The 119,177-nt window shown below is 47.3% G+C and overlaps 4 protein-coding genes across 11 annotated transcripts; all 4 read right to left on the bottom strand.

The window, feature by feature from the left end:
* Positions 1 to 1,663: 1,663 nt before the first annotated feature.
* On the bottom strand, positions 1,664 to 10,425 carry LOC116941647 (uncharacterized). Its single transcript, XM_032952939.2, has 2 exons — positions 10,086 to 10,425; positions 1,664 to 5,248 (listed from the first exon to the last, which is right to left on the bottom strand). The coding sequence occupies exons 1-2, from the start codon at positions 10,174 to 10,176 to the stop codon at positions 4,518 to 4,520; spliced, it is 822 nt and encodes a 273-aa protein (XP_032808830.2). The 5' UTR covers positions 10,177 to 10,425; the 3' UTR covers positions 1,664 to 4,517.
* A 4,077-nt stretch (positions 10,426 to 14,502) lies between these two features.
* On the bottom strand, positions 14,503 to 45,003 carry CARD18 (caspase recruitment domain family member 18). 3 transcript variants are annotated; one of them, XM_032952943.2, is made up of 15 exons: positions 44,835 to 45,002; positions 36,386 to 36,465; positions 31,047 to 31,189; positions 28,934 to 29,099; positions 25,657 to 25,677; positions 25,450 to 25,470; positions 24,464 to 24,724; positions 23,111 to 23,146; positions 21,772 to 21,855; positions 20,739 to 20,783; positions 19,195 to 19,272; positions 19,027 to 19,095; positions 18,599 to 18,847; positions 17,488 to 17,943; positions 14,503 to 17,113 (listed from the first exon to the last, which is right to left on the bottom strand). In XM_032952943.2, the coding sequence occupies exons 2-15, from the start codon at positions 36,405 to 36,407 to the stop codon at positions 16,245 to 16,247; spliced, it is 2,520 nt and encodes an 839-aa protein (XP_032808834.2). In that variant the 5' UTR covers positions 36,408 to 36,465; positions 44,835 to 45,002; the 3' UTR covers positions 14,503 to 16,244. The 3 variants fall into 3 exon arrangements, with proteins under 3 accessions (XP_032808834.2, XP_075922646.1, XP_075922645.1); XM_076066531.1 differs by lacking the exon at positions 36,386 to 36,465 and having other exon boundaries at positions 44,835 to 45,003; XM_076066530.1 differs by lacking the exon at positions 25,657 to 25,677.
* Positions 45,004 to 60,147: 15,144 nt separating this feature from the next.
* On the bottom strand, positions 60,148 to 72,954 carry LOC116941650 (lysosomal-associated transmembrane protein 4A). The gene is made up of 7 exons (XM_032952944.2): positions 72,724 to 72,954; positions 68,964 to 69,087; positions 67,534 to 67,607; positions 67,105 to 67,227; positions 66,212 to 66,307; positions 65,918 to 66,010; positions 60,148 to 60,465 (listed from the first exon to the last, which is right to left on the bottom strand). Exons 1-7 carry the CDS (start codon positions 72,823 to 72,825, stop codon positions 60,388 to 60,390), a joined length of 690 nt encoding a protein of 229 aa, XP_032808835.1. The 5' UTR covers positions 72,826 to 72,954; the 3' UTR covers positions 60,148 to 60,387.
* Positions 72,955 to 84,100: 11,146 nt separating this feature from the next.
* On the bottom strand, positions 84,101 to 105,298 carry MTDH (metadherin). 6 transcript variants are annotated; one of them, XM_032952945.2, is made up of 13 exons: positions 104,775 to 105,298; positions 101,067 to 101,207; positions 100,358 to 100,433; positions 99,534 to 99,716; positions 98,402 to 98,464; positions 97,480 to 97,992; positions 96,391 to 96,486; positions 95,627 to 95,767; positions 92,499 to 92,629; positions 91,512 to 91,637; positions 90,492 to 90,659; positions 89,686 to 89,818; positions 84,101 to 86,243 (listed from the first exon to the last, which is right to left on the bottom strand). In XM_032952945.2, exons 1-13 carry the CDS (start codon positions 105,120 to 105,122, stop codon positions 86,167 to 86,169), a joined length of 2,196 nt encoding a protein of 731 aa, XP_032808836.2. In that variant the 5' UTR covers positions 105,123 to 105,298; the 3' UTR covers positions 84,101 to 86,166. The 6 variants fall into 6 exon arrangements, with proteins under 6 accessions (XP_032808836.2, XP_032808839.2, XP_032808840.2 ...); XM_032952948.2 differs by having other exon boundaries at positions 98,402 to 98,461; XM_032952949.2 differs by having other exon boundaries at positions 100,364 to 100,433.
* Positions 105,299 to 119,177: the final 13,879 nt, after the last annotated feature.

Genomic DNA, 119,177 nt, shown 5'->3' with positions numbered 1-119,177 from the left:
GTTTACAGGCGACATTCATTCACAGCGTAATCGGCATCGTAAATGAACTGAATCTTACGCGAGAATTCGGTGAAAGGTGATCGAGGCCGCAATGCCGAGTTGCGCTTTTGGAGAGTTTAAGTTTAAGTACTGGCCAATCGCTGAGTGCGATCGGCGTTATTAATCCGAATACTCGATCTCCACGCATCATCGCAGAAACACACTCGTGCGTGGCGATTGTAAATTCACACTCGAAGCAATGCGGCAAGGCTTTAGCGTGACCGAGTGTAGTTATGGCGTGGCATCTACACGCTGCGTGGCATCTACACGCCGTGTAGATGCCACGCGCTGGCTTTCGTTCACTCGTTTTGAGTGTATTTTACCTTCGGACCGGCGTTTTAGGCTTTCCTGAACAGTCCCGTAAGGACTATTCGTCGAATAACGGTCCAATAATTAATAATCTCGGCACGTGCCGCTGTACTAACTGCGCTGTTCATGTCACCTTGCTGTTTAACTGTTGTTATTTTTTTTATTTTAAACAGGTAAGGCCCAATGAGCTGTGTAGCTCAGAAGCAACCTGGGCCACAAGTGATAGCTCAACGAAGAAGTGGCTTATCGCGTGGAATCGAATAGCAGTAGCCAAATCCTCTCAACGCACGTTTCGACATGTGGCGGGGGGGGCGGAGGGCCCGGAGAAAAATGCGCGCGACCACTGGGAGAAAATGCAAACTCCAAATATACAGCAGCAGGCGTCAGGGTCGGTATCGAACCCACGACCTCCTGTATACCAGGCGAGGTAGTTAACATCTCGCCACTGTGGCGACCATTGCGATCGTGCAGGCCGACCAGACCAGCTTAGCATCACAAACTCTAGCGTGTTAAACCCTTACACGTGTAATGACAGTCGAGTCTACATGCGGTGTGAGTGGACTAGTGGCTACGGGAGGTAATGACAGGGGAGTCAGCCTGCAGTGTGAGTGGACTAGTGGACACGGGATGTAATGTCAGGGGAGTCAGCTGTGAGTACGAAGGGACTGGTGGTTACGGGAATGTTCGAGAAGGGGGCTGTGGTCAGGTGACGGAAGAGGCCGGTGGAGTCTGCCGGTGGAGCGAGCGTCCAGAGTCAGCGAGAAGGTTCGGGAAGGGGGCGTGGCCTCGGTCGGTATGTAAGGGGGAGATGCACGGGAGACTCGGGGCTGTTGCGGTGGGGGTCTCCGCCTGATGTTAAGCGAACGTGTCTTCAATACCGTGTCTCTTCAAGTCGCCACTGCACACGTATACACGATCGCCGAAATCGGCGAGCCATGCATTTCACTTCAACTTGGGGGAGCGCGACGCTAAGAAGCCATCGAGAACGGCCTCACCGGCAGCGAGAACGTCGACGCGATCGTTTCCAAAAACACGCACGCGGCACCGCAACCACGCGGAAGCGTTTTGTGTTACCCTTGTGGTGCGTGTAACGCGAACATACGAAACCAACTGCCTTTTGAAAACAAAAATTGCATGTAAATAATAGGAAGAAAAGCCCACGCAACTTTCCATCGAGTCCCCCCCCCCCCGTCTCTACTAATAACATCGTGACGCCTGACCGTCCTCTTCCAGGTCGCCGCTTGATGCGAGAGTCTTGAGAGTGAATATGAGACCCCCCCCCACCCACCCCCACGCACCCCTAGCCCCTAACCCCTTCCCCTTCTCTCTCCACTCGCCTACAGACGCACACAGCCCACTTGGCGCTGCTCGGCTCGCCACTTGAGCGACAAAGCGGTTGAGAAAACCTTGCCGCCGTTCGGCCGAGGCGGCCGCTTTGACGGGTTCGTGAATTTGTTGGTTTAGAATTTCTCTCCCGTGTTTGGCCAAAGGCTGACTTTGTTGCTGTTGCTGCTGGCCACGTTGCAAAATTGAAGTTTTCCATAGAATCGGCGCGTGGAATCTTTACTTAAAGCTTTCGTCACAGCAGGAATTCATATTCTTTGGGTCTTTCGGTAAAGTCACGTAGATGGTTAAAACAAAAATAACAAAAAAATAACAAAAACAACTACTTTGAACCATCTACGTGACTTTACCGAAAGACCCAAAGAATATCGGCGCTTGGGTTTTTTTAATTCAAATTACTCTTTTTTTTGCAAAACGGACGCGTCGAGTTATTTCCCGTCTACTTTTGTAAGGAAAAAATAATTATCTCGCCGGTGCGTGGTTTCACGTGAAGCCATTAGCCCCGCGCATCTGTCGGTTTCAGGGCCGAGTAGCTTCTGGTTAATAATGGATGCTTGAGCCCGGATGAATGATCGGCCGTGGGCCCTGCCATGAGCGAGGCGTTCAAGCCGCTATTTATTTATTTACTGGCACCATTTATTTATGTGTTCGGTGCCGCGTACCGGCCGTCATCCGGCGGTGAATAGAGGGCGGTCACTTTACAGTGCTGTTACACGCATTGCGATAAACTTCGCGTTCTCCGTCGACGAGTCGCTCCGTCAGTCACGGCACTTGGAGTAATATCTGTCGTACATTCCAATTCAGTAGCTCTCGTCGTACGGAGTTGAGTCCACGGTGCGGAAGGAACCAGGAACCGATGGTCGTGCGTATGATGCTATGTACAACCTATGAGCTTTTGACCCGAGCAAACACAAACCGTGACTTAGGATTGTAGTTCTGAAAAAAATATTTGGGCTCCGTTATTTTTGTCATACTATAGGCCTAAGGCACAATCGGATCACTAACAAGCACTCGTTAAAAAAACTGATATAAATGCGTGATATATTTTTGTTTGATGATATTATACATCCAACATTCTATACTGGGCCACTACAAACTAAAATTCAGTGTTCCAGCTTTGTTTAAAGGCATCGCATTGGCAGCCTTCTTCACAGTGAACATGATTACTCATCCTTGTTGCTGCCTTCTTTGCCATGAGTTCTCATCAAAGACAAAGATCCCCGATATAGCCTTCACAGACTAGTGGGCCAAATGCTGTTAGCGATCACCTATTAAGTCTGGCACGGCACACGAGGGGGTGGGTTGTCCAGTACCGCGCCCGGCCGCCTTTATCTCTCCAGTGGCGATGTTTAATAAACACCGCACCAGGTACTCATTTGAGGCAGAGTCGACCTAGGGGATGCCCGGGACCGGTTCAGATAATCGTCACTCGTGTTGGCCGTGAGCGGGAATCGAACTCGGGTTGCCGAGCGAAGCGCGCTAACCGCCACACTACCTTGGTAAGTACTCACCAAACACACGCGCGACACACACGCACGCTACACACACACGCTACACACACACGCACGCTACACACACACGCGCGACACACACGCTACACAGTCTTCATCAGGGACTCTCAGGCTCCTCCTCAATGCACCGAGTGCCATTTAAATGTTTGCGGGGCTTGTAGTTCCCTGCGTTTGGCCAAAAACAACTTGGGAATCAGTCATTGGACTGGGTAGGATCCTACGAACGCCCGACTAAGACCGCACAGGCTGCGTAAGTGCGTATGTTGAACTTCTATCGCACCTTACGTAGCCAACCGTGCTCATCGGAGGTGCACGTGCATGTCTACCACAGCCCAACAATCGAGACGTGCTGTGAGCACCCTTTCATGTGCACACCAGGTGGACACTTTGTACGTATATATATAAATGTCGACACTTCTTTCGCAACCATAAGCAGCAGATGCTTCACCGTACGTAGATTGCACTACTTTCTGTGTTTAGTCTGATTAGCACGTGGTCGTGTTGCCACGTGGCAAGTGATGTCTGATCCTGTCCTGGGCCCTCCACCAACCAGCACTGACCACCTCCGATCAGCACGGTCGGCTACGTACGCGGCGAAAGGAGTTCAACATATATACAGTACATAGGTAATAAAAAGGCACGTGTGAAATTGTTATTTGTGTAAAACTCGGGCGGGCCTCGTCGTCGACACAAGAAGGGATGATGGCGAATGGTCATGAACAACAACAATGGCACGTCCATCGCGGAGGGATGGAGCGCGCTGGTGCTCGGGGCATTGCTACGTAGCAGTGCTCGCCAGAGACGGCAGCGGCGTGGGGGAGCCATTCATCCCAGCAGTGGATTCATCGTGGCCGACGAGTGCGGAGGGGAAACGAGATGGAGTGGCGGCCGTGGTGCTGTCTCCCCGTGTAACATCCTGGCCCCGTGGCCCTAATGGACACGTGAGTAAAAGAGCTTTATAGCTCATCGGATTCCTCCATTATAAATAAATATTATGCTTCCGGGAGGCCATTTGCGCGGGGCGGACCGTGCTTGGGCTGGTTTTAGCTCCTCGATTTAAAAATCGGATCGATGGACAAAGAAACGCCTTCAAATAATGGAGTGTGATCATTAATTGATTGGAAAATATTGAAATTCAGCCATCTGCCAACCAATCGTTCGTTTCGACGAGTTTTGCCCGCTGTCCGTATGGGGCCATGTCCCTATATTTAAAAAAAAATCCTGCAATTTAGAAGTTGTAATCACGGCGAATTACTTCGCCGTGATCGAAACGACAAACGTCTCTCGCCAAACTCGACAGTCGTAACAATGCTTTCAGTTGCCCTCCGACGAGGAGTCTTGACAGACGCCACGAGGGCTGCCCGTAGCGGTCTCCGCCTCCTCCCCCGGCGCCGTGTCCACCGGCGCCGTGTCCCCGGGGAGACCCGGCGTGGCCGACTCCGGCACGCGGCCCTCTCCCGCCTCGACTCCGTCGGCCGCGTCTCCGGCGCACAACGAGGACGACGACGAAGACGCCGCCGCCGCCGCCGCCGCCAGGCTCTCCGCTTGCGGCGAAGCGACGGCCGGGGGGTCCGCCTCGCCCGCCTCCGCGTTCCCTCCGCTCTGCGCGAGCCCTGCCCGTGGATTCCCGTCGCCCGCCACTAACCCCGGCAGCGGGTCGTCCGACAAACCTCGGGAGCGACCCACGGGGAGCGGACCGCCCCGGTCGGGAATGCCGTGGAGGTCCTCCGCCGACGCGGGCCGCACGACGTCGCGCCCCATCGTGTCCGAGCGAAGGTTCGCGTCGTCGTCCCCGGCGGACGAGCGGCCGTCGGCAGCCACAGAGGCGCGAGGCCCGGTGGCTGCGGAGGGACCGACTCCCGGCAAGGGGGGCGGCGGCGGCAGCGGCGGCGGCGATCCGTCCGTCTCGGAATCGGCCGCGCAAACGTCCGCAAGGGTCTCGTCCGGGCCGGGTCGTCGTTGATGTTGTTGTTCTCGTTGTGCCACCTTGGACTCGGTCGATTCGAGGTCGAGGTCTTCTTCGCGCGAACGTTCCGTCAATAGATCTGTGGGCGTGCACATTGCAAGAGACGAGGTGTCAGTAAGGGCACATCGATGTAGTGGGGATGCGGGGGCGTCGCGGCTAGCGCGCTGCACTGCGAACCCGGTGGCCCGAGTTCGATTCCCGCTCACCGCCAACGCCAGTGACGATTATCCAAATCTATCCTGGGCCTCCCCTAGGTTGACTCAGCCTCAAATGAGTACCTGGTGCGGTGTGTAAACATCGCCACTGGGGAGACAAAGGCGGTCGGGCGTGGTGCTGGCCACCCAGCCCCTCGTGTACCGTTCCAGCCTTCATAGGTGCTGCTCGCTAACAGCACTTTCCCCGCCAGCCCGTTAAGGCTATACGGGGGATCTTTGCCTTTGCTATCTACACATATTGAAATACGTGTGCCTACGTGATACGCGCGCACGTCAAATTTCGGGGGGCTCAGCGGGGTTGAGCCCGGAGAGTGGTTGGATGGGCCACCAGCGCTATGTACTTGTCACATTGTGGGCAGAAGAGAGGTCAGCGTAGACAAATGGATTGTTCGTCCACAGTACATCTTGTTTTTGGGTTAGAGCGCGTAAATAAATAAATGTGTCGTTAAAACCCGCCACCACCCGACACAGCCAACTAGTAAGGGTGGTCACGTAAACAGAACGTGGCCAATTCGTCACTAGTACAGCACTAACCGGTGTGTTGTAGAGCCAAGCCACAACATTTACAATCCGAGTACGACGTTTCTCCAGTAATTACAACCAGCTTCATCAGGCGACAGCCAGATTTGTGGAGAAGTCCTCCACCTGTTTCGTTCCTTACGTAGAGGCGTAGATGTGGTGACTTCTTCTTGCGCAATGTGGGGGGGGGGGGGTGGTGGATTAATGAGGCAACGTACTTTTTGCATGTCCATTATGCGAGCACAGTACACAATGTTATCCCACGTCCGACCGCGTAGCCGCGTGCAGAGTGAACTCAGCTCGCACCATGTACCGGATTTTGGGTAGAAACAGTTCAGCCGCACACACAGCGTGACAACCGCACAAACCGAACCCGCATGAAGCGAGGGCCACCTTGTAGACTGGACAGGGGTGTGTGTGGGGGGGGGGGGAGAGATTCAAGCAACTTTCACAAACTGCCGCGCTGGGAGATCGAACCGGCGAAAATATGGATTTGCACGCCCGGTGCGAACCACAACGCTCATGCAGCACCTCCCTGCGATTGTGCCGTGTGCGGGGACGGTGGTGGTGGTGGTGGTGCGGGTGGCGGGGTGGATTTTATTCGTTGCTCCGGGACGCTTGGCACAACAACGCTCGGCCACCGCTCGCTGTGAGTTGGCGGAGCACGCAGGAGAGAGAGATGGAGGGGGGGGGGAGTTGGTGGTGCTGGCGGGGCGTGGAAGTGGATGGAGCGATTAATGCGATCGTGGAGGGTCTCTCAATGCGACTCACCCCCCACTCTCTCTCTCTCTACCGCGACTGAGAGAACACAGTGGGGGTGTGGGGGGGGGTGTTCTGGTCCAGCCGCCGCTCTTTGTGCCAAGTCACCCCCCCCCACCCCCCCCCCCCCCATCTTCGCTCGAGTTACGGCGAGCGCGGCGAGCGGGAAGCCAGAATCTGTCTGATCGTGGGGGGTGGAGTGGGCTGGGGGCGGTCAGCAATGATCATTCCATGGCGACTGGGGGCACTGCGCAGGCAGATCGCCGTCTCCCACGCGGGGAGCGGTGGTGTAGCGGTCAGCGCGCTGCACTGCGAACCCGGTGGCCCGAGTTCGATTCCCGCTCACCGCCAACGCCAGTGACGATTAGCCGAATCGATCCTGGGCCTCCCCTAGGTTCACTCAGCCTCAAATGAGTACCTGGTGCGGTGTGTAAACATCGCCACTAGGGAGACAAAGGTGGTCGGACGTGGTGCTGGCCACCCACCCCATCGTGTACCGTTCCGGCCTTCATAGGTGCTCGCTAACAGCACTTGTCCCTACAGTCTGTTAAGGCTATACGGGGGATCTTTGTCTTTGTCTTTTTTGTGGTGTGGGGGAGCGGTGGTGTGGCGGTTAGCACACTGCACTGCGCTCCAAACCCCGGCGACCCGAGTTCGATTCCCGCTCACGGCCAACACCGGTGACGATTATCTGAACCGGTCCTGGGCCTCAAATGAGTACCCGGTGCGATGCGTACACGTCGGCACTGGGGAGACAAAGACGGCCGGGGGTGATGCTGGCCACACCCACCCCTTCGTGTGCAGTGCCGGCCTTCATAGGTGCTCGCTAACAGCACTTGCTTTAAAAGTCTGTTTAGGTGAGGTGAAAGTCATCTGGTGTGTGTCACTGATGATTGCCCCAATACAACCACGCGTGTTCTGATGGAACAAGCGGACCACTCCCCTCAGCTACCCCAGTACAGCACGCTTGTTCTGATGGAACAAGCGGGCCACTCCACTCAGCTCAGCTACCCCAGTACAGCACGTGTGTTCTGATGGAACAAGCAGGCGACTCCACCCAGCTACTACCCCGGATGCTGCCGTGGAATGGCTCGCAACACAAAATATGCAATTGTAGCCGATTTTTTTCAAACGGCATTCGGAGGTGTGGTGGCAGTGTTGACTGTCACTCCAGGTTCCCTGTTTTTCTCCAACACAAAGCCAAATACCCATTCTTTGTACGTACATTTGAACTTCTTTCGCACCGTACGTAGCCAACCGTGCTAATCGGAGGTGCTATTCGACAAATAACCCAATGTCGAACTATCCTGACAAAGTGAGACTTTCCTGCATTAAATAAAATAACATTATTTAAATGAAATATCAACGTATAACAAAAATGTTATATTAATCTACAGGAATTTGATCACGTATGTTAACGGGCACTCCAAACGGGACATGTCGGCGCTGCAATATACTCTGCAACGCTACAACCATAACACAGATTTTTTTTGTGGGGGGGGGGGGGGGGGTTAGATCGGGAGATCACGTAAAACGCGAAGGTCCCCGAGTGGGAATATCAAGCAACACGCCGATAACCCAAATCGCCCGCATCATTCACACACACACAGCACCCTCTTCTCTCGTTCGAGTACATATCCAGGAAGCTGAACTTTGGCACCGAAACCTGTTTTTTTGGGGGGTTATATCGCGTAAAAGCCCGATCTAACCCAAAACAACTTCTATTATGGATTGGTATTGGTCGCGAAAGCCGACGTGTAAACCCGACGCGACAAGCTGTTGTGGACGCGGAGAGCGACGCGGAGGGCCCTCGACAAACCCTCGCCGTTGTGTGTCAAGCAAAGGGCGGAGTTGCAAGTCCCCAAGTGGGAATCTCAAGCGAGGCTTACAAACACGACGATAACCCAAATCGCCCCCATCGTTCATGCACGCACACTCTCTCACTCGCTCGAGTGCATATCTAGGAAGCTGAACTTTGGCACCGAAAAATGTATGGATGTATATTGAACTTCATTCGAACCGTACGTAGCCAACCGTGCTAACCGGGAGGTAACGGGCACGGCCAAGTCTATGCTTGTAAAAGTATGAAACGTTCCAAAGCAATGTTCTGATTTGGGACATCCACTGCCTCTCCACCAGGGTGTTGCTGGAGTTCCACCGCGTTCAGAGGACGTGAGACACACCAACCAACTTTCGCGAGCAGCGGGCGACAGAGGAGAAATCCGTGTGATCCTTGAACGTGCATTCGGCTCTTGGAATGTCGCCTCTGAGCTGCCCAAGCCCTAATTCTAGTGATTAACCTCCTCCGGAACTGTCCGGATAGATATTCACATACATCTCGACTTATTTTATCCTCATGATTGTCATGAATCTGTTTGCAAGACAGTCGAAATCCAGGGCACAATATAGGATGATTATGGATCGGTGGTATCTGGTACTCTAGTTGCAGTGCCTTACACCAATAATCCGTACTACGACCAGCCACTCTAAGATCGTTCTGGAATTTTACGAGTGAGAAAATAACCTCTGCCCAACTCCAATCCGAACCCTAAACTCTATTCCCTATACAAAAATAGACTCCCCACAACCCCCCCACACCACACTTGAACGCTTACACAATATTGTAGCTGGGACGCAAATGGGCGGCATCACATTTTCAGAATGCAGCGTGACAATGATTATGATGATCAACGCTGAGATTATGAACGAACCCAAGTTTCAATAATCAGAACCGAAAATCATTCTGATTGGCAAAAAAGAGCCTTCGTCACAGCACATAAAAGAGGTCAGAGAGGTAGTGTGAGTAAAATATGCTTCCTTTTCCAATATTGCAATGCCTACGTCCAAATCCGAAGTGTATTACAGTATATCTGTAAACGTTTAATGTTGGCATCTGTACAGCCAATGCTTAAAACTATGCAGAAATCACTCCTAACAATTACGCCTGGAGGTTAATCGATTTCAACTCATCGGGAGGCTCTCAGGCTGAAGTGCCACATTGCTGAACGTAATGTCTCGTGCTAAACGCGTACAATCAGGATTACCTGTCACCAGGTAATTCGCCTGGCATGGGGTGCGACGCGAAAGTCGATAAAAAAAAACATTCAAGCGAAAAAATGTTTCACGGATACCCCAAATTAATTTGTTCACACTATGATGGGGACCGCTTTCTGTCTGCGTTCGTACGCAGTTTAACATTGGTACGCAGAGAACACGCAAACTCCAAATATACAGACGTCAGCGTCGGGATCGAACCCGCGACCTCCTGTATACCAGGCGAGGTAGTTAACATCTCCGAGTCACGACACAGAGCAGCGTGGCGGGGCATGGCAAAACAACCGCACATCAGCGCGACACGGCGCTGGGGGTTGGCCTTTCATCCGGCAGTAGATTTGACAAAGCAGCTTGCACTGGACGCCTTACCCCGCGATGGGAGCCACGCTCTGAGAGCCGACGGAGCGGCCCTGGGCCTCCCGTTGCTGTGATGCACGCGTGTGCTGTGAGAACAGCCCATGGCGTTCAGCGTGGCGGCGTAGAACGAGGAGGAAAGCTGGATCAGCCTGCTCCTAGCGCTCGGGAAGTGGCGCGCAAGGAGGAAGAACGGAGCCCCGGGTCAGCTTTTTTCTATTTAAATGGAGTCACCAGCCAACGCTATTGGATAAGTGGGGTGGTGTTTGGTGCGTGTGTGTTATGTGGGTGTGCATATGATGTGTGTGTGTATGTGATGTGTGTGCGTGTATGTGATGTGTGTGTGTGCTGGGGGTGGGTCGGAGTGAGAGATGAAAGCCGCTTTACAATTTCTCTCCACCCGTCTATGCCCCGTTACCTCCCTCCAACCCTCCCACACTCCATCGCTCTCCCTCCAACCCTCCCACACTCCATCGCTCTCCCTACAACACTCCCTCTATCCCTCCCACATTCGAAGCCACACCAAGCGCCCCAACCTTCCCAAAACATAGTTGCACAGCTTCGCCGTAATAAGTACATACACTCCGCTGGAAGAATAATTGATACCCTTTCGCTGGTGAAGGCCTCGCAGCCACGCCGTGTCGGTCACGCGGTGTTTCCTTGACCATACTTTTTGCACAGTCAGTCACTTTAAGATGTTTTCGTGTTCATGTTTTTTGTTTGTTGTGGTTGCACCCGATTCAAGAGCCGAATGGCTCACAGGGCTATACCAAAATAAATAAACTGAAACACTGGGTTAGTGTGGATTGGTGAAATGAGTGGTGAGTGGTAGGCGGGTGAGTGGGCATTAACCGGTTCATCTGTCACTCGCCCACTGGTCTTAGCCGTGGCCAGGAATTGAATTCGGGTATCGGTTTCGTAGTGCAGCGCGCGAATGCGACGCCCATTCAGCAGCCCCTGAGCCAGCGCGCCCCACTCCTCCACCATCCGCGCGGTCCATGAAGCCCCAGACCAGACGCGACTTGGCCTATCGGCACCGCGTGACACGAGCATGCCCGCCACACCCGGTGGTTCCAGTTTCTTTATGCGGCCAAAAAGGGCGAATCGTGCGATAACCGCGTGAAATAAGCGGAATGTCAAATCGTCTCGCATTATTCAGCCACGCAAAATCAATCGGTATTACCTTTGAATTGCACCGATACCCGCTCTGGGCCATGGACTTAACAGCGGAGATGGCTTCTTCATCTTGTGACTCGAGCTGGCATCTATTAGTAACATTACCGAGGCCACGGGGTGCGTGTGAGAGAGAGAGAAATACCGCCCAGGGGGAGAGATGGAGCAGCGAAATAACCTGGCGGTGCATGATGAAGCTCGTGCGGGGCCTGTAGCATGATCTTATAAAGGGGCTCTAATTTTAAAAAAAAAACACGTAAATATTAAAACACAATTTTTTACTTGCATAGTAAAGTAATTGTGTTTTTTTTTCATTTGCTATACGGCCAAATCGCTAACCTTAAACACCAAGTCGTTCATAAAAGTTGAAGGCGGTATAGTACTATAGTAATAGAGCAAGTGCAGAATCACTGAACCGGAATTGATAGCTTGAAAGCATTTAGCGCGGGGCCCTTGAAAGTGCGGGGCCCGTAGCTACTACACGTGTAGCTACTACACGTGTAGCTACTACACGTGTAGCTACTACACGTGTAGCTACTACACGTGTAGCTACTACACGTGTAGCTACTACACGTGTAGCTACTACACGTGTAGCTACTACACGTGTAGCTACTACACGTGTAGCTACTACACGTGTAGCTACTACACGTGTAGCTACTACACGTGTAGCTACTACACGTGTAGCTACTACACGTGTAGCTACTACACGTGTAGCTACTACACGTGTAGCTACTACACGTGTAGCTACTACACGTGTAGCTACTACACGTGTAGCTACTACACGTGTAGCTACTACACGTGTAGCTACTACACGTGTAGCTACTACACGTGTAGCTACTACACTACTACACGTGTAGCTACTACACGTGTAGCTACTACACGTGTAGCTACTACGTGTAGCTACTACGTGTAGCTACTACACGTGTAGCTACTACACGTGTAGCTACTACACGTGTAGCTACTACACGTGTAGCTACTACACGTGTAGCTACTACACGTGTAGCAGCTACTTTTGCTACGAGGATAATCCGGCACTGCGTGGAGGTGCTACATAGACGATTGAGTCCATAGCAGGGTTGGCGAGAGATGGCGACAATTTGTGGGAGGCCTTCATCCAGCAGTGGATTTGTCATGGATGACGATGTTGGCTCGCACGGTTGATGATAAGCATAGTTTTGCTACGTACGTGGAATGTCACATCATTTTACGATTATTTAGCCATACAAAATCCATCGGTATTACCTTATAATGGTACCAACATCTGATTTGATCTGTGCACTAACAGCGGAGCTGGCTTCATTTGTGACCTAAGTAACGGGATCATAGGCTAATAGGCTGACACGCAAATAGGCCGACACCTATTGGCCCATTAATCGCATCTCCGATTAGCACGGTTGGCTACGTACGGTGCGAAAGAAGTTCAACGTAGAGGACTGTACATACATCATGACCAACATCGCACAATGCCCGATGTAGCGTGAAGCGTGAAGCATGATTCAGCGCTAGGTGGCAGCACTTTACCATTCTGCCCTGTCGCCATGTCGATTTTGTGAACGGAATTAGGGGCCGTCCATAAATGACGTCACGCGATTTTGGCCGATTTTTGACCCCCCCCCCTCATCACACGGCGTCACAAAAAGTCAGCCCCCCCCCCCACAAATATGACGTCACAAAGCTCTCCCACCCCCCCCCCCCCAAAAAAAAGTGCTTCAAATCGCTTTAAACTACTATCATTGTAGTGCGTATTTAATGTGGCGCTGCACTCTGACGTTGTAGGAGAAAACATTTATTTAAAAGTCTAATTAAGTAGAACGTGTTGTCTATATTTAAAGTTGCGCATTTTGATGTGACGTCACATTTCTCAAACCCCCCCCTCCCCTCCTCGTCACACATCGTCACAAATGTCTGACCCCCCCTCCCCCCCTAGGTGTGACGTCATTTATGGACGGCCCCCGTAGTCGTGGTGATTGTCGATTTGTTTTTGTGATTCTCCCTTGTGATGGGACGTTGAGAGATAAACGTTGAGATTTATAAGGGGCACGGTGTGACCAGTAAGGTCTGAATTGGCCTGTAATAAGTTCGGGCACTGCTCAGGTTGTTGACAGGTACGCGAGTGGCATGCCACACACCACGTGACAACCACTTGCACGTTTCCACTTCTGCATTGACCCGACTGACGAGTCGTTTATCCATTGTGCAAGCCATTGTGGTTGATATTACTCGGGCGTAAAATATTCGAGTCTCAAGGTTACACCCCCTCCCTCGCTCCCCCACCAACGCACAGCGTATAGAGAGATGTGCAGTCCAGTTCATGGACTTGTGGTCTGCTTGTGGTGTGTGCCGAGTCGTAAAAAGGATAAGGCTGCGGGTGTATGGTCCATGGACAGGGGCCGTCTGCTTCAGTGGGCGTTAAATATCCCGTGGCGTTATTTGAAAAACAGGCCGTGTTTTCCGGCGTTGTAGGTAACATTTCACCGCGGTGGCGAGATGCTAACTACCTCGCTTGGTATACAGGAGGACGTGGGTTCAATCCCGACGCCTGCGGTATATTTGCATGTTTCTCGTGGTTGCGTGGATATTTCTCCGGGTTTTAGAGTGTTTTTGGCTGCTATCTGATTTCCACGCGATAAGCCACTTCGTTGAGCTCCAATTTGTGGCCAGGTCGCTTCTGAAAAAGAGCTACGCAGCTCTGGGTGGGCATTACCTGGTATTAATAAACAAACATTATTGAATAGTTACAATTTGCCAAACGTTGAAACATTACCTGTTATTATTAAAATTGTTGATAGTTTCAATAGCGCAAATTTGCCAATGTTGAAACATTACCTGGAGTTAATAAAAACTATTTGTTGAATAGTTTCAATAGCGCAAATTTGCCAACGTTGGAAATTTACCTGGTAAGAAAAATAAATTGTTGAATAGTTTAAATAGTGCACATTTGCCAACGTTGAAACATTACCTGCAATTACTCAATTGGGAGAACGCACGGCAGTCGTCGTCCCCGACTGCAAACTGTGTCAAGAGTCCCACAGTGACAGCTTTGTGCTCTTGAGAGAATGGCACCAACACCAAGTGTACATGCAATGATTTGAACGGCTTTAAATAAATTGAAAGCCTATTATCATTGGTAGCCGGGCGCAGACATGAACTCGGTGACTGATATCAGGATTTGAATCCAGGAACGCGTTTTGTAGGTGTATGGGTAATTTAAAAGGTAATACCTCGTGCTATGGACAAATGATGGACAAGCACGCATCACTTTAAAAACCTTAATTTATTTGTCACAAACGTGTATATATAGCACATTGTTTTCTTAGTTTCATGTTTGAAACGATTGTTTGCTACAAACGTTTAAACATTAAATGCAAACCCCCGTTTACCATCAATGTGTTCAAATGTATATGCGAATCGGCAAGTAAAAAAATAAAAACAATTGGGATGTTATTTATTTAGCTCATTGGTCAAATATCACGGTCGCTAATCCGCTTTTCCACTGGCGCATCTGAGCAAAGGCCTTTACGGGGGCCCTCACGATATGAGCGGGTTTTCCCACTGGTTAATTGCCATGTCAAAGCCGGAACCAAACATGGATCTGGCTCGGGGCCAAGCAGGGCCAGGGGTGGGACAAACGACGGATTCAGTGTGTGTTGCCTCAGCCAGTGAATTGCGAGAACACAGAGTCACCCGTTTCATCTCTCGGCTTCTCACCCCCCCCCCCCACAAAATCGCCGCGTTTGACGTCGGTGGCACGGCTCGGCTTCTGCAGTGGAAAAACGACCTCCGAGTGCCTTCCGAGCCACGCCAGGCTGGCTCAGCGTTGCACCAGCGCGGCTCGGTTGTGTTTTTAGGCAGGAGCCAAGGCGCGGGGCACAGAGGAAATCAACTGATTGTAGACCGTTAGTGGTTTGGCAGGACGAATCATTAAAATAGAACAAGCAAATATCTAAAATCAAACTACACTTGCATTACTTTTGCATAGGTTTTCAGTTCCTGAAGAAGCTCACAAGCAAGTTGGAGCGAAGCGTCGGACATCGTACCGCAGAATATGTGACACAGCATGGAAACACTTCGGAGAGCGACGCACTCGCATTATATACAAGCACATTTAAAGTTAAAATATATTTTAAAAGATACTCGTAATACAACACGCACAGACAAGCTAAAGGCAGTCCACTGTATGGCACGTGTTTACTTATGCACACGCAGACGTAGCAACAGGCTGAAAGAATCAAAAGTGGCTCAGACAGACATTAATAAATATAAAAAAAGAAACAAAAATTCCAGGCTCATCCACACGTGCACCATTTATAACAATAATAACGCTGATAAAACCATTTCGGGTCTTAATTGATTGTTCACGCTTACGGTGGTTTTCAGACCGCAACCATTATTTTCGTCTCCCCCCTCCTCTTTTCCGAACATTGATGGACTCGTCCACCTGAATAACTGCCAAATCGCTCTCCGTGGTGCTAACGTTAAAAATAACCGCCACTTTTTTCAAATTTTCTTGCTGTGGTTTTCACACCTGATGATGATTGCTTGTGTTGCAGTCGAAACTTCGTGAGAATTTTATTGTTTTATACTTTTATTATTTTATTGTTTCCCTTCTACGTGACTTTACCGAAAGAACGAAGAATATAATAATAACCCTTTTGGCCCCACTGCTGCTCATAGCAAGATGACTTGAGCACGGCAGTTTAAACAATGGTTCAAGTTTTTTTTTTTATCTCCCGCCTCTCTCCACCCACAACGGTGCAGTAAATTGGGTGCATCGCAGTGAAGTCGTTCGGCAGGCCGCGTGTGGAGGGGGAAAACATTTGGAGAGTCCCACCACTTCCGAGATGGCTGACGGGTGTGGAAGAGTAAGCCAAAGTCCCTCTTGGAGGGAGAAGGCTCTCCAGTGACCTTTAGTGGAGGCCGTTCTGCTGGCAGTGGCATCGGCAAGCAATTGCTGGGCAACACCTTTACCTCTCAGTTGCGAACAACGGCAAAAAAACACCGTCACGTTTTCACCACGGCTCCGTTGGTGCTTTCTGCACGAATCCCATTTCCGTCAAAGAATAACCTGACTTGACTCTCCCTCTCGTGCGCCTCCACCCGGAAACAGAACCCCTCCGTTTCCACGCCGAACGGCTCGGAAGACGAAGCAAGGGCGGCTTTGACGTCGCCGACGACGCTCTCGAAGGCGACGCCTTCCCGCGCGCGGATCCAAACGGCGTTGGGGCTCTCCGCCACGACCTCTCCCGAGGACACCGCGTCCGCGAGGTCGACTCGCGGCGGGGCGGCGGTCGCGGCGGAAGACGCCCGCGGAAACGCCACCTTGCAGACGCGCGGCTCGGCGCACTCGTACGCCTCCCCGTCGTGCACGTACGCGCACCGCACGCTCGCGAGGAACGCGGCCGGCTCGCTCGTCAGGAAGCCCACCGTCTCCTCCATGGCGCCGTCGATCCGCACCAGGGGGCCCGCGCTGCGCACGCCGCACAGCGAGCGCCCGCGCCCGCCCAGCATCGTCACGCGCTCCACGCGGAAGGCGAAGGAGTGGCGCTCGCTGCGGCGCACGTACTCCAGGAGGTCGGCGAGCGTCTGGGCGTGCAGCGGCAGCGCGGGGCCCCGCCGCTCGGCGTCGGGTTCCAGCGCCCACCTCACGCGGGCGCTCAGCCGCGCGTCGAAGCGGCCGCAGCGGAGCAACGAGTCGACGTCCATTTGGACGTCCGGCACGACGCCGCCGCCGCCGCCGCCGCCGCCCAGGGGGTTGTCCGCCGGGCTTTGCGAGGTTCGCGCCAGAATCCTGCGCAGCGACGCACGCAGCTCCTCGTGGTTCTCGCTCTGCTGCTCTCTGCACAGCTTCTTTACCACCAGCGGACTGAGTCCTTCTCAACCACGATCAGGGAGCATAAAACACCGGCACTGTCAGTGGCGTTGTTAACAAAATACGCGATGGTAATATTTGTTGAGAAAGCGAGGGGTGTTTTTTCGTTTTGTTTGCCAACAAAACAAAAGCGTCAGATGCGATGACTGCAATACCCCAACCAAAGAACGAAGCGCGATCGACGAGATGAAATGAAGCAGCTCGAACAATCAATTCCACCAAAAGACCTGACCATAAACCAACGCAGGTCCTCGTCTTCGGCCGGTGCTTGTCGCTGCGAACGAACCGGCGTAACAGCGACCCGAACGAGGCGGCATTCGCCGCGCGTCATTACCCCCCCCCTCCCCCGCCCACCAGCGCATGCACGAGTCTTACCGGCGAACCCGGTGACGCCCCAGAGTGAATGCGGCGTGCACGCGTACGCGTCCCGGGCGCGCACGTGCAGCCCGTACTGGGAGCCTCTCTCCGAGCCGACCTTGAACAGCTCGCGCACCAGCTGCGCCGCCAGCATCGAGGCCTGCTCCAGAAAGGCCTCGTCCGGGTCGCCCAGGTCGCCGAGCAGCTCGTCCGCGCCCTCCCGGTGGAAGGGCACCGTCTCCGCGACGCGCCGCAGGCACCGCTCGACGCTCGGCGGAGGGAGGCGGGCGGCGGCGTCGGGGAGGAGGAGCTCCTCGTCGGGGGCGAGGGCGAGGGCGCAGTCGTGCAGCACGATCGCGAGCAGGCGGAGCGCTTCCCGGACGCCCTCCGTCGCGTCGGTGGCCGCCCGGAAGGCCTGGTGCGCCTTCGAGATGAGGTTCATGAGGCAGACGCCGCGTTCGGAGACGAGGAACCCTGTCGTGGCGGGGGGAGGGGCCGCGAGCGAGGTCGTTCGTGGTTGCGTTAGAAAATTCAAGGGCGACCCGTGGGTGGTTTGTTGTTTTTTGAGCATTTTTTTGGTGCATTTATTTTTGGCGGGGTTTTTTTTTTCTTTCTGATAATGCGTGGGGTCGTCAAAAATGTTGCGCGTGACGAAACCACAAGTTTTCTCGCAGGAGAAGTGTAAATGGCAACTCGGTGGCTCAAGGCCAAGGGGAACGAGGAACAACGCCGCGTTTTGGTCGTGACACTCGCGTCGACATTTTAAATTAAGTGCAGAAGCAAAGGTTTTGTTTTCACTCCATCACCGGCGACGTAGCCGAGACCATTTCACTACACTCGAGAACCTGGTTTAAATAACAGGCGACAAATGAAATTGGGTTTCGATGTCAGCGGTACCCGCCTCAGCGCTCTGCCATCCGAGTGACCGGGAGGCACTGCATTTTTCGCTCACCCTGCGAGTGCGAAAAGCGACGTCCTTCGTTAATCCGCACTGACCAGCGCGTTCCAAGCATGGCCAAATGACCCCCACGACCCGAGCGCCACAGGGAGGGGGCCCTCATCCGGCAGTCGATTGGCAAAAGTGGCCGTGCACGTGCATTCGTGACGACGCCGCCGCTCGCTGCCTTACATGAGCGATGGGCCTGATGCAGCTTGTTACGGAGCCTCTGGGCGTCCCCGCCCGTGGCCTTCAGGAAGGCGCACACGAGCGCGGTGACTTGACGGCGCACGTCCCAGCCGCCGGCCTCCTGCAGGGCCTCCCACGCGTGCTCACGACCCAGCCCCAGCAACTCGGAAAAGCTCAGAATGTCGTAGTCGGGGCCCGTCGTGGCGGTGGTAGCTTCCAGAGACAGCGCGTGCATCACTTCGTTTGCCAGCTCTGGGGAGGGGAGGGGGGGGCGGGGTGCGTCACGGGGAGGGATTCATATCAGCCGAGTCGGCGACCCGTGCATACCGTGTGCGGCGCTGTGGTCACAGGTTACTCGTATTTCTGGCGATGGCATCAGAGTTGCGTCCAGCCTCCAAACGGTGTGTGGGATTTCACCAAGAGACGCTCACCTTGCTCGGTGGCTGAGAGAGTAACGCTCTCTCCTCCCAAGGACTCCAGTGTCAGGCTGTCGCTGAACACTGGGGACAACAGATGAGAAAAGATCGTTGCTGACGTCAACTGCTCGAGAACAAAATATCAGGGCTTCTCAATTCCAGTCCGCTGTCGGTGGTACGTACCAGGATCAAATCCATTATTGCTGCTGCTGTTGGGCGTTGCTGGGTCGAAGTCCCGACTTGTCGCGAGGCTCCGGGGTTCTAAATGAAAGGGAATATAAAAAAAATCCTAACATGGAAATCGCATGTACATTTGCGTAGACAAACTGCCTATGACCACGCTGAGTGGACCCCCATCTCGTCAAATCTCGAAACGTTGAGCTGGGTTGAGCCTGGTCAGTGCTTCCATGGATGACGGTGGGGCTTGCCCAGGTGCTGCAGGCATGGGGCTGTAAGGTGGCTAGGAGATGGCAGAGCTGAGTTGTAACCCCCTCCCCCCCCCCCAATACATATGGGATTTCTCCGGGCATCTGCGTACACCCACATGAAGACAAATGGTCACGAATGGGGTTGGCCAAAACATCGCAGAAATGCGGTTTTGCGCTACCCCGCGAGACTTTTCCTCCAATGATTCAATTCGTGTCATTTTTGAATAAGGGACATTGGTCATTGACATTGCTTCGTCTCAACGTCAATGCACTTCCTGTGGGGCATGCGCTCCTGCAAGCCAGGTGCAGATCGCTTAAGGCACGGGTGAGGAACACGCCATCGACGGGCCAGACACAGCCCAAAAACGAACTTCTCAGGTCCTCTTCTTTGGTTCTTTCGGTAAAGTCACGTAGAATGAGAATAAAATAATAAATTGATAAAATAAAATAACACAATAATATTCTCACGACGTTTCGGCCACAACACAAGCGGCCTTCATCAGGTGAAGGTCCTGCGGCAACGCGAGGCCCATCACATCGAAACGGCCCGCAGATTCAATCGATTCGTCATGGGAAGTATCTTGGCTGCCCTAATCAGCTACGAGAGGGGAATATTTTTAACCTGGCTCGACTGTGTTTATAATTTTAGCACGTTACTTGCGTTTGTGTAACTGGCAGGGCATTTGGTAGTGACAGGAGTGAGTAACTGTGGTGTGTGTGTGTTTTAATGCGTGGCTCGCCAAAGGTTTAATCGAAAGTCATATTTGTCCACGGCAAAGGATTCTCCACACCTATTCTAAGGCCAAGTTGCACTTGACCAAATGTATGGCAGTCGTCGTCGACAAATTTCCTTCGGCAACTTGGCACCTCGTATAGCAAAGAGTGACTTGTGTTACGTCTGGCCAATTAAAAATCGAGATTGTTGAAAAGTGTTTTTGCTGCACAGCGACTGGTCCAGAGCTGGCAGACAAACCTCAGATGATCACGTGGCCTCTGCGATCTGATTGGGCGTTGCCATCCCAGTTACCCACTTGAGTGAACAAGCTACCAGACGCGTCTATATTTGGACGACTGAATGTTTTGTATTATTACAAAAGGAAACGTCGCGGTAACCGTTGCCGGCAACGAACACTGGCGGCATTTACCCTTAACGTCGACCTCGTGTATCATGGCCTTCGAGACGTGGGAAACACAAGCAATGCAGCTGTACCGAGGTCATACCCACCATCAGTAATAATAACGTTTTATTTGGTTAGATCGTGCCTTTATTGGTCGCGAAAGCCTACATGTTCAACTCACCATCAGTGCTCTTTTCTCTGACCAGCCACGTAAGGTCACCCTGAACTATGAAAAAGACAAAAACAAACGTACCACACGCAGTTATACACGCGCACGTACGTGAGATTATACGCGCGGACATACACGGCGATCACTACATTATCACGATCATCGCAGCCATGACCTATCCACTGCCATCACTCATGATCCTGCTATGCCACAATCCATATCGCTGCTGCACACGCGTCGATCTTATCACTCCATCCCGGCAATGGTCGTGTTCCCTCCTTTTGACTGCTGCTCCGTTGTGAGCCTCACGATACGTCGCCGGAAGGGATGATGACCAGCGGTAGAGACGAACGACGGAGTGAAAGCCAGGGGAGGGAAACTACGCCCTAGAGGACGCCCACTGTGGAGATAAGATGATGAAAGCAATTCCTGTGCAGGGTGCTAGATGGATTGTTACAAAGCAGGGACCACGAGAGGTGGTGATGGCTTGGGGAGGCCTTCATCCAGTGGTAGATTGATCACGGCATCCGATTCAGTGGAAGCAAATGCAGTCATAAAAGCAAAATACACGCCAAGGCCTTCATAGAAAAATAACATTCAGATAATATTCAAATGATTCGTGGACATGGGAGGGCTTCGCTGCGAACGCATGAAGAAATTAACAAATTACGAGTCAGAAGAAGTGGACCCGGGCAAGGAGACACGCTCTTGCCAAGGCTATTCATATCGGCGTTGGAAGATATACAGGCGGCCTCCGGTTTATGTTGGTCCACATTTACGACATTTATCAGATGCCACCATGGGTCAATTTACTACGCGGAAACTTGATTTACGACGGGGTTTCAAGGAACGCATCGTGTCGTAAAAGCGGGGACTACCGGAATATATTGTTTTAAGATGTACACTTGGCAAAGCGCTATAATAACAAAAAACACAAGGTGCTTATCTTCTATTGTCACATTGTGAATGGCCTTGGCGAGGGCCTATCCCCTTGCCCTACTCCTCAAGTGATTCCTCCCGCATTAATTCACGGCTCTGAATTTACCTCCCGTCTCTGGGAAGGCGGTGGTGACCGGCGTCTGCGGACAGACCGAGACTTGGGAGAGCAGCGAGCATTGAGGAGTCTCCCCTAGACAAATGGAAAAATAAAATCATATCAAACCTAATGCAAGAGCAGACAACCCCCAAGCTTACCCGCTGACCACCCTCCCCTTACCAGCCACATTGCACGCACATCCTGATCTCACAATGACGAACATCAAGTGCACTTGGTGCAACAATAAAATCAAAGTGCATGGACAATACCAACAGCGTTTAAATTGAAAGATGGCAAAAGTGTAGCCACTCCCAATTGCTTGCCCGCTCGTTGGGAGTTGCCCCACTCGTTAGAGTTCTAGAGATCCCTCCATACTCTTTGCTGCTCGCCAAGACATCTTTTAAGAGGTCAGAGTATCGTCGTTTTACCGCACCACACGCGGCTAACCGTCGTGTACACATTTATACTGCGAGGTGAACATCATCTTCACCAACCTGCTTCTGTTGCTCCCTTAAAACAACCCCCTATCTCTTCTCTCTAGCCCATCCTGCGACTGCTACTCCCTCTCCCCAGCTACGACCAGGCCTACCCCAACCCTTATCACTACCCCCCCTCCTTAACCACTCCCACCTATTCTGTCACCGTAACTACAACACCAGTTAATAACCACTATCTTTATTTCAACCACTATCATCTCGTGTACAATCTTAACATTGGTATAAAGGCGTCGTGCATTGAAGGTGCTAGATTAATCTTTGTAAGATAAGCTTTAAGATATGTTCCCATTGCTTTAACTGGGAGATGGATTTGGCGACCTCTGGATTGCCAATTCCAGCGGGCCTACCGTCATGCTGCGCCAGCTTCACCCCAAACGTAATGAAGCCGCACCGAGCCTCAATTCCCTTTTTCAGGAAAGTCCTGCATTGGTGTGTTTGGCCAATGCCATTTTAAGAAGTCATTTGGCGGATCCTGCGTTGTCAGTGGTGCACAAACGACAACAATCTCAACACATTCGACAACAACACCGTCTTAAGTGGGACATAACATAGGCAACGTCTCGGGCAATGGGCCCTCAATCGTCGCATACAGAAGCGTTGTGTGCATTGCGTGTGGGAGGGAAACCAGAGTACCAGGAATCATTCTACACACAAGGGGGGAGGGCGGGGGGGATAACACTCAAAAAGTCCGCAAAGGTGGATTTCAAGACTCAACCCAAATTTTACATACTGCCGCCTCTTGGCCATGTCACATGTGACCAAGCGTGGGGATTGTTTTTTTTATAAATCTACTTCGCCCTTCAAAGCGCCGGGTTGAAGATGCGTGCGTCGCTGCGAAAGTGTCAACACACCTGTAGTTTCGATAGAGAGGCAGGTCACGTTCTCGACTGGAAGGGCAAAATGACACCATCAGCAATTTGCGAACGACCAAGGTAACATCGAAGTTTCGCACGTCGATATCGTATGTGCGAGCATATTCGTCTGTAACCTGCAGCCCCCTCCATCCTATACACATTGTGCTTTTAGATCATCATCATTCTATTCATGCTTCCACATCACCGTCATCATTATCATCATCACCTGCCGACATTAGACTCACGGCAACACTCGAATCTTTCAAGAGGCAATTTCAGACGAACATGTTTACCATCTCTTTTCCGTAGTTTTGAAGTTCCCTTAAGTTGTAGTTTTCACAATAAGGCGTGCTATGGAAGCCATCCAACTCATCGTAAATTATCATCATCGTCATGTGTAAACGTATAAGTGGTGCAGAGGATGGAAGAGGACAGCTCACAGATGTAAACATTGAAATGAGCACCCACAGATGAGAAACCTAAAGACCCTGAAGCCAGATGGCAGCGGATAGAGCCTGCCGGAGCGAGCCTTAGAGGTCTCGCGGTTGGGAGTGATGACCTCTTCACCTTCACCTGTGACCTTCAAGCTTGAACAAAGGCCGTAGCCATGGCCCAATCACAGGGTATCCTTGACATAACATGGACGGTTATAGAGTGTGTCGCACAGTATGATGATTATTATTGGGGTTTTTTCAGGAGGGTCCTGCCAAGTTTTCAAGTTGGGTGGGGAGGGGCGATGATCGCCTACAACACTTGCGAATGACGTCACAGGATCTTTAACCTCCACTTTGAAGAGGGCGGTGCGGGTTTTTTTTTTAAATGGTTATTACACCCGCATCGAATGAACTTGCCCATTTTTTCACCTTCCACGCCAAGAGATGCACTCAAACCGGCGACCTTTGCACTGCACGTCCAGCGTGCCGGCCGTTACAACGTGGCATTGCCGCCTTTTAAACCGGCAAACTCCAACACTTTAAGGGGGTGTCTCAGAAAATTATGTAATGTGGACTAAAAACTTTTATTTTAGCAGGTAAGGCCCCACTGAGCTGTAGTAGCTCATTTTTTTCAGAAGCCACCTGGCCACAAATGATAGCCCAATGAAATGGCTTATCACGTGTAAAGTTACGGCAGCTAAATACTCTAAACGCACGTCGATTCTAAACGTGGAGGGGAAAAACCGGAGGCCCCAGAGAAAACCCCACGCAGCCGCGGGGGTAGAGAGAGAAAGAGAGACATGCAAACTCCAAATACACAAGGGTCAGGGGTCGGGATCGAACCCACGACCTCCTGTATACCAGGCGAGGTCGTTAACACCTCGCCGGGTGGGGAGGTGGTGGTGGCAGCCCTCACCGTCGAAGGCGCCCATTTCGCTGGCCAGGTTGGGGTCCTCGTGACGCAAGGCCTTGTAGAAGAGGCAGCAGGCGGGCTCGCCGCGCCGCAGGCACACGTCGATGAGCTTCTTGGAGCGGTCAAAGGGCGTGTTGGCATTCTCCACGTGCTCCTTCTCCACCTGGCCCAGCAGCTCGTTGGCGAAGAGCTGCACGGTGATGGGCGCCGTGAGGTCGCCCAGGCGGTGGCACAGCTCGCTCGACTGGCGGCGGAGCTTCTCCACTGCGGCGGCACGAGATAAAAGCACGCGGTGGGGAGGGGGGGGGGAGTTGTCAGCGCGTAGGGCTCGCCGGTTAAATCTCGCGGTGCGGTCGCTGAAATAACGGGACAGGGTTCTTCGATCCACTGGTACGAATTGGGTGCGGTTTGCGGTACTCCCCCGACGTCTTCCGAGACGTCTGGCCAGCGTGGACGAGTGGGTCACATCACCCTCCAAGGAGGGGGTACTACTCTACAGCGAGTGGAGGTCTTTCCAGCAGTAGGGGCGTGAGCAAGCAGTTGCAGGGCTGTACCTTTGCCTCTTGCAGTGAAATGCCCCCGATTCATTCACCTATCATCCATTCGTCTAGTTGCCCGTGCGCCGGAATCGAGCAGGGGCAAATCCATATTATCTGCGTGCCTACTTTGCTATCATCCGAGTATTGAGTGTCGAGGAAAGTGGCTGTGAAACGCATTCTTTTATCACGAAATTTCTGTGTAGACGAGAGGAGCGGCTGCACAAATTCATCTGACGGTGCACGTTTGTCCACACTTCATTACACGGACAAAATAACGATAAAACGAACAGACAAACGATGCATCTCTTATCGCCTCGCCACTACCCTCGGCATCCTAAAAATAATATTTAAATCGTATCACGATGCTTTCTCCATATTATTTGAATGGGGATATCTATACATTGATCATCCTTTATTTTTTGTTAAAATGAATAACGTGTTCTTTCTCACCTGTTGGGAAACTTTTGACCTCTGAAAAGAGAAGAAAGCAACATAAGACGACCGACATTTAAGTGAGCACCAAAAATGAAGAGTGTATTCAAGCAAAGTCTTATTTCGATAGCCAACGCGAGCTTGCCGTTAGAATGTGAAAATAAATTCCGCCTTGTTAGTAGCCGTGAGGCAAGCACATCTGGAGTTATGCCGTCTTCTACATACCTGTGTTGAAATATCTTTTATCTGGAAGAATAAAATTAGAAATAAAAAGCAAATCAGAATGCGAGAAAACACCCACAGGAAAGTCACACCGTGCCCTTTATATTCTCCCCAAAACAAAAATGAAAAATGACCACGTGAAAATATTAAAGCGCACTCCCAAACGACGCCATGAGCAGAGTGACCGCGAATCGAATGACGTAAGGCAGCGGTGAAGTGATTAAAGATAGCGGCAAGTCATCGTGTCGAGCTCCCGTCTTCTACGACCGACCCGTTGTTTTTAATCGTGCTGTTTGTTGCCGGCCACTTGGTGTTGTGGGCCTGTGCTCGGGTAACCGCGATATCAAACAAAATGGTCCCAACTAGTTTCACGTTTACCCACCTTTTGAATACAATTTAAGTCGTTGCAAAAATCTGATATTCGCCCGACCAGCGCGGTGAAGTATGGTCAGCAACCTCAATGACTGGGAGGGCCTTCATGCAGCGGCTGATTGACAAAACAATGTCAATAATTTTCGAGACTCGATGATGTTTCTGACGATCAGTGCACGTCGCAGTCAATACAGAGTGCACTTGACTTTGTGCCCTCCGTGTGATGCGAGACAAATACAAAGATCCCCCATGTAGTCTTTAACAGACTGCGAGGGCAAGTGCTTGCCTGTTGGGGCAACTACCTCTGAAGGGCCGGCACGGCACACGAGGGGGTGGGTGGCCAGCATCACGCCCCTGCCGCCTTTGCCTCCCCAGTGGCGACATTTGCACATCGCACCGGGTACTCAATTAAGGCTGAGTCGACCTAGGGAAGGCCCAGGACTGGTTCAGATATGCGTCTCCGAAGTTGGTCGTGAGCGGGATTCGAACTCGGGTTGTCGGGTTTGTGCTAACCACTACACGACCACTCCCCCTGCAGACTATTGGGGCAAGTGCTGTTAGCGAGCACTTATGCAGGCAGGCCCAGTCCACAAGGGGGTGGGGGGTTACCAGCAGAACTCGCGAGTGGCGATGTTTACACGTCACAAAAGCTATTAATTTAAGGCCGAGTCGACGAAGGGGAGTCCCAGGACCGGTTCAAATATTCGCCACTGTTGTTTGTTGCGAGCTGGACTCAAATTCAGGTCGACGGGTGTAGCCTATTAACCGATGGTCGGGGCAAGTGCTGTTAGCGAGCAACTATGAAGGGCCGGCACGGCACACGAGGGGGTGGGTGGCCAGCACCACGCCCCTGCCGCCTTTGCCTCCCCAGTGGCGACATTTACACATCGCACCGGGTACTCACTTAAGGCCGAGTCGACCAAGGTGAGTCCCATGACCGGTTCAGAGATAACTGTTACTGGGTATTGGGCCTTGAGCGGGAACCGAACTGGGGCCGCCGGGTTCGTAGCTCGGCACGCCAACCGCCGCGCCGCCGCTCCCCACACGCGCAACACAGAGACACAGGGTGCCAGACAACACAGAGTCACAGGGTGCCAGACAACACAGAGACACAGGGTGCCGGACAACACAGAGACACAGGGTGCCGGACAACACAGAGACACAGGGTGCCAGACAACACAGACACACAGGGTGCCGGACAACACAGAGACACAGGGTGCCAGACAACACAGAGACACAGGGTGCCGGACAACACAGAGACACAGGGTGCCAGACAACACAGAGACACAGGGTGCCGGACAACACAGAGACACAGGGTGCCAGACAACACAGAGACACAGGGTGCCGGACAACACAGAGACACAGGGTGCCAGACAACACAGAGACACAGGGTGCCAGACAACACAGAGACACAGGGTGCCAGACAACACAGAGACACAGGGTGCCGGACAACACAGAGACACAGGGTGCCAGACAACACAGAGACACAGGGTGCCAGACAACACAGAGACACAGGGTGCCAGACAACACAGAGACACAGGGTGCCAGACAACACAGAGACACAGGGTGCCAGACAACACAGAGACACAGGGTGCCAGACAACACAGAGACACAGGGTGCCAGACAACACAGAGACACAGGGTGCCAGACAACACAGAGACACAGGGTGCCGGACAACACAGAGACACAGGGTGCCAGACAACACAGAGACACAGGGTGCCAGACAACACAGAGACACAGGGTGCCAGACAACACAGAGACACAGGGTGCCAGACAACACAGAGACACAGGGTGCCAGACAACACAGAGACACAGGGTGCCGGACAACACAGAGACACAGGGTGCCGGACAACACAGAGACACAGGGTGCCAGACAACACAGAGACACAGGGTGCCGGACAACACAGAGACACAGGGTGCCGGACAACACAGAGACACAGGGTGCCGGACAACACAGAGACACAGGGTGCCAGACTACACAGAGACACAGGGTGCCGGACAACACAGAGACACAGGGTGCCGGACAACACAGAGACACAGGGTGCCAGACAACACAGAGACACAGGGTGCCGGACAACACAGAGACACAGGGTGCCAGACAACACAGAGACACAGGGTGCCGGACAACACAGAGACACAGGGTGCCAGACAACACAGAGACACAGGGTGCCGGACAACACAGAGACACAGGGTGCCAGACAACACAGAGACACAGGGTGCCAGACAACACAGAGACACAGGGTGCCAGACAACACAGAGACACAGGGTGCCGGACAACACAGAGACACAGGGTGCCAGACAACACAGAGACACAGGGTGCCAGACAACACAGAGACACAGGGTGCCAGACAACACAGAGACACAGGGTGCCAGACAACACAGAGACACAGGGTGCCAGACAACACAGAGACACAGGGTGCCGGACAACACAGAGACACAGGGTGCCGGACAACACAGAGACACAGGGTGCCAGACAACACAGAGACACAGGGTGCCGGACAACACAGAGACACAGGGTGCCGGACAACACAGAGACACAGGGTGCCGGACAACACAGAGACACAGGGTGCCAGACAACACAGAGACACAGGGTGCCGGACAACACAGAGACACAGGGTGCCGGACAACACAGAGACACAGGGTGCCAGACAACACAGAGACACAGGGTGCCGGACAACACAGAGACACAGGGTGCCAGACAACACAGAGACACAGGGTGCCGGACAACACAGAGACACAGGGTGCCAGACAACACAGAGACACAGGGTGCCGGACAACACAGAGACACAGGGTGCCAGACAACACAGAGACACAGGGTGCCAGACAACACAGAGACACAGGGTGCCAGACAACACAGAGACACAGGGTGCCGGACAGAGGGCCGCACGTGGTGGGTTGCGGTGCGCACCTCCTGGCTGCGGGCGATGCTGCAGCAGTGTCCGCAGCTTGGGGTAGGCGGTCTGGCTGTTGGCGAGGCACTCGACGAACACCTCCACCTGCTGCTCGCTGAACTGCAGCCGCACGATCTCCAGCAGCTTGCGCGCCTTCTTCGTCGGGATGGGCTCCGCGCGCACCTGCCGCCGAGATGGGGCGAGCGTCTCACAGATGGGGCAAGCGTCTCACAGATGGGGCAAGCGTCTCACAGATGGGGCAAGCGTCTCACAGATGGGGCAAGCGTCTCACAGATGGGGCAAGCGTCTCACAGATGGGGCAAGCGTCTCACAGACAGAACCCTCCCCCCCCCCCGGCAGCCACCCCCGGGTTTCGCAGAGCCCACGACCGAGGGCACGGCAGTGGCGATACCCTGTAGCTGCGACCTTGTTGAAACCGTGAACCCGTGGTGTGGGACGTATCAAAACTCGGCGACACGGGCGACGTAAACGACGAGCTAGAAACGTATGTTCAACGCGAAACAGGACGAGTGACGATACGATCTTCTGCCGTCTGATCGTGCATTCCGCTCTGGCTCTCGCACACCCCCCCCCCCCACCACCACCCCCCCCCCCCCCCCCCCCGCCGCCATAAGTGAGAAAAGCCTCCGATGTCGATAAATTATTCGTGCTACATTTCTTTGGCACCTTGTCCCGCCGCCCCTCAATTACCGCAGACGGTTCTCAACACCAAACCAAGCTTGCAGATTGAAAAACGGATACAACAGGAAATCGGTCACACGTCATTGGCATTGGTAGACCACGTCCGGCTCTGCTGACAAGACCCAGACGTCGATCCCGGTTTTACAGTTTGCCATCTGATACGAATGTTGCTGCGACACAGTCACCCCATAAACGGCGACACAGCGGGCAAATGTGTTTATGCAGAGAGATGAACGTATGATGCTGTTTGTGTGTTTAGCTTGTTGTCCTTCCCCCGCACCTCCGATTAGCACTGTTGGCTATGTACGGTGTGAAAGAAGTTCAACCCACGTACAAGTGCAGTTATCAACAAAAATGTTCTCCCTTTCCTTCATGGCTGCCCGGTGCCCGGGCCCCTCCAGCACGTGCAGCCCTGGTGCGGTTACACCGCCTGCACACTCGATAGCTGGGCCAACTGCACGGCAGCTACAGGTTAAAAATAACCACGGCACTAATGCAATGGAGCTGAGCAAAGGTTGCTCAAGACCACCACTTCCTCGTGCACGCGCACAGCCCTTTTGTCAATCCCATGCGGGATTGAGGGCCTCCCTGTAACGTGCGGCTATTTTGATCGGACTAAACGACGCTAGCCCATGTGGGTTTGGTTGCTGAAAGAGCGGGCGAGGCACGGATGCGGGTGGCGTAGGCGAACGGCGCGCCGATGACATTTCTCAAAATCCATTCCACCATTGCTCCCACCCCTCCCCCGCCACAATCCACTTCTCCACATTTTATCAGCCTCCGTTCGAACGCGACTCAAATCGTCGCGGCGATCGCGGCGTTCGCGTGCAACGGCAATCGGCGGCACTAATGTTTTCAAGAACAAGTGAAGTGCCTATTATTCTAAGATCAGATCGCTTCGAATGTGCCCCATATCTCTCGGCAGATCTCGGAAACTCAGCAGGGGTTGAGCCAGGGGGAGCATTCGGATGGGCGAGCACCGTGCACAAGGCCGGGTGCCACAGGGGTGCAGAGATATGTTTGGGGCAGTACAAGGCCATGCAGGAACAACGATTCTTATACACTGGACTGTAGTCCCATGTTCCCCTGTTATGCTCTTCCCCCCACTACCCCACCCTTTACCTCAATGACAAGAGTGGATTCAAATAACCAACATGACCCACATGGTATGGGGGTGCGGGCCCTTTTTAAGTGGGGGTCCCAAAAAAAAGAGCTTTAAGTGGGGGTCCAAAAAAAAAAAAGAGCTCTACCTTTTCGAGAACCCACCAAGACTAAAACCATTTTGTTCAACGGAGACCTGGGTTACGCGTGCATCGCGCAACGGCAAAAAACACATTCCCTGCCCTGTGGCAATTCAAACCCCCGAATCGTGACGGTTCACGGGATCACGCGGGGGGCCCGAGCGAAGAGAGCAGCCGGCGAACTCACCTCGTTGTAATTTTCGTCGGTGAGCACGAGCTTGGAGATGAGGCGGTCGAGCAGGTGGTCGATGCTGTAGAGGGCGTCCACGATCTTCTCGTGCGACTCCAGCACCCAGCGCTTCAGGGGGCCCATGGTTCCAGGCCAGTGCCCTGAAAAAAAAGAGCAGCGCCGCGTCACGCAAACGCTCGCCGTCCGCGACACTTGCGCTACGTTCACAGCGAAGCGCTTTTTTTTTTACCGTAAACTATAGGCTCTCGACAGCCACGACACGTTGCCTCTTGAGTTATGAAACTCGGAGGAAACCCATGCAAAAAAACAGAGCGGGAGAAGGCACCCAAGTTGGCACTCGAACCTAGGGCATTCTTGCACGAGTGTTGCCAATGCTCCACACTGTCACCCAAAGTAGAAAGCTAAACGAAAAATGTAACTATTTTTTTGTTTTACCAAGTAAGGCCCACCAAAGCGACCTGGCTATCACGAATGATAGCTCAAGGAAGCGGTTTATCACGTGGAAATGTATAGCAGACAAATACTCCAAATCGCACGTTGATTCTAAATGTGGAGGGGAAAAACTGAAGGACTCGGATAAAAATCCCCGCGACTACGGAGAGAGACACGCAAACTCCAAATACACACGGGTCAGGGTCGGGATCGAAACCACGACCTCCTGTATACCAGGAAAGGTAGTTAACATCTCGCCAACACGGCGCACTTTCCAACGGAGGTTAAACACGAGTATGAACTCCGTCCATCCCTGATGAGCGGGGGGTTGGGGGTGAGGGGGGCACTTTATCTTTTTTCATAACGATGCTCCAATATCACTTGAACTTTAATACAAAGTTGTGTTGCTGTCGGAGACTTAATCCATAAAAAAAATCGGCCTAATCTAAAAAAGTGTTCTTGGCCAAAACTTCTAAACACAAACCAGAGCGGAAAGGACTATTTAGAATTATGTAATATTTTGTTGTGCCAGCTGCTTGTCCATCAGCTTCCGTACTCCTAGTTAATGACTTTTACAGACAAATGAGGACAACTGTTACGTTTGTCTTAACTTGTTTTAAAATATGTTTGTATCTGTTTGCGAATGTTATCTAACAAGTGCTATCGGGTGTGATGTCACGAGATCCAGTATGCAGTCAGATATCTCTCTCTCTCTCTTTCTCAACGAGCAGTATAAGCCCTCATGTTAGAGAACAGCCCACGGAAGTGGATGTCACAGAGCTTCCCCCGAGACCTGTTCTGGTCCACAGAGTAGTGGATGGCGCTTTCCTACTCGCGCTGGCACTGAAAGTAATGTTCATCACCGCACCACAGCAAAACTGTTGTTTTCAATTTCTCAGAGCTGGAATTTAGCCTAATTACATGTAGAGCCAAACTTAATGTGGTGGTCCTTCTGTGCAGTCATCAGTCACCAGGCTGAGACCATGAACTCACCAGACTTGAGAAACGACTTGAATCATCACATGCAGCTGTCTGGATCTGTACCCGAGGATTTAAGCGATGCGAGCCAATCGCCGTGTTAAAAGGGCTAGCATGTTTTGATTTAAAGCTTTCGTGACTGCAGTAATTCATATTCTTAGTTTTTTCGGTAAAGTCACGTTGAAGAGAAACAACAAAATAACAAAATATATATAAAACAATAAAAAAAAAAAAAATTTTTATTGTTTTATATATATTTTGTTATTTTGTTGTTTTCTCTTCAACGTGACTTTACCGAAAAAACTAAGAATAGGGCTAGCATGTGTTCACGATTTAATCCAGGCTACGCAGAGCTTGCAGATATCACTAATGGTGGACGTTGAATAATACATCGACTCGTCTATTAAAATGTATTATTGTGCACACCATACATACATACATAAATACATCGGAACATGCATATGAGAATCAATTATTTACCATTTGTGCCAATCATAGGCAAATAATGGTAGGGCTATAGTTAGGCTATTGCCATGAAAAAGAGTTTACGTACTATAAGACAGGAAAAACAAGTTAGAAATATTCTTAGCTCTTTCGGTAAAGTCACGTTGAAGGGAAAAAATAAAAATAATAAAATATATATAAAACAATAAAAATTCTCACGACGTTTCGACCATAACACAAACGGTCGTCATCATATTCACACCTGATGACGACCGTTTGTGTTATGGTCGATCGTCGTGAGAATTTTTATTGTTTCACATATATATTTTATTATTTTATTGTTTCCCTTCAACGTGACTTTACCGAAAGAGTTAAGAATATGAATTACTGCAGTCACGAAAGCTTTAAATCAAAAGTTAGAAATAATACAAACGAGAAGGAAAAAATGAGGCAGAACCGTTTCTTGATTTGAACCGCTATCCAAATCGTGTCAATCCAGCTGCTGTGGGAGGTGAATCGTCACTATGGGTCACGGCACACGAATGGATAATGTGACACTCTTTCACAGGTGAGTGTCTTCTTCGGAAATCTTTTTAAGTGGCAGTATGAAAGCCGACGAGGCAAGATGCACTTTCATATTTTCAAATACTGTCGTATTTTTTTCACCTCTGGTTTGTGTCTTAACGTTTTGGGTAGCCATGTTAGTAATGTGGCCGGTTTGCAATGGGGTTAAGTCCCTAATATTATAAGGTTGCACTCATTAGACGTAAAGAGCTTGTCACAAATGAACCAGGTCGCTTCTGAAAAAGAGCTATATAGCTCAGTGGGCCTCACCTGGTAAAATCAAAACCAGTTTAGTTTATCTTTCAACTTTGGGCGACAGTGTGGAGCATTGGGGAACACTCGTGCGTCACAGCAAGAATACCCTAAGTTCGAGTCCCAACTCGGGTGCCTTCGCCCGCTGTTCTGCATAGGTTTCCTCCGAGGTCTCTGGTTACTTCCCAGAGATTAAACAAAAGGTGAAGCAACATAACTGGTATTGGCCAAAACAACTCCAATACTGAATAAATACCCGCAAATTACTGAATTGCGCTTATACACATAGATGTCACCAATACTACTGCTCAAACTTGGCAGGACCCTCCTGGGCCCCAGTGAGGCTCTCTTGAGCAAACAAGCGTCATGATAAAAATAATAGTAAAACAACCTCTCGTGAAAATTGTTTTTAAAAAATCCACTTGCAACTCGTTCTCGCTTCCCTTTAAACAGTTTACTCTGTCCACATCATCCAGTACATTCGCCTTAAACAAATGCTCCTGTTTTCATTTTTTTTAACAAAAACCATACATGCTACATTGAAGACACTAGGGAAGCTAAAGTCTTTCTGGACCTCGACCCAATAAATCTACCTGGCAGCTGTATATTCAATTATAATTCCAAGTTGTGCATGTACCGCTATATTTGCCAATCCACTGATGGATGGAGGAGCATTTAGTGTGGGTCAGGAGGGTGATAACACATTCATGCGGAGGGAGATGGTAGGGACGTTGGGTTGCTCGGTCAATGGCCAGGGTCAACGGCGGCACTACGTGGTGTATTCCGCAAATATGCCCGACTGTGAGGGCGGGCACAAGCCGGCGTGAGTAGGTTAAACGTTGAGTTTTATAAGGGCACCACGGGGTGACCAGCCCCTCCCTCCCTCCCCACCCAGCCCCTCCCCACCCAGCCCCACCCTCCCCACCCAGCCCCTCCCCACCCTCCCCACCCAGCCCCTCCCCACTCTCCCCTCTCCACCCTCCCCATCCAGCCCCTCCCCACCCTCCCCTCTCCACCCCTCCCATTTCTGGATGCACGACGGAGGGCAGGACACAATACTCCCCTGTGGGCTGGTGTAACCAGGAGGTTCCTACAAGTATGACCATACTTCACCACGTTGTTCAGTGTTGAGTTGGTGAAGGCAGGGAGAATGGATGTGGGAGCATAGAAGTAAAGTACAACGGTGCATTTTGACGCACCACGTAGCCCCGCAGCAGCCTCGTCATGCACACTGGTCGCCCATCCAAGCGCTATCCAGGCTCAAACCTGCTTAGCTTCCGAGATCTGATGAGACTGGGTGCATTCTGGATGATATAGTCACCTCCGATTAGCACGGTTGGCTGCGTATGGTGCGAAAGAAGTTCAACATAAACATACATGTAGAGTAGCATCTAAATACAGCGCTAGAAAGCAGCCAGGCCGCACAGCAGCGGTGCACATGGCTTGCAACAGAAGGGTCATCTCGGCCCATGAATTATATACCACTTTATGGGAAAGTATACAACAGTGCGTTGTACAATCTAAACTCGTCCGCGCCATAGGAATGTGGAGTTTATACCACTACCTTCGGGGCTGTTATTCGGCAATGAGTGGCAACTGATGCTCAGCTGAGCAGGAAATAACTTCAACCCTGACAGGCTAGAAGCATCTCAAAATGCTGTCCACAACAGCAAGCGTATAAAACATAAACCAGCAGACCACAAAAAGAAAACGTAACAAAATATAAGGAACACAAAAGCACAAGTTGGGCAGATTGAGCGGTAAGTTACACAACACGTGCCCACAAGCCGTCCAAACCACCACAAACGTCACGCAGACAATTCAACGTGACAAACTCTTTAGCAGGAAGCAAACGGAGGAGGCAGCTTGGACACCAGCTTAAACCTCGCCCGGGTAAGAGCAAACCAGTGAACACAATGCATTCTGCACTGTGTTACAAAGTGACGCATTGCACAAAAATCCACGCAAACACCTCAGGCGCGTAGCGCCAACCTCGCGTTAAGTTGCCACGCTCTCTTCTCCCGTCTCTCGCAATGTCGTCATCCACCCACCGTGATAAAAAGGTGACCTTTAAAAATCGGCGCAAATATTCTCACAAGTCCAGTGTCAATCGAATGCTGCCGTGCCGTAATGGTCAGCTGGCTGGACTTGCAATCAAGAGGTCTCCGGTTAAAATCTATCTCCTGGCACGGAAGTTGCTGTATATGGTTAAGTTTCTTTAGCCCACACGTATGTATGTTGAACTTATTTCGCAGCGTACGAAGCCAACCGTGAAATTAATTCTCAATCTGGGTTTAAAAAGCGCATCGCTCCAGTAGTTTCGTAAAATCGGGAGAGCGTTCCAGATGGCCGCAGAAGCGCATCTGAAAGCGCCCGATGCAGCGACCATCTTTAAATGCCCTCGTCTAAGCAGCAGTACATTTCGAGTATCCCACAGAGGAAGGTTTAAACCGTGTTTTAGTGTCGCTAGTCCGACCTCTTCAAGGTTGTCTAACCAGAGTGGACGTGTGGGCCAACACACCGTCCTGGAGGGGCTTTCTAGGGCTCCTTCTCGTGGTCCCCCAGCAGTGGAGAGCAATTAATTACAGGGCTGCACCTTGAAGCTTGTTACCAGTGTCGATGACGTAATGTTATTGCATAATCGTTATAAAATATCCGAGCCTCACCGTAGGCAGGAGCCGCTGCCATCGTGAAGGCGGAAGGCGTGGAATCTTGATAGCGCAACACACCAATTCAGCAATTCGGTCTGTGGAACATCACGAATAACATTTTTTTATATGAACAAACGTTGCGTGCATCTGCGCATGCACACACACACGCAGCACACTTCCCTGTCTGACGGCGACACGTGTTGTTCAGCACGAACAACACGTGGCACAGCCCCCTAGCATGCTTGGGGCTTTTTCAGGAGCTGCTAAGAGCGAAACGTTGGATACTGTGCCAAATAACCCATTGGTAAAACACGACTACAAATACAAGTTGGTGCACATTTGTATGAAAATACGAAACGGCAAAAGACAAACAACCAGGAGCAGAGTGCTTTTGATTGATTGGTTTTTGAAAAGTTAAAGGGAAAAAAGTTGGGCCCAAGTTATTTGTTTCGTCATTCATATATCTTTCTTCGATTGCATCACAAGTTTAAAATCGGATTTTTAAACAATACGCAATCTCGTTAAACAACATGTATAGTATACATGTAGTGGTCGACTTCACGCGGACATCTTTTATTATTTTCTCCGACACCACTTTTATTACAACTTTCCACATTCCGTCTATAACTTCACAGTTCCTCTGTTTGCCGCAGCTCGCTCGCCGCGCTCCGCCCGTCTCGCTCGCTCCGCTTCCTCCCGTCTCCCACTGTCTCTCTCCGTCACTCGCTGTCTCTGTCACTCACTGTCTCTGTCTCTCTCCGTCACTCGCCGTCCCTGTCTCTCTCCGTCACTCGCTGTCTCTGTCTCTCTCCGTCACTCGCTGTCTCTGTCTCTGTCTCTCTCCCTGTCCCTCTCCCTGTCTCTCCGTCTCTCTCCTTGTCTCTATACCTGTCTCTCTACCTGTCTCTCTACCTGCCTCTCGCTCTGTCTCTCTCCCTGTCTCTCGCTCTGTCTCTCTCCCTGTCCCTCTCCCTGTCTCTCCCCCTCTCTCTCCTTGTCTCTCTCCTTGTCTCTCTACCTGTCTCTCTACCCGTCTCTCTACCCGTCTCTCTACCTGCCTCTCGCTCTGTCTCTCTCCCTATCTCTCGCTCTGTCTCTCTCCGTCCCACTCTGTCTCTGCTTCTCTCTATCACTCTCAGTCGCTCCTTGTCTCTGCTTGTCTCTGCTCCACTGCCAGTCCCAACCACAACACCCCTCTGTCTTCCCGTCTCCCGAATATATCCCCGTTCTCATTACCCACCAATTAATTAGTCCGCGTGCCACCGACGCCCCGCGCCCCCCTGCACCTGTTACTTGTCCCCTTTATTCCCAGACATTCCGACGCCACCTCGTCTTTGACAACCCCAGCCAATCACAGCCGTACATCGCTCCTTGGCTTAATTGGCCCGTCATTACTGCACAGTTTCTTGCCGCCACACCTGGCCGGCCCGACATAACCCCACTGTCCGTAACTCGCGCGTCTTTACCATTTCCCCCTGTATGCGCGTGTTAATCCACTACATACAGAATAATGGCAATGTCTTAAGAAGCTTTCCTGGACAAGTTTATCATAATTATTGCTACGGTAATTGCAATACAATTCCTGGAATACATCACGCAAATAAATATTTGCCCTTGGGATGTGCAATTATCTCTTACATTGGAATTTGGAGGCCGGTCTCAACTCACATTTGAAAAAAACAAAGCAATGTTGATTCAAGTACAGTACGTTATCTCCCCTACGTCTTCAAGTGAATGGAGCAAATATTCAACAGACGTTTAATGATTCACTCTTTTGGCGATTGAACAAATCGTCCTGAGTCAGGAACGCGATTTGATTGTACGAAATCAGTTCTCACGACACAGTGGTGATTGTAACCCCCCCACACACCCCCCACAAAAAAACACTTGACAATATTAATCAATAACACTGTGGTCTTAAAAGGAATGATGTACACAATAGGCGACGTTCCGTGCAATGGCCTTTACTCGTGCGCTCGAAGACTCGATATCAAGTGAGGCATTGATGTGTCACGACACCCTGCTAAAGTTGCATCAGCATGAGTCAAGTAAAAACAACCTTAGAGCAGACTGATTCTTCTTTTAGAAACCTGAAAATAATAATTAACAGTAAAGGTCTACGATGTGTTATCGGGTTGTACAGCGTGCTTCTTGATGTCGGGGAAACTTATCCAATATAGCAGTATCGCGAGCAGCACATTTGAAAACATGTCCTAGAGGAATGCAGACCGTCAAGAGCTCTTACTGACAAAACATTCCATGGAAATGTCAAAGTTGTGAATTCAAGACTGGACTGTGGGCCCATGTGTGTGTGTGGGAGGGCTATTGTGATGGTGGAGCGGTGACGCATTGGTTAGCGCGCACCGCGCTATGAACCCGGCGAATGGAATTCAATTGCTGTACCGCTCACGGACAACATCAGCGGTGTACATCAGAACAGGTCATGGGCCTCGACTAGGTCGACTCGGCATTAAATGAGTACCCGGTGCAGTGTGCAGGCGAGACGGAGGCGGCCAGGTGTGGGATTGGCCACACCACCCACGCAAAAAGAATTCTACCAGAAACAATCGTGGCCATAATCCTGATGCTCGTGACTGATAGCGCCAGTGCCAAAACACGGCAGTCCAGAAAGCGGATGACCAGGAAGCCACTGGACCAAGTTAAATCCGGGTCTAACGATAAATCAATTCGACAACTGACATCGACTCTTAAGGCTCACGATACATGAAATCAATGGCATATATGTGGATCAATGTCTTAAAATCGATGCTAATTATACGCGACTGACAGGCCTCATATGAAATGCATGCAAACACAGCATAGGTGGTAAAACAAAGTAAATCAAATGAGACGGTTAATATGAGGCAAAACGAAGTATCCAATCAGAATCACAGCCCTGAGTCGTGACCATTCATTGAATCGCTGGGGAGGTCGAGCATTTTAACTCTAGCGTTATGGCTGCGTCTCATCTAGCAGCACCCATTGCTCCTTTATGGCCAGAATGTTGTCATAATGCGCCACTTATACGATGACTTGCAGCTGATTATATACGACTATATATCGGCATCTAGTAAATATTTACTGTTACGCAAATTGACTCATTAGATATTATGAAGCCCCACCAACAACTGTACGCTTCCATGGTTGAATATCACGGTTATGTATAGTATTACAATATTACGATAATGTAGCACCCACTGACATATCAAGTGAATTCTCAATTCTAAGCAGCTTACCCGAATATACGGCTGTGCAAAAACATCCTTCTGGACTTTGCATCACACAACAAAAACAACAAGGTAACCTTAAAACAAAATTACTTTCATGCTTTTGTCAATACACTGCCGGATGAAGGCCTTGCCACACTGTGGCCATTGGGTTGTTTGGTCATACTTCACCGCATAGGTCAATGCAAGCGAGCGAAGGAAAAAGGGGGTTCGGGACTTGTTCAGATGTCACTCGCCACTGATGTCAGGCCATGGCTGAGCGTTAAGTCTGGTCACCGGCTCCATCGTGCAGTGCGCACTAACCACAGCGCCACCGCCTCCCCGTATCTCAGATGTTGTTGGTGCGAGTTTATTTGTTTAGACAAGGTCCAAGACTCAAGATCCGGGACGAATGAGTCTCATTTGCAAGATGAAACCTGGTTCACCAAAATGACAAAAGCAAAACAAATCAAATAAAAATGAAATGCAGCAATGAAGCACATTTTTTTTAACTGCCTTATTGACAACGCTAAAGAAGTGACGATTGCTATAATCACTGTAGTATTCTTATCTTGCCGTTTATAATTGTAATAGGCTTGGTTGTAATATCCACAAGGTAAACGTGACTCTACAGGAAGGGACAAGACTGTATCTGTCCTTCACGTTGTGGCAACCAGTCAACAAGGATGTTGCACTGTACATTAACACTGTACTGACAGCAGAGCAATACAGCTTAAACAACTATCCTTCCGGCATACTTTCATTTTGTAAACTATTATCTTGCTGGAATGTCACTCCACTGCTGGATGAAGGCCTCTCTCCGTAGGCACAGTGTCGAATGTGAGGGTTTTTTTCTTTACAAAGCAGCACCATAGCTTCGGTGAATTTCAGTGATCCCTCGTCTTGATATTTTACCTTCGAGATATATCCACCCGGTGTTTTTTTAACCATACTCCACTATGTATACAGCCACAATAAGGTATAGTATTCATAATAAACAAAGGTTTGTTTCCTCCACGTGAAAATAAATGAACTCTCACGTCCATGCACCTACAAAGCCCTACTGAAGCGGTGTGGTTTCCAGCCAGAAAACTCTGGAGGTGGTTTCTACTATGGCAATCTCATCAGCAGAACCAGACGTATCATAATCTCATCATCATACTATATCATCTCTCATCTCTGATACCATAATGGAGGAAGTGCAAGTTTGCCTGTTACTGTTTGTCCACAATTTATTTTTAAAGGCCCATTTTTTTAGCAGCATAACATTTGTGAAAACATGAATATTCAATCAAATATAGTTTCCATTTGTTTTTTTTTACACAAGTAAAAATGTTGATTTAAAATTTGGGAAATATTACAGGCAGTATCCGGTTTAGGAAGGTCTTATTTGTGACCCATATTTGCGATAGTGTATATAATGCCACCATAGATCAATTTCAAGACAGAGGCTTCATTTACGACGCATCTTCCCGACATGACTATGAACAAACGTTTGAACGGTGATGATTCTACTGTGAAACATAGTAGAGGAAGGAAGAAGGCAAGGTTAAAAAAAATGATTGATCAGAATTACTTTGTGTCAATTTTGATTTAAAAAATGTATGTTTAGTACTAAACTGTATACTTAACACTATTCCTATTAATTTATAGCACGAGGCGACTGTTTTCTAACATGTTAGAGCATTAGGAATGGTTAATACGTTGTTTTTTTAAATGAAAACAAATCTTAATTGTATTATCTATTAATTTCTAACTTAAGAGTAGTTTAGATTTTCGGTTAGGTTAGGCTTCATAGGTCAGAATTTGAGCCCGAAGGTCCACAAAACCCTCCGCAGGACTTAGGCCCCCGTAAGAGCCCCAAATCTTCCAGTAAACACAATGGGCCATGGAGTTGTGCCTGATTAAACAAGGGCCCCGCCTGCTTAAACACATTTGAATGATAAAAAACCGGTCACAAGGCCGATAGTGAACTGTTATTTAATGTTAAGTTGATGTGGAGAATCGTACGTCTCCCTTTGATAGAAAATGAGGACAGAATTGTGGATTTACACCTTGGTGAAGTTATGGTCAAACAACCCATGTGGTCTACACTCCGTGGGGATGCCTTCCTCAGAGCAGTGGTCTAACAAAGGTCTGTTTTGGTTGTCAGTACCCATCATCATCATCAGAATTGATCTAATTGACTACTGAAAGCCAAAAAAAAACAATTACATGGCAAAGCTAACTGGGCAAAATCAAGAATGTTAACTACAAACCTAGTAAACACGGAACGTTGGCCCAACGTTGGTCCAATGATTCAAATAGTTTACTGGGAAGATGGTGAACGCAGATCAACATATAGGATGTAGCCGATTTTATACTCTAAGCAACGGAGTCACGTGCAAAGCAGAGCAACATTATATATACAGTTCGTAAAAAGGCAATTACAGTTATGCCAGTTTAAAAACTTCCATCAGGAATCATCTTTAAAATGCCATTCAAATCGGGCCTCATGGCATAGGGTTCAGTCTACAACTCTCAATATCCACTCTTATCATAATCAGAAGTTTATTTCCCAAGTAAAGCCCATTGAGCTAATAATCTCTTTTATAACTAAACTATTTTTTTTCATTTTACCAGGTAAGGGCCACTGAGCTATACAGCTATTTTCAGAAGCGACCTGGCCACAAATGATAACTCAACGAAGTGGCTTATCAATGTGGACATATATCAGCATGTTTCTAAACGCGACCACGGGGAGAGAGAGAGACATGCAAACTCCAAATATACAGCAGGCGTCATCATGGACGGGATCGAACCCACGACCTCCAGTATACCAGGCGAGGTAGTTAACATCTCGCCACCGTGATGATGATGATGAGAGAGAGCGACACGCAAACTCCAAATATTCAGCAGGCGTCAGGGTCAAACCCACGACCTCCTGCATACCAGGCGAGGTAGTTAACATCTCGCAAATCGTGATGATGATGATGAGAGAGAGCGACACGCAAACTCCAAATATTCAGCAGGCGTCAGGGTCAAACCCACGACCTCCTGCATACCAGGCGAGGTAGTTAACATCTCGCAAATCGTGATGATGATGAGAGACACACAAACTCCAAATATACAGCAGGCGTCAGGGTCGAACCCACGACCTCCTGTATACCAGGCGAGGTAGTTAACATCTCGCAAATCGTGATGATGATGAGAGAGAGAGAGACACACACACAAACTCCAAATATACAGCAGGCGTCAGGGTCGAACCCACGACCTCCTGTATACCAGGCGAGGTAGTTAACATCTCCTAGCCACCGTGGCGCCCCAAGAGCGACTCTCAGGCCTATGAGCCATGACGAAAAGGGCCATTCTCAGAAACGTCGACTTTCATACATTTGTGTTCCTTTCAAGGCCACAAAGGTTGCTTTTTTGTTACCGTTCTTAGCGTCTTATAATCGTGATGACGTTACGACCAATTTGTCAACAGTGAGCGAGCGTTAACCGCGAGTCGCAAATCGCCTTCAAAATCAACATTCCGCGCGAACAACACAACGCGAACTTGCCGACGTTAAAAGGCCAACGCACAAAAAAACCACGCATCTCGAGACGTGAAAGGGGGGAGGGAAGGTGAGAATTTCACGCTTACAACATTTCCAGGAAGCAACTGCAGCAGACAAGGCCCCACCAGTCCGTCTGTGGAAGACGCGGGGCAAAATCGGTGGTGTTGTGGGCAAAATCGGTGGTGTTGTGGCAAAATCGGTGGTGTTGGGGGCAAAATCGGTGGTGTTGTGGGCAAAATCGGTGGTGTTGTGGGCAAAATCGGTGGTGTTGGGGCAAAATCGGTGGTGTTGTGGCAAAATCGGTGGTGTTGGGGGCAAAATCGGTGGTGTTGTGGGCAAAATCGGTGGTGTTGTGGGCAAAATCGGTGGTGTTGGGGAAAAATCGGTGGTGTTGGAGGCAAAATCGGTGGTGTTGGGGCAAAATCGGTGGTGTTGGTGGCAAAATCGGTGGTGTTGGGGGCAAAATCGGTGGTGTTGGGGGCAAAATCGGTGGTGTTGGGGGCAAAATCGGTGGTGTTGGGGCAAAATCGGTGGTGTTGGGGGCAAAATCGGTGGTGTTGGGGGCAAAATCGGTGGTGTTGGGGGCAAAATCGGTGGTGTTGGGGGCAAAATCGGTGGTGTTGGGGGCAAAATCGGTGGTGTTGGGGGCAAAATCGGTGGTGTTGGGGGCAAAATCGGTGGTGTTGGGGGCAAAATCGGTGGTGTTGGGGCCTCTCTCCCACCCAGCCCGACGCCTTCAAACCAAACCGGGGAAGTTTTTACATCTCACACTGTGACGTCGAAGCTGCCCCCCACCACTAAGCACGGGGCCCGGGGCGGTCGACCCGATTCGAAGTGTAGCCTAGAAAAGGGCTCTGGCGAGCAGAGAAGACACGCGTGGCGAAAACAAAGATAAAGTTGCCCCGTGTAGCCTGTGACAGACTGCTGGGGCAAGTGCTGTTAGCGAACACCTATGAAGGCCGACACGGCGCACGAGAGGGTGGTGGGTAGCCAGCAACCACGCCCGGCCGCCTTTGTCTCCCCAGTGGCGATGTTTACTACACATCGCGCACGGGGAATAATTTTGAGACCGAGCCAACCTAGGGGGGGGGGGGGTGCGGGCAGGTCCACGACCGGTGCTGATAATCGCCACTGGGTGGTGTTGTTGGTGTTGGCCGTGAATTCGGAGCCCGGGGTGGCCGGGTTCGTAGCGCAGCGTGGCGCTAACCGCAACGCCACCGCTCCCCCCGAGAAAACACGCGTGGCGAAAACAAAGATTAAGATCCCCCGTGTAGCCTGTAACGGGCTGTCGGGGCAAGTGGTGTTAGCGAGCGAGCAGCAGCATCATCTACGAAGGTCGCCACGTTACGGGAACGGTGGCCCAGCACGCACGCGACGCGAGACGACATCGGCCCGGTGTCTCTCTCGAGCTCACGGGGACGATTCCAAACAAAGTGTCCTTGACGGGGCTCATAACGTGCGTAACTTATAACGTGAGTAACTTATAACGTGGATAACGTCACTGACGCGCTGGTCCTTGTGTTTAAACATTGTCCGTTTATAAAAAAAAAGATTTGAACCCAAAAAGGAGTCAAACAGCGGCGATAAACATTACGCGTTGCTGAGTCCAGCCAGAATCGGTCACGTACAATGTATCATTTCATTTCTTCTTTTAATTAGAAAAAAAACCACACGCACACAACACAACACAAATCTCGCTGCTGAGGTTCATCCACTCACCCCAAACTCTCGTCTCTGTCTCTCTCGCTGCTCTGGGATCTCTTCCCGCCGCCACTGGAGAGGGAGACAATCTCTGTCTCTCTCTCTCAAGGCGGATTTACATTAAAGCTTTGCGGGAAAAGTCGCTCGCGGAACTGACATCAGCGTGCTGGGGTGGGCGGGTAGATGGGCGGGTTGGTGGGTGGGTGGGCGGGTTGGTGGGTGGGTGGGCGGGTTGGTGGGTGGGTGGGCGGGTTGGTGGGTGGGCGGGTAAATGGGCGGGTGGGCGGGTGGGTTGGTGGGCGGGTGGCCGAGTAGTTGGGCGAGTAGTTGGGCGGGCGGGTGGGTTGGTGGGTGGGCGGGCAGGTGGGTAGGTGGCTGGGTAGGTAGGCGGGTGGGTTTGGGTGACGATGACGAGCGCCTCTCTCTCTGCACCGATAGCGCTCATCGGCCTGGGGGGTGGCGTGATCCGGGCCAAGTTGTTTTGTCTGTCAGTGGGGGGCCAGGCTTGTGTCCCCGTGTCTCTACCCCCCCCCCCGCCGCCAACCACATCGCTACCGGGGAAAACAAAGGCGGTCTGCTGGCCACCCACCCATCTCCCAGTGTGCCGTGCCGGCCTTCATACGCGCTGCCGCTACTGGCTAACAGCACTTGCACCCAATATATAAATATATATAAATGTGTCGTTATAACCCGCCACCACCCGACACAGCCAATCTCTATTATAGATGATGATATTGGTCGCGAAAGCCTACGTGTTAAACTACCCAGTAGTCTGTTGGGGTTTTTCCCCAGGATTGCTGTTTTTTCCAGGATTTTTCTGTTGCGTGTAGTCAGTTTTAAGATGTTTCTTTGTTCATGTTTTTGTTTTGTTGCGTTTTGCACCCGAATCAAGAGCCGCATGGCTCACAGGGTTATTACCTAATAAATTAATACTGAAACAACAACGGAGGAGCGACGCTCACAAACAACGCCTCTCTGCTGACCCAGAGAGAGAGAGAGCCTTCGGTGGAGGCCTCCATGTGCACCTAGCCTGGCACGAGCGCCGCGGTTGCTGGTGGTGGTTACGTGGTCATCGTCACCGCCACGTGTGAGGTCCCTCTGGGTTCCATACCCTTGGTTCTTTCGGTAAATTCACGTAGGTATAAAAAATATGAAATAAATTGAATCACGACGTTTCGATTGCAACACAAGCAATCTTCATCAGGTGTGAGAACTACAGCAAGAATGTTTTTTTTTAGCTGAAGTGTGAGAGATATCGTGGTAAGAGGCTATATGGGGGCAAGAGAGGGGGGAGTCGGGGGTGGGTAGCGTTGTGTGGATGATGCTGGACAGGGGGGAGTGGGCGGGGCTAGAAGGGTGGGGGGGGTTGGACGGGGGGGAGTGGGCGGGGCTAGAAGGGTGGGGGGGTTGGACGGGGGGAAGTGGGCGGGGCTAGAAGAGTGGGGGGGATGGTGCAAAAAAGCGTGGGTCTGCTGACGGAGGGAAGTGGGAGGGGCTAGACGGGTGGGAGGGGCTAGACGGGTGGGGGGGCGGGACGGGGGGGAGTGGGCGGGGCTAGACGGGTGAGGGATTTCCCACGCACGGCAGACTCAACCAACACTCTCCCACTGGCGGGGTATTTCCCAGTGATGGATAATAAAAAACCCTCCCTCCCACACACACGCACACAATTATAGTCGCACAAGAAGCGTGTGCGTGCTGTGTCTTTAAATGAGAGACGTTAAGAGTCGGGGAGGAAAGGTAGCAGCAGAGGGCGTGCGGGGGAATTCCATTGGCGGGGTAGGAGAGGACATTTAACCCACGCTTATCGTTCCGGTTGCGTTTTGCGATGGGTGGTGCAGGTGGTGGTGCTTGCGCTTAGCGAGATGAAGCCATCGAACAAAGGCGGTGGTCACCGCATCATCGCGCGCGGCGCCTGCAGATGCGCTTCTGCGGCCGTCTGGAACGCTCTTGTTTCCCGGTGTTAGAAAGCCACTGGGAGCGATGCACTTTTAAGTCGTTGAGATGGAAAACTCGTTTCTTTTAGAGCTGCTCGTTCGTGTTTAGTTTGACCTTACCGGGCACCTCCGACTCGCACGGTTGCCTAAGCACGGTGCGAAAGAAGTTAAACACACGTACTAAGGGGCCGTCCATAAATGACGTCACGCGATTTTGGACGATTTTTTACCCCCCCCCCAGTCACATGGCGTCACAAAAAGTCAGACCCCCCCCTCAAATATGACGTCACAAAGCTCTGCCGCCGACCCCCCCCCCCCCCAAAAATATATATATAAAACATGCTTCAAATCGCTTTAAACTATTGTCATTGTAGTGCGTATTTAATGTGGCGCTGCACTCTGATGTTGTAGGAGAAAACATTTATTTAAAAAGTCTAATTAAGTAGAAGGTTTATACACCCGGCCACAATCACGGATCATGAAATCTGAGTTGCAGGTGGCCTGAGTTCCTGTACCTTTTGGAGGAAAAATGCCAACGCACTTCAGCATGCTATCCAAACAGCAGCTGTTGCTGTGAAATTAATATTCTCCTGAAATTAAATTCAGGCAGCATCTGCACCAAGCAAGTCGCCCCTGCCACCATTATTATTGCTATTTTACCAGGTGTAGTGACGTGGAATGAGTCACTGGAGCGCGTGCCGCTGGGGGATTGGTAGACAACTGGGATTATAGGTAGCAGCCCCCGTTCTAGCAGTTGCACCTGACGGCAAGGCACGGAGCAATCTGGGGGATCCAGAGGGTGCGGGGCCGAGGGCGGAGGCTGGCCACGCTCTTCAGGATATAAGGCGAGCTCCGACTCACGGTCGGGGGTGCGGCGATGATCTCCGCTCTGCAAGCCCTCGGTCTGGCAGCATGCTGGCTGTCCCGACCCGGTATGGAGTTATCCACGAAGGCTGTGAAGGCCGGAAATAAAGAGAGAGAGAGTACCTCCAACTAGTGTCTCGAGTTTAGAACACTGCACAGGTAGGGCCCACTTAGCTATATAGCTCTTTTTCAGAAGCGACCTGGCCACATGATAGCCCTGCGAGAACTGGCTTATGTGGAAATGTATAGCAGACACATAGTCTAAACGCATGTGGAGAATCGTACCTTTTCCTTTGATAGAAAATGAGGACGGAGTTGTGGATTTACACCTTGGTGACGTTATGGTCAAACAACCCATGTGGTTAAATTTCGATTTAAAGCTTTCGTGACTGCAAGGATTCATCTTCTTTGGTTCTTTCGGTAAAGTCGCGTAGAATGAGAATAAAATAATAAAATAACACAATAAAATTCTCATGACGTTTTGGCCACAACACAAGCGGCCTTCATCAGGTGAAGGGACGAGACTGTCTGTCTCCCTTCACCTGATGAAGGCCGCTTGTGTTGTGGCCGAAACGTCGTGAGAATTTTTTATTGTGTTATTTTATTTTATCAATTTCTTATTTTATTCTCATTCTACGTGACTTTACCGAAAGAACCAAATAAGATGAACCCATGTGGTCTACACAGCGTGGGGCTGCCTTCCTCAAAGCAGTGGCCTAACAAAGGTCTGAAAGTTGTTTTGGTTGTCAGTACCTATCATCATCGTTAGATATGATCTAATTGACTGCTGAAAGCCAAAAAAAACACAAAGCAAAGCTAACTGGGCAAAATCAAGAACGTTAACTACAAACCTAGTAAACACGGAACGTTGGCCCAACATTGGTCCAATGATTCAAATGGTTTGCTGGGAAGATGGTGAACGCAGATCAACATGTAGGATGTAGCCGATTTTATACTAAAAGCAACGAAGTCACGTGCAAAGCAGAGCAACATTATATATACAGTACATAAAAAGACAACTACAGTTATGCCAGTTTCAAAACTTCCATCAGGAATCATTTAAAATGCCATTCAAATCGGGCCTCATGGCGTAGGGTTCAGTCTACAATCCTAAATATCCACTCTTATCATAATCAAAAGTTTATTTCCCAAGTAAAGCCCATTGAGCTAATAATCTATTTTAAAACTAAACTATAAACTATTGTTTTCATTTTACCAGGGAAGGCCCACTGGCCACAAATAATAAATCAACTAAGTGGCTTTTCAATGTGGACATATATCAGCATGTTTCTAAATGTGAAGGGAAAAACCGGATAACCCGGGAAAAAACCCACGCGACCACGAGGAGAACATGCAAACTCCAAATATATACCAGTGTAAGGGTTGCAATCGAACCCATGCATACTTGGCAAGGTAGTTGGCATCTCGCCACCGTGGTGCCCTGAAGTGTGAAGTGCACGCTTCCCCTGGGCGTTAGCCTCGTGGTCTGACACACTCAGAATTCTTGCGGATAAAAAAAATACACGCAAGGCCAACTCGCGTTTTCGCCAATGTTCTTGAACCGTTGCAAGCACCACCGCAATACATCTCTGTCTTCCGTATTGTGAAACGAAATCAGCTGCCGCCCAACTCACACGGAGCGGGGATGGGGGGTGTCTTGGTCGTGTGGCAGCCGAGGTCTTGACCCTTCACGTTTTGAAGGACTGCACACAGCATGCATGAGGCTCGTGGTATCAATCTATTTGCATTGCTTCTTGATTTTTCGTCACGTGGAGATGGGCAGTAACGTAGTGACATGTGTACGCAAATATGTAATGTCATTTACATTTGTAAGTTGTAATTGTTATTTAAATTAAACACCTCAAAATAATTTAGGTTAGTTACACGAGACACAATTAATTGCTAATTTGTATCTACATTACATTCATATGCCAGTAATTTGAATGTATTTTCTAATGCCATCTCTTTGTTTTAAAATTAAAGTCAAGGAATGTGCCCCAATTTTTCACATCTGGCTTTGAGGGCAGCAGCAGCACAACTCACCATGCATTACACGTGTCTAGATCGAGTACCAACCACTCCTACAAGAGGGGCCGTTACATTCAGTGGCGTAGCTATCCAGAGTGCAGGCGGTGCACCCTGGATAGCCACGGGGTCCATGGGCTGGTGGTGTGGGGGTTCAAGCACCAGACAATAAAGGGAGGGAGCAGAGAATTGGACAGGGCCTTCCGTTTCATTCCTTGCCACCAGGGCCCACGTCAACCCGCACCATACACGCCGCAAGTTACTTTGCTGCACTTGTGTAGTGATACAGCGCCGACTGGTGTACAGCAGCGGCAACTGCAGGTGGACACTGAGCGCACACGCCACCGAGCATACACACGGTGTGTGTGCCGGCAAGGCGGAGGAACTGGGGCAAGGGTCACGGAAGACCTCGTGGGGAGGCCCCTGGAACCCTCTGGAGGGTTCGAGAAGGGAGGCGCGGCCAGGGCGGAGCCAGGCCGCGCCGAGGGGAGTAAAAGCGTCGGAGAGCCGGGAGAGTTCCGGGCTGCCGGTTCTGGGAGTGGACTCGTCGCTGCCCTCGTCGCTGTCCTCGTCGCCGCCCTCGTCGCTGCCGCCTTCGCCCGATCATTGCGCGGCCGGACAGCGGTTGGCTGTCCCGGTGGACGCCGTCGGTGCAACGCAGACAGGGTCGTGTCTGGGACGGGCACACGCAGTCGCACACCACTGCTCCGGCTGCAGCGCTTCCTCCCCCCCCCCCTCGAACCTCGCTTCCCCCGGGAAGGATTTGTCTCCGTTGCAGACTCTCCACAATCGAGTGAACCTGCGCACGTGAAATCCAGCGCCGCCTCGCAGCGGCCGGGGTCATCGCCCGTCACGTTCTTGTGCGCCCGCTCTGCTCACGCACACACAAAGACACAAGGCAGAGATCCCCCACTACCCGCAAGCCCTCCGTGTAGCCCACACAGACTGCTGGGGCGGGTGCCGTGAGCGAGCACGAGAGGGGGGTGGATTGGCCCGCGCCATGCCCGGCCACCTTTGTTTCCCGATCGGGCGATGTTTACACATCGCAACCAGGTACTCCTTTTGAGGCTGAGTCGACCTAAGGGAGGCCCGGGACCAGTTAAGATACTCGTCACTGGTGTTGACCGTGAGCGGGAATCGAACTCGGACCGCCGGTTTCGTAGCGCAGCCCGCTAACCGATACGCGCTCATACACTCACCAGCAGCACCAGCAGCAGCACCACACTCGCCTCCACTAAGCGGTTTGTTTACTTTGCACTCGGATCGAGTTTTTGTATTGTTTTGTTCTTGTAACTTTCTGATCTCGTGCTCCCTGCAGAGACGTCTGTGAAACAGAGCTTCATAGCTCATCGGATTCCTCCAATACACACACATAATCCAATACACACACATAATCCAACACACACACACACATAATCCAATACACACACACATAATCCAACACACACACACATAATCCAATACACACACACATAATCCAATACACACATAATCCAATACACACACACATAATCCAATATACACACATAATCCAATACACACACACATAATCCAACACACACATAATCCAACACACACATAATCCAACACACACATAATCCAATACACACACACATAATCCAATACACACACATAATCCAATACACACACACATAATCCAACACACACACATAATCCAATATACACACATAATCCAACACACACACATAATCCAACACACACACATAATCCAATACACACACACATAATCCAATATACACACACATAATCCAATACACACACACATGTTCCGAATTCTAATTCTGACCACTCACCACAGAACTTCTCCTTGAACTGGATGCCGAGCCGCATAGAAGAAGTGGCTCCTCCGTGGGCTCGCTGGCGATGGGCGCCAGCGAGCCCGCGGTCCACCCTGCCCACGGCGAACATCTCGACCTGGCGGCCACGTCGACCACCTCGTCCTGGGGTCTCCCGTCCGTCACCACGATGGCCACCTTGGGAGAACGCGAGCGGCGGGCGGGCGGGCGGACGGACGGGCCTGACCCTCGGCCTCGGCGAAGGGAGACGCGCAGGGCGTGCTCGATGTCCAGCCCCGGTCATGGTGCGCCCGTCGAGAGAGGGGACATCTGCGGGAGGGCCATGCTGGAGCAAGCCCCTCGCCCTGCACGTCCAGCGGGCGGATGACGGCCGCGATGAACTTCGTCGCCTGCTTGAACTCGCGCGGACGTACGCTGCGTGGGCTGTCGATGATGCAGAGCGGGTCCAGGGGGTCTGCTCTTGCACGCCCTTGCTGCCAGGCGGGCGTGTCGTCATGCTAAAGTTGGGGGGGTTGACAATCGCCCGGTTAAGGCGCGAGGACCCCCACGCGGACATACTTCCCCACGCTGGTCGGTGCTGGTTGGTGAAGCGGGCATCTCGGACGGATATCATTCGCCACTGATGTGAGCCGTAGCCAGGAAGCAAATTCACGAGTTAAGCCATTATATCACAAGGGACGGAAATGAAAATACAATTTGGGAAACTACCGATTTATTTCATCGAAAGCCGTTTCGCTAGCATCAAGGTATTGGGAAAGCGTTTTTATCATTCAATTGCCATTCGCTTCCATATGTAGTGTTGTAAGCACGAGCAGACTTCTTTAGGAGGCACACTCTGTTTATTGTATTATTTCCTTATACAACGCTTAACACACACAGAGGGATATTCGGACCCCTCACCCGATACCCTAGGGAGGTACAGCCTCCGGACCTGGCGGGACTCACACGCCTACCGCTAACCTCCTTGATACCTAAGGAGGCACAACCTCCGGACTTGGCGGGACTCACACGTCTACCGCTATCCTAGTCCTCCGGCTAGGACCTAGGGGAGGCTATCTGACCCACCGCTGGCCCAGTGGGTCCTGACCACTGGGTATGCCGAGCCTTAGCCCTTAGAAGGGCTGGGAGGCTGGTCCAAGGCCATAGCTAGGCTTCAGCCTAGTCTTCTATCTTCGTGCAGGGAGAGAACTCCCCGAGGTCCGTTGGGTCACCCGTCTTATACCCCTTCGTGGCCAGGTAGAACCAATCATACATTCCCACGTGGAACCGTCTGATTGGTTCGCACCAAACCCTGGCCACGATCCGTTTCACCTCGACTGACCCCAACCGTTGGACCCAGGGGTAATGCTGCACTGCCCTGGTGGCAATGCAGGTTACGCAACAGCGCGTAGTTAACACCTCTACACATATACAGGGTGCTTCAAAAAAAAGTTAACACTTACATGGGACTATCGTTTTTAATGGAAAAGAACGGATAATACAATATAACAGGATAACAAGTTTTGATTTAAAGCTTTCGTGACTGCAGGGATTCATATTCTTGGTTCTTTTGGTAAAGTCACGTAGAAGGGAAACAATAAAATAATAAAAATATAAAACAATAAACAGTTATTGTTTTACCGAAAGAACCAAGAATAGGATAACAAATGTATGTTAAGAGCTTCAAAAAGTCAAAGAGTCTCCACTTGTTCGCCATCGTTGTCCACACATTGCCTGGAATCTTCTCCAGGTGATCTCCAGAGCCCGGAGACACATTTCTCGTGGTGTTGTTGCAAACTCTCAGAAGTGTTAACATTGTTTGAAGCACCCTCTATATATTTAGTAATACGTATATAATGCGACGTCCGGTGGGTTTTCAATAGAGCTGTTTCAGTGGACTCCAATAGCATTCGCGTCGTTGTGGCGAATATGAGTACCAACATTAAAAGGCAGACAATAGCCTCATTCACGCGTATTAAGTGCACGTGAATAGTTTACGCGTGGTGAGAGAGATACGTGGACGAGGCGTATTGGTTCCTTGCCTATCGCAATAGAGAGAGGTGTACGCACGTACGCGTGGCATTGCACTGATACGGAAATAGTAAAACATGGATCGGAGAACCAACAACCCAAGTTCGACATCACCTCTGACTGCTATAAAGAAGCCAAGTGGGCTGAGGACGAGATAGGTTGGCGAGAAGGAAGGATGGCCGGCGGACGAGATTAGCAACGGAGTGGCAGCCAGAGGAATAAACACGCCCGACATTACGTCCAGCACGGAGACAGGGAGCTTTGAACGATTAACTGTGCATCACGTACACTCCTGCCAATACCAACACCCGCCATACGCCACTAAGTGACGGTGACGTCACCACGGCGCCTGTGACAGGCTAGGTGCACTTTGAGGCCACGTGAATTGTCAAAAGCTCGTTGCTGACAGGTCACAGGACAGACCCAGCAGGTGCCATGGGTTGGCCGATTGAGATGACTGGCAAATACACCAACGGCTGTACCTCCTACTGTGCCAACTTGCTGCATTTTATACGCCCGGCGTTCCGCTCGTTGTTCTGAGCGTCCCTCCTCTGCCCTTGTTGGAGAGTGACTGCCTCCAACTGAGCAGCAGCAGCGTCCTTCACGATCCTCCTCCACTACGACCGCCACTTACCGGGGACGCTTTCGTCCTGAGCGCTGCTCGGCTGTGTCTGCGGTTGTAGCTGCGAAGGGCGACGCAGGCCGTGGCATCGGCGCGGCTGGAAGTGGAGGCCGGCACCGCCCTGCAGGCGTTGCAGGGCTGCGCCCAGCAGGAGCACTCGGAGGGCGCTCCACAAGATGCGAGGGCTGGCGGTCGGCATCGTGTTCCCACCGACCCCCCCCCCAACCCCACTTGGGTGCGAAAACACGCGCTTCTGTTTGGGAAAGTGGACATTCGGTCCGGGTTATAGTCCGTGGATGCAGGGGGTCTCGTCACTCCATATGTGAAGGCATCGCAGCGACATTCCCGAGGCCGTCTTTTCGTGTTCTAAAGGCAAGTTTACGATCGTCTACACGCTTTACAAGTCACTAACGGGTGTTGTGTGTGTATATGCGTAGGCTCGATTGAGCGGATCGGAGGGCTCCTTCCGCTGCCTTCCTCCGCTGCTGTGCCCACGGTCTGGAATTTCCTTCCTCTGACTGTCCATACTGCTGAGGCTTTCATCGTGTTTAGGTCCAGGCGTGAGACCTTGAACGTATTCTGTTGCAAGTCTACCATATCGTCGTCTCAATTCCTTCTTTGGCCTGCAGCATTCTTGTTCTCTGTCTCTGCTTGAAGTTGGGTGTTTTTAAACCCTCTCTTCTTCAAACGCTCGAGAAGTGCATCTCTTTTCTATAACCCCAAAGCGTCTTGAGATGCGGTCCGCATTTGGTGGTCGGTGGCTTTAAAATGCACGCCGTCGCGTCTACGTCGCTGTCCAGACAGGACGTGGGTGCTGAAAGACAACAAATAATACGTGTCCCCCGCAACGTGAACTCGTGTGTGTTGTTTTGTTGTTGTTGTGTGTGAACGCGCGGACCCTTACAGCTCGTGGTAAGGCAAGAGCGCGAGAGAGAGAGAGACGCACTCCGACGGTCGAGTGGCTCTAGGCGATGCTCGTTTCCGAAGCAGTCCAAAGACGCCCGCTGCTCGCTGTTAAATCCAAGGCGACCCAACCTGCACCGCTGAGCTCGGCGCCACCCACTGTGGCGCGGTGAAGGGGATTCCTTTATTCCTCGCGTCACACCTCCAACCCAGCCACCCACCATCATCCCTCGCTCGCCCAATCCACGCGTATTGAATTATACAGGGTGTTTTTTAATTTTTTTTTTACCCAATTTCAAAGAAGTATATTTCACGATGGCAACATGTTACAATTACACGAAAAGTTACAAACGGTTTAATGAGTTATCATCATTTTTTACTTACCATTTTATAAATGCTCTATGTGCCCTCCACCTGCTGTACGGACAACATCGAGACGATAGTTGAATTCGTCCCAAACGCCTCTCTTTCTACGTTTTCCTCTGAGGTGCGTGGTCGCCCAGTGCTCTTCCCCGTACATAAACAGCAGCCGGTTTCCTCAAATTGTCGGTACCAACAACGATTTCTCTTTGACATTGGCGAATCAATGCCAAAACGCCGTTGAAACGCAGGATGCACCGCAATTACGGATTCAGTCTTGCTGAACTGCAGAACGCAAAAGGCCCCTTGTGTCACGGAGGGGTCACCGTCTTGCCAATGACTGAGGCTAGGGGCTGTTTGTGCGCTGGGAGAGGCATCTTGCGGTAATCATTTGAAACTCTATGCCCCGCCCTTTCAAGTGGTAAGGGTTTCACTCATGGGCGGTTCGTGGTTGCAGGGATATAGCGATTTCAAATCGGGTCGAACGTTTTGAAACACCCTGTATAGCAAACTCGACCCTGCGGTCAGGCGTGCCTTGCCGTACTCACTGTCGTCCTACTTGTCGTATGGCTGATTACAACTATAAACTAGACAATTTTTGAGTTCACTATGTAAGACCCACTGAGCTACCTGGCCACGAACGATATCCCGACGAAGTGGCTGATCATCATGCAGAACATTTATAGTGGCAGCCAGATACTCTAAAACGCATGTTTCTAAATGTAGAGGGAAAACCAGGAGGACTCGGAGAAAAATCCACGAGACCACGGGAAGAACATGCATACTCCAAATATACAGCACGCGTCAGGGTCTGGACCAAACCCACGACTTCTTTTATACCAGGCGAGGTATTTAATATCTCGCCACGGTCTGCACGGTGCTCAAGGAAACGCACTCAATGAGCCCTTCACGGATCGAGTTTCCTTCTGCTGAGAGCGTCTGCGACTTCGAACAGTCAGTCGGTGTGCCGCATTGCGCGTCGTGAATGCGTGAGCCCCTACATGCCCGCCCGCAGCGCGCATGTTGGGCCTTTGAGCGACCCATTGTCATTTTAGCAGCAGCAGTAGCAGCTGCTATGATTTATCCACTTGTTATGAAGGCCTCCCCACGCAGTTGCCTTCAGACGCCTGCCTACGATACCACGATCCATCTCACTCCGCGAATGAGATCTCCATCTTCGCGGTGGTCGTCTTCACAGACATTGAATCTTCCACCGTTGGCTGCCATTCTGTCATTAGTCTTCCCCATCAACCGTCAACCCTTCCAGCGATCACGTCCCCTATTCCTGATGACGACCGCTTGTGTTGCGATCGAAACGCCGTGGTTTTATTTTTATTCACTTTATTATTATTCTATCTACGTGACTTTACCGAAAGAACCAAAGAACATGTGCCCTATCCAAACTCACTGATTATTACCATGCAGTCAATATGCTGCCTCTAATTTCTGTTTGTTCCCCCGAGTCACGTGTTCGTATGTCTTTTAATTGTAAATCTCAGATGTGACATTGAAACACGTGATTAAATGGGACTTGACATTGTTTTATTGAATATGGAACTGCATAGAATAGACAAAGATGATGGCGCGATTGGGTGACTGATATTGTTAGAAGAGCTGAAGGGCTACAGAAAAAAAAAAGATTTCTCACAAATCCAAAGTCGGCGTATTTGAATTTGCGTCCCCAGAAACGATGTCACGGGGCAACATTGGGTTTACTCACAGGGCAGGGTCAACCTACTTACAAGTCCTGTATAAGATTCACATCACCAGCGAGCCAAGCAAGTACATTGTCTCACGTGGAGTATGACACCAACGCTGGTTGTGGAGCGGGTGAAGCTTACGAACTGGATACTGATAAAGCATAGAACACACATACAGAATTTGAACACGTGGGTCGACAGTGCACCGCATTGGGCATTGACCATCCACGCACATCCATTATTGCGCTCTACTTATATGCTCCCACATCAATTATCCCCCACCTTCAACTAGCGTGGCGATGTATAATCAGTGTCCACGAACCACACCATGCGAGCTAAAACCATTATCCAACAGTGGATTAACCAAAGGGCTGTACAGGCATACACGTATAAAACTGCAGTACCGTGTAATATTGCAGATTCATTTCATCCGCCAGTGATTGTTAACCTTCACTGCAGCCTTGCACCCCCCTTAAGGTTCTCAATCGTAAAACAATGTATGTTAATAAACACATAAGTTTGATGAAACATGGTAGTTGTGCTTACGCGACCGTGCTTAATGTTTCGATGATTTACCTTAAAAAAAATCTGTCCATATCTCGCACGCACAGAAAGGGCATATCGCATGCCCCAAAGGTGAGGTGCGTACACCCCAGGTTAAGAACCACCGCTCTACGCATTGCTCCACGTCTTCCTTATGCACCAAAGACGCACCATCTCAAGTGGTCCCTAACTCTGTTGTGTAAATTGTCCACACTTGTTTTGCAATTCGGAGCACATGGTTGGAAATTATTAAAGCTAAAAAGCAATATTTTTTTTTGGTCTCGAAAGCATCACAAAAAATCTCAACAGTAAACCTCCCTGGCGTCTATCTGGGCCCTATATTTACAATGCCAATCATTTAGTCGCTAAGAGCATCGTTTTGCTTGGCGAAGCATACCTTCAGGGGCTTGGCAACCGATTAAAGTGCGTAATACAAATCTGTTTAGAGTCTTAACAGAAAATAACACAAAATACCACGAGACCTCATGGCACCCGTCACGATGAACCCCGATGCAAATTTTAAAAGCCACACGACTCCGGACACAAAATAAGGTGCGGGCCAATAAGCCGAGTGTTGGGCCAATGTAAATAAATAAAGCTTCCCAGCGCACTTAACGAGTGGCTTGCGTACAAATATATATCTTTAAAATAATCTCAACAGATCTGTTTTTTTAAACTTAAGCCAACGACCCAGAGCCAAATTAAATACCAAGCCATAGCCAACATGAGTATCGTATATTATTTTATATTCGATATTTATTTAATTTTATATACTTCAGCCCCTTAGTGTTAGACTTTTAACCCTTATTATAGTAAGACTTGTTTAAAACTTATTTAAGATTTTAGATTCCTATATGCTGAATGTATGCACCATCCTGCCAAAGTAAATTCCGTGTCGGTGTGAACTTACATGGCGAATAAAACCCTTTCTGATTCTGATTCTGATATCAGAACTGATCCTGCCTCCCTTCACCGACCAATGTGTAGTATGGGGATGTAAGGTCATCCCCCACCCGCCCATGCTCAACATGATGTTGGAAGGCCTTGATCCATTGTTGAATTTAAAATGGCTGGATTTTTTTGTTACTGTATATGTAGTCATTATCAATCCACTGCTGGATAAGGGATTTCCCATGTGCATGTTGTGGGGATTATTTTGCCACAATTGGCAACGCTGATCATCATTACACATTAAAGGTGGAGCATAGATGATTGAGCATGGCACTTTAGTACTGTACAACAATGCATATCGCTGTACTGACCTCTACTGCCCACATCAGACACGCAGCCTATAACATCCATGAAACATTCCAGACAACTATTGAACATCTATATTTACAGATCTCATACAATGAACCATGAAAAACCACACATGAGTTGGACAATCATACAAATTATATTTATTATAGTGACTTGGATTCCTGAAAATGCTAAAAAAAATAACACATTTAATTTACTGTCATGTGCAGTCTCTATATGCATATCAGTAATCGCAGTTCATAAACAATAGCGATGGTGTTTTCAAAACTGGGCATTACATTAAAAGATATCCTTTGCGTATGGCAAAGCATGCAACAAACACTGAGATTCCACACGGCCACAAGGAAAATATTGCAACTATCTGTCCCAAGTTTTTAAACTAGCGATGACTGCAATTTAATAGAACAACCCCTTTCTTGGGAGCGACTGTAAACAAAATGTGTATGGAATGGATACAGCATCGGCTACGTTACGCACTTTAAAGAAATGGATCACTAACAGCCAAAAACGTTACAGTGCCAACAGTGCCTACCTTTACCGAAAGGCGAAAATTAGTTTAAGCTTCTTCGATGTATGGGTAAAACATACTTACACTGTTAAGTCCTGCGAACATGATACAAATATCCTAGGAAAATAGACATCCTAATGAGTCGACATGACGACTTAGGAGAAATCAATTCTCTATGCCTCTCAGTCCTTGAAGACAGCAGTTATTTAAATATATTTACTGGATGTAGAGCTCTTTTCTATTTTTTTTTTATAAATCTTCCTTCATCGCTGACCACGAGATATATTTTTCTCTAAAGTCACATTCCTTGCATGAGTAATCTGTGAAACATGGAACATTTTAATTTCTAAATAAAGGTATGGCGCACACTATGATAACCGTTTTGAAATCACACACTACAGAAGCAAACAAAAATCACGTCTTCCAATCGATATATTGTACACCCCAAGGGGCCAGACTACAAAAATCGTCACTTCCAACTTCATTTAAAGAGTAACTTAACAACAATGCGCACACACAGCAAAAAAAAAGCGAACGAAAACTCCGTTAAATAATCTGCACTCTGAAAATATGAGTCACACGCAACACATTTTATAACCAAATAACACAGCAATTAAGATTACGTAGGCATGTAAAGCAGCAAAAAAAATCTATGAGGAATGTGGTGATTGTCTTCCAATAGGGATTGCGAACATGAGGCAAAAGGTTCCAGAAATGCCATACGCAGGTGGTCTCCTACACTTCAAGTTTCAGGGATTCGTTACACCACTCGCACTTTGGGGCAGCCAGAATGCAATTCTTACGCAACATTCTGCAAGCACACACGGCAGTCCACCTACAGATATTTCCGACGCTATGAATTTTGTTTCGCTTCGGAGGACACTCTCAAATAACCTTCTGCCTAAAGTTCGCAACTTCTGTGCCAGGACACGGAAGGGAAATCGATGGGCACTTTGCTAGAGTTGCTGGGGGTTGCTGGCTCACTGCACCAGCAGCAGGCCACGGGGACCCATCCCTGCTACTTAAGCCGGAGTGTACGGAGGAGGGTCGTCCTTGGGTGGAATCTTCATCACAACCATCTCGTACGGAGGCAGCAGGTACTGTGAACGCATACACACACGCGCGGCATTAATCATCATCATCAGCCATGATAAATCCACTGCTTGATGAGGGCCTTGCCATGCCGCTTTAACAATCCGAGCACATGCACACAAGCCGCTTCATCGCTCCATCTCCATAGTGGACACTCCCGGGCGTGTTCAAAATTGCGTACAATGTAAAACGAGTATAAATAAAATCTAAGAATCAATTCAACTTAAAATAAAACAAAACTTATATAACTGAACTTCAAGCGAAAAAACATATCCTTCCAAACACTAAACACCGACCGACCAATGTACATTTTGATTTAAAGCTTTTGTGACTGCAAGGATTCATATTCTTGGTTCTATCGGTAAAGTCGCGTAGAAGGGAAACAATATTGTTTTATATTTTTATTATTTTATTGTTTCCCTTCTACGTGACTTTACCGAAAGAACCAAGAATATGAGACCAATGTACATGTCGAGCCCTTGTACCAAACTACTGTTGGGTGCGGGCCTCCCCACGCCACGCAGGTTGTTGGGGTTACTTGACCGTACACAACACCACACTGTTCAGTGCGGGTTGGTGAAGGTGGGCAGCAGAGACGTTGAAGCATAGAAGCGCAGTACAGCAATGGATGTATTTTCTGCACTGCCGTCTGCTGCTGCGCACCACAAGACCCTAAGGTTGTCATGACACAACCTGGTTGTGCGTGGTGGTCAGTTTCCGACATCTGACGAGACCAGGTGCATTCTGGTTTGATTCGGTCACAATTCACCCTCTTATCATCGAACCACTTTAAACAAGGAAACTGTACAAAGTTCACACGGGCGACATACATTGATTGTACATTCACGTTTCGCTTGGAATGCATTCAACTGCATTCACTTCCGTGCACGAAGCTTTAAGTTTCACGTGCACAGTAAAGCACGGCAGTATGACAACACAAACGTAGGACTTAAATAACATTTCCCCTAGATGGCAATTATTTTTGTTGCTCAAGCTTAAGGAGATGCTTCATACTTTTTGCATTGTATAGCAAAGAAAAATAATAACACAAAGACCTTGTTGTTTCCGCGAGAGTGTCCGTCATCCCCTCGCGAGTCTAATAGCTCGCTATTGCCTTGCAATATTCGTGGCATGGAGCAGGCTTTGATATATGTAACATGTGATGATAAACGAACAAAACAAAGTTGAGAATGTGAAAAATTCCTGAATATTAAGAGCACTGCAACGCAAAGCGAACCTTGTCCCATTCTTCAGCAAAACCGCACACAAAAGCACAAGATGTATATATTATATAAGAAAAATAAACATCTCCAAGCTTCTCAACAGCAGGTAAAGGGCTCACTCGCTCGCCCGCCAGGCACACGCACAGCAGCAGAGTAGCGAAGGTCAGCGCGACGCGTGACAACTTCAGCGAGACGAGGCTCAAAGTGCGTCCACGTAAAATCGGCATGGCTCGCGTGACCAGAGCGCCCTTGCTAGGCTGAGAAAGGCGATGCACTGCCGAGCCTACAACTCCACCCCCCCCACCTTGCATAGTCGCTGACTCCTACTTTTAAAAATATCTGCAGAGAGTCAGTATTGTTCGGAGGCTGGTAAAGAAGCCTGCTCTTGATCATGTTAACGCTCTCACATCTAACCCTCACGGACTCAAGACGGTGAAAACACGGCGCTGGGCATGAAATACAGTAAAACCCCTCTTAACGACACGACAGCAATTGGTTCCACTAAACCGTCCGTTAAGTGATTTGCTCGTTAAGCGAGTTTAGGAAATACACGTCAAAGGCTTAATTCGGACTGATAAGCATCGAAAGTTATCAATTTTTCACCCAAAAGACTACTTTATAATATTTAAACAATGGATATGAATACATAAAGATACTAACATTATAAACACATAATATTAAAAGAAACACGGTTAATCAATGCATTAATATTTGCTGTACCTACAACAGCCATTCGTTAACAGGGGTGGTCGTTAAGAGGGGTTCTATTATACACTGCACTACACTGCTCCGCACCGCACTGCTCCGCACAGCTCAGCACCGCACCACTCCACACCACACTACTCTACCCTACACTGCTCTAATCTACACTGCACTACTCTACAATACACACTACACACGAGACATTGGGCTCTACGGAGGCCCATCGTTAAGCGATTAGTTGTTAACAGGGGGTGGTCTGTATATGGTAGTGCACAGGGGCGGAGCCAGGATTTCAGGCCGGGGTGACATTCAACAAATTTTAATTTCAAGAATGATTAGAGAGTCAGGCTGTTGAACTAGACGCCATCGGGTGGCGACACACTCTGAAAGTGCAGTTGTACGGAGTCCGCCAGACCGAGTGTCGTACACTTATACGCAGAATGTCACCCCTGTCACCCCCCCTGGCTCCGCCCCTGGTAGTGCAAGCAGTTGTATTGCCTTAATATATATTAACGATATTTCTTTACAACTTCTAAACTTGTCATTTACAAATAAAAATATTCATTTTCCTAAAGGGGGTTTTCACAGTTGATTAAAATTTTAAATAAAAAAATGACGACTTGCACATGAAAAGTGAAGACAGATAGGCAAGCAGCTGCTTGCAAATGTAGCTTGCCAAGCATATCAGCTGCCCACACACTCGACAAGTCTTATAAAACAGGCAAGAGTTTGGTAGCCCAGAGCACAACTCTAATTCGGCATCACTAACACCAGCTCAGGTAGGGTGGGGGGGACGTGAAACGTGAGAATTCCCCTCTGGACTCCACTGCCTGGTCACACGGATTACCCATTGCCAGCTCGCCTCTACCGAAGACAAGGCTTCTCTTATTCTCGTACCATGAAGCCCCCCCCACCCCCCTTTGACGTTGTGCCTTTATAGAGAGTGTGGTTTTAACTGTGCTTGGTTTCAGATTCAGCAAGCTTACAATCTCGAAAGGGAAAAAATGTCCCCAGTGGCTTTTCTGTGTACCCTGTGCGGGTCCCTTTCCACACAAGAGTTGCATTGAGGTTCCGAATTAACCGTGGCGAATCAGGTGTCAAGCCAAGACCGAGAGATGTCGACTAAAAAATGACACCGCTTTGCCGAGCAGGCTCCCGAGACCGACACCTAACCGAATGTAATATTTGACACAACATACCGATGTGGAGTGTATAAAATACACATTCCTGTAATCATGCGTGTCATTGTATATAAACATCTGCAATTCCTTTCAAAATAATTGTCACGTGTAATAACTGCCACGTTTATTCCTTGGGCTTGGGAGCCAGCATCATACAAACAAAAATCGATTTAAGTCGTCTAGATCACCACTTTTATACGTCTGATTTATTGATTCCGACACCAGATGAAAATGTCGATATGCATGATTAATTTACCAACAGGTGCAAAATGCCTTACTTCTCAACAACCTAATAACAATTTAATCCAAAACCCACCATTCATTGTCACAACTTATCACACTACAAACTGTTTTGCTGCTTGAAAGAGACTTCTCATTATCCTACTAAAATAATAAGGTCACACATTTCAACCGTATTGAGTTGGTGGTCTAAACCGAGACTTTTGTGCATTATGCATGCAGCCTCCGTGACGCTACTTGACGTGCAAGGCATGACGGGAAGACCAATCCAACATTCACAATCGTGCCTTTCGCCGTGCAGAACACACCTTTGCGTGCCTACTTCTCAAAAAACCTCTACCAACAAGCATCTGTTTATCAGCTGCTGCAAATAATACGGAGCAGCACTGGGCCTCCACAGCACGTACGATGGCTGGTGTGTACGTGCACCATGGGATGTTGCACGAGGCACAAGTGTGTAAGGTTAATATGAGAGTGTGTGCATTAATGTGAGTGTATGCGCTTACGTTTAATGATAGGAACATCGTGAGCATTCATAAGATGTACATTTTATACGCCCATCATGTTTTAATAACATTTTTCCAAATAATACATTTTGTCACTTCAAAAAAATAGGAAATGAATACTAAATATATTAAATATTTCCACAGGGAGTGTTCTAAGCCATAACGCACATGGTAAACAGGCTTGCAATTATGTCAAATTAATTTCCATCGGACTTCACTCCAAAACCAATGCATATTCTCCTGCCACTATTGTTAATACGAGCATCCAAACTTATTTAACACGCTTTTGTTCACGAATTAAATTATAATTTTATTGTTTTATATATTTGTTTTATTATTTTATTGTTTCCCTTCTACGTGACTTTACCGAAAGAACCAAGAATACGAATCCCTGCAGTCACGAAAGCTTTAAATCAGAATTAAATTAGCTTTGCATCACACACTACAGAGGCCTCCTATTTATCCCATGACAAAATGTAATTACATCCTTGTGTCAATACACTGCTGGATGAAGGCCCCCCCCCCACGCTATATCATCATGGCGATTGTTAAACCGCACTTCACCACGCTCATCAGTGCTGATTGATGAAAGGAGTTGGGGAGGGGGGTTTGCGAAGACCGGTTTGGATATCACTCAACTACTCCGATTAACACGGCTGGCTAGGTACGGTCCGAAAGAAGTTCCACATTTAGAAACATGCGTTTAGACTATTTAGATTATTTTGCTGCTAAAAATGTCCAAATGATAAGCAAATTTGTTGAGCTATCATGTGGCCAGGCCGCCTTTGAACAATAAGTTAATACATCTCAGTGGGCTTTGTCTGGTAGAATGGGGATGGTTTCGTTTCATTTTTACGTGTTTGTGTGATTGTTTACCTTTCTCGTACTTTACACTGTCATGTGTTTGTATTGTTTGTTATTGTAACGTTCTTACCCGCCCCGACTAGACATCGATGAAAAAGAGCTTTATAGCTCATCGGATTCCTCCAGTATAAATACATATTCTGATTCTGCCATGCATGCACTGTCAGCCGAGTCCAGGGGTCGAATACAGGTCGCAGAGTGCAGTGGGCTATCCAATGCACCACCACTCCCTCCAAGAGATATGAATATTGGAACTAGATATCACAAACTGCTACACTGGCGTTTTCACAGACTCGATCAGCAGATGGCCCAACCATTACGTTCACACACCGCAAGTGACTTCGCCATTGGAATAGAAATTGCAATTTGAGAGCAGCTAAACCATGAATGAAATAATAAAAACATACTTATAAACAAATGGAATTATGTTATACAACAAACACGATAAGTTTATTTTCCGAAAACTCTGCTTTGTTTTAGTGGACTCTCTTCAAGATCAATGCATTGCACCAAATGTGCTTCTGTTTGGTAATTCCAAAGCATTAATGGGTTAAGGTCAGAGGCAGAGCCTAATCACAGTAACTGTTCTAATACTTAAATCCCCCAGTTTGGATGGCCAAGTGCAACAGGAAGGGATTAACTCAATTTCTGGCCAGTGCTTACCGTCAATGGATGATTATTTCTGTTACATTACCTACCAATGATGGGAGTCCGGGTACACTAAAATGAATCGGTAAACCGTACCTCATTGTTCTGATCCGAGAAGACGGTCATGTCTGGGATGTTCCTGTTCACAATGTACTTGTAGCAGTTCCACACGCAGCAGATCATGTAAGCCTGCAATGACAAACCACAGCAAATTAGCACCTACTCTTGAGGTTGTCGCATGTGTGTGGAATATTAATTGTTCGGCGGTCATCGGGAATTCGGATAAAAGTGGAAATTTTGAAACCACACGAAATACTGAACCCCCCCCCTCTTTTACGTAAACGCCACGCAATGCAGTGAGCACTCACGCAAGTTGTGTGTTTGACAAACCTTGAACGACAGGACAAATGCGAAGAGCAGCACAAAGATGAGCACCACCCAAGTGGAGTCCATGCTCTCAATGTCCTCCTTGTACGTGAAGTTCGGCTGCACGTACACGATGACAAAACAACATGAATCAACGGGTCGGTTAACCACAGGTGCGCACAAACGGTTTAGTCACGGACATTTTTCACAGTGCTGTGAAAGCCACAAATGGTAGAAAAAAAAAGGCTTTCCATTGTTGTGAATAAACGTTCCATGGAATACAAACACCGTCAGTTATCAATGCATTTCATTGTCCTTCACTTTCCGACACACGCTACCCGAGACAAACCTTCCTAACTTACCTTTTGCCCGCCCTAGGACGGAAGCTGTAATATTTACGAAAAAATTTAGCAAAGTATAATTGTTTCTTATGTTGCGAAGTGGGTACCCCATGAATAATTCAAACATCACTCACCACTGTTTGTTAGCCATGGCTGGAAATCAAACGGAGATTGCTGGATGCAGAGCGTAGTGCACTCACAACTAAACCATCGCTATAACACTTGAGTGCCATCTATGCGAAAACCCTTATCCTTACACTGGTGAGTTTCCAGTAGAACGGCTGATGTATGCAAGTTGAACTTCATTTGCATGATACGTAGCCAATCGCGCTACTCGGAGGTATGGAGGAAGGACAACAAACTAAACACAAAAAGCAGTTGTAAAGAAACGAGTTTTTCAATCTAGATCATTTAAAAGTGCATAGCTCCAGTGCCTTCCTAATATCGCAAGGGAGAGCGTTTCAGACGGCCGCAGAAGCGCATCTGAAACTGTGCCATGCAGCAACCGTCTTTGTTTGATGGCCAGCCAAAAGCCGCTGGTGAGAGGGTGACCGGCGTTCGCGTGATGTAAATTACCAGCTGGTCCACGTAGTCCTTGAACTTGGGCAGGTAGGTGAGGAATCCCACAGCCACAAGGCAGGTGAGAGCAAAATCGAAAAGCTGGTAGCAGAAGAATGGAATGAGAAGGCCACTGCGGTGCTGGGAACACAAAGAAAAGATGTGGCCATGGTCACTCCACTACTTCACACCAGAGGGGGCTCTTACAACATCCCACATCAACAAACACCACTTTATATAATTTCCATAACCAGTATCTTTGATTCAGGTAAAATCTACTGACTTAAAAGTGAAAAGCATGCACGCACAAGCCAGGTTGCATTGGTCGATTACGTTTATGTATGATTTATTCAGTGGCTTATTTTTAAGTTTTACCGTGTCTACAAATAACCATTGCATGCACTCATTGAAAAATACATCAGATATGTAATTAACACATGGACGTACTTTGAATGACCCGTAGACCAGCATCCCACTCATTATCATCATCAGCAGAGATATCACCATAGCAATGCAGCTGTCTGTAAGCAAAAGCATAATTAATCAGGCAGAACACCATACCACAAAAATGATTTCACTCTAAAGACGATTCCTGTGACCATATTAGCTGGAATGCACCTGCATGCCAGGTTGGTAAAAGAAATTGCAGGGCAGTGCTACATAAATACAGTACACCAAATCCACTGTTGTACTGTATTTATATGCTCTCACAGCTATGCTCCCATGTTAACTAACCACATGAACGTTGTGAAGTATGGTGAAATGACCCACATAGCATGGGGAGGCCCTCATCCAATAGTTTAACACATATAGAACATACGTTGCATGATATTGGATTGGGGTAGGAATTCAACTTGAACGCTTTGCTTAGTCATCCACTGAAATATCTCATGATACACGATCTTAAAAAAAACTATAATTTATGTAAATCTTGCCTCAAAAGCTTTCTTGACTGCAGGAATTCATATTCTTTGGGTCTTTCGGTAAAGTCACGTTGATAGGTTCAAAGAAAATAACAAAAAATAACAAACAAAAAACTACGACGTTTCGATCACAACACATCCTGATGACGAACGCTTGTGTTGCGATCGAAACGTCGTAGTTTTTTGTTATTTTTTTATTTTCTTTGAACCTATCTACGTGACTTTACTGAAAGACCCAAAGAATATGTAATTTATGTATTCACACAAATATAATATATAACCATTCCGTGACAAAGTCGCAGGATTTATTCTGCTGCATTCAAAAAAGATTAGTACTAAACAGACAGCAATAGAATATATTTGGAAATGCTCCTGATATCAGCTTAGGTTACTGAGCATGCATATGCACTGTACAGTAAATCCTAATCGTGTGCCGCGGTGGTGAGACATTAACTTCCTCGCCTGTTATACAGGCGGTCGTAAGTTTGATACCGACCCCGACACCTGCATATTTGGAGTTGGCATGTTCTCCCCATGGTCACGTGGATTTTTCAAGGGGACCTCCGGTTTTTCCCTCCACACTTAAAAAACGTGCGTTTAGAAAAACCTGCTATAAATTCCCACATGAATAAGCCACTTCGTTGAGCTATCATTTGTGACCAGGTCGCTTCTGACAAAGAGCTACATAGCTCAGTGGGCCTTTACCTGGTACAATAAAAATAGAAGTAACAGAAGATGTAACATGCAATGCGATCTGTACCGGCAGAAGGATCCCACTAATCTGGTTATAAAGTAAACAGGAACGGTAATACATACAGAGTTTATGTTTTACTTGGCCGAGCTACTTAACATGGAATTCCTAAATTGCAGTCACACGAACGAAACCCATCTGCAGAAAAGGGCTAATGCAAACATGGAAATGACACAGACAAGGACCACTGACACCGAGCTTACCGACGCCGTCGGACATGTTTGAGTAGTAGCTGTTGGGAAGGTCGTACTTATGTGCGAACTCTGCTACCTCATCGGGGCTGATAGTGGCAGCCGCGAGAAATGACGCCATCACCAAATACATCAGCTGGAGAGAAAAAGGAACAAGATTGGGTATACAGTACGTGCTTCGAATACTCAGGCCCCAGAACTTAGTTCCCCACAACAACAATAACAAAAACCCCACTACACATTTACATTATTGTGTTTCACGGTGGAACGGGTGGTGCAGTGGTTGGCACAATTCTCAGCAAACTGATGGATGCCGAGGCTGGAAACCACAGCAGTGGCGAGCGTCTCCCCATCCCACACGCTTGTTTTTACCAACCAGCTCTGACCAGCAGGGATTTTTTTTAATCAAAGTTAAACTCCCAGGACTGACACAGCAAGTCTGGTGGGAGACCTTCATCCAACAGTGGGTTGGCAAAAGGGCTGGCAATTGTAATTGTATATACGTATTTTCCAACCTGTTATCTCCACGGCAGATGTTTATACTTGCTAATTTGTTTTGATCAACATGAATGCCACCATGTCACCACATTTTTTTGTTGTTGTTACGTTTAAGCGGATATGTTTGTCAAAACATAAGACATGTTGACAGTGCAGGCAACATATTACATACTAAAATAAAGCCTGGAAATATACATACCAATAATGACACTTAATAATGTTTATTTTGTATGTGGTCCACAGTGTTCTGGAGACTTAACTAATATATATAGTGGGATTCAAGGAGGGGACTGCGCCAAGGCAAGTGAGGGTAAGCAGTGTGTTTAATAATTATGAAATGATATTTGTGCTTGCTGCAAACGAAGTGCACTCAGAATGGCAATGGTGGGTGATGTGAATTTATTACGAAGCTGTATGAGCTGCAATATTTAGTTTTTCTAATTTTTAAACCAAGTGTTGGGTGGATTTACCGAACCAAAGCAATCACGTAGTCAGACTTAATTATTGTCACGTTAACAGTCTCACCAATACATTGACCTAAGTGCAAGTTTGTATACAAACCAATAAAATTAACTTTCCTAGTAACGTAAGTCGTACAAGTTTACAAGTGAAGATTAACATCCGTGTACACAAGAACGTCCTACAAAACGCGTTGTGCCCCACCACCATGAAGCACGCAAATGTGTTTTTGTAATAGAACACAACCGCTGTCCTTTGCTGCCAGTGAACGTTCATCAATCTATAAACAACGGCTCCTCTCTACGACGGTATAGGATGATAGTCCACGCAATTAACACCGTCTGCGTCACGTGTATGTTAATGTACTGTGTGATGTACTGTGTGTTGTACTGTGTTGTACTGTGTTGTACTGTGTTAATGGGGAGCGGTGGTATAGCGGTTAGCGCGCTGCCCTACGAACCCGGCGGCCCGAGGTCGATTCCCGCTCACGGCCAACACCAGTGACGATTAATTATCGGAACCGGTCCTGGGCCTCCCCGAGGTCGACTCAGCCTCAAATGATCACCTGGTGCGGTGTGTATACATCGCCACTAAGGAAACAAAGGCGGCCGGGTGTGGTGTTGGCCACCCACCCACCCCTTCGTGTACCGTGACGGCCTTCATTAGGTGCCTGCTAACAGCGCTTGCCCCAACAGTCTGTTCAGGCTTTACGGGGGATCTTTATCTTTGTTGAACTTCTTTCACACCGTACGTAGCCCAACCGTGCTAATCGTGGTACACATGCGCCTACGCACACACCGCAATCTTAATTTTAATCGGCTTTATTAACGCGAATTGCACGTCGCGTCACGTGGGAGGGACGTGTTTAACAATAATCTGGCGCGTGTAGCGAGTAAAATTTGTATTTGAATGGGGGGAGTAAATTGGCAAACACGGAAAGACAGAGCGCTGTGATGAGTCCCGAGGACTGGAGTTTGGGAAACCCTCGAGTGAAGTGGGTGTCTGCGGCCACCCCGAGTTTCTCATTATGCCGCGGTGGCTAGATGTTAACTACCTCGCCTGGTATACAGGAGGTCGTGGGTTCGACCCTGACGCCTGCTGTTTATTTTGAGTTTGCGTGTCTCTCATCATCATCACGGTGGCGAGATGTTAACTACCTCGCCTGGTATACAGGAGGTCGTGGGTTCGACCCTGACGCCTGCTGTTTATTTGGAGTTTGCGTGTCTCTCTCATCATCATCATCACGGTGGCGAGATGTTAACTACCTCGCCTGGTATACAGGAGGTCGTGGGTTCTACCCTGACGCCTGCTGTTTATTTGGAGTTTGTGTGTTTCTCTCTCTCATCATCATCACGGTGGCGAGATGTTAACTACCTCGCCTGGTATACAGGAGGTCGTGGGTTCTACTCTGACGCCTGCTGTATATTTGGAGTTTGTGTGTTTCTCTCTCTCATCATCACGGTGGCTAGGAGATGTTAACTACCTCGCCTGGTATACAGGAAGTCGTGGGTTCTACCCTGACACCTGCTGTTTATTTGGAGTTTGCGTGTCTCCCTCTCCCCGTGGTTGTGTGGATTTTTCTGCGGGTCCTCCGGGTTTTTCCTCCACATTTATAGTATTTGGCTGCTATACATTTCCACTCCATCAGCCACTTCGTTGAGCTATCATTTGTGGCCAGGTCGCTTCTGACAAAGAGCTACTACATAGCTCAGTGGGCCTTACCTGGTACAATAAAAATAGATATAGTTTAAATAGTTGAGTTTGTAAATTAATTATCTCCTTAAAAAGACAACGCGAAACGTACAGCTGTTATCTTGAAGCTAAACAACCTTGGCTTTGCAGATCCTCACCATCGCGAATAAAAACTCTACAGAATAAGCCGATTGTAAATACTCCTAGTATAAGCACAGCTCTGATATAAGCAACACAGCCGCACAACCTTACATTGCCGGTGGGAGTAGGCCAAGGTGAAACTTTCTGACGTAAACATCACTCTCAATTGGGTGTTCTCATTATGCAGCAAACGATGCTTAATAAAAAAAAAACAAATCGACTGTAGTAAGCGCGCTCTGTTGACGCCACGATGTTGACATTGTAACCGTGCGATAGTGGACTTTTAAAAAGTTTTAAAAAGTCGTGGCAGCGACGCAAGACGAAGCAAGGAACGAGGTCCGGCACGTCTGCTCAAGCCAGCGGTTCCACATCAGGAGCCCTTGATGACAATCACTCCACTGCTGGATGAAGGCTGGTGCCAAAGCCACCTCTTCACGAGGCTACCCAATCCACATGGCATCTCCATCTCCTCGTTTTTCGGGGAGAACAATTTGTTTGTTTGGTTTTGTTTTGTTTAAACTAAACTTAAGCATTCCCTTTTCGTCATTAACGACGCTTTAAACCGGCGTCATAAACAACCCCGCACTCACGCACCTTACGAAACACGAACGCAATAACCGTACACAACACATGCCGTTGTTGGATTAGACCGCGTAAATGTGCGTCGTTAAACCCGACGACACCACCACCACCACCACCCGACCCAGCCACCAATAAGTAAAGGGTTGTCACGTAAACAGAACGTGCACAATTCGTTACTAGCACAGCACGCCGGTGTGTTGGAGGGCAAATACACACCATTAACAATCAATTATCGTGTTCTTTTGAGTCGGACCGATTCGCTTCAACGCATTCAAGCGCGCGAGAGCGCGGCCTAACTCCATGTCGGTGAAGCCTACGGCCTCGCCTGATGCCCACCCCGGGCCTCGCCTCCTCCACCCCCCCATCCCCCGCGCGCCGGCCGCGGCGTCGGCGTCCTCACCGCGTAGGCGCCGCCGAGTAACATCGCGCCCGTGCGGACGTGGAAACAGACGCAGCAGCTGGTGGAGTAGAACTGGTATCGGAAGGGCGACTTGAAAGACATGGCTGGACGGCGTTTTAAGTTCGACTTACTAGAGAATCGGAACGATTGAAAAGCAACCGAGCAAAAGTGCGGCGCGAACTCCTCCACTCCCCTCGCGGAGTGATACAAAAGGCGGAGTGGCGGCGAGCGGAACCCACGCCTGTGGTGACGTCACCGCACGAGATAAGCATTACGTCACCCCCCTCACCCCCCACCCTCAACCCCCCTCAACCCCCCACCACCCCCCAAACCCTCACCCCTGCCACCCCCACCCCTCTCCACCCTCACCCCTCAACCTCACCCGCCCACACCCCCCCCTCCACCGTCACCCCCACCCTAACCCCCCTCCACCGTCACCCCCACTCTTACACCCCCCCACCCTTACACCCCCCCCATCCACACCCTCACCCCCCACCAATAGCAACACCGCCCGCTATAAAGTAGGCATCGGTTGGCACGTCACAACCAGGACGGTAACGGTGCATGGTCACGTGACAACAGCAGTTATCATTTAATTATAATTTATTTGGTATAGCCCTGTGAACCATTCGGCTCTGGAATCGGTTGAAACCGCAACAAACAAAAAACAAAAACATGAACAAGAAAACATCTTAAAGCGACTATGCGCAAACAACAGGATGTCTTCAGGAAGGGAGTCGCCGCACCCGTGAATAATTTTGAAGTGATGCCATCGAATGATCGATCGCAGCAGGCGGCTACTATCACAGTGCGGTGTCGTGGTTGTAGACTCACTCATACGGAGATTAAACTATTATTAGATTTTATTTTTACCAGGAAAGGCTCTTCAGAAGCTACCTGGCCACAAATGACAGCTCAACGAAGTGGCTTATCATGTGAAAATTTAAAGAAGCTCATTTATTTCAGTTCAGTTAATTTATTTTGGTATAGCCCTGTGAGCCATTCTGCTCTTGAATCGGGTGCAACCACAACAAACAAAAACACGAACAAGAAAACATCTTAAAGTGACTATGTGACTGTGCAAACAGAAAATCCATGAAAAAAACAGCAACATTCCTGAAAAAAACACCGTACACCAACGCTGTGTGCAAAAAATCCCAGTGGGATGCAAGTCAAACAACAACAACCACAAGAAAACTCAGATTAAGGCCATCAGTCTAACTCCGTACTTCAACAAAACATACATGTCCAAACCAAAAAACGTTTTCGAAATCACCAAAAAATAAAGCCATAATTGCAACGTAACAGTTATCATAGGGACTGTGACCGAATTTTTACAATAAACTACATAAATAACATGTAACACCAAATCCTAGAGCCATAGCTGGCTGCATGAGTTACTCCACAACAACAGAAGCATCAGTCGGGGTATCAAATTTTTCAATGCCCCTTTAAGATCAGCACGCTAAATCAAAATACAGATAATACTTTGCAGCGTCATCCGGAGCGAAACATTTTATTTTATTTTACGCCAATGAATAGCAGTGGCAGTTAGGGGTGTACAACTCCTCTAGAGCAGTTTTGAGAGAATATCTCATTGGTAGCGATTCAAGTTGCAGTTTATTGGCAATAGCATTCCAGACCCTGGGGGCATCAATAGCAAAGGCCCTTCCTCCAGTTTTTGTACGGCAATGGGGAATGTGAAGCTGGTAAATGAGCGAAGACCTGAGGTCAAATTTGTTCTTTGAAACAGAGAGGAGATCCAGCAGGTAGTCTGCGATTTTTTTGTAAGTACATCGTTAATAAATAAGATCTGGTACACAAGCCGTCGAACATTAAGATATGTTAAGTTTGACCCAATGTAGAGATCACAGTGGTGAGTCCTATATGGGCAGTTCAATGTAAATCTTAAGGCCGAGTGATAGATGGAATCACGCTTCTTCAGTACAGTACTTGGGGCTGATTAATACACGATGTCATAGTAGTCAAGTAGAGGCAGTATGGTAGCTTTTATCAATTCCAAACGGAAAATTGGGAGGAAGCAGTGCTTGTGTCGATACAGAAAACCAATTTTTATTTTTGTCTTTTTACCAATATAATCAATGTGATCTTCAAAATTCAGTTTTGAATCCAGGATGACCCCAAGATACTTATAGATCTTGACTTGCTCTATTTGATAATTATTTAAGGAATGTAATTGGGGAAAAATAACTTCCTGCTTTAGTCCTGATGAGAAGCATAGCACCTTGGTTTTGGAGGTATTCAGGACTAGTTTAAGAGCAACTAGCTGATGTTGTAGTTTGTTGAAATCACCCTGTAGCTTAGCAATCACGTCATCCGGAGAGCGGCCAGCAGTAATCAGTATCGTGTCATCTGCAAAAAGATTTACCCTGGAATGATCCAGGTCAGTGCCCAAGTCATTGACATAAAGAGAGAACAAAAGGGGGCCGAGGATGGAACCCTTTATCTTAACACTGTTTGACCTCCAACCATCTGTGAATATAGTTTGGGTGCGAGAAAAGAGGTAATTTTGTAACCATTTTACTGCGTTTTCGGAAAAACCGAGGCAACTTAGTTTACTAAGCAGGGTGTTGTGGTCTACTGTATCAAAAGCTTTGGACAGGTCTAGAAAAAGACAGGCACAGTACTGCGTATTATCAAGGCTACTGTAAATGTGATTCAGAGAGTCTAATGCAGCAGATGTGGTGCTGTATTTTTTTCGGAACCCAGATTGTTTTAGATGTAGTAGATTGTTGGTGGACAGGAAACTGCTAATTTGGTAGTTCAATAATTTTTCAAAAATTTTCATCAACGGGGCCAAAATTGAGATAGGTCGGTAGTTATTTGGATTATCTTTAGGGCCCCCTTTGTGAAGTGGACGGACATAGGAATGTTTCCATTCTAGAGGAACTGATACTTCTTTGATGGACAGGTTGAAAATATGGGCTATAGGTTTGTATATTAGGTGACCAACAGTTTGTAGAGCAAAGACGGGAATACTATCTGCTCTGGTAGAGGAGGACCCTTTGAGGTAGGACAGTTGTTTCAGAACATTACTTTCGTGGATTGGCTGGAAACTAAATTTGTTTAATGTTTGGACAGGGGTGTAGGAATTCGCATGAGCAGGGGTGACTCCTAATATATTATCAAAAAGATTACCAGCTTCAGAAAAATGAAGGTTAAAATTGACAACTATTTTTTGGGGATCTGAAAAATATTCCCCATTTCGGTTAAGCTCAACGGGCAGATTGTCTGTTTTGGATGCCTTTTCGATACATTTGATTGTTTTCCAGAAAATCCTGGCATTTCCATGTGATTCCAGGAGAGTAGAGAAAAAGTAGGCATTCATTGCATGCTGTGTTTTTTTACGCATCTATTCCTTAAAATCCTGTATTCTAGCCAGTCATTGACCAAATTACTTTTCTGAGCAAATGCCCAAGCCTTGTCCCTAGTTTTCATGAACTTTGTAATCAAAGGATCAAACCATGGTGGGCGGTTGCCTTTAGTTATAAATCTAACCAACGGAGCATGTTTGTTAAGAATTTCGAGAAACGTGTATCTGAAGGTCTCCCAAGCCGTAGTCAGGTTGGGGATATCACAGACCTTGTCAATATCCGAGTGAAGCACATCATTAGTAAATGCCTGAGTGCTGAAGTGTCTCATAGAGTGCTTCTCAACCAATTTAGGGGGGGCTTTGGGTCTGGCTGATTATCTCACCCCAAAAATGAGGAGTGATCACTAAGGTTATTACCCAGAACACCAGTCAGTGTGAAATTGTGAGGGGCATGTGTCAATAGGACGTCAAGCAGAGATGACTGTCCTGGACTTTTTAGGTTGGGTCTTGTGGGGACATTTATTAATTGAAACAGGTTAAATTCATCTGCAAAATTTGTGGCCACGGCCAGCGGGTTTAGCCAATTCCAATTTAGATCACCCACTAAAACTATTTCACCTTTAGGGAGGCCCCCAAAAAGCTCTCTTAGTGCAGATGAAGCTTCCACATCCTTCCCACTAGGCGGTCGATAGCAGCACACTACCAATATCTGTTGATTATTTGGGAGAGTTATTCTGAGAGCCAGACCTTCAAAGCAACATTTTAAACGCGTGATGTTGATTATTAATGTGGAGGGAAAAACCCATGAACTCGGAGAAAAATCCGCGCGACCACGGTCAAATATATACCAGGCGTCAGGGTCTGGATCGAACCCACGACTTCCTTTATACCAGGCTAGGTATTTCATATCTCGCCACCCCGGCGTCCATGATTAAGACAGTCATATATTTTTTTTATATAGAGCCACTCTCGTTTACGCTGGGGCGTCTCAGAGCAATTTACACGTGATAAGAGCGATTTATATTAATCACACATCATCTCAACCAAGGCCGTAGCCATGGAGTCAACATTTGTGGGAAGAGCTTTGTGACGTCATATTTGAGGGGGTGGGGGAGTCTGACTTTTTGTGACGCCGTGTGACGAGCGGGGGGGGGGTCAAAAATCGTCCAAAATCGCGTGACGTCATTTATGGACGGCCCCTAATCCCAATTGAGTACAGCCATGAGATATATACAGTACCCATATTCTGCACTTACAGAGCGAGCCATGGACTCAGAGAGACCCATATGGTGGAGTATTGATCATAACCATCATCCATGGTATAGACTGTAAAGCTTGGTCCAGATGTCTTGTGACCCCGGTTTAATTCTCTCAAACCTAATACCGTATATATTTCGATTTAAAGCTTTCGTGACTGCAATGATTCATCTTCTTTGGTTCTTTCGGTAAAGTCACGTAGAATGAGAATAAAATAATAAATTGATAAAATAAAATAACACAATAATATTCTCACGACGTTTCGGCCACAACACAAGCGGCCTTCATCAGGTGAAGGGAGCGAGACTGTCTGGTAGGACAGCGCTGGAGTGAGAGAGCCACGTTCAGATCACGGCTTTTAAGCTGTGTGAGAGGAACAAAGAGCCTTAGAGTCGCGGCATCTCTTCAGAAAGGTGAGAGACTCGATTAGTTGAGCCTTCTTATCCCGAAGTCTGTTGAATGATCTTAAGGATGTGTGGAATCCCTCCCCGTAGAGGCGGTTAAATTTCGATTTAAAGCTTTCATGACTGCAATGATTCATCTTCTTTGGTTCTTTCGGTAAAGTCACGTAGAATGAGAATAAAATAATAAATTGATAAAATAAAATAACACAATAATATTCTCACGACGTTTCGGCCACAACACAAGCGGCCTTCATCAGGTGAAGGGAGCGAGACTGTCTGGTAGGACAGCGCTGGAGTGAGAGAGCCACGTTCAGATCACGGCTTTTAAGCTGTGTGAGAGGAACAAAGAGCCTTAGAGTCGCGGCATCTCTTCAGAAAGGTGAGAGACTCGATTAGTTGAGCCTTCTTATCCCGAAGTCTGTTGAATGATCTTAAGGATGTGTGGAATCCCTCCCCGTAGAGGCGGTTAAATTTCGATTTAAAGCTTTCGTGACTGCAATGATTCATCTTCTTTGGTTCTTTCGGTAAAGTCACGTAGAATGAGAATAAAATAATAAATTGATAAAATAAAATAACACAATAATATTCTCACGACGTTTCGGCCACAACACAAGCGGCCTTCATCAGGTGAAGGGAGCGAGACTGTCTGGTAGGACAGCGCTGGAGTGAGAGAGCCACGTTCAGATCACGGCTTTTAAGCTGTGTGAGAGGAACAAAGAGCCTTAGAGTCGCGGCATCTCTTCAGAAAGGTGAGAGACTCGATTAGTTGAGCCTTCTTATCCCGAAGTCTGTTGAATGATCTTAAGGATGTGTGGAATCCCTCCCCGTAGAGGCGGTTAAATTTCGATTTAAAGCTTTCGTGACTGCAATGATTCATCTTCTTTGGTTCTTTCGGTAAAGTCACACAGCTTAAAAGCCGTGATCTGAACGTGGCTCTCTCACTCCAGCGCTGTCCTACCAGACAGTCTCGCTCCCTTCACCTGATGAAGGCCGCTTGTGTTGTGGCTGAAACGTCGTGAGAATATTATTGTGTTATTTTATTTTATCAATTTATTATTTTATTCTCATTCTACGTGACTTTACCGAAAGAACCAAAGAAGATGAATCATTGCAGTCACGAAAGCTTTAAATCGAAATTTAACCGCCTCTACGGGGAGGGATTCCACACATCCTTAAGATCATTCAACAGACTTCGGGATAAGAAGGCTCAACTAATCGAGTCTCTCACCTTTCTGAAGAGATGCCGCGACTCTAAGGCTCTTTGTTCCTCTCACACAGCTTAAAAGCCGTGATCTGAACGTGGCTCTCTCACTCCAGCGCTGTCCTACCAGACAGTCTCGCTCCCTTCACCTGATGAAGGCCGCTTGTGTTGTGGCCGAAACGTCGTGAGAATATTATTGTGTTATTTTATTTTATCAATTTATTATTTTATTCTCATTCTACGTGACTTTACCGAAAGAACCAAAGAAGATGAATCATTGCAGTCACGAAAGCTTTAAATCGAAATTTAACCGCCTCTACGGGGAGGGATTCCACACATCCTTAAGATCATTCAACAGACTTCGGGATAAGAAGGCTCAACTAATCGAGTCTCTCACCTTTCTGAAGAGATGCCGCGACTCTAAGGCTCTTTGTTCCTCTCACACAGCTTAAAAGCCGTGATCTGAACGTGGCTCTCTCACTCCAGCGCTGTCCTACCAGACAGTCTCGCTCCCTTCACCTGATGAAGGCCGCTTGTGTTGTGGCCGAAACGTCGTGAGAATATTATTGTGTTATTTTATTTTATCAATTTATTATTTTATTCTCATTCTACGTGACTTTACCGAAAGAACCAAAGAAGATGAATCATTGCAGTCATGAAAGCTTTAAATCGAAATTTAACCGCCTCTACGGGGAGGGATTCCACACATCCTTAAGATCATTCAACAGACTTCGGGATAAGAAGGCTCAACTAATCGAGTCTCTCACCTTTCTGAAGAGATGCCGCGACTCTAAGGCTCTTTGTTCCTCTCACACAGCTTAAAAGCCGTGATCTGAACGTGGCTCTCTCACTCCAGCGCTGTCCTACCAGACAGTCTCGCTCCCTTCACCTGATGAAGGCCGCTTGTGTTGTGGCCGAAACGTCGTGAGAATATTATTGTGTTATTTTATTTTATCAATTTATTATTTTATTCTCATTCTACGTGACTTTACCGAAAGAACCAAAGAAGATGAATCATTGCAGTCACGAAAGCTTTAAATCGAAATTTAACCGCCTCTACGGGGAGGGATTCCACACATCCTTAAGATCATTCAACAGACTTCGGGATAAGAAGGCTCAACTAATCGAGTCTCTCACCTTTCTGAAGAGATGCCGCGACTCTAAGGCTCTTTGTTCCTCTCACACAGCTTAAAAGCCGTGATCTGAACGTGGCTCTCTCACTCCAGCGCTGTCCTACCAGACAGTCTCGCTCCCTTCACCTGATGAAGGCCGCTTGTGTTGTGGCCGAAACGTCGTGAGAATATTATTGTGTTATTTTATTTTATCAATTTATTATTTTATTCTCATTCTACGTGACTTTACCGAAAGAACCAAAGAAGATGAATCATTGCAGTCACGAAAGCTTTAAATCGAAATTTAACCGCCTCTACGGGGAGGGATTCCACACATCCTTAAGATCATTCAACAGACTTCGGGATAAGAAGGCTCAACTAATCGAGTCTCTCACCTTTCTGAAGAGATGCCGCGACTCTAAGGCTCTTTGTTCCTCTCACACAGCTTAAAAGCCGTGATCTGAACGTGGCTCTCTCACTCCAGCGCTGTCCTACCAGACAGTCTCGCTCCCTTCACCTGATGAAGGCCGCTTGTGTTGTGGCCGAAACGTCGTGAGAATATTATTGTGTTATTTTATTTTATCAATTTATTATTTTATTCTCATTCTACGTGACTTTACCGAAAGAACCAAAGAAGATGAATCATTGCAGTCACGAAAGCTTTAAATCGAAATTTAACCGCCTCTACGGGGAGGGATTCCACACATCCTTAAGATCATTCAACAGACTTCGGGATAAGAAGGCTCAACTAATCGAGTCTCTCACCTTTCTGAAGAGATGCCGCGACTCTAAGGCTCTTTGTTCCTCTCACACAGCTTAAAAGCCGTGATCTGAACGTGGCTCTCTCACTCCAGCGCTGTCCTACCAGACAGTCTCGCTCCCTTCACCTGATGAAGGCCGCTTGTGTTGTGGCCGAAACGTCGTGAGAATATTATTGTGTTATTTTATTTTATCAATTTATTATTTTATTCTCATTCTACGTGACTTTACCGAAAGAACCAAAGAAGATGAATCATTGCAGTCACGAAAGCTTTAAATCGAAATTTAACCGCCTCTACGGGGAGGGATTCCACACATCCTTAAGATCATTCAACAGACTTCGGGATAAGAAGGCTCAACTAATCGAGTCTCTCACCTTTCTGAAGAGATGCCGCGACTCTAAGGCTCTTTGTTCCTCTCACACAGCTTAAAAGCCGTGATCTGAACGTGGCTCTCTCACTCCAGCGCTGTCCTACCAGACAGTCTCGCTCCCTTCACCTGATGAAGGCCGCTTGTGTTGTGGCCGAAACGTCGTGAGAATATTATTGTATTATTTTATTTTATCAATTTATTATTTTATTCTCATTCTACGTGACTTTACCGAAAGAACCAAAGAAGACCGTATATATTTTATATCAGACTAGCTTTACTACCCGGCTTCCCCCGGGACTTGGATTCGTGACGTCAGCAGGCACACTGCGTGACGTTGCCGCATGCGGGTGACATCACAGATGTGACGTCACCGCTCACTTGCCGTGCAAAATATATCCCGCCAAAACACAAAAGTCTATTTTTCTACTTTTTGCATTGGGTACAGTCTGGAAGCTACCCATACGCCAAATTTAAAGTTTGTTGCATGTCGGGAAGTATGCTAAACATTTCGAACAGACACATTCACAAATTTCCCTTTTATATATATCTAGATTTATTTAAAACAGAACAGAACATACAAAGGAAACAAATAGTTAGTAGTCAATTAATGAATTACGGTTCACAAGACATCTGGACCACCCTGTACACTGCTGGATCAGGTGACGTATGGTCGTATTGACCATACCTCACCTCGCTGGTCAGTATTGGTTGGTGCTGGAAATGAGAAGAAATTACTCAGTGGGCTCATAAATGCTCACCCCCCCCCACCACCACCACGCTCGCTAAGGACAGACACCATCCTCTGCAAGATCTGGAACTAAATCCACCCAGTTAGCGCTGGATCGTTCCAACTCGACTGCAGTCAAACTTGATTTGACTCTTTCGTGACTGCAGGAATTACTCTGTTTTTTTCCGGTAAAGTCACGTAGAAATAAGAAATTACATAATAGCGTACGACGTTTCGATTGCAACACAAGCAATCATCATCAGGTACAGAAGAGCTAAATTTAAGAGAGAGAGAGGAAACACATAGCCGTAGATATATAGACGGAGGAGCACACTAAATCAAACAGGGTTTAGCAAAATTTGGAAACCATATAAAGCAACACAGACGGTAGGTCAAAACACAATTAACGCATGGTCTGGCTGATTACGCTATTTAAAAGATTGTTAAATTGCAAGTTGTGTGAATTTTAAGAGAGTGATAGAATACAGACCGCATACACATATATAGAAGACATCCAAGCAGAACGAGTTAGCACAGAGACACATGAGGAGAGACACGCACACAGTGAGGCAGCATCTCAGTGTCGAGGCCTCAAATAGACAGAGAACGGCGGGGCTTGGACTGAGAGACAATGGGACACAAATCGACTGCAGTCCTTCGACATGCGATGCCAAAGGCGCTTTCTTGGCATCCGATGCTTCGACTTTGTCGTAAATATCACCGTCATTGCATCTTCGACCGGTGTCCCCGCGACCGAGAGCCGAGTTCGAGGGTGAGACGGCCACGGGGTGCCACTTTGTGGGCGCGTGGCCCACGTCTCGACGCGCAAAACTCCAGCAGCAAATCGCGCTTCACCCCGGCTGGCGGTCGACGTTCGGAGTGAGGACTGCGACCCTCAAAGGAGTGGCGCCACCCCCGTGATTCATGGATGAAACAAATCGCTCGAGACGCCGGTGTATGGCAGCAAGAGGGAGCAGTTGATGCGAATGCTGCCGCAATGAGTCACGTTCGGTTGCAACTGTCTTCGCGATGTACGAATTGAACGGGAGGTGCAAGGGAGTGGTGGCGGATGGCAGAATTGACGACCAAATTCACGTTTCACCCTTTGCACGACGTTCGTTATCATAAAAAAAGTATTCTCAGACCTTATACAGTTGTATGCGCATTTTGGAGATCCAGAGCGTGGCGGACGGACACTTGCATATTATATTCGCGGTGGCGAGATGTTAACTACCTCGCCTGGTATGCAAGAGATATTGGGTTTGATCCAGACCCTGACGCATGTCCATTTGGACATGGCATGTTCTCCCCGTAGTATCGTGGATTTTTCTCCGCCTCCTCCGGTTCTTCCCACCACATTTAACAACAAACATGCGCTGTAGAGTATTTATTTGGCGGCTATAAATGTCCACACGAGCCAATTCGTTGAGCTTTCATTTGTGGCCAGGTCGCTTCTGAAAATATATATATATAGCTCAGTGGACCTTGCCTGGTAACAGAAGTGAATACCCTATCAAATTCCTCCAGGATAAGTAGGTACAGTATTCGGATTGTGAATCCTTTCGGAGCGTGGTCGAGTTAAAATGTACTCCCACCGCGCCGTTCCGGCGTCGTATTCCCACCGCTGGCGGATCGAAGTGTTGGGAGGATGCAGTATAAGAGCACAGCACATGTTAAAGCGTCGAAGGGGATATTGCCGCAACCGCCCTCTGCTGACAAACGTAGCCAGAGGTCACGAGCCTACAGTGTTTATGCACGCTGGTGACTCACCAAAGCGCTCGTCAGACGGACTCAAAACTCTGCACAGCTACCGAGAACTGACGACACAGGGTGCATTCCGGGTGAGTTTTCCACATCCCGCCGTTGCATCACACTCTAATACAGGTTGTCGTCACAACGTAATCCTGTCTCTCATAAGGAGGCTTGCGCATTTTTTCAGAAGTTAAAAAGTGTGATGTTTCCTTGCGATTATTGAAATCTGTTAAATTAAAGAATCCAATTCTATTGTCGTTTTATTTTTCCTTTTTGCATGTTCAATGTCCATTGGCAGGGTTATAATTGTATTAACTTTGGCTATGGATGGTTTGACATATTTCCACCCTGCAAAAGGGATCTAACGCTCCGTGCAAACCACGTGATGACGCTGCCTCACACGCCAATGCAATTGAAGGTAGCCAAAATTGAAATACAGACAAGTTCAGAGCCGTAAAATGTAAGTGAACACGAAAAAAGTTTATTCTAATAAGTTTCAAGTTATCACAAAATTAGCAAAAAAAAAGACAATGGCTTGAAGAAACCAATTATTAATTACCAGTCTTTAAGGCGGGTAAGGGCAGTAAATAAGGGCTTTAAACTTGCACGTTTCAACCTCCCCCCTAAATTCCAGGCGACAATACTAAACTACATACACATAATAGACTGAATGGTCAAAAACATTACACTTGGCTAATCATACGAAATCCAACTATTACATCTCCTACCATTATATATCCACATTTCAGCAACCCGTTTATGAAGTTCTATGTGTGTGCGAGACATTACGAACCACATTTCCTTTGTTGCACTTAAAATCATGAGTTTTTATTTGTTTGTTTTTTTGCATCAAGACAAACATGTAATTTCATGTGGGGTGGGGTTCAAGACTCATCTGACCCAAGAAACATGATCCACTACATAGAATGAAAGATTCCAACATCACCCATAGCCAAATGGGCTAATAAGAGCCTCTTGTTACAGATAAGCATGTTTTTTTTTCTCTCCAACTGCACTACATAAAGGTGAATCAGCAAACGAGCGTGGTGAATGTGTTCCAAATAAACACGACTGTGTTGCTCCCCAGCAAAGCTCTGTACCCACATGGCACTCGGGCAAGCCTCTGAAATGACCTCTAATACACGTGGTATTTCAATTGCCATTACTTCGTTGTATACATCCGAATGTACAATACAACCACACAGCCCTCTCACACGGCATCTTTAATGTTAAACGCCTAATACTAAGCTGGAAAACAAGTGGCCGCAAACATGTCATCTATATATTTCATAACCAAAACATACTTTAAAAGTTATCACAAACTTTATTGCAATAGAAATTAAAAAAAAAATCAAACTACGAGAAAATTAACGAACCAAATCTAACGTGTCAAAGTATTACGTAACGTACTACTGCAATTCCAAAAAAAAACACAAGAAATTATTTGAAACAGAAATTATAGGTCAAGCATAGTCTATGCAATCTAAGTGCATTTCCCCAGATGTGTTAATGGTATGAAAAACCACTGATATCTACTTTAAATTGACAGACTTGACAATATGAATTTATGAGCTTATCTGTTAACAGATATTTGGCAAAGGGAAATAGAGTAAAATGGAACATTTCAAATGATACTAAAACATAGGGGTGAATAGTGGGATACTTAAGGCATTACACCAGCCAGCTTGAACAAAGAAAACCAGACAACCGAGGATCTAAGATTTGGAGAATATCCTTAGCTTGTTCAGAACTTGTGACAACAAATGGTGCAATTCGTGGAACGAGTAGTCCTCATATGATGGACATAGAAATTTCAGTTCAATTCATTACAAGCTATTTATGGCATAATATAAAAAAAAGATTTTCTGCAGCATATATCTTCAAAAAGTGTCACCCTCAAATAGGTATTCCATCAATACCTCTTCGTCATGGAAACCAACACCAATGACGATGAAGCCTCAAGGATTTTCTCAGTGGAAAGAAGCCAATAGAATGGTACAATGCATCCAGCAATAAAGATCAAACGAAGAAGGAAAGGCATTTGGTTTGTCGGTATAAAACTGCACATATCATACAAGGGTAGGGTGCAGATACATTACATAAACCACCTGGGGTCAAGTAAGTAAGAGCCTTATTACTTGTGCCATGTCCTTACGAGAAAACCTCGGGCATATTTCTTTTTTATTTGCATGATCGTCAATAACAAGGGAAGGAACTGTAAATATGAAGCAAGCACCTTGCACGTTTAAGCCACTGTCGGCTGTTGCATCCACCTCGCTTGTGTAAAAGCACAATGCCCCACATTTGCTAATGGTTATTGATAGTGGCCCCCTTTAAACTTGCAGATCACGGGCCGGTCATTATAATCCGCCATTCACTGTGAGCCCTTTAGATTGCAAGTTCCAAAAAGCCAGTTGCCATGGCCCTCATTTCGTTTCCATCACAAGGCTTTCACTCACAGTGAACCCAGGAGGTTTTAACACTGTTATCAAAACCTTGCGTATAAGAAAATAGCCCTTTTGTAATCAGATCTCTCTCCGAGCTTTTTTCTTTCCTGCCTTCTTAGCTTGCTTGACACCCTCCCAGTTTTCTTCAGCTTGACCTGCAATGGAGCAAGAAGGCACTGGCGGTTTAAGAACTCTCCAGTTTATAGCTGTTATACACTTAAAGACAACAGTTCAGCCAGTGGAAAAACATCAACATGCAAGGGGGAAGAAAATACACTATTACCATCATGACATTCCCACGCCTGTTTTTACCTAGAACAAAAATGTTCGAAATATTTTAATACATTTAATGTTCATGTTGGTAAAGTCAAAAAAAGCTCAAGTCAAATTATTCAAGTATAGCCCTTTGTCCATCCACTGCTGGATGAGCGCCTCAACACGCAGGTTGTGTGTGGGGGGTCAATTTGAACATACTAATTATATTCTTGGTTCTTTCAGTAAATTCACGTAGAAGGGAAATAATAAAATAATAAAAATATAAAACAATAAAATTCTCACGACGTTTCGACTGCAACACAAGCAATCATCATCAGGTGTGAAAACCACAGCAATAACATTTTCTTGCTGTGGTTTTCACAAATTTTCTTGCTGTAGTTTTCACACCTGATGATGATTGCTTGTGTTGCAGTCGAAACGTCGTGAGAATTTAATTGTTTTATATTTTTTATTATTTTATTGTTTCCCTTCTACGTGACTTTACCGAAAGAACCAAGAATATTAATCCATGCAGTCACGAAAGCTTTAAATAAAAAAAATACTACTAATTGTTGGGAGTTATTTTTACCATAATTCATGGTGCTACTCAGTACAAGTTGGTGAAGGTGTTGTGCTCTCCACCTTCTATCCGTACTGACCAGCGTGAAGGTGAGGAGCAGCAGAGACCTGATCGTACAGAGCAGGGCTCAGCAACCTGTGCCTCCAGAGCCGCATGCCGCTCTTTAAGGACTGATTTCGTCAGGTTATTTACATGCACTGGCGGCTACCGAATTAAAAAAAAAAGTCTCCACTTGTTATTTTTGTTACCAATGCCTGCAATTCGTTTGCTTGTTGTATTGCCCTCTGCTGCCCACCATGTCACCCAGCAGCCCTATGACAACCTGTTTGAGCACGGTGGGCACCCAGACCCAACGCTTCTTTGGCTTCCGATATCCGACAGGATCGGTAATATTAGGGGTGATTTGGTCATCGCTAGCACAGATCTAATTACAAATGCTTAATTCGAAATTCTATGCATGATTTTCACAGCATAATTAACCATTCATTTTAAAGCCCATTCACAATTTAGACCATTCAGCCATGAAACTATGAACGAAAAAAGTATATACTTTTCCACCACAGAGATTTTTATGAACTTTTTTTAACAAGTGGTGCAAGTGAATTGCCACAGTTCATCAGCAATGCTGCTCCCGACTGAAGCCCTTCAAGCGACAAGCGAACGGGTCCCAACCCCGTCTTTTCCACTGCAGAAATCGAAGCAGCAGCCGGCAGGGCAATTGGAATGCATGAGAAGGGACATTCAGCACAATGCACCAGTTCAAGGTAAATTTTAACAGTCTGATTCAAATGCAGTCACTTGTTCATCTGGTGGTCAGTCACCTCTCCTTATCGCTCCTCTATCGCTACCACCATGGTTACCAGTCCCGTAAACTTCACCCCATTGATTCTTCCACCCGTGTTGAGGACTCGGTCTACCATACTGTGTTCGGCCACTACACTGCAGTACAAAAATCACTTCCCTTTTCTGCTTTTTTTCCACCACGTTGGTCAACTTTAAAATTCCTTTCCATTGTAATTTTTTGACCAAGTTCTAATCACCTTGCTGGATACAGGAAACATTAACTCTCATCCATTGCAACATTAATGGTGCTGTTTGTTGCTGGCCATTTGGCATTTTAGAACTCTGTAGACCTATGTGTTTGATAACTGTAATTTACAACAAAAAAACCCCCATCATTTCCACAAATCAACAACTTACCCTCTCGCTCTGGGCTGTAACCAAAACCACAATGCAAAGCGAAGAGCAACACAAACCCTAAACGTCATGGGACCGTTTTTGCCAGTATCAAGGTATGAAAAATAAGAATAGGGTTTTACCCTTTTTGGCAATAAAACAGTTGTGTTAAGATCTTGACTTAAAGCTTTCGTGACTGCAGTAATTCATATTCTTTGGGTCTTTCGGTAAAGCCACGTAGATATAACAAATAATACAAATAATAACAATATCACGAAGTTGTGATCGCAACACAAGCAATCGTCATCAGGTGAAAAATATAGCGGGAGAGCTGCTAAGAATATATTCTGTTGCGATCGAAACGTCGTGATATTATTAATTTTATCATTTATTCTATCTACATGGCTTTACCGAAAGACCCAAAGAATAAGGTGTTAAGATGTTCAAGCAACAAATAGATATTAATCGCATGTACTTTTGGTGAATATGCAAATAAAATATTCTCTGGTAACACATGCATTGTCTTTGAAACTGATTGACCGATACCAGAGACAGCCTTCTTAATGGCCCAGTCTCACCAGTGTCACACCAGACAACGCCAAAAGCTGAAGAGTACAAAGACAATGCAGGTATCTCCGCATTATAGCGCGAGTTGAGCAGCTATACCTTTCCTTTAAAAAAAGGTATATATTTGGTGCTTGAACATCTACACACCTGTTTTGCCTGAAAGGGTAAAAACCTATTCTTATTTTTCAAACCCTAAACCGTAGCACACAAGTAAAAGGCGACTGTTGTTACAAGTCACTCAAGTTTCATCCACAGTTTTGTATTTTGAACTTTTCATATTTAACCTGTGCCTGTAAAATGTGCGATGAAGGTGAAAATCGTTTGATCAGTTCTTTATTTCTTCACTGTTCTGCTGTTAAAATGACCCAAGGTTCAGCAATGACGCTTTGTTCAAACTCACTTATTCAAGCCCGCGATTAATGGAGTAAAAAAAATGCAAAAGGAAATTATAATTATTCCATTAAAATAATGATTCAGTTGAACGAACAACATGCCACTGACAGTTTGCGACATCCTTATATTTAACAGTTGCGTCATGCATCACAATGAGTTACTTGAGAATGGCATTAAACCTTGTCCTCAATGACATTTTATTCCGATTAAAATCACCGAGTGGATTAGCTGTTCATGTTTATTCTATTAACCATTAAGAGCACTTATCACATGAGGCAAGCAATCTGTGTTTTAATTGCACCACAAGTTATGGGGGCATTGCTTCGTCAGACATAGCCAATTTGTGCAAGAGCAGCTAGCATTAGGCCAGCAGGCAAATTGTAATTTGCAGTTCTGAAAAAACCACTGAAGACTGCTGCAAGTGCAATATATAAGAGCTTGCTCTCGGCTTGTTCAAATTGTTTGATAATTATCAGACTGTGCGACAACCCGAGTTTGGCATTTGTCCTGTTGAATCAATGACGCCCACACAGTTCTTTATTTTAAATGTCTGCTCACATTTAACATGATTGTAGACATAGTGGGAATACAGTGCAGGGACTGCAGCTAAACTATAATCCACTCACCCTCAGTACCCAGTGATCCACTCTCCCCCCTGCTCGGCAGGAGTGATTCGGGTTCCAAAAAGACAGAAGCCACAGACTCGGAGGGTCTGGGTGGCTCTTCAGAAGCAACTTCAGTCTCCACCGCCAGCGCAGTCTGTGAACATTTAAGTAAGCATCAACATGTAAACTATTATTCGACGTGTCTCTTCCAAAGGTAAGCATGGCTGGACCAGATATTTTAACTTGGCACTGCCCACTCTACGTCCCGCCTCCTTTCACCAACTTGCACTCACCAACAAGGTCATGTTCGGTGAAATAAAAAATACCCAATGACCGACATGGTATGGGGGAGGCCTTCATCCAGCAGTGGATAAAGAAAAGGGCTGCGATTTACGATTACAATTATTATATTAAAAACTACTTAAACTAAATGTTTTTTTAATATTATTTTACCAGATAATGGGTCCACTGAGCTATGTAGCTCTTTTTCAGAAGCGACTTGGCCACGAATGATAGCTCAACGAAGCGGCTTATCACGTGGAAATTTATAGCAGCCAAATACTCTAAAAGCACGTTTCTAAATGTGAGGCGGAAAAACCGGAGGACCCGGACAAAAAATCCAAGCGACCAGGGGGAGAACATGCAAACTCCAAATATTCAGGCGTCAGGGTTGGGATCGAACCAGGCGAGGGAGTTAACATCTGGCCACCGCGGTGCCATATAAACCGGACATCCACAGAATAACTAGACAGCACGGATTCCAAAACACCGCTTTCACTTTAAAAGCGTTCACATCATCTGGAAATGATCGCTCTTTGCGGACCCACCTTTTGCACCACGCTGATGGGGGGCAGCGGCGGGGACGGCGTGGCAGCCGCGACGGGGGGCAGAGGTACGGCCTCCGTGACGAGCGCCTCGCTGCGGTTCACAGCCTCCTCCGCTTCCGGCGGCCCAGCAGCCTCGACTGCCTCAACGCCATCAACATCACCCACTCCCTACACAGGCACAGTCCACACAACCCCGTCGGTTACGCATCCTGGCCGCGGAAGCGCATCTGAGAGGGCGCGATGCGGCAACCGTCTTTAGCCATCGAACGAAGACGGTCACTGCATCGCGTGCTCTTTAAGATGCACTTCTGCGGCCGTCTGGAACGCTCTTCCTTCTGATATTAGGAAGCCACTGGGGCTATGTACTTTTAAATCATCTAGATTGAAAACGAATTTCTTTAGAACTGCTTTTGTGCTTAACTTGCTATCCTTCTCCCGCACACCTGAATAGCACAGTTGGCTACGTACGGTGCAAAAGTGCAACATACATACATCTCCAGTGAGCGTCATAAGGGCATCCGAGTACACAGTTTACATGTATAAGAGGCTTCCTCTCCAGTCAATACCGAATATTTTTAATGTCGATGACGAAACTACTACACTCTCTGTGAATTTGCTCTTTACTATAATATCGGTATATTTGTTCTCCCAGTTAAATGTACAATAATATTTGTCCATTATGAGTCTTGGCTTCCTCTGTTCCTTTTCCCTTCCACTTTTCGAAACATCGATAGTTTCTGTGGGCATTCGCCATCACACCTAGCCCTGTGTCCAAAACACTTTCGTTTCTGTCTCTCTATTATGGTGTACGGCCTAACTTTGTGACCACTCTCTAGCAGTACACTTTCGTTTTTCTCCAGAACCATATTTTTACTCCACTGTTTGCTGCTGCCTAGCATCAAGAGGCCAGCGGGTACAACAAAGCAAGCACGCGTTGAGTGTACAGCAACGCGCAAAGACGAGCCCGAATTGAATTCACCAGCTCAGCAGCCTTTAACGCCCGAGTGCGTCTCTCCTTACCTCCTCTGCGCCTGTGGCCTCATCGGAGGTTTTGTTTTTCTTCTTCTTTTTCTTGTTCTTCTTTTTGGGTTTCGCTCCCGTGGTTTGCTGCGTTGCCTCCGACTTCTCCTCGTCATCCGGAGAAGCCTCAAGATGCAAAAAAAAAAACAATGACTGGCATTCGTGGAACTCACTGCATATCACTCGTAAAAAATAACACTCAAACGCAGGTAATAATAAGGGGCACAGAGGGATGCTTTGAATGTCGTTTAGTGTCAAAAGAACCTTCAGATCCATGCTGTCAAAAATCAACTATTGCAATGACTAAATGTTCACAACATTTAGTCATTAACAAAAGCAAGTACGCATTGGCTGAAAGGTAAATATGCCAATGTCGGTAAATGTACAGCCCTTTGTCAGTCCACTATTGGATGAAGGCTTCCCCATGCTGTGTCAATAATGGAGGTTGTCTGACCATACTCCACCACCTGGTCAGTGCGAGTTGGTAAAGCGGAGGGGGGGGGGCATCATGGCTGGTTCAGACATCATTTGAAACTGATGTTAGCATTGGCTGTGCCTTGTACTCAGCTCACTGGGTTCACATCGCTGTGTGCTAGTCGCTGGATGGAACAAAAGAAAATGCAATATCATAATCATCACTCTGCACGTGTGCTCGGCTAAATAGTCAACATGCATAACTGTGCACACATTTTGCTTTAAAGCTTTCGTGAATGCAGGGATTCATATTCTTGGTTCTTTCGGTAAAGTCACGTAGAAGGGAAACAATAAAATAATAAAAATATAAACACACTTGATGATGATTGCTTGTGTTGCAGTCGAAACGTCGTGAGAATTTTATTGTTTTATATTTTTATTATTTTATTGTTTCCCTTCTACGTGACTTTACCGAAAGAACCAAGAATATGTGCACACATTATAGGCACTGCTCAACAGATGTTTGTGACCGCTCCCCGGGGTGACCCCGTGTTCTCGTGCGCAAGGGCTTACCTTTCCATTCTCTCCCTCCATCGCCTCCGTCTCTGGGGCCACTTGAAGCGGAGGCTCCACCGGGTTTGAGGCAGCCCACTCCTCTTCTGGGAAACTCCAGTCCGGATTTTGGACGGACGATTTAAAGTCACCTGTTTGAAAAATCACATTTGAACAAAAGAATGTCCCCACCCCAGTTAATGCATGGCACGATCATCATTATCATTATCCATGAGCAATCGACTGTTGCATCCATCTAAACAATGCTACCAGGTACCAATCCACCAAAGCACCTGCAAACCAGCTGATGTCATCTCCATCTCCACGACCATATTGCTTTGCTCCCATGCAACACTCATCGGCACCTGCGATAACATTCAATAATCTGTTTAAACTCCCCGCAAAATTATAGTAAACCTAGATGATAATGGCTATGTTGTTATATTGTCTTGAGTACAGTGAGGGAAAAAAGTATTTGATCCCCTGCTGATTTTGTACGTTTGCCCACTGACAAAGAAATGATCAGTCTATAATTTTAATGGTAGGTTTATTTGAACAGTGAGAGACAGAATAACAACAAAAATCCAGAAAACGCATGTCAAAAATGTTATAAATTGATTTGCATTTTAATGAGGGAAATAAGTATTTGACCTCCTCTCAATCAGAAAGATTTCTGGCTCCCAGGTGTCTTTTATACAGGTAACGAACTGAGATTAGGAGCACACTCTTTAAGGGAGTGCTCCTAATCTCAGCTTGTTACCTGTATAAAAGACACATGTCCACAGAAGCAATCAATTAATATGAATCCAAACTCTCCACTATGGCCAAGACCAAAGAGCTCTCCAAGGATGTCAGGGACAAGATTGTAGACCTACACGAGGCTGGAATGGGCTACAAGACCATTGCCAAGCAGTTTGGCGAGAAGGTGACAACAGTTGGTGCGATTATTCGCAAATGGAAGAAACACAAAAGAACTGTCAATCTCCCTCGGCCTGGGGCTCCATGCAAGATCTCACCTCGTGGAGTTGCAATGATCATGAGAACGGCGAGGAATCAGCCCAGAACTACACAGGAGGATCTTGTCAATGATCTAAAGGCAGCTGGGACCATAGTCACCTAGAAAACAATTGGTAACACACTACGCCGTGAAGGACTGAAATCCTGCAGCGCCCGCAAGGTCCCCCTGCTCAAGAAAGCACATATACATGCCCGTCTGAAGTTTGCCAATGAACATCTGAATGATTCAGAGGACAACTGGGTAAAAGTGTTGTAGTCAGATGAGACCAAAATGGAGCTCTTTGGCATCAACTCAAATCGCCGTGTTTGGAGGAGTAGGAATGCTGCCTATGACCCTAAAAACACCATCCCCACCGTCAAACATGGAAACATTATGCTTTGGGGGTGTTTTTCTGCTAAAGGGACAGGACAACTTCACCGCATCAAAGGGACGATGGACGGGGCCATGTACCGTCAAATCTTGGGTGAGAACTGCCTTTCCTCAGCCAGGGCATTGAAAATGGGTCGTGGATGGGTTTTCCAGCATGACAATGACCCAAAACACACGACCAAGGCAACAAAGGAGTGGCTTAAGAAGAAGCACATTAAGGTCCTGGAGTGGCCTAGCCAGTCTCCAGACCTTAATCCCATAGAAAATCTGTGGAGGGAGCTGAAGGTTCGAGTTACCAAACGTCAGCCTCGAAACCTTAATGACTTGGAGAAGATCTGCAAAGAGGAGTGGGACAAAATCCCCCCTGAGATGTGCGCAAACCTGGTGGCCAACTACAAGAAACGTCTGACCTCTGTGATTGCCAACAAGGATTTTGCCACCAAGTACTAAGTCATGTTTTGCAGAGGGGTCAAATACTTATTTCCCTCATTAAAATGAAAATCAATTTATAAAATTTTTGACATGCGTTTTTCTGGATTTTTTTGTTGTTATTCTGTCTCTCACTGTTCAAATAAACCTACCATTAAAATTGTAGACTGATCATTTCTTTGTTAGTGGGAAAACGTACAAAATCAGCAGGGGATCAAATACTTTTTTCTCTAACTGTATCTATAAAATGAACCAACACAACTTAAAGCGCTAAAATATTATCTGCTACTCTGTTGTCAGCGTCGACCATCAGCCACATCCTGCCCAAGCCCACTTACTTTTCTTAACAGTGAAAGTTACGTCTTTAACCTGCATACATCCTCTCAGCCATCCGTCCGTCTTTCCGTCTCTTATACCGTAAGATATAAAATGTATAAATGTGTATATAAATGCTATTTGCCTCAATCCTGTGCCTTTTATCTGATGTGCTTGTTTAAAACACAGACAGCAATTGCCATGGCACATGCAGGCGAGCAATTCTGAATCAACTTTGGCCAACTACCGATTGTGAAGCGCTAATGCACTCGAAAAAAATAACTATAATTTGTGCATACATTTCATTGGACAAGTGGCAATTTGTTTATTATTTGAGATTACAGTGTCATACTTTTGACACAAAAGCACCCTTTACAGATGTTTCCAAACACCGTGCTCATACAGCAGCTCAGAATGTCACCTTTAATTATAATTTTTGGGCAAGTAGCCTCCCCTCTGCTCTCTATAATAAGACTTTAATAACTTATCTTAGTCTGCATCTTCATTTAGACTTGTTAACTTCAGTCTTTGTTGGTTAGTCATAGCTATTATCACACGCTCGATCATTTTCGTCCACCTGTAGTCATCATTGACTAAAAATAAGAAAAACACTTTTTTATGAATATATTTTCTTTGGGACCTTTTTGCCAGTATATGGCAATAAAACAGGTGTAAAGATCTTCAAACACCGGATACCTTTTGCAAGGCATCAAATCTGCGTTGACCACACATACTTGTGGCAAAGCATGATAATATATACATTGCTTTGAAACTAAATTGGCCTAAACCAGCAAACAATGCGTATATTATCGCTTTGTTTGCATGTGTTGCCACAAGTATGTGTGGTTAATGCAGCCTTGACGCCTAGCAAAAAGGTGTCTATTTGGTGTTTGAACATTTTAATACAACTCCCGTTGTATTGCCAGAAAGGGCGAAAACCTCTAATTATGTTGTTGCATCGTTTCGATACTGGCACATGAATATATATTTTCACCACGGATTTAAACCCCGCCCCCACCTTCCACGCTCCAGGCGTCATCAACAAGGGGTGGGACGGCGGTGGTGGCCCCACCGGCTCCAGGGGCCCAGCCTGGGGGAGGAGCCAGGGGGGCGGCAGCTGGAACAGACACCTGTGCTGCCGCTGCCTTGTCTGAGACTCCTGCGCGCGGTGGGCACACGTCCATTTGATTTAAATTCAGCTCTGTGCGTCCACAAACATGCGCAGGCATCTCGTGACGCGCAAGCACGGTAACGTATGTATGTATGTATGTAAGGATGTTGAACTTCTTTTGCACCGTACATAGCCAACCGTGCTAAAAACAGAGGTGCGGGGGAAGGACAACAAACTTAACACAAAAAGCAGTTACAAAATAACTTAATTTTCAATCTAGAATTAAAAGGCACGCATCATGTCCTGCTCGAAAACTCAATTTCAAGAAATGTCAAAAATTATGAACACATTGTTTTTCTCAAATAAATCTCAAAATCTTTCCGATACTTATGACTTTCTTTGTTTGGAAAAGGTAAAGGTGCAGCCCTGCAATTAGATTTGCTAATACCACTGCTGGTAGAAGGGCATCCATAAGAGTGAGCTTAAGAGAGCCCCTCTAGCAGATTTTTGGCCTACTCTTCCATGCTGACCAAATGTTTGTGAAGAGGTGGGAGAATGCACACTTTATCCCATCATACGTGACCTGCAGATTTACTTTGTTCTGAATAAGGTTCCCAATATTTGACGAATGTCATGTGCACAACATAAGAGTAAAATAATGGTGCTGCTACCTGGCTTGGTCGCTTTGATCAGCTGGGCTGGCATGACGCTGAAGCTCAGGTGCGGAGGCTTTGGGGCAGCTACAAGCTCAGCATTATTCCACGTGCCTGCCAAGTAGCAATGAGTGTATTCAATTGCAATTTCAATGGCAAAGGGCGCTCATAATGTGCACACAATATGTACAAAAACATTACCATTGATTTATTGAATACCATGTCATTTTGCTTAAAATTTGAGAACCAAAACCAGGAAAAGCATGAGCAATAAACCAAAACAATTTTTTTTGGTAAACTTTCTAAATGCATGAATTCATCTAGAGGGTGAAAAAAACATTAAATTGGTTTGTTGTGATTACTTTCTAGACACCGATTAATGGATGGAAGAATTATGATATATTTGAAAATAATCGAACCACAACTGATTTACTGAAACAAGGTCTATTTTAAACATCATTATCATTCCGATATTGATGGACTTTCAAATATTTCTGCATCCGTTCTACTTTTAAGTTGTGTTTTTTTGAGAAATAAAAATGGTTCAAGAATGAGCCCCTGTTTACATGGCACCCAACTGGACATCTGTGAAAATGAGCTTAATAGCTCATCGGATTCCTCCAGTGTAAATGATTCTGATTCTTTCCTATGCAGACGGCCACATTGACAACATGGCACCGAGGGTGGTACCAAAGACAGTTTACATTCTAAAGATCTAAGACTAATGTATACAATGGTTAAACGTGTAAATCCTTGTGATTTAGCAAATGCAGTATAATGTCGAATATCCAACCCATTGGGAACTGAGGTATCGGTGGATATGTAAAAAGGATGCATATGTGCACATCTGTAAAAAAATTACGCTTACAACCACATGAATAAAACGCAAACTGCTTTCAACATGGGAAAGGCTTAGCTGCTTTGGAAGTAAGCAAATGTACATGAGAATATGAACACACTGCTGCGTGTGAAAAGGTGAGATATGTGAACATGTACAGTTACACCAAGCACAAACACCACACTGGGTGCGGGCATATTTTTTTATGGCCGGATATGCGATGCTCTCATTGTAAAGACACAAATAAAACCATGCACTTTGCCACTCACCCATGTTGGCAAAAACGTCGTCTTCGCCGCACACCCTGGCGGGCGGAGGCACAGGGCCCGGCCCAGCCCACTCGCGATGGACCCCGCTAGCCTCGGCCGGCGTGGGGCCCCACACCGAGGCATCGGCCGTGCCGTTGACCCCGCTGCCCTTTTCCACGGCTCCCCCGGGAGGAACGGCAGTGACGACGGCGGCGGTGGTGGAGGCGGTGACGGCGGTGACGGCCGTGGCGGCGGCGGCGGCGGCGGCAGGAACGGAAATCAGCGCGGGGCCACCGTCTACGCCGCTCCCCACAGCCCAGCCCGGCACACAAGCATTCAGAGCGGCCCGGGCAGTGGCGGTGGTGGTGGTGGTGGTGCTCTCAGCATCCACACACGGCGTTCCGCTGGGGGCAACCAAGCCACTGCCGGTGCCGCTGCCCGACGCCCATCCTGGTTCTGCCCAAGCAGAAGCAGTGGGAACCCTTCCGGCTTGAGTTGGCACCCAACCCAGGGTGCTGCTGCCGCCGCCACCACCTACGGAGAAGCATCGTAGAGTAGAATTGCAATGTACAGCGTACGAAAGTGTCAGAATTGGTTTTGCATGCGTTGTGTAAAGGTGTAAATTCTAAATTAGTGGCAACATCAAGTGCTGTATGCAGAGAGTGCATTATAATGTACAGTGTATTATAATTATTGTCTTCATTAAGGTAATACACATATATTGTGTGCTTTACAATATTGTATTGGGTTACAATTACTCTGAAAATAAATAATCTATGTTCCCCACATTAAACACCATGAAATATCACAGTCTATGAAATTTTTTCTTTAAAAACTGCCGTTACAATCCCTTACAAATTAAACTAAAACGAGATATTGGTGTATTAAAAAAAACAAGCTCATAAAAAAACTTTATCCCAAGAATAATGAGAGTCAGTAATACCATTTATGGCGACGAGAGAAGGCTTTGGATTTGGGCTTCCTTCCCGGCGATGGGCGTGGTCTGCTACAAACAAGTAACAAAATACGAGCACTCTTAATAAATATACACGAAATGCACAAGAGTAGAATGAAATGCGCAGTGTTATCTTCAGCAGTCTCATTTTCATTTGTGCTAAACAGGCCGGCATTTTCACAACAAGGCCACTGCAAATTGATCCTACTGCTGTTTATTGACACAGAGGCAAATGCAGCTATATTTTACAGTGCTTGACTTTAAGCAAACACAACTTAAAAATCGTATCTAGCCTGAAGGCCAAATATTTTGAAATACCTTTGGCGAGTCACATATAAACATGCACTTCAGTCATTTCAATCACTCCAAGTGACCAATAATTAATGTCTGTAGGCCAATTCAAATGGGTAGGCTTCATCATACATACACACACATTTATATAGTGCCTTAACCAAGGCGCTGTACAGTCAACTATGGTACGAGATGTTTGGCGAGCTGAAACGTGACGAGTGGAAGGGACATGTAAAATGAGGCGGTGGTGACGATGCATGGAATAAACAAAGTTGGAAATGAGATGAGTGGATTGATGATGGGTGACCATGGGGAGTTGGAGACAGGGAAGGCGTTAGTATGAGTGGGGAGAAAAACAAGGAAGGGTGGGCAATAGATAATTTTAAGAGAAGAGCGGAAGGTAGTGAGAGTGATTCATGTGGCCCATGTGGCTGCTGGCCACGTGATATTATGTTGTAAGCCTTATCCAACCCTTCCACCATACGCTACCCACCAATGAGCTAAGGTTTTCAGTATTATCATCAACCACTGGTAATCCAATCCTGAATTAAGGCCTTCGCAAGCCACCATATCTCATGATCCTGATGTAATAAACCATCTAGCACAAGAGTTAATTTTATCGCTCCATCTCCTTGCACTGTCACTCCATCATTATTCTTGACCATCAGCTAGTGACATGTCTTGCCCATGCCCACCGAGTTATGGCATAAGAAAGCACACCAACCAGTGTCAAATTTAAACAAAGCCAAGGACAAATACACAAGGTGCGTCAGACATTTTATTTAGTGTTCGGGAGCACCAGTAAGTTCGCATCCCTCGGCTCGGATACCTGCAGAGTTGTATGGGCGGCTTCGCTGCACGGCTGCAGCAGGCTTTGCAAGCCCATCGGGAATACTGGCGGCAGAAGTCGACGGGAGCACGGGTGGGGTGAGCTGACCCGGCTGCTCCTTTCCTCGCTTCTCCTTTTTCTGCTGCCGCTTTTCACGCACGCTCACTTTCGTCTCCCAGTTGCCTGCAAGGTATCGACAAGGAATGTTTAGTGAACGTTTTCATAAACGTTGCTTATTATGGCAGTTAGGAGTGGAAGACGGCAGCCTTCACACGGGCCACTCTGTTAAGAGAGAAAGCAGGACGCAAGCTACTAACGCGGCGATCGAACATCGATCTCCCGGGTCTCGAGAGCAACAACACAAACACATTACAGCAGCGGCAATGGTTTTCCAGAACCGTGATATACTCAAACTACTGCATACGTTATCGTAGTTGTGCCATGTGACTCTTTCAATGTGTTTCGAGTGGTATTGTTTGCTGTTCCACATGTACCATATGCTGTCCAGCATGCACTGTGCTTCTTAAATAATTTTTTTTATTTCATGCAAAGGATGCCATAAACAGCTTAAAAAAAACATGACAGATAACAGCTTTCACAGTTAACAGATTTTAAAACTCGTGCTCAACAGTAAAAAAAGCAGAAATGTTACACCCACGTGTTTCCTGATATATTCCTAAATAAGAACAATTCCACAAAAAGTTTGAATGTAAATTACCCAGCTGTGGTTAACTAAAATGGAAAAACGGGAAATTAATTTTCAATCAGTGAACAATAGCTAATTGAAATAATAGGCACCAGACAATTCCATCACTGAATCATACCCTCACTTGGTTCATCGTCTTGCAAGTCGGACGAATGCTTCTGTTCTGCTTTTGACTTTTTCTTTGCCTTCTTAGTCTGTGCCAGGATATAATAAAAAAACGAGAAAAAATTCAGACATTGGTATGCTGGTCAAGGTCGGCTACGAGGCATAACTGCCACATTAAAAACCAACAATACCAATGCAAATGCAAACCCAGCCAAGGTTACCGCAATGAGTCTGCATATCTTTGATAAGAACACAGACGTTAAAACGTTTTATTTTACAGGCCCGACTTACCGTAGAAAATAAATTGGAAACTTTTGTTTCTGAACTGTGTTAATGCACTCTAATTTCTAATACATGACCTTATCACTGACATGACTCTTAGTGTGCAGTACTTTTTAAACTTTTGTTATGAACAGAGCTAACAAACAAGTTAGTTTTTAACAATGAACCGTAAACCGCTCTGTTAGAACGCCATTGTATTAAGTGCAGATGTTCACTGTGTTAAATTTCAGAACATAACAGGCCTCAAGGACACGTACATTTTCCATTATATTTATTGATTTAAAGTGTAATGACTAAATTCAAGAACACTGCCTTTTAGTGATCACAATGTGTTGCTCAATAAGCTTGGTTACATTGTCATGTATTATGCATCTCTTGGACAGTCGAGGCATTGCTCCAGGTTACAAATGGGTCCTTTGGAGACGAAAAAAAAGGATTACCTTCTCTCCCGTTTTCTCGAGTTGCGACGGAGAGGCGGGGCTCCTGACAGCGGAGACTGGGGATGATCGTCTCTTTTCCACAGCTTCTCTTTCAGACTGGGAAGTCATCGCCTTCCCATTAACCTGCTGCTTTGTCACCTGCTACACACGCACGCCTAATTAAAATCTGTCCTCGTTAGGAGCGGTCACACCAGTTGTCTCCATCTCATACATGCGCACGGGCGACAAGCCAATGCATCTGTAAATTGCGCCAAAACGTAGGGATAAATCTGGGTTGGCTTAATTGGTAAACCATTGTTGAAAGTTATTTGTAGTTATGTTGCAATGAATGCGGACAGCATAAGTGACCTTTCCTCTGTGTTACTCTGTCTGGCGAGGATGCAATGTATGTAGGACGAGAAGGCAGAAGAAATAGTGGGAAGTGGTGTTGCACTCATGCTGTGGTTGCCACGTGAGGGGACTAAAACAACCATTTCACATGTGCTCAAATGCGATATCAAATAAACCACGCAATTTCATATCTGCTGTCCGTGTCAGAATGTGCTTAATATTTCGACTGCTTCCATATAAGCATCCATCAAGGGCTCCTCGGTGATAATAACAACATTTGTGACACACAAAAAATAAGATCGTAGCAACCCACGAAGATATTTTGAATTTGCAATTTTACATGTCAGGTTCAAATACAATGTGAACAATTATGACATTACACATAGAAAGGTCAGGAAAGACACATGAAGATGATGATAAAAGCAACCTTGATTTGCCAAATTTGCCAAGATACGAATTAAAACACTGCTACATTCACAAATAATTTTAGTAGGTTGACTACTTAGTCCGTGACACGGCCCTTATACATGACACGACAGCCATGACATCTTCAAACATATTTTTATGCCCAACTTCCTGTACAGTATATGAACCCTACTGCTGTATAAATAGCACAACCAGTTCAACCATTCCTTTTTTGTTAACGACCACAGGTCAAGGAAACGAACTCTGCTGTCAATTCCTCAAAGTTGGCGTTATCTCATCGACCAGACTTTAACTAAAGAATTCGAACACAAAACTGCATATGGTGGCACGTTGGCCAATCACAATCAGCCAAAGCAAATTTCTAACCAAAGTACATGCGATGTTGTGTAAATGCACGTGGATGCAATGAGCACGCCATGCCGAATGAGTCGGCCATGTAATTCTACACCAGGTGTACTCGGCACAATAAATGCTTAACACCGTTAAAAGCCACAAGAATTCCCGCACGGAAATGCAAATACAGTACTGTATCACAGAATGAGCATGCCTGGACTATGTACAAACATGCCCTATTCAAGACGGAACACCGTTGGATCATGCCAAGACCCAAGCTTGGACAAATGTGCACACGTGTCCCATTCAATTGAACGGGGTCACCGTGTTCTCATCGCTCGTTGAATACACTGGTCGTATCCGCTTTAACAAACAAAAAAAGTGGAGCAGTCTTGTTAATGTGAACACCACAGAGCACGCTGCTGTCAAAACGTGGCATTTTCCAACTTCAGTGTACGTGCACGGCCCTGGTGTCGATTCACTGCTAGATGAGGTCCTCCCCATACTCTTCGGGTGATGGAAGTTTTTTTGTTACTGTAATTCACGACGCAGGTAGAGGGTGCAGCTTGGCAAATTGAAGGTATTACAACAAACGTGGCAGCATACAAGTACAGGACAATTGAATGTTGCTGCACTGCCCACTACAGCCCATCACACAGACCCGCAGGCCTCTGGGCAATATGTTTGTGAATGGTTGTAACCCATCATCCGGGCTAAAACCTGCTTTGCTTCCGAGATCGATTATCAAAATCACCCAGCACCAGGACTGCACTATACAGTAATCGGATAGGTCGATGATTAGAAAATATTTAATGTTGGAAACCGTGGACATTTCTCGTTCCGGTTAAGTGACAATCGCGTAGCCAAATGTGTTCATCGTCGGTACGCATCTACACGACAAGACTTCCACGTTCCTTCTAGGTTCCTGTTTCATGGACAAATGTGCCCCACACAACATCCAGTTGGTTGGCTTTAACGTAGCAAGCGTTTACACCCAATCGTGATATTGCACTCATTCTGACAGATCCTATTGTGGGAAACGACGATGATGAGATAGGGTAGAGTTTGGGACGATGGCACCATTTCTGTACGATGTTGTACACGTGTCAATTCGCCGCTTGATGTGGCATACGCACGCCACGTGAGTCACGGCGGTTATTTTGAGCATACTTCACCACGCTGATTGATGATGACACGAATGATGTTGATTCATTTAATGAAGATACCAATTACATTTAGGAAGACGACTGACGGTGGTGATAATAATGACGAGAATGAAAATAATGATGGTTCATGGCACCAGTTATGTTGTATAACGATTACCGTACGACGATATAATGGGATCAAAACGATGTAAATACGAATACAGTAATTATTGAGATAATTTTGTGGCGAGTGACAATTACTTAATTGGGTGTGTTGAAGTTTGCACGAATGATGAGGCCACTTAAGACGATCGTACCAGACTGTACATGACACAAAAAAAAACAGTGATGATAACGATGAATAAAGCGAATAATTTGTCTAACAACCCACATTGAGGGGGTTTGTCTGGTATTCAACAGCTACTATTAGGTAACCATGTATATTCCTATAAAAAACAATTTGGTTATAAGAAAAACATGTTTTTTTCCATTAACACCAGGCCCCCATGGTGTAAAAATGTAGTATTTAACCCTCATTAAACTTTCTCTCGTCCCTATTTGTGCTCTTAAGAAGGGCAATTGCCCGAAACGTCACCGATTATATGTATTATTTTAAGGTGGTGGCGGTGTTGTTCACGAGTTTGTTCAGCGACTCGTTCCTTGCGCGTTGTGTGCACCCACTGCCAAACGCCACAAAATAACGAAACGAAATCACGCACGGCGCTCCGTTGTACCGACAACGTGGCACACCGAAAAGCCCTTAAACACAGGGGGGCCGCAAACTCAACACTGTCAACGTTGGGTCACAGTGCAGTGCCAATACCTTTACAATACCAACACCAACATCATCATCATCGGCAGCAGCAGCAAATGGTCAATCCACTGCTGGATTGAAGGCCTCCCAAAACCACACCTTTGGCAAATCATGACGATCCTGGTTAACAAATGCATCTTGGCACATTCGCATTAAGAGCGAATCTCATCGCCCAGGCTTCTCCGCGTGCGATACCTGAAACGTAAACTACAACGTGCTTTGGGCATTACATTGGAAGGCTGGGGGGGGGGGGCACGTAGATTATAGTAGTTAGATAAGCAGCCTAAGAGGCGATGTTCAAAAAATTGTTAATCAAAGTGGGCTTGGGCAGGAGGACAACGTCGTGTCTGGATGGGCCGACGGTTGATGGCCGCTGGTCAAGGGGCAGCTCAGGGAGGTTAACGCGCACGATGGAGGGAGGTGGTGGTGGTGAAGGAGGAGAAGGAGGAACGTGAAAAACCGAGGAGATGGAGCGATGGAATGAGATCGTGGCCAGGTTACACGCGCGACAATGCGAGAGATGGCGACGGCGTGGTGTGGAGGGCCTTCATCCAACAGTGGAGTTGGCCGACCCACGGCTCATAGCTGCTACTGCTAATTATACGTTAACACACAAAATCACACGCGCACACACACACAAATATAATGTAATCCACTCGCCTTGACTGCAGCTCGCTCCTTCCTCTTCCTTACACTCGCCTCGTCTTGCGGAGACCGCGGGGCCCCGCCACCAGGCCGCGCCTCATCCCCGTCCTCGCCTGTCCGCTCTGCGGGAACGGGGCCGCCTTTCCTGGCGGCGGCGAGGCCCCTCTGACGGCCTCCCCCTCGCTGACCTCGGCGGCAGAGAACGACCGAGAAGATGACGAACGCCGCCACCGCCGCGAGCCCCAGGCCCAGCCACGGGAGGCGGGCTCCGTGAGTCCCGAGGAGGCGCCCCGCGTCGGCGGCGAGACGCTCCCCGGTGGAGCCGAGCCACAGGCTGAAGCTCTCGGCCCAGGGGCCACGCATGGCGCCTCCTTCCTGCGTCTCGTCGTCTCTTTAATTAACCTCTCTGCTGCTGCTTCTTCTTCTCGTTGTTCCTTCTTCTTCTCCTCCTCCTCCTTCGTCTACTCCCGACGCGGCTTCCCCCCCCACCCCGACTACTCTACATCCCGTGGGCACGGACTACGTGGCCTGACGCTGCCCCGTGGTGACTCTGATGAGAAGTGGAGGGGGGGGGGTGATGCTGAGCCACTGTTAGCACTGCCCAGACACCAACGGTGTTGTACTGTGTTGCTGTGCACACAGTGTGTACTGTGTGTGTACACTATGGGTGTACTGTGTGTACTGTGGGGGTGTACTGTGTGTACACTGTGGGTGTACTGTGTGTGTGTGTACTGTGTGTGTACACTGTGTGTGTACTGTGTGGGTACACTGTGTGTACTGTGTGTACACTATGGGTGTACTGTGTGTGTACACTATGGGTGTACTGTGTGTGTACACTATGGGTGTACTGTGTGTACTGTGGGGGTGTACGGTGTGTGTACACTGTGGTTGTACAATGTGTGTACTGTGTGTGTACACTGTGGGTGTACACTGTAGTTGTACTGTGTGTATACTGTGTGTGTACTGTGTACACTATGGTTGTACTGTGTGTACTGTGGGGGTGTACGGTGTGTGTACACTGTGGTTGTACACTGTGGGTGTACACTGTGTGTGTACACTGGGTGTACTGTGTGTACACTGTGTGTGTACTGTGTGGGTGTACTGTGTACAAGGTGTGTACTGTGTGTGTACTGTGGGGGTGTACTGTGTGTACACTGCGGTTGTACTGTGGGTGTACTGTGTGTACACTGTGTGTACACTGTGGGTGTACACTGTGTGTGTACACTGTGGGTGTACACTGTGGGCGTACTGTGTGTGTACTCTGGTTGTACTGTGTGTGTACACTGTGTGTACTGTGTGTACACGGCGGGTGTACTGTGTGTACAATGTGTGTACACTATGGTTGTACTGTGTGTGCACTGTGTGTACACTGTGTGTACTGTGTGTGTACTGTGGGGGTGTACTGTGTGTACACTGTGAGTGTACTGTGTGTGTAAACTGTGTGTACTGTGGGTGTACTGTGTGTGTACACTGTGTACTGTGGGTGTACTGTGTGTGTACACTGTGGGTGTTCTGTGTGTACACTGGGTGTACTGTGTGTACACTGTGTGCACTGTTGCTGTACTCTGGGTATACTGTGTGTACACTGGCTGTACTGTGTGTAAACTGTGCGGATACTGCGGTTGTACTGTGTTTACACTGTGTGTACTGTGTGTGTACACTGTGTGTACTGTGTGTGTACACTGTGGGTGTACTGTGTGTGTACACTGTGGGTGTACTGTGTGTGTACACTGTGTACACTGTGTGTGTACACTGTGTGTGTACACTGTGTGTGTACTGTAGGTGTACTGTGGGGGTTCTGTGTGTACACTGCGGTTGTACTGTGTGTGTACTGTGTGTACACTGTGGGTGTTCTGTGTGTATACACTGTGTGTACTGTGTGTACACTGTGGGTGTTCTGTGTGTATACACTGTGTACTGTGTGTACACTGTGGGTGTTCTGTGTGTACACTGCGGTTGTACTGTGTGTGTACTGTGGATGCACACCCACGACAAATACACAACGATGTAATAATGTGTCTGTGAATATCCTGTGCCAACTTCTCATTCGCTGTGTGTGTGTTAACCACCTAGATACTCTACACTGCAGTGTGTGTGTGTGCAATCTGTGTGTGTGTACCATGCGTGTGTAATGTCTGTGTGTGTGCACTTCCAGACACTCGGTAATGTGTGTACTGTGTGTGTACTGTGTGTGACTACCGTTTGTGTAAATCTGCGTGTGTGTACTGTGTGAGTGTACACACTACCAAACACACAATTTGCGTGTGTATTCTGTACCCCGCAGTGCACATTTATGCAGACAGTTGTATCGTGTTCGGTGTGTAATAAACATCGACACTGGGGGAGACAAAGGCGGCCGGGCGTGGTGTTGTTGCCCACCCCCTCGTGTGCCGTTCCGGCCTTCGCATGTGCTGCCCGCCAACATCACTTGCCCCAACAGTCTGTTTAGGTCCACACGGGGGATCTTTGCCTTTTTATGTGTGTACATATATTACGTGTGTACATATATTATGTGTGTACATTTCAGTTCCATTTATTTATTTGGTATAGCCCTGTGAGCCATTTGGCTCTTGAATCGGGTGCAACCGCAACAACAAAACATAAACAAGAAAACAGCTTAAAGTGACTATGTGACTGTGCAAACAGAAAATCCATGAAAAAAAACAGCAAAATATTCCATAAAAAGCACCGTACACCAACGCTGTGTGCAAAAATCCCAGTGGGATGCAAGTCAAACAACAACAACAACCACAAGAAAGCTTAGATTAAGGCCATCAGTCTAACTCCGTACTACAACAAAACAAACATGTCCAAACAAAAAAAACGTTTTCGAAATCACCAAAATAAAGCCATAAAAGCAATGTAACAGTGACCATAGGAACTCTGACCGAATTTTCACAATAAACGACAAACAACATGTATCACCAAACGCTAGAGCCATAGCTGGCTGCATAAGTCACTCCACTATTACTATTACTCCACTATTGTGTGAGACACTACTATACACGCTGTGTTCGTGTAGTGTGTGTGTGCATATCCACACACTATATAATCTGTTTTTTTAAAGGGGGTGAATTGTATGAGGATATGTGTTTTTTTTTTGTATTTGAATGCACAGTACAGCACGCGTGCACATCCCGGTAATCAGATCGTCTGTCTCTTATTAAACGAGGAGTGGGGGGTTTAAGATTTTGACACTTAAAGAACGTAACTGTGCCCTTCACGGTGCCACATTACAGCCTCTACTCACCCATCAGTCAGCACTCTCAGCGGGGGTGGTAGGGAGAGAGAGGTGGACAAGTAAACATGCAACGTTGGGCCAACGTTAGTCCAACGGTTCAAACCGCATGCCAACGTCGCCGCAACGTTGGCATGTTTACTTGTGGCGGGTGGTTGTCAATTGGAGCCGCACGGGCACTGTTATATCAGAACCCGGGGATGCCTGCAACCAACATTGGATTATGCGCGTTTTATTTTGAACTTCTTTAGCACCGTACGAAAGCCAACCGTGATAATCGGAGGTGCAAATCATTGTTGCTGATGATGAAGATGGTTATGAGACTAGTGATTTAATTTATTTTATTTTCTACCTACGTGACTTTACCGAAAGAACCAAAGAGTATGGATCCCTGCAGTCACGAAAACTTCAAATCTAGATTGGTTATGAGACTGTTTGTGGACTCACAATCCAGGCAATGTAAGCACACACACACACATTGTATGCTGTACTGGTGTGTACACGCTATTGCATAATGCACGATCGTGAGTGTTATTATTTTATTCCCAGTTAGCCCCAACATCCCCCCCCATGATGACCGGGTAGTTGTGTGTGTGTGTCAAACATTCCAGCAGGAGAACACCCAACAGCAGCATTACATTTTCCTTAACTGTGCTGCGTGCCAATTTGTTTACGTACACATTTTACACGTGTGTAGTATGTCTTAAAGATTGTCTAGAACATACAACAATCGTAAAAAGGCAACGTTTAAGTACAGGACTGCACTGTAATAACTTATTTCAAACGTTCACTTTGATCTAGGTCCGGCCTTCAATAACCCTCCTGGGTATACACACACACACATTCTGTCCGCTGTTGTAACGCTTCTGACAGATTTCTCGAATTGTTTAGCGAACTTGTTGAACACGCGATCAGATGCGGCGTTAATGTGCGTAAATTAAGCCATTATTTCTTTGTACTGTAGTGAATAAGCACAAACGAGTAAAACAAATGAACCGTGACGCCGGTGGAACGTAATGGCCCACGCTTGCGAAAGACGTCACGGGATCTTTACCGTTCACTTTGAAGCAGACAGCGCGGTAATTACCGGGGCGGCCTGTGGATCCGCACCACGAACACTCTGCAGTAAGTGATGAACGTGTTTCGAACGGAGGCCACATCACCGCCCTCGTTGAGTACTAATTTGCATGTGTGTGCAGCTGATATAACTCTGCCTTTGTCCATCATTCCCTTTCGTGATTTCTGATAACAGAGCACAGATTGTGACGAGGTTGTTATATCTGGAAGTCTGGCGCGCAGTTAGGATTCCCGTGTCACTGGGTTCGATCAGGACTCAACCAAATGTACCAATTAGGATGTCCCCCTCCAGCAATGAAAAATGATAGAAGTTGTTAGTAAGGACTTGTCCCTTGCTTTTTATCGACGCGTGTGCGGCGATGGCACAGCCATCGATCGAGGGTCGAATTCGAACCGCGTTGTGTGATCGGCATCGCGCTCGCTGAAGGTGTTGATGTCTTCAGGGAAGTCGTGGACTGTAGACGCAACTGCGCACAATTCTGAGTCACTTATAACTGCTTTGCCGTTACTTATTGCCAATTATGGACTCGGACTATTGTCCTATCATCTCGTAGAGTCCCTGGCCACGTAATAATATGCTACACAGTGGCAGTGGGGGTCGCAAAATGCCGATGCATTACTAATAAACCCCAATGATTCGATCGAAATTAAGGATTTTGAACGGATCATTGGGGGGGGCACGTGCCACCACCCCCCCCCCCTCCCCACTGGCTCCGCCAGTGCCTCTGGACCTATTTCCTCAATGTTTTACAACAGAAGTGAGGCGCCGAAGTCGCAATCAGTTGCGTCTTCAAAAAGGAAGAGAAAACTCATTTGAAGTCTTGCAAAATCTATTTAGCCTCGTGACAATTCTACAGAAGACCACAGAACACCGAACGGTTACTAGAGCATCAGGTGAAAGGAACAGACCCGTCGGGATGACGAAGAAGGCCGCTTGTGTTGTGGCCGAAACGTCGTGAGAATTTTATTGTGTTATTTTATTTTATTAATTTATTATTTTATTCTCATTCTACGTGACTTTACCGAAAGAACCAAAGAAGATAAGTAGAACGTGTTGTCTATATTTATTCACCCCCCCCCCCCCCCCGGTCACACATCGTCACAAATGTCTGACCCCCGTAGGTGCGTGACGTCATTTATGGACGGCCCCTAAGAGCAAGCGAGTTTTTTTTTTATAAAACATTGATTTAATTAACCAACCATATATTTGATCAGTTATTCAGGGTGCGTGATACATGTGATGTGCAGGGCGATAGTGAAGATCTCACATGTTACGGAAGCCAGTCTCTTCCTTACTCTCATGTGCGCACCCTCAGAGGTCACGCACCCTCAGAAGGTCACGCTTCAACATGACAGACGCGGTCCGCTGGCTGCACCGACTCCTGTGGGTCGCATGGTCGCGCTGGAGCATCAGGCACCAAACGATGCTCTTCTCGCCTCTTGCCAAGATGTCTCACCATTGCTGTGGCATGAAAGGACAACGGCGACACAAGCAAAGGCTTGCAAGTCGCGAACGAGGGTTGCCTCGATGAGGGCGACACTGCGATATCCACGAAAAAAAATGTCATTTGCATTGCTGTATTTCGTTGATATGGTGCTTATTAATTGCTCATTGAATTGTTTAAAATATTGTTTTAGGGGCCGTCCATAAATGACGTCACGCGATTTTGGACGATTTTTTTACCCCCCCCCCTTCGTCACACGGCGTCACAAAAAGTCAGACCCCCCCCCTTCAAATATGACGTCACAAAGCTCTGCCCCCCCCCCCCAAAATGTAAAACATGCTTCAAATCGCTTTAAACTATTGTCATTGTAGTGCGTATTTAATGTGGCGTTGCACTCTGATGTTGTACGAGAAAACATTTATTAAAAAGTCTATTTAATTAAGTATGAATTGTTGTCTATATGTATATAAAGTTGCGCATTTTGATGTGACGTCACATTTGTAACCCCCCTAGGTGCGTGACGTCATTTATGGACGGCCCCTTAAAGCATGTGAAGGATAAATCTTGACTTAAAGCTTTCGTGACTGCAGGAATTCATATTCTTTGGGTCTTTCGGTAAAGCCACGTAGATAGAAAAAAAATACAAATATCACGACGTTTCGATCGTAACACAAGGCATCGTCATCAGGTGATTGCTTGTGTTGCGCTCCAAACGAGGTGATTTTCTATCTATGTGGCTTTACCAAAAGACCCAAAAAACACGTGAAGTATACAGCTACAATTAATGTTCATAATTATAACCATTCTAAAACAAAGCTTCGTACTGTTTACAAATATATTAAAGTGACGATATGCTGGTTATATTTTCTTGCAAAATATGCATTATACGCATTTCAGATTGTAAAGTTGCAACGTTTAGACGACCTATGTCAGGTTTGCGTTGAGTGAACTGCTGTTAAAAAACAATAAGCAAACGTTTTTGTACCTTGAATTCCATGAAAGCACAATAACAAGCTGATAAACAAGTGAAAATGCAATTACAGAGTTAAGGGGAACTGATATCCTGGTAATCGTCATATTGTGAAATATGGTATTGTGAAAAATTATATCGTGGTAACCCAGAGTCACTGTTATCCACCACATACCCCAAACCCCCCAGTTCAATACTTGTTGTAGTGACATCGTGGTGGATACAGTGGCCACTATTGGCTACATAGGCCACGTGAACCCATTACACAACAAGCAAGTGTAAACCATAATCACTCCTACACAACACCATTCCAGGCTTAATAAATATGTAGTGTTCAATTTCACTCGGACAACTTCTGTCTTTCTTCGAACACCGCTTTATTTACAACTCTCAGCATGTCCTCCACATTCCACAGTATCCTGGTCGCCACGGCTCGCCCGCCGTGATTCACTCGACTCGCTCGCCACCTTTGTCTCTCCACTTCCCACGATTACTTCGCTTACTCCGCCGCTAACGTCTTCGTCTCCGCTCTCCGCTATCACCGTCGCTATGTTCTCTCCACTGCTAACTTCTTCGTCTCTAGTAATAGGTTTTACCCTTTTAACTGGCACAAAAAAACTGACACCTTTATTCAAGGCATCATGTTTGCAATAACCACAACACAAGGCACATGATGCCTTGAATAAAGGTGTCAGTTTTTTTGTGCCAGTTAAAAGGGTAAAACCTATTACTATATCTTAGGTCTCATAATGTAAATGCTTCGTCTTTATTCACCGCTATCTCCGACACTATGCTCGCTCCACTGCTAATTGCTTCGTCTCTGTTCAGCTCCGCTATCACTACGCTCTCTCCACTGCTAGCTGCTTCTCTTCAGCTCCGCTATCGCTACGCTCTCTCCACTGCGGGCTATTCTCGTCTTCAGCTCCGCTATCACTACGCTCTCTCCACTGCTAGCTGCTTCTCTTCAGCTCCGCTATCACTACGCTCTCTCCGCTGCGGGCTATTCTCTTCAGCTCCGCTATCGCTACGCTGTTTCCCACTCTATCTCCAAACTCTCCTCCAAACTCCACGTCTTGCCTCGTCCAGCTCCCAAGTCCAACTCTCCCAAGCTCTCCAACTTCAACCCATCTCCTAGATCTCCGCTCTTCAACTCAACTCCCCTCTGTTGACTCCGACTCCCGCTCTTATCCCCGCTCTCATTACACCCCCAATTCATTAACCCGCGTCCCAACGGCACTCCGCGTGACCGTACACCTGTTTCTCCTCCAGACTTCCAGACGCCTCTCCAGCCCCGGCAACAGCACCAACCCACCACAGCCGTCCACGGCTCTCCCAGCTTAATTGCCCCAACATAACCTGCACTGTATTCGCCTTCGCTACAGGCTGACCCAAGATAACCCGTACTGTCTGTGTGATTATGTAATCACGCTGTTTCCACAACGCACCTTCGTACTCCACTACAAATATAATCAACACGACTCGATGCATTGTTAACAACCCCTCCGCTGGAGTTGGGGTTGCCCGTTGCTCTGCAATGGGAAATAATAAACAGCTATCATTTTCATACTCTTCTCACAATCGTGCATTTGGAGCACTAAAAGTAATAAGCTATCATACATGTATTGCGAGTTAACAAAATTATATATCATCAGTCGTTCAAGAGTATTCTGGTGAAATAATTACATTAATAGGACTTTGAAAAGTTAAGAGCAATTTTAAGTTAACCTGTCAGTCATCTGTATTCGTTATTCTCACCTCATGGGTGTCGCAATACATCTTATCTATAAAGAGCATGTTTAGTCGGTCTGTCAGTGGGGAGCGGTAGTGTAGCGATTAGCGTGCTGCACTTGAACCCGCCGACCAGAGTTTAATTCCCCGCTCACGGCCAATACCAGTGAATATTATCTGAACTGGTCCTGGGCCTCCCTTAGTCGAGTCAGCCTCAAATGAGTGCCTGGTGTGTAAACATCGCCACTGGGGAGACAAAGGCGGCCGGGCGTGGTGCTGGCCACCTACCCCATCGTGTGCCGTGCCGGCCTTTATAGGTGCTGCTCGCTAAGATCACTTGCCCCAACAGTCTATTCAGGCTATACGAGGGATCTTTGTCTTTGTTATTTTTGCCATCCTGGTAACACTTTTAAAGGACAAACTATTGGGTTAAAATTTTACAAAAAGTAGACCGTACAATAAACTTAGCCCCCGGATGAACACTTGATGTTTTTTTCCCCCTTAGTCCAATCTAAACAAGGAAAATTTCGTCTCAACAGCAAACAAACGAACGCACCTCAGCAGCAAGCGCTGAATAAACTCCTGAACGGCGTGCATCTAGACAAGCCTGAAATGCACAGTTTCAGCAACAGCACGGGCAGAGGAAATTCCAGATCAGGGTACATCAAGACAAGCCAAAGATTGCACAGTTATTGCTGCAGGACGGGCAGAGGAAACTCTAGATCAGGGTACATCAAGACAAGCCAAAGACTGCACAGTCACTGCAGCAACACGGGCAGAGGAAACTCCAGATCAGGGTACATCAAGACAAGGCAAAGATTGCACAGTTACTGCAGCAACACGGGCAGAGGAAACTCCTGAGCAGATTGCATCAAGACAAGCCAATGACTGCACAGTTCGTCAGCAGCACGGGCTAAGGAAACAGTTTTAGTATGAGCATTTATGTATGTATATGTTATGTTTGCGTTTTAGAAGAGTACACGTTTTGATACATGTTTTCCCCCCCGGCAAAGCCGGATACTTCCTGCTAGTTATTATTAAATATCTTCCGAACTTATTCCTCTGCCGTTTCACTTCAATTCAATATTTATTTGTTACGATGAAAAATTATGTGTAGTCAGTTACCCAGCGAGTTTTCATGGCAACGACTCGCGGCCACGAAAGCTTTAAGTCAAGATTTAACAGCATAGTTGTATTTCTGAGACAGAAAGTAGCCCAGCCAGCAGCCAGACAGGAAATTTGGGGCGTAACTTATTTGTAAAGTAGTATAACAGTTCGAAGAAATAGAGACAGTTTTAGGCAGTTATTGTCTAAAAGAGAGTGATTGGACATGGTGCGACACTTTGAAATTGAATATTTCTAGAACATTAAACATTGTGATTTGAAGATTTACAATAAAAACAAAACACGTGAACCAGGTAAAATGCAAATGGTAATCATCACTGCAGATAGTTGTAAATTCAGACTGCACACTTATTAGTTATTTGCTATTGCATTTAAATGTGGTAATTATTACTGTCAGCCGTAATGACATAATTTCAGTCATAGTTAAAGCATACAGCACTGCAATTAGTGCAGTAGGAGTAGTAGGAGTTAAGATCTGTCACAGAGGTGTGAATAAAAATGCTAATCGTGAGTTGAAGGAAACAAGTGTGACATTTACGACCAGGGTGTTTCATAACCGTGGGCCTCTGCAATTTGCCCAAGTCGCGTGAGACCATGATTATGACTTCGAAACTTTCAGTGTTAATGCCAGAGGCTCCAACAGCAAAGAAAGCAACCTATCAAAGGTCCACAGAGTAGCAGGAGAAATTCCCCGAGCCATAGATATTGCCTGCCTTTTAAATCACAAGCTCCTGTGGAGGGCATCTCCGCGCCTCGCCCCCACTGATGTCCTCTTATCCCCCCCCCCCAACGTGTGCAAATACTCCAGATTTTATTGTGTGTAGGGTGAGTAGTAGATACTACTGACTCTATTGTATGTAGGGTGTGTAGTAGACACTACTGACGCTATTGTATGTAGGGTGTGTAGTAGACACTACTGACTCTATAGTGTGTAGGGTGTGTAGTAGATACTACTGACTCTATAGTGTGTAGGGTGTGTAGTAGATACTACTGACTCTATTGTATGTAGGGTGTGTAGTAGACACTACTGACTCTATAGTGTGTAGGGTGTGTAGTAGATACTACTGACTATTGTATGTAGGGTGTGTAGTAGATACTACTGACTATTGTATGTAGGGTGTGTAGTAGATACTACTGACTATTGTATGTAGGGTGTGTAGTAGACACTACTATAGTGTGTAGGGTGTGTAGTAGATACTACTGACTCTATTGTATATAGGGTGTGTAGTAGATACTACTGACTCTATTGTATGTAGGGTGTGTAGTAGACACTACTGACTCTATTGTATGTAGGGTGTATAGTAGACACTACTGACTCTATTGTATGTAGGATATGTAGTAGACACTACTGACTCTATAGTGTGTAGGGTGTGTAGTAGACACTACTGACTCTATAGTGTGTAGGGTGTGTAGTAGATACTACTGACTCTATAGTGTGTAGGGTGTGTAGTAGATACTACTGACTCTATTGTATGTAGGGTGTGCAGTAGATACTACTGGCTCTATTGTATGTAGGGTGTGTAGTAGACACTACTGACTATTGTATATAGGGTGTGCAGTAGACACTACATACTCTATAGTGTGTAGGGTGTGTAGGCATAAATGCCTTCAAAAGAAATGTCTTTTTTGGGTGGGAGTCGAAAATTGTTATTCTTTGGGCTTTCGGTAAAGTCACGTAGAAAGGTTCAAAGAAAATTATCAAAAGTAACAGAAAACTGCGACGTTTAAATCGCAACACAAGCGGTCGTCTTCCTATCTACGTGACTTTACCGAAAGACCCACAAGAATATGAATTCCTGCAGTCACGAAAGCTTTAAGTCGACAATTGTTGTAAACCTGTTGGATCAACTTTTTACCCCCACATCTGGGTGGGGGGGGGGGGTTGCGGGGGGTTCACTTTCTATAACTTTTAGATTCAGGCCTTCTGCAAGGATCTTATAAATCAGTTGACGGACACACGGAACGCCGGGTTTTTATAATAAAAGATTACCGTCGTTGAAACTTTAACGTTTCCTAGAATGAACGTGGACACGTGCATCGATGCCTATTTCGCTTTTCAAAACCTAATGTGTAGAAATATAAACCCTGAGCAGCCACTCACAACCGTCATTGGAAAATCACCGCGCACACCGGCTGGAAACGTTTGTAATTTCCTCCCTTGTTTGCGCTTACATTCCCATTATTGTATATTAACAAATAACGTTGATTTGTTTTGTGCTGCTGTTGTTTTCTCTACAAATACGACATCTGATTTATTCTTGTGTTATGACCAAACGAGTAATCTTGCTATAACGCAGCCGGCGTCCACGAAAGATAAGCGTTTGCTCTGTTGGGTCACGATCAGATCAGCCTTTGACTTAAAGCACATTTGTAACAGCAGACCATCATTCATACCTTGCCACTCTGAGCAATCAAAGGAATTAGTTTTGCATGCAAAGTGACGAAGTGTTCCGCCTCGGTAATGGCCAATGTCCATTGCGTTTACGTCATTTAACATGCGGCGCTGTGTGTGTGGTTTTTTTTGTCGTAATGGAAAACTACCAAATTGAATCAAATGAATCTGTTTTGAAACGCGGGTTACTATCAGCGATCCCTTCTTAACCGTTTCATCAGCATGTAGAGCCGGTAAGTTGTTCCTCCCCTAATTCCTACGTGAGCGCCGCGCAAAGGGAGCCAGCCAGAAAACGTTTCGTCACTTTTAACCAATGAGAGAAATTTGATGGGGAAAAAAAGAGAGAAGCGATCCATAGTGTCAAAGTAATTTTAATGTCAAAGGCCATAAAATATGTACACGATTGAAATGTTTTCGCGTTATTTATTCATGGAATTATCCGGTAAGTTGGCTCAATAATAGATTTTTTTTATTTCCCCCAGCTGTTTGCCATTTCATTGACTTTATTTTCGTACAATGAACTTAAAATAAGACAGCCGTGGTGGCGTTAGGCTTCTTTGAATATTTTTTTGGTTGCATAAAAGAGAATACGCTTCTGCAACACGGGTGGGATGGGTTTGACCCCCTGCTATGCCATCGCTCACAGGGGATGTTGAAGATTCACGCACTACCTGCTGCCCTTTAAATATAAAGAAAGGCCTGCTAATTCCACGGCGAATGAAAGCATCGTGTACCAGTGTCAAGGCCAAACTGCCAAGAAAAGTGTGTCCGTGCCATCAATGTGTTTTTGACTGCCAACTGACACAGGATTGTCATTGAAGACGATATCGTGCAGCTGAATTAATCATCATCGTTGTACTCTTGATGTTTAGAGCCGGGCTATCCGATTATTTATTTCACTGGACATCTCCGAGAAAGAGATTGAAAGTTCATCGGATTCTTCCAGTATAAATCAATATTCTGATTCTGAAGTAATCGACTACCCTGACGAGTATAATTGTCGGTTGACCTACTCTGCTTGTTGGCTTACAAGTAAAATAATTGGTAAAAAAAACAAATGTCCCTTCTCTTCCCGTGATTACCACTTGACGTGACGTCATTGGCAGCATCATCATCATCATCCACGTCATGCTGGGTGTGGTATCGGGGGTTGCCGACCTTCAGGTAGTTGAGCACAAAAACAGGAGTCGTTTCTGCATCGATTAACAAACTGAATTGACTAATTGCCTCAGCTGTAATTGAAATAAATCCAAAATGTTTACAATTGTGCTTCTGAATCGAGAAGCCAAACATTGTCGTAATGATGAACAATACACTCAAATAAATCAGGAAAACATTCCAAGTTGATCAGGTGGGGGGGGGGGGGGTACTTGACGAGCAGAATGGACAACAACGTTCAAGGAATTGTTTTGGTTGTGATTGCTTTCTAGAAACGCCGATTGACGGACGGCAAAATTACAATAATGTTTCGAATGATCATCATCATCATGATTATCGCACTGCTGTTGAGGCGGTGAGAGATGGTCTCCGTGCGTTATTCCTTGCTAGCCAAACGCAGCACACGAATGAAGCTCTGCGTAAGCTAAAGCCTTCATCGATGTACACAGCTGAGCTGGCGAGACGGCGCCAAACGCACGTTCACCCTTGCTAAAGACACTCCAAAAACAAACAAAACACGTTTCTCACAAGCAAGCCGGTATTTTTCACGGTGTTCTGCTGGCACTAAAATATACGTATAATCAATTAAAATGCTGGATTCCAAATCCTCACATACATCGAAGGTAGTTGCTTTAAATATACGGTATGTATGTTCGCACCTTCATGACATTACAAAAACAAAACCATGTTATCGCTTGAAGACAACGGCGACTTGTCAAAGCGCTGCGTGGCTCCGCTGTGCTGCGCTTTCTCTCTCAACTTGAAAGGGCTTTGATCCTCATTCCTTCTGACTCGAGCACCTGCGACCCCTGAGCTCTGCAGCTGGCCCACTCCGACCTGTGCTTGTAAACAGACACATCTGAGATGAGATCACGTGGCCTGTTGGCTGCGTTTGGTGCGTCCCGTATTGCCACTCGTGTTCATGAGCCAGCTGCCGTTGGCTGTGCACAAAACACATCCAGAGTCAACGTGTCGCAGCCGTGTGCGCGTGTGAGACCACATTTGTTCTAACTTTATTGATACCGAGCCACACGTTTCGGGGTGCGTCCTACTTGTCGGAGTGTCTCACAATCTGGACAATACAGTAAATGTTCAGATTTTTTTTGTTTTCACGATGATAGCGAGATGGACGGGTGGCATGGAGTTCAGAGCGCCGAGCTTGATGGTCTCCGCACGGTCACTAATGGCTATGCAGACATCCATCAGATTAAGTTTGGGTCTGCACTAAATTTTCCCTGAAACTTTGAGAATTAACAAACAATGTTGGTATAACCGCCGTGCAAGG

This window comes from Petromyzon marinus, chromosome 12, assembly GCF_048934315.1.
Source record: "Petromyzon marinus isolate PM22_M1 ecotype Great Lakes invasive population chromosome 12, UKy_Petmar_22M1.pri1.0, whole genome shotgun sequence".
NCBI lineage: Eukaryota > Metazoa > Chordata > Hyperoartia > Petromyzontiformes > Petromyzontidae > Petromyzon > Petromyzon marinus.
The sequence above is the reverse complement of the archived record's forward strand: the minus strand, read 5'-3'. Positions and strand labels throughout refer to the sequence as shown.

Coding starts and splice junctions, on each gene's coding strand:
- LOC116941650 (XM_032952944.2), bottom strand. CDS start 72,825: ATGTCTTTCAAGTCGCCCTTCCGATACCAGTTCTACTCCACCAGCTGC. Junction 67,608..68,963: donor AAACATGTCCGACGGCGTCG/GTAAGCTCGGTG, acceptor TTTTGCTTACAG/ACAGCTGCATTGCTATGGTG. Junction 67,228..67,533: donor TGGTCTACGGGTCATTCAAA/GTACGTCCATGT, acceptor TTGTGTTCCCAG/CACCGCAGTGGCCTTCTCAT.
- LOC116941647 (XM_032952939.2), bottom strand. CDS start 10,176: ATGGGCTGTTCTCACAGCACACGCGTGCATCACAGCAACGGGAGGCCC. Junction 5,249..10,085: donor AGCGTGGCTCCCATCGCGGG/GTAAGGCGTCCA, acceptor GCACGCCCACAG/ATCTATTGACGGAACGTTCG.
- MTDH (XM_032952945.2), bottom strand. CDS start 105,122: ATGCGTGGCCCCTGGGCCGAGAGCTTCAGCCTGTGGCTCGGCTCCACC. Junction 95,768..96,390: donor GATCAAAGCGACCAAGCCAG/GTAGCAGCACCA, acceptor CACCGCGCGCAG/GAGTCTCAGACAAGGCAGCG. Junction 86,244..89,685: donor TGGATCACTGGGTACTGAGG/GTGAGTGGATTA, acceptor GCTCCATTGCAG/GTCAAGCTGAAGAAAACTGG.
- CARD18 (XM_032952943.2), bottom strand. CDS start 36,407: ATGGCAGCGGCTCCTGCCTACG. Junction 31,190..36,385: donor GGCAGCGGCTCCTGCCTACG/GTGAGGCTCGGA, acceptor CTTTTTTTTCAG/GGCACTGGCCTGGAACCATG. Junction 20,784..21,771: donor CGCCTTCCCAGAGACGGGAG/GTAAATTCAGAG, acceptor TCTTTTTCATAG/TTCAGGGTGACCTTACGTGG.